Here is a 121,896-nt window from a genome sequence, read left to right as displayed (position 1 = left end):
AGATACTTTTTATGAGAGCATCAGGTTACCACACCTTCCCCTTCCCCTTAACAGGCCATTCGTGGCCTAATGTCATGGCACCTCAAGTGACAAGGAGCTCTGAATCCCAATTTCCCTCTTCCTTCCCCACCTTGAGAACGTCAAGCGGAGCTCTGAGCCCCCAGGACTCTCATCCTCTAGATTGCATCTACTCCTGCCTACTCCATCCAAAGTAGTCTATGCACATATGGGGCAAAGAAAAGCACCAGGCCTACTGGCAATATTGATACTTCAGAGGGAGTAGGATTAGCTTCTACCTAAAACCCTTGAACTACTTCAAAAGGGGTATGGAAGGATCTGGAAGTTGAAGGGAATCTGAGGTCTCACTCAGAGGTCTCAGAGAGGGAAAGAGAGGGTCACTGGGGCTCAGGGGAGAGAGGGGCTGCAGTCTTGCTGGGAGAGGGGGTCAAGTTATGGCATGCCACAGTGGCCCTTTAGGCTGACTGGGGGGAGGGGTTTACTTCAGGTCAATGATGGCCTTTAATGGAAAGTGGGGGGAGGGGGGCAGGCCACTTCCCCATCATCTTTTATCTTCCCTCTCCCCCTACGTCTTAGCATCATCACCTTCCCTCTTTCCCCAGCATTATAATCATGCCTGTCCCCTGTCTCCCAACTCCTGGCATCATCATCATCATCACCATCCTCTATCTCTTCCCCCTCCCTTGTATTATCATCACCTTCCATCTCCCTCACTCCCTGGCAACAACATCACCTTCTCTCTCCGCCTCCTCACTCCTGGCATTATTATCTCCACCTTCCCTTCTACCCCTCTCCCCCACTCCCTGGCATCAGCACCTCCCCTCTCCTACCACTATTATCATCACTTTCCCTCTCCTACCACCTCTTCCTCCACCCTTGCATCATCATCACCTTCCATCTCCTTCCACCACTCTCCTGCACCCCCTGGCATCATCACCTTCTCTCTCTACCTCCTCACCCCTGACATTATCATCATCACTACCTTCCCTTTCCTTCTACCCCTCTCCCCCACCCCCTGGCATCTTCATCACCTTCCCTTTGCCTCCACCCCTCTCCTTCAACCCCCTGGCATCGTCAGTTTCCATCACCTGGCATCATCTCTTTCCCTCCACTCCCCATGCCAATCACCTTTTGTTCCCTTTCCTTTCAACCATGGCATCACTTGCCCTCTCCCTCAGTTCTTGGCATCGTCATGTTCCCTCTCCCTCACCCCCCCCCCTGAAATCATCACCTTTCCTCTCTCTCCACTCCTCTCCCCCACTGACATCACCAGTCTTCCGTTTCTCCCACACACTGGCATCCCTTTCCTCTCTCTCCACTCCTCTCCCCCACTGACATCACCAGTCTTCCGTTTCTCCCACACACTGGCATCACCTTTCCTCTCTCTCCACTCCTCTCCCCCACTGACATCACCAGTCTTCCGTTTCTCCCACACACTGGCATCACCTTTCCTCAACCTCATTTTGATTTTCTTTCATTCTAGAATGCTAATGCACTAAACTGTGGAAACCTCTGCAAGAACATAAGAATATGCCATACTGGGTCGGATTGAGGGTCCATCAAGTCCAGTATCCTGTTTCCAACAGTGGCCAATCCAGTCACAAGTACCTAGTAAGATCCTAAACAGTAAATAGATCCCATTCTGCTATCACGCAGTGATAAGTAGTGCCTATTTCTTAAGTCTACTTAGTTAATAGTTTATTGACTTCTCCAAAAATTTGTCCATACCTTTTTTAAACGCAACTATGCTAACTTCCTTAAGCACATCATCTGGTAAGGAATTCCGGTAATTATGCGTTAAAAGGTAGATTTTCAAAGGAGCGCATGCGCGTGGTTCCCAGCACGTGCACATGGTCATGGCTATTTTCTAACATGCACACGTTGGCACGCGCATTTTATAAGATACGGGTCCCACGCTCACATGCCTGCTGGATTTTCATGTCCAGGCGAGCAAGTGCGGGCGGGTGGCCTGCTCCACATGCAGGGGGAGGATTTTAGAAAAATACACGTGGCGACGCAAGTAGGCCTTCCCCAGTTCCCTCCCAGTCCGCTTCAATTAAGGAAATAATAAATAATTAAGGAGTGGACTGGGAGGGAACTTCCCTATACCCCTAACTAACCTTCCTACCTTTTCTCCTCTCTTCTCTTCCATGACCCCTAACCCTTTCTTAGCTATAATACATTTTTTGTTTTTTACCTTGCTTCTCCTTTGGAGCAGCAGTAAGCTCTGTGCACCAGCCGACTGTCAGTGTGCGCTTCCCTGGTTCAGTGGCTAATGGCGCTGTCCTGGCACGCCCCCACCCCCCCAGGCTGCCCCTTTCAGTAGGCCCGGCACTTGGGCGCGTAACCCCTGAAATTTACGCATGCACATTTTTTTAAATCGGGCGTATGTGAAAAAGAATTGTCTCCGATTTGTTTTGAATGTGCTACTTACTAATTTCATGGAGTGCCCCCTATTCTTTTTATTTTTTTGAAAGAGTAAATAACTGATTTACAGTTACCCATTCTGAACCACTAAATGATTGATAATATTTCTTCAAGTCAATGTGTTTTTTTGATGCATAATCTAAAGTATTAGGGAATACAAAATATACGCTTTTGGAGGATTACAAATGCTGATGTATGTGGATTATCTGGATAAATGGCTTTGAAAATTGTCCTCTATGGATCTCTGAAGCTTTACTTTAATTAAATTATAAGATTTCTCAACTCTCATTCAGGTCTAATATAGAAAAGTTAATTTTTCCAACCCCGGTCAGTAAATGTGAATGATTCATGAGGCAAGCTGCAACTCAGAACCTATGGATCTACATAACCACAAAACCAAAATACAGGATAAGCAGGACTGGATCCAGGGTTTAGGTGCCGTAAGCGAACCTTCAATATTGCAACCTCTCCGTACACAACTGCCTATTGGCAGCAGCTCTGACACAGAATGCCCCTCTCTCTAATTAACTAACTCTCATCCTGCTCAGCATACACTTCTCATCCTCCATCAAGTCCTTTTTCTCTCTCCCTTTGCCCCCTATCTACAGTGTTTAGAATCCCCTCTCTCCTTCCTCTCTTCTTCTACCCCCAGCATCTTCCTCTTTCTCTTCACTCCTTGCTCAGCATGCCAGCATCACCTCAATCCCTTTTGTCTTCTGTTTACAGTGCCCAGCATCCTCTCTCCACCTCCTACCTGCCCAGAATCTAATCTCTCTCTCTCTACCCCATCCTCACTTACAGGCCGATACAGTACAGTGCGCTCCAAAAGAGCGCACTGTTAGCCTAGTCTTGGACGCGCGTTTTCCCTTACCCCTTATTCAGTAAGGGGAGGAAAACGCGCATCCAACCCGCGGCACCTAATAGCGCCCTCAGCATGCAAATGCGTGTTGATGGCCCTATTAGGTATTCCCTGCGATACAGAAAGTAAAATGTGTAGCCAAGCCGCACATTTTAGTTTCAGAAATTAGCGCCGACCCAAAGGTCGGCGCTAATTTCTTCCGGCACCGGGAAAGTGCACAGAAAAGCAGTAAAAACTGCTTTTCTGTGCACCCTCCGACTTAATATCATGGCGATATTAAGTCGGAGGTCCCAAAGAGTAAAAAAAAGTAAAAAAAAAAAAATAAAAATTTGAATTCGGCCCGCGGCTTTCAGGCCGAAAACCGGACGCTCAATTTTGCCGGCGTCCGGTTTCCGAGCCCGTAGCTGTCAGCGGGCTCGAGAACCGACACCGGCAAAATTGAACGTCGGCTGTCAAACCCGCTGACAGCCACCGCTCCTGTCAAAAAGGAGGCGCTAGGGACACGCTAGTGTCCCTAGCGCCTCCTTTTCCCGTTTCTACCGCGCCACCTAATTTGCATACAGCATCACGCGCACCGGCAAGGGGCCGGTGCGCGCGCCGGGATAGCGGGCGTTCGTCCGCTCTCCCGCGGACTTTACTGTATCGGCCCGTTAACCAGTACCTTATCTCTCTCCACCCACTTAGCACCCTCTCTCCACAACTCTCCCACCCACCCAGCACCCATTTCCTTCTCCTTTGTGGGTCTATGCCTTAAAAATGGGTAGGTAGCACCTAGAGGTTCCCAGAGTTTTTGCGATGCCCCCCTCCCTCCGCAAATGTTGACATCCTAGGCCACCACCTATCTCGCCTAATGGAAGAACCAGCCCTGAGGATAAGGCTAGGGCAAATGAGGCAGAACACTCCATACCTTTTGTCTTCAGGATTAGTCATAGCAAAAATCTAAATGTTTCCAAAATGCCCAATTGATAGACTCTGTATATCTTATATTAAAAAACTCACACACGGTGCTCATTATATGGCATATATAAACTGTCAAAGCAGCCATGTTTCTAGGATGTTTGCCAAATGCCAAAGAATTAAGTGACATTTTGTCTGAGGGTTTCTTAGAGGATTCAGCTCACTGCCATATATTCTGCAGCTCTTCACATATCAGCTAATTCTTGAAAAGCTGAACTTCACTTAGGCTTCACATTTTTATATTTTGGCATAGTGTATCTACTGCAGAGTTTCCTACAGTTGTAAACAATTGGGTCTATTCATAAAAAATGTCTGCATATTTGGCATGTTCACTTTCTTTAAGGCTGAAATCATATGGAATCTGTTTCTGCATATGAAGTAGACTTTGTAGTGATTTATGAATTCATTTTTCTCACATGGACACTTCAAGCATTTTAAATGAAGAATGACAAAAGCAAAATTATATAATAAAAAATGAATTTAAAAAATGTATCTCCATAATGTCTGTGAATTAAAAAAAATAAATATCTTTATTGCTAAGATTAGCCATTTCATGTGTACTGTACTGACCCTTTAATGAATAAATTACTGTACTTCAAGGTTCAACCTTTTAAGCAGTCACTTTAGTAGCTATAATTGTATACCATCTGGTAATAATTTTATACAGTCTACCCTAACCCTGAGTGTAAATGTATCTCGTGCATATTCATTGTGGATATCCTGAAAACCCGACTGGCTGGGGGGTCCCCAGGACAGGCTTGGGGAGCCCTGGTTTAGAGGGCCTAATAAGTGTCTTAAATAGGGGCATACAGCGTACAATTTAACTTGAGAGACTGCAAAGAAAAGCCCCCAAAACATAGACCAACAGTTAAAAGAGGGCTGCAAGAAACGCGACTTGCTATCCAGATTCTTCTGCCAAAGCGGGGCCGTAGGTAATCCTATTCCTCCTTTGCTGGTACCACCATGCAAGCAGGAAGTAGCTGCCTATATGTTCTGAGGTATTCTGTCTATAATATGCCTTGTGATCCTGCTTTTATATCATTATGGCTGTCATGGGAGAGTCCTTTTCTGGAACTCGTTGCACTTAAAGATGGCCCTGCCGAGCAGCCTGTTGCAGCTTGCTGTAATGACTTTCCAACAATGAGCTTGCTGTAGCTGTCTGACAGCATCTGAACCACATACTTTCACATGACTCCTTTATTAGGTTTGGAAAATTGTTGTCATTGTGGTATATCTTCGGATGCACCTAGCGGCTGCTATGCCCGACGTTGTTGCTATCACAGACTAGAAATTACTGCTGTTGATAAAGTATAGGAAAAGTAAATAAAGGTAAGAGAAAAATAGAGGCTCTTATGGTTTTCTAATGAAGTAGCTGAAAAGGTAAGGAAAAAAAGGAAGACAATCAACAATATCTGGAAAAGTAAAGAGACACTGGGAAAAAAATCAGGAGAGCAAAGATGCAAATGGAATTAAAAATAGCAAATACAGTAAAACAGGAGGATGAGACTTTTCTTTTAAATATGTTAATGATAGGAGGAAGTGCATTGCAAGACTCAGAGGTGAAAGGGAGGAATATATAGAGACTGACCTGGAAAAAGCAGAATTGCTTAACAATTATATTTGTTTGGTGTTCACTGAGGAAGGGGCAGGAGCAGGAACATAAAAAAATGGACACAAACAGGATTGGAAGTGAGATAAACCTCAATTTTCAGAAGTCTATGTTCACGAGTAGCTAGTTAAAATAAAATTAGAGGAGGAATTGTTGTCATCAGGCAGCATGGACACCTAGAACCAAGCTCTCATTCCTCCGTTTTATAATCAAACCTTTACATCTGTGTTGCGATACCGCCACGGGACAAGCCTGCGAGCAGCCTCTCACCTTCCCTGCCAGCCGGATGCCGGCTCTGTTCGCTCCTCACGGCATGGAGCGCTTTCTGACACTGCTGGCTGCCGGCAGGGCCCAAAGAGCCTCTATGTGTTGCCTTGCGTCAGGTGGGCCACCGATGCAATCCTGCTCTTCGCGGTTCGAGCCACCGCCGCTCTCTCCTGATCTTTGTGGTCCACCCCACCTTGCCATCCGGTGCGGCTGGAAACGCCGCTGACATGCTGCTCCCATGCTTAGTGGCTGCTTCTCCCACCATTCTCCATAGGCTCCAGCGTGCGCCTCTGCTTTCTGTTTAAATGGCCCACAACAGGAAAAGTCCCGCGGCCCTTCTTGATGACATCTTCGCCTCATCACTCCTGCAGCCCTATAAAAGGGCTTCCCTGTCAGTCCAGCTTTGCCTTCGCAAGGAGTGGAGTTGCCTTGCTCCTGGAGGTCTTGTGTCATCTCTTCGTGCCCAAACTTTAAACTTATATATAACTGTTTAAAAATATAATTGTTTGATTGTACCACTTTAAAGTTTGGGCACTTAAGGACATTATACACATGGAATTTACTGTTTTTAAATTGCTAAAAACAATTTTTCTAAAAAATATTATATTTTTGGAAGGAGGTTGGGCGTTGATGATTATATACAATTGCCTAATTGCTGGGTGGTAACAGTGGCAGCCGAATATGAAACCTTAAATTTTCTGAGACAGAGATTAGATTTTTTGAACTGGTAATATAACCATTTTGTCCGTTTTGATAAAGTTACAAGAGGGTGTGGGGGTTTTTTTGTAATCAACAAGAGCAGGATGTAAGGATGATCATATCTGGTGATCTCAAGATGGATAAACAGCTGGATAAGGCAACAGCAAAAGCCGGAAAAATGCTTGGGTGTATAGGAAGAAGAATGGTCATCATTAAAAAGGAAGTGATATTGCCCCTGAATAAGTCCTTGATGAGACCTCATTTGGAATACTATTTACCATTCTGGAGACTGCACTTTCAAAAGGATCTAAACTGGATGGATTTGTTCCAGAGGGTGGCTACTAAACTGGTCATTTTCCTTACAAAGCATACGAGGATAGACTTAAAGATCTAAACATGTATACCCTAGAGGAAAGCTGGATTAGGGGAGATAAGATAGATACATGTAACTACCTCCAAAGTATCGATGCACAGGAGGCAGGTCTCGTTCAGTGAAAAGGAAGCTCTGGAACAAGGGGATCATGGGATGAGGGTGAAAGGGGGTAGATTCAGAAGTGATGTAAGGAAATATGTCTTTACAAAAAGGGTAGTGGATGGATGGAACAGCTTCCAGTGGAGTTGGTAGAGATAAGGACAGTATGTGGATTAAAGGAAGCATGGGACAAGCACAGATGATCTCTGAGGGAAGAGTAGGGATTGTAAAGCTGAGCGGTTGGTGTAGATGGGCTGTATAGTCTTTTTCTACCATCATGTTTCTATAATTGACTGGATAAGGAAGCCTCAGCCTGAAGCCTTCAGAGTTAGCCATCAAGAGTCTCCTGGAAGTTTTCCAGCAAAGCAAACAAAACATCCTGAACCAGCCTTCAATCTGCCTTTGCTGCTATCTTGGCTGTCCATGAAACCGCCCTGATTGATCAAACTATATGAATGCTGGTTCAGTAGTAGTTTCTTGCTGGTACAAGAGTTCTGCTCATATGGAATAACTTTCTGCCTGCTTGTTCCTGCTCTGTCCCTACAATGCTTGTACTTGTCTGTTCTTCTGCCTTATCTTATAGCCTTCACCTTCATTCTTGACCCTTCAGGAATCCCAGTTGATTTTGACCTGGTTCTGGCTTCGGCTCCAGCTCCTACTCCATTTTTGCTTTGTCCAGACCCACTTGACTGTTTCTTAGATATTAACTCCAGCTTGCTTGACATTTTTTTTTTTTCAGACTTTTCCTTGGACTTCTGCTAGACCACCTTAACCAATGAGCCTATTCCTATTAGACAAGGATATTTTCTGGAAAGCCTGAAATGAATTGCTGTATTATGCTATTAATTTACAGCCGTGAACAGACATTTTGATGGTATTTTCATAGCCATGACTTAGCGATACCAGACTGTGCCAAGTACATTAGACTTAGAAATATCCTTACATTAGTGAAATTTGTTTGTTATAGGCATCACATATGATGCGCTGTCTGAGCTCAGCGATCTGTCAAAACAAATGAAGACAAAAAAAAAATGTTACATTGCCAGGAGCTCACTAACTGTTGTCAAGACAAGTCCACATTTCTCCAGGCCCTTTTCCTAAAGAAGCTGGCAAACGTATCCAAAACACGTCATTTGAAAAACATAGAATGGGTGACATGAAGGCAAATCTGTCAAAAATCGATGCAAAATAACTTTAGAGACAGTGAGAGCTTCCAAGGCTGCAGCTGCTGACTGTGTTTTCTGGGATGAATATTCGGTTACCCATAGATTGTGCTTTGGCTCTTCAGTGTACTTAATCAGCAGGTACATTTTAACTGGCTCTATAGCAGCAGTTATAGCACCGTGCATGGGGATCTAACAAAGGATAACAACATAATGCATATTATAAAGTACTGTTGTCTTCTGTCATCACTTACAATTTTGAACCACCCCTGGGCTAGACCTAGCTGACTCACACTTTTTGTGGAGGTACGTCTTGGGGGCTCATATTAGACTTTTTTACTTTTCATAGTTGGTGAGTGATTTGGAGAAGGGGAAAAGATGATAATATTCTCATAAGAATGCATAGGGGAGGGGTGTTAAACTGAGGCTTTCTAGAATGTCACACTTTCTACTGGTATTGTATGTCATCTTTCTGTTTTAAATTATATATTTCTATCAAAAAGACACTGAGCATTATATATTCTTGTTAAAGGCACAAACAGTACATCAAGAATATCTGAGTATACATTGAACATGAACAGTGACAAGCCACATTTTGCTTCACATTGGGATGTTTGCCAGAGAATGTTTCCCCACAATGCTGTATTTCCTAAACCAATGTCTTAGCATTTTGGGGTGAATATTTGTAAAGATTCATGTTGCCTTTCATGGTGATGCTATAGTCTGTATTTACACATGCATGTACTATAGACCAGTGTTTCCCAGCCCTCTCCCGGAGGCACACCTAACCAGTCTGGTTTTCAGGATATCTATAATGAATATGCCTGAGAGAGATTTGCATAATATATCTCATGAATATTCATTGTGGCAATGTTGAAAACCTGGCTGGCTAGATGTGCCTCCAGCAGAGAGTTGGGAAACACTGACACAGACCACAATAAAAAATGACAGTGGGATTACCTTTCCAGTTTCTCTTCAAGGAAGACAAAGGTAAAATTAGAAGATCATTGCTTGAAATGTTGCAGTTTTTGCAAGTTTTTACTGCTATACACCCATTAACATATCAGAATTGCTTGACTACTATTATCAATTCCAGTTCCCAAAAGGACTTAAAATGGTCTTATAATACTCATTTTCTAATTTTGGCTGGATAAAAGGCAGGTGAAGTTTGTTTCTTACAGCATTAATTAATAACTGCTGCTAAATTATTTCAAAGACCAAGTGACATTCCACCCTCCCCAAACCTACCTCTTCAGGATGGACTGATTTCATTTGTATATAGAAAATTGCTATTGTACTAAATGCAATCTCATCATTAGTAGCTATTTCTTACCCTGAATTTTATCAACCTTTTAAAGTGAGATCAAAGTCTGTAAAAGTGTCCACTGAGTCCTCTACTTCTCTACAGAAGACGTAATGAACACCAGTAAAAGAATCCCCTCCCCCACAAGACCCTATGCAAGGCACAAAAAGTCCTTTATGAATAAAGCTCTAATATTTTAGCTGTTTTCTGGTGGTATTACAGGTTGGCATAAGAGTATGGGGCAGTCGAGCACTTGTGTCCTTATTAAAATACATAAAAACTTTAAATCTGTTTTATCATTTTATATATAGCAGGCTGTATTTCTATCCATTCTTCCCAAGTGAATGTATACAGAGGATTTGTTTAATTTCCAAGAATATTAATCTTTGGCTTTGATTAAGAGTGCAAACAAGGCTGCCAGTTCATGTGCAACTAACATTATCACATCATTTTTCAATTGTGAAGACCTCTTGAACAAAAATGGTAGAAGCATAAATTTCAAGTATAGTCATAGCATTGTTGCTTGCCAAACATATTCCATGATCTGTTGTGGCAAGCGTTGACATGGCTGACAGATTCTTTAATAGCATTTACCTAACTCAAAGCCACAGATTGTTTGTTATCAACGTCGCTGTTCACAAAGGGTTATTACTATAAATGTCAAATAACTGTTGGAAAAAAAAAAACGAAGAGCAGTTAGGTTTGCTCCCACTAACTCTTTCGTCCAATATATACGAGATAAACAATTTTAAAACTGAATTTAATCTGGAGCGACACAATGTCTTAAATTGATCATTCTTGATCCAGATCAACCCAAATAGAAAAAATACACTGGACACCAAAAGCTTTTATTAAAGTATTTCTATTGCATATTCAATAGAATAATTTCATCATGTGCTGCTTCCTCTGGGGTTTAGCCTCGGCCTTGTGTTTTTCTTTCAGTTCAGAAAGCCTTTTGTAAGCCTATGCAATTGTTAAAATAGGATGCCTTGAAAGTCCAGAAAATTCAGCACTGTCATCATCTGTATGTACAAATATATTTCATCTAATTTTTAGCACTCTGACAGGATGACTGTATAGCCCTATTTCAATAGGGAAAGGCTGACCCATTCCTGATTTTACTATAACAGAACTTGTGGTGTGTTGGCTTCTAAAGAAACGGGCCCAGATTTAGGCATGGATGACAAAGGCCCCTGCCTAGGGCACCAAATACCCAGGACAAACAGGAGCCTGCTCTGTGTCTGTGCAACTTCAAAGAGGCATTATTGTGGCATTCTGAGCTTCCTACCTGCCTGCTCTCTCATTCAAAATCTTGAATCCGGTCTTGTAAAGAACCTGGTCATAGATGCAATGGAGGCAGAACTAGAACTGTTTCGGCCTTGGCAAGTTTTGCAATGGCTGGTCACCCTACACGCTGATAAAACAACTAAGAACTGAGAGCTTAGCATCTACCTTTCAAGTCACTTATCTTTGCTGACTTCAGAGCATGATATAAAAATATAGAATCCCCCCTCATTTATCTTCATATGTCCCTCTACCAAGAGAACAGTTGTCGCATAAAGAATAAAATATGGCAATAGGCAATATACAATATATTACTAACTAAATTCACTGTAACAGCGAAAATGTAAAAAAAAAATGACATTTCTTTATATACGTAACCTATCTGGAATACAGTTGTACAGATTTGGCATCTGCTACAATTACTTGAGAAGGCTTTTTTGAACATGTACATCAAAGACACGATAATAGATAATCTAGTTAGCCAGATTTATCAAAGGTATTTCCCATGGATTTAAAATGGAATAAAAAGCTTTTGACTAATCAGGTCTGATGTCTTTTAGTGTCAGCACTCTTGTTAGGGTTGTCATGGCTTAAACAAAACAAGAAGATGAGAAGTTCCATGCAGAAGAAATGGAGCCAACTTTCCAGGATACGCACACATGTGCACATCTGAATATATAGGGAGAGCCAAAAAAAAAAAAAAAAAAGATATCCCTGTCAGGATCTCCTTGAAACCCCCTAACATCTGGTATGGATAGGGCACTAAACAAAAATGTTCTGATGATCTCAGAAGCCTTTTTCCATTTGGAAACTAGGCTTAAAAGCAGACAAAGAAAAAAGGAGCTTATAAAAGTCAAGACTCCAGAAAGCCACTGAGCTTTAGATGTTATTTGTGTGTAACTAGTCATGTACACAGCTCTTGGGCCATGATAGCATTTCAATGCCATTTACACAGACAGCCAGGGCCGGATTTAAGAGTTCGGCACCCAAAGACAGGGTTGGAGAGTGGAATGTGGGAGCCCCTGTACATCGGAAAGTTGTGGACATCCCTTCCCTCACTACCCCCCCCCCCCCCCCCAGTGTCTGAGTACCACAGCGGCCTGCTGAAGCAGGCTCCTACTTGGTATCTACACTCCTCTTTGGCCTGGGTATTTGGTGCCTTCAAAATTTGGCACCCTAAGCAATTGCCTATGCCTACCATTATGAATGTTATATTGTGAACCACTTCGCTTGCTAAAAGCAGTCTAGAAGTTTTTAAATATATAAATAAAAATACATCCCTAAATCCAGGCCTGAGAACAATAGCTTATGGAGCCCTGAATTTTGACAGGGAAATGAAAATGCACTAAGATCTTTGTACAAAGTAATGAGTTTTCTATTTGAATGCACTTCAGAGAGCTCGGTTCATAAAAGTACAATTTTTCAGCATTCGCACAGTGCATTGGGAGCCGGCCAGTAAAAAGCTCCTTAGCTTAGTGAGATGTGACAACTGTTCAATTCTTTTTTCTAAACTTGAGATCAAAAGTCAAATTGCATGATTTTCTGACTTATGGATAGGAATATAGATGTCATTAGCTATTAACGGATATCTAATTTATGAAAAGTCATCATTTTAGGATCAAGGTTAAATTTCATGACCCATTGATCTATGGGCCTCACTTGTGAAAAATCGGTGCTATGGTTGCAGACTAGGAGCCGGCAAGCACAGATTAATTTAATATATAAAGCATTGCATTTTGCAGGGACTGTAATTATATGTAAGCAGCATTCATTTCAGTATTTGTCTATGCATGTAGGGAGAAATGTTAAAAAAAAACACGCTATTTTCCTCATTTTTGGGGCAGCACACTCTGGGCTGGAATCGAAGGGGAGCCAGAGGCAACACAGTTCCCCTTGTTAAGAGAAAGAAAAAAAAATATTGTTGCCCTTGTTAAGGAGGGTGAGGACACATCCTCTGCTCCAGCAATCATTATTAAGATGCCTCAGAATTGGAGGGGAGCATGTTACGCCCGTCGGTCGCAGATGGCTGCGACCTCTCATTCTCACCTCTTTTCTTGCTGCATCGTCAATCCTTGGAAGAATGGTGGCCTCCATCAACGACCGCCGACCTCCCTGGCGTCCCCGGGACGGTGAGGGCGCTGCTGGCCACCATCTTGATCCAGGAACTACCTAAGCGTGCGAGCGCGCGCACGGGCCACCTTTTGTACAAGTCATGGCAGGAACCTCGGGGGCGTCCCCTCCGCATGACGTAACCGCCTTGTTGTATTTAAGCTGTCTGGCCCTATGCTACGATGAGTTAGCAAGAAGTTCCCTCGTTGCTGAATCTGCTCCATCCTTGGACTTCCGGTTCCAGTCTTCTTCCTTGGCGAGACGCTCTGGGTACCCGCTCCTCGGGGGCCCTTCCGCGTTCCTAGCTATCCGCTCCTTGGAGGGCCTTCCTGCCTTGGACTATTGCCTGTCCCGCTTCTCTGGACACTCTGCTGGAACTGTCTTTTGTGAGTACACGACTTCAACGATACTATTGTGGGATTCTCTGCGGTGTACCCTGTGCCTTGGGCCACTACCGTATCTTCCCCACTAGGAGTCGCTCTGATATAATCTGCGCTGCAGGTTATGAACGCACCATCCACTGGACCTTCCTCCAAGTTCCTGCACCTCAAACTATCTTCTTATCATCTCCACAGCACCGACATCTTCGGCGTACCCCGCTCTGTGGGCCACTACCGGATCTGCACGTCTGAGGTATTTACTACACGTCGGAGGTGACTATCTGGCATACCCCGCTCTGCAGGCCACTACTGTATCTACACATTGGGGGTTCATCTCTCAGTCCAGAACTGTATTTTATTTATCTCCCGCTCCACGGGCTTGCTTTTCCTTCCTATATAATAAAGACTCTAATATCCAGCTGTGTCCAAGACCACTGAGACCACGGCTACTGAAGGTGAGGCTCACAGGGCTCCTCCCTGTGGGCGGAAACATTGCTAACCTCAGCCCAGGGATTCACACTCATACAGAAACATAACAGAGTACCCACAATCTGCCTGCTTAGCCCCCCCACCTCCACTTTGATCCCTACATTTCCAGACTCAGACAGCAGCTTGTCTTGGTGTCTATTAAAAAACTGGCCTCAAGCTGATTTTCCCAGTTCTGTAGGCAGGATCAAGGTGGAGCCAAAAAAGAGGGAACAGAAAAGAGCAAACACAGGGAAGAGATAGAGAGGGAGAGGAGAGAAAAATGCAGGAACAGAAGATAGGGGGACAGAAAAAAAGCAGAGACATGGGGAGAGAAGAGCAGAGAGGTAGTGAGGGAAATAGATGAGCAGGGAAAGACAGCAAAGAAGGAGAACATCAGAAGTAGGGAAAGGGGAAATTAAAGAGACATACATATATTATTTTTCCTGCTTTCATGCATATTTTCCCCTGTGTGTCCCTGCCCCTCTGTTTGTGCTCCATCTCTGTGTATGTATTTTTGCTTTCAAAAAATTTCCACCAGAGTTGATTTGAATATATTTATCCTCCTAACGTACAAGACTCTGAGCCAATAGAGCACAAATAGAGGGGCAGGGACACACAGGGGAAAATATGCATGGAACCAGGATAAAGAATAGCAGAGGCAGGGGAAAAGGCCACAAAAATTAAAATGAAAAAATGCCCTTTTGCTTTAAAAAATTGATAAAAATAGAAATACAATAAAACTGGGTCCTTGTCCTCATTCCATATAAAGAAGAGAATAGGCAGGGGAGGGCGTCATCATTGGATGGGACAGCCCATGTAAGAGCTGGCAAAGAGAGAACTGAAGCAAGCAGTAGCTGAAAGTTGAGCATCAAGGCTTGGAAGAGGAGGTGGCCAGGATCCACCAGCAGAAATAGGGGCCCAGTTGGGGTTTGGAGGGGAGTGTGAAGTGGTGGATCAAGACCTTGGAGAGGATGGAGAGAGCAACAGTGAATTAAGGCCTTGCAGGTGGGAAGGGAACTTTTTACGAGTGGAGGACGGAACACACAGTAGAAACTAACAAAGGAAAAGCTGTTTTGTTAGCTAAAAATGTATACCCTATCCACTTGATTTATATATGTCCTTATTATACCACGCTCTGACCAGATCCGTTTGATTTATGTATGTTCATATTGTACCCCGTTCTGAATGTAGGAAGGACCGGTAATACATGCCTTTTAAATAACTAACTTTTATACTATTTATAATGGCATTTTCAAGTTGGCAGTTATGTGGAAATTCATCACTGTTGCGATCCCGGGCCGTCCCCGGGACCGCCACTTACCCAGACGAGGTCCACCGCCTGCCCCGACCCGGTTCCGGGCTTCCCCGAGCCGCGTTCAGGCCGTGCAGGCCCCAGGCTCGGCGCTCCCTCGCCGAGCTAGCTGCCAGCGTCCTCCCGCGGCTGGCCCTGCCCCCTAGCCGCGCGAGCGCGGCAGGCCCCTGTTCTTAAAGGGGCCAGCGCGGGAAATGCAGGGAGCCAGCTGGTGACGTCAGACGCTGCAGGGCTATTTAAGCCCTGCAGTCACAACGTTCCTGGCCTTGCAACGAGGTTCCCAGGTTTTCCTGTTCCCAGTTGCTGTGTTCCTGTTACGTCTTGGTGTCCCATCGGTTCCTGTCTCCGGATTGGCAAGCGACGATTCTCTGGTTTCTGACTCTGGTTTGGCAAGTGACGATTCTCTGGTTCCTGACTCTGGATTGGCAAGCGGCGATTCTCTGCGCACGGCCCTGGACTGGTGAGCAACGACCCTCTGGCACTCGACCTAGGATCCCTTTGAGACTCGGCCCCCGCGGGCCCTCCTAAGTCCCAGCAGCCGGGTTCCTACGGGCTCCTCCTGGGGGGACTCCGGCTTCCAGGGTGAATCACCTAAGTCCCAGCGGCCGGACTCCTACGAGCTCCTCTCGGGGGAGGACCGGCTTCCAGGGCGAAGACCCTCTCACCACCGTGCCAGCCTCACCATCTCCTCCCACCTCGCCAAAGCCCTTGGTCGCATAGGGCTTCCGTGGTTCCTCCTCCGGCCATCCACGAGTCTGTCCTTGCCGCCTCCCAGTCGGGACTACCGCTGTGACCTCTCACAGCGTTCCATCCTTCGGTTCCGATCGGCCCAAGGGTCCACGAAGCTAACAATCTAAGTCTCTGGCAAAATCAGCAGCAGAGCTCCTTATTCATAAACAATGATTTCCAATTCTGTGCCTATGAAAAAAATTGTTTATTGAATAAGGCCCAGGGTCATAGAAACCTGTGGAGAACACATACTTGTCTGTGTGGTTGGAAAACTAGGGCTATCTAGCTCATAGTCATCATAGTTAATACTTGCATATGGACCAGTTAAAAATGATGGGGAAAAAAGCATTTTTCCCATGAAACATATACAAATTGTCATCTTTATGTGTTCAATGAGAAAATCATTTCCATTGTATTTCATGTTCAATTAAAGTGGTTAAAACACCAATTTTGGTGAGATACCAACAGTAAACTCTACAGAAAAGTCAGTATACCTCTGAGTAAATTTAGTTTTTGGAACATTACTGACAGACAATATACAAATGTAGCGCTCTGTCGGCTCCGAGTCTTCAGTTAAATTGTACGTTAGGGGGGTAAATATGTACAAATCAACGCTGGTGGAAATTTTTTGGAAGCAAAAATACTTAAATAGTTCTAAAATATTATATGTTCAAAAATTCTTTTAACCAATTACATTTTTGAGAGACCTTTTTTTTTGTACATATTTCAGGAAAGCAAAAACTTCGCACATACAGCTTCCAGCAAACGCCTGCCCGGATCCCGATGCAGCCTCCAACATTTGAGAAGCCATCTAGCTGAGTCTCCAACAAAAATAAATCAGCAGCAGGCTGCCAGCGTTCAAAAGCACGCGCACATTCTCCTGCAGGCCGCTGACAGCCCTTATCGGGCGTGCACAGTTCGGCCGTGATTGCGTTCCCAGCAGAGAGCCTCCGGCCTACATCACAGAAAGTGAAAGAAGCGGCTCCGCCCACCGCGGCGGGGGGGGCGGAGCGATCACTCCGGCATCGGCTACCTCTGCCTGCTTAGCTTACAGGCGCCGCGCGTGGACGCCCGAGCGCATCGTCTCTTCTCGCTTCCTTCGGAGTGGCGTTGCCGGCGGCAGAGCACCATGGTAAGGGAGAGGCCGGGCCGTTGCAGCCCCGGTCCCTGGCTGATTTTCTTCGCGCTGGGAGACCCCCCCCCCCTCCTCCTGTCGGTTAAGGTTTAGAGCCGGGTGGTGGGATTGGGCAGTGAGTAAGCATTCTTAAGCTATCGCCCGCGCGGCCTGAAAAACTCCCTTTCCCCTTCCCGGGGAATGTAGCAGTAGGTTGCCGGGGGTCGGTCCCCCACCGAATTGGGCCTGTGCTGCCGAACGATGTCGGGCTCTCGCCCCGAGGGGAATTACTTGCAGAGCTCCGCGTTGCTGCTACCTGGAAGGACGGCGCCGGGGTTTAAGCTACGTCCCCTCTGGGAATGCGAATTGTAAGCGTGTGGCCTGCTTTCCAAGAGGCAGACCCTGTTTGCTTTCACTTTGTATGTGCTTATGATACTCTCTGCTCATCATTTCCTCATTCACTCCTGCACGAGGAACGCGTGGCCTTCCACCAGCCAGTAGAAGCTGCTATTGAGTGATGTCTGCTACTCTGAGCAATGACTTGGCTAAATCCTGTCCTTTTTTTTTTTTCCTTTGTATTGGCTGTATGGTAGATAATAGACACATAACAGAAAAAATTACTAGCCATAAAAATGTTACAGCTGACTTAAACTTCTGCTTTATGGTAGGTTTATTCTGTGAGTTTAATTTTTTTATATCATTACTATACATGTGCATTATGATAAATTATTGCTTAAGTTTTATAGCTTCATTTATTTCCAACTTTTAACCGTTTTTTTTCCACATTTCTAATTAGAAAAATCAAAAGAAACAAAATAGGATTGTAGGGCCCACCTCAACTACACGTTTTCTTCTTGGTTCAAGAAAGGCATAGATTTTCTTATTCTTGAACTTAACCCATGCTTCTCTACAATTAAAATCTCTGTTCATATCCCATGCTTGACTTCAATACTGTATTGCCTATTGAATGTCCATTGAAAGGCTATTCCATACCTCCACAACCTTTTCTGTAAAGAAGTATTTTTGTTAAGTTGCTCCTGAGTCCTTCCCCCCCCCCCCCCCCTTCAGCCTCATACCATGACCCCCTTGTTCTAGAACTTCCTTTCTTTTGTAAAAATGCTTACCTCTTGAACATTAATTTTATCTCTAAAGTATTTCAATACATATATCTTCCTCCTCTCCTTTAGTATGTTAATTTTTAGATCCTTGGATCTCATGCAGCTTATCATGCAGACTCTTCTGTATTTTGTTAGCTGCCTTCCGGACTATTTTCTGTTTGGTTTATATGACTTTAGAAATGCTGTATCTAGAATTGGGCATAATACTTTAGATGAGGCCTCCCAAAGATTTGTACATAGCTGCTTTTTTTTTTTTTTTTCTACTGATTACAAATCTCCCTAGCATTCCTATGATTGTAACTAGTGCTTAGTTGCCCCGTTGAAAGGTAAGGTAAAAAGACAAGATTTTTTTGGTGGGGGTAGGGTGGAGAGGGAGGAGTTGGGAATTTATATGCTCATAGCTTCCAAGTGGAGGAATCTCAACTGGGCAAATTGAATTTGCCAATTTGGACTTTTTCTGCTGTCATTTACTGTTAACCACCCCATTTCAACACATACACATGTTTTCTGAATGAGACATTTCTTGAAGCATGACAATGCTGATTTTTTTCTGTCTTAAATCACACATACAAATTAGTTATAAAATATCAAAATTATCTCACCTTCCAGTGTTTGGTATTACTTGCCAATACACGTCTAATGATTTCTATTCTTGCAGTACAAATCAGGCAGGTAAAATTGTTCCCTGGTCTAGTACCTTGCCCCTCATTGAAATATAGAATATGATGATTAATAAATACCATAAGGCCTAATTTCAATCCTGCTGTAGAGATCTCAGTTAATGTCTGACTTTGCCCTCACTTCTTCTCCAGTAAGGAGCCTCTGCTTATCTCATTCTTTCTTGAATTTACTGTTTTTTGTCTGCCCCATCTCCACTGGAAGGTCATTCCTTACATCCACCACCTTTTCCTGCTTGTGATAGATGGACTTTAATATTACTGAAAATAGTTCTCCTCCAAGTTGTTTTCTTTATAAAGATCTGTCATAAATACTATTAATGAAAGACAATTTAATTGACATGGGTGAAGAAAATCTTTAGAAAACTTGAGCCAATCATGAATTTTTTAAGAACCAGAGAAATATATATTTTTTTATTCTTCTATTCAATTTTTTTGTTCCACTTTTTTGTTTTGCTTTTTATGTTTTATTTTTGACTCTTAGCTTTCCAGTTACTCTAGTTTTCCATTTGTTTCTCCCTTCAGATTCTGTAGCTTCAGCAATATGATTCCCCTCAGACTGAGTTTGAAATGGGTTATTTCTGCTCTTGTCCTGGCCAAAACAGTGGTCCTTCCACTCTCTGCACTTGGAGGTTTTCCAGCCATTGATTACATTTTTCTAATAAAAATGGAGATTAATCACGAACTTCCCAAGAGTCATCTTGGCAGGTCATTCACAAACAGAATCAATCATAAACTTCTATATTAATGACTCCAAAGTTACAAATAGCCCAGTATACTTTTCCTAGTATGTTGTTGCACATTGGACATTTGCTGGTACAATATGAAATTATCTCTGAACATGCACAGACATCTGGTCAGCATCAAGCTTGAACACTGTAAAGAGAAATAACAAGGAACAAACTTTAGCTAAGTGTTATGCTGTTTAGCAGTTTTAATGGCCAAGATGTGTTAAAATCCTTTATCAGACATTTGACAATATAAATAACCATGGAAAAAAAGATTTCTCTCTATATTAGAAATGTTTAATATGTTCCTGTTTATTGTTTTTAAATTGCAGCTGAAAACTGGTAGTCTGTTTTGCAGATCTATGAAATACAAATAAACAGTATCATCCTTTTCGTAGCAGATACGATGCTGTTAAAGCAATAAACACTTATTTGAAACCTTGTAACCTGTTCATTATTTGAAATCAGTTGGTGCTTAGACATAGCTGTACAGCGTAAATTCAAATGCCATGCTAGCATTTTTGCAAAAACATCAAGTTTGGCTTTCAGGTGTTCCTTTTATATTTAACTACTTTGTACCAAATGGAAGTATTACTAAGTGCTGTAAGTACTATTAAACAGTAAAGTAACCTGAAAGTTCCGGAAGAGAAACAAAGCAAAGATAAAAAGCATGCAGAAGGGGTCTAAAATAGTAGAAGTTCTCTTTTCCTTTGTGCAAATCTGACATTGTAACAGGATTTATTGGAAAGGAGCTGAGAGAGGATTTAAAAATAAAAATCTTACAAGTTGCACATGCTGTTTTTTATATTTACAGATTGGTTTTGCTTTTTTTTTTGTTTTGTAGTTTCGCAATCAGTATGACAATGATGTGACTGTTTGGAGTCCCCAGGTACAATTTTGCTTTCTTTGGCATAAAGCTGCTAGTTTTGTTTTGTTTTTATTTCTCTGCTCCAAAGCCTAAAATTGCCTCCAGGGCATTGGGTCTGTTGACTGGGGAGCAGCTTTCTCCTTTAGACAAGAGTTATTGCTGCCCTATTCAACTGACAGTATCAATCAACATATATTGCGGAGGTTTATGTTTATAAATCTCCTCCTAAGAAGAGTTATAGGGAATCATGCCAGGCATTCATGCCTAGTGAAATAAGGCAGTGAAGGAAAAGCAAGACTTTCTACTCTGGATATGAATATGCAAACTGCAATTCATTTCAGAAACCTAAAAGCCTCAAATGCACACTTTGTTTTGTAATTATGAAATAGTCTTCTAACAGGCAGTTGCTATGAAGGTGCTCCAGGAGGTGAGACAGCTATAATACAAAATTCTGAACATCCATGTAATGCTTCATGATGTGAATGAGGATGGTCTTGGTGATCATAAAGTTATTTTTATTGCCGCAGTAAGGTTTACGATTTGGTTAGTGCTGCATGTTGTTATGATGAAGATTAAGTTTAACACAATTTTTTATAGTGAGAAATGCATAAAGTTTGTTGCTTCACAGCTGTTTCATCGGTCTTATTACATAACCTAAAAATAAACTTTGAACTATCAAAAGCAGAACCTCTGGAAAAATGATCAAAACTTGTGTGTGCCGTAAGCATGGACTTCTGTTTTTGCACATACCAGTTTTCTGATTATGTTGGATGGTGGTAGATTCTATGGTATACAGCTGTGCTCGTAACTTTACCCCTGGCAGAATTTGTAAGATGTATAGCATTTTAAGAAAACATGGTGATCAGACAAAGCATGTTAATTTTTAATGTGCTTCAGACTAAACTATTTTATGCATCACAGAATAGCACAATTAAACCATAGCAATAAAGGAAATAATAAAATGGTCCTGTTCAAATGTTTGCAAACCCTTTAGTTCTTAGTATCATGTATTGCCCCCTTTTTGCATCGGTGACAGCTTGCAGTCTTTTGTGATAGTTGAGAATGAGGCCCTTTATTTTCTCACGTGGTAAAGCTGCCCATTCCTCTTGGCTAAAAGCCTCCAGATCCTGTACATTCTTTGGTGGCTTAGCATGCACTGCATGTTTGAGTTCTCCCCAAAGTAGCTCACTGATGTTGAGGTCAGGAGACTCTGGTGGCCACTCCAGAACCTTCACTTTCTTCTGCTGCAGCCACCAAAGGGTCGACGGTCTTATTATGTTTCAGGTCATTGTCATGTTGGAAAGTCCAAGTGTGCCCCATGTGCAGTTTCCTGGCAGATGAATGAAATTTCTCTTCCAATGTTTTCTGATAAGATGCTGCATTCATCCTGCCATCACTTTTGACTAAATTCCCTGTGCTGCTGTAGCTCACCCCCCCCCCCCCCTCAAAACAGCAGAGATCCACCTCCAAGCTTCACGATAGTGTGCATCTCTTCATAGTGTGTATATTTCTGACCATAAAGTTCAATTTTGGTTTCATCACTCCATTTCTTTTGTTCCAGGCGTTTTGAGGCTTCTCCTGATGCTGTTTTGTGGCATTGGCTTTTTTTCTGGCAACTCTACCATGCAGCCCATTTTTGTTCAAGTATCTCCTTGTTGTGCATGCTGAAACACCCACCTCACTTTATTTTAGTAGAAGTTGCTTCTGGGTTTTTCTTTGCATCCCAACAAATTTTCCTGGCAGTTTTTTTTCTTGGATTACCTATCCGGGGTTTAGTATTAACAGAAACCATAATTTTCCACTTCTTGATCAGAGTATTGATTGCCATTTTCAAATCTTTGGATATCATTTTATATCCATTTCCTGATTTTATAAAGTTGAGCTACTTTTGCTCGCAGATCCTTTGACAGTTCTTTTGCTTTCCCCATGCTTCAGTAATCACCAGAGTCAATGCAGCCCAGACTGAAATGCACAAGGGTTTCTCAAGAGCTAAGAACCTCATTGACTGTTTATACACAGACACTAATTGCAATAAGACAAGGCACAGGTGTGGATACCTACTCTTCATTGTCATCTCAACATGTGTGTGTCAACTTGAGTGTATATTATCAGCCCAAACATTCAAGGGTAATGCAGGCTTTTGAACAGGACCATTTTATTATTTCCCTTATTGCTATGGTTTGTTTAATGATAGTTTAATTTGAAACACATTAAAAATAACAGACACACGTTTTGTCTGACTACTCATATTTTCTTAAAATGCTACACATCTTACAAATTGTGCCAGAGGTATGTAAATTTATGAACACAACTGTATTTTTCTCAGTTTGCATGAGGTGGGAAGCAGGTGGCATAAGAGCAGGGGAGTGAGACTATGAGGTAAATGTGTATGGCCTGCATTAGTTATTTCTGTTTGTATTTGCCTTCCAGACAATAAGCCAAGTATGGTAGGAGTACGCTGTGGTCAAAAGACATGAGGCATTTTCATTACTTTTCTGATCTTTAGTTTTTCAAATTAAAGTAATTTAAAACAAAATGTAAAAAGATGTTTTGAGTATATTTTTTCTTAGCGTTTGGGTAGGTCAATACCAACGAGTGGGTTATGCACCTCTGCCAGCAGATGGAGCAAAAGCTGAAGTCACGGCCATATAGTCCCATCTTGACATCAGCCCGTCAGTATTCTCCGTCTCCAGCAGATGGTGGACATGCATTTCTCTTCAGGGGATTGCCTGTGTGTAAAAAGAAGGAATTGAAAGGAGAAAATGGACAGAAGAGATGTCTATATAGCACTGCTTGCTTCATGAGGTGTTACCACCGTGGTCCCTTCCTCAGTCCAGTAGCCTTGACTGGCATGGACCTAACAAGAAAAATTCAATAGCGGTTGCAGGCCAAGAGAGGCTCGGCGGTGAAGGTTTTAGCCCTCTCCCTCCCCCCCTGTAGCCGGGACATAGTAGGTAGATCTGTAACTTATTTCTGACTGGGTATAAAGTTGTACTGTTTAGATTTAAACCATTTTTTTTTTAACTGTTTAACACATAGCTGAGTATTGCAGGCGCTCAAAAAAAAACCAAGGCGTTTAGTACATTTCGCCTAATTGCTTTGGAAGTCAAGATAAAATAGTACCTCCAAGGCTGTTAGAAGGTAATATGTGCTTTGTAAAGAAAACAAATGATGCATTTTTCCTAACGTTTGGCTCCTTTAAGCATTCATGTCCTTTAGGGACTGTGAACGCTGCCTCTAGCATCCCGGGGAGTGAAAGACCTGGCCTGGGAATCGGACCCTGTTCCTCTGCATGGCAGTGCCTGTGTCTTCCTTTTTGTACACAGATACTGGTTTGAGAGTTAGGTTGTCTTTGAGAACTTACTTCGGTGGCCGTTAACAAACACATGCTCACTTTGTTACGCCTCTTTTCTTTAACAGGGACGAATTCATCAAATAGAATATGCTATGGAAGCTGTGAAGCAAGGCTCTGCTACTGTTGGCCTTAAATCTAAAACCCATGCTTGCGTAGTAGCTCTAAAGGTGAACTGGAAACGGTGTTTTTTAACGTGTCAAAACAGAAGTTTTGGGATATGTAATGTACTTAGTTTGTGTTTTGTAGTGCTCCATGTATCCAAATATTTTTGTGTAGATAAGGCTCTTGAAACTTAAGCTTTTTGTGTGAAGGATATTCTCTGAAACTGCCAAGTGATCAGTATCCTAATTAGAATGGGTAACAGTGCCTGTTTTAAACATTTTATATGGTGGATAAGTTTCGGAACATTGGGGGCTAATTTGCATTTTGGGCACAAAGAGACAGATTTTTTCCTGTTTTTGTTCCAATAATGAAAATTCTCCTTAAAAAAAAAAAGGCCCTTTTTAACTAAATGCTGTATTGCTTTATTCCCTCTGTTAAAAGGCTCAACTCTTTTGGGCATTGTTTTACTACTCCGTGGAAATAATCACATTTTGAGATGGACTCTAAAGTTCTTAGTTTTCAGTTGAGGAAAAAAAGAATAAAAAAAGTCTTTCCCGTCTTAGCTTTGTGTGCGCACAATAATAGCAGCAGTGTTTACATTAGTGTGGGCTCTTATTTTTAATTACTTGGCAGCTTCAGATCTTGGCACACGCTCCCTTTTCAGAGGTCTGACTGATGTGAAGACGTGCAGGGAGCTGAAGCAGAAAAAGCAGAATCCCTTAACAATTGTAAAGAATGTAATTTAACTAAATGAATCCTGTGAAATCCAGTTCTAACCTTGGTGCTAAGCGGCGTTTAGAAAAGCAAACATTTTGAGGGTGAGAGATTGTTGCTTACAGCACTGCAAAGTCCTTCAGTGTGTGTATATATATTTATTTTTTATTTTAGAAGCAGTCTTTCCTGTGTCCCTGTCTTCTCTTGCGCTTGCTTGAGTTGTAGAGCAGGCTGTATTCCTTATTAGATGGTTTGAAATGTTTTACGTAGGCTTCTGTTGATGAGCACAGTTTGTTTAAAGCCTGCATAACATTTTGTATGTTTTCCCCATTGTGTTCAGAGAGCACAGTCCGAACTGGCAGCCCACCAGAAAAAAATTCTGTTTGTGGACAGCCACATTGGCATCTCAATTGCTGGATTGACTGCTGATGCAAGGCTGTTGTGGTAAGGAACTTGTTAACACCTAAGAAATAACCCAAGGAGTGAGTTTGCTGCCTCTATATCCTTGGCTAGCTTCTTTACTGAGTAAAGCTTTTTATGATTTTGGTTAGGATTCTATATACTAGAGATTGATAGATATGGAAAATAATATACTAGCTGCAGTATTCAGGAGGCATATTGCTTTTAATTCATGCCACAGATCTAGTGGTAAATGCCTTCTAATGTTGCCTTCACTTTAAGATCTGATATCCTATGCCACTTTTCCATTTCCCTCTGTCAGAACCCTGATTTTGTAATTTCATGTGGTTAGAATGATACATTTGTAAGTGTTCTATTGGAAAAAATACCAAACTGGTTTACATTAGCATTACAAGAAGATTACTGTACAGCTGAGGGCATCTTAAAACAACATTCCAGCGCAAGTGACCAAGAATAGTTCATCTTAAAATGCTTCCTAGAGGCTTATACAATTTAAATTTAATTTAAACACTTGTATTCCACTTTTCCAGCTTGGGAACACAATCGGGGCAGATCATAACATATAATGCTCCCAATATGGCAAACACAGTTACAAAAATTCAATATAAATCCATGTAAACAGTACTGGAATCCCACCCATTCCCATTAAGACCAGTGTAATCATAATCCAGGTCCATACATATGTCTTAAAATCGACTGATGGGCCTGCACTGCAGTATTTAAGCCCATAGTTATGTTCTTCCAAATATATTCAGAAATTATGATCCCACAAAAAGAAATATGACTCTTACAAATAATTTCTAATCAGTTGCCACAGGACCCACTTCAAGAAGGGTAAATTATATAAAAATGGGTCCAGAAAGCTAATACGTAAGCCACCATCTGTCTAAAATGATCCCAACAGGATAATATGTGCTTCTCCAGCATTACAACTGTTAATTTCTAGAGGAGCCCCACCTTCCTCTAACCAGAGTCCCTAGTTTTCTGTGGCAGCTCAAGGGTAAATTCTGCAGCAAAGTTCCTGAAATTCTGCGGCAATGGCTGCATTAGCATAAATGTAAATATATTTGCATATTAAAGTTATGTAAATGTATTTTTTTTTTTACTTTATAAAAATCAATTTCTGACATTTCTTGTGTGTCCAGTTCAATCGTTTGGTCCTTTTTAGGGTGACGAGATCTCGAGGGAGGAACTCAAGTAGGACTGGCAGAGGGCTAGAAGATGGAAGGATAAAGAGGGGGGAGAGGAGGATGGGGGAGAGCAAGGGAATGAAGGGAGGGGGGGGGATCCAGGAATTAAGCAGGAGAAAGAGAGGATCTTAGATCAAGAGAGAGGGAGGGTTGATATTTCCACAGCCCCTCTGATCCACTCATGCCCTTATCCCCAGCCCAAGAATCATCTTGGGGAAAGGAGGGGGGGCAGTCGTCGTCATACCTAGGGGTCAGATTTTGGGCTCATGATGGTCCCGGAGCCCTGATGCATTTTTCACTGTAGTGACTCTGATAAGTGAGTTAGGAGGGTATATAAAGTAGGGGGAAGATCCCCCAGCTAATTGTAAATGAAGTTCTTGTGGTGTTAAATCCCAGCCTTGGTTCTTTTGAGTTGGAATCGAGCAGGAGGAAAGTGCTGGATAAAACAAAAAAGCTTATCTTATTTTATTTTTTTTGTCAAACTTGATTTTCTTTCTCTCTTTTTTTTTTGACAGTCATTTCATGCGTCAGGAGTGTCTGGATTCTCGATTTGTGTTTGACAGACCTCTTCCTGTGTCTCGTCTGGTGTCCCTTATTGGGAGCAGTATCCTTCAATGTTAGGAGTAGAACACGCCATGTGACTGCCCTTTTTCTGTTCTTGCCCATGCTGTGGAGGGGCTGATGTTTGCAGGATTTAGTCTTGAAGTTATTGGCGAGTTCCCAAATCCAGCTGCTGCTTTTTCTTGATTTCACAAGCATCGGCTGCAGCTATTTAAGCATTGAAAGATGAGAAACAATGTTTGTTTGTGTTCCGAACACATAATCCTTCTTGACCTGGTGACTTCTGGCAGCATACAGAGGTGCTCATGCCAGGCAGGAGATCCGGTTTGGGAGCCTACAGTTCAGGCTGGTGGAGTCTTGAAGTGGTGCACATGTGAGTGCTGGTATCCCCCCAGGGAAGAAGGTGCTTGCTTGGCAGCTTCTCTCGCTGATGCTTGAAGAGTCATCGGTATCGTGTACATTACCATCCTGAGGAGAAAATGCTGAAAAGGGCACAGACAAGCAACTATTAGTAAATTAAGTGGGGGATTTTCTTTTGCAAAAGTAATCCTGAGGTTATGTGTTACTTTTCGACTAGTTGTTACCTGGTGAAGATTCATCAGAGGCTCTTGGGCCCTGTGCTCAAACCTGCCCTGGGTCCAACCAGAGACTCTTGCCCCGTTTCCCCTTCATACCTCTCATACTCTGGCCTCCCCTTCCTCTGCCGCCTTCTGGTGCTGTGGTCTCCGGAGTTGGGTGGCTCAGAGCACCCTCTAATAGCTGGCGCTGCTGTAGCACACTCTCCACGGTACCTCCTCTCATGGCTGGCACTGCTGCAGGTCTAACTTATCCCGTTAACCTGGATAAATACGAGTATCGCTACTTAGTTGGGTAAGTTTAACCGAACAAGTAGCGCCATCCCAATCCGCCCACTGCCCGCCTATTAGATTACCAGCTATCTGTGGTGGCCGGTGAATATCTGGCTACATTCAGCAGCCACTATTTAGCTGAATAAGTAGCTGCTGAACATAGCCGGATATTAAGAAGCCACCACTTAGCGGATAAGTCTTCCTGTTCATACCCCAGATCAGTCCGGACCAGTGGGTTTTGAATCCCTACCAGCAGATGGAGGCAGAGAAAAAAAAAATTGAGACAGTGCTACATACCAAGAGTGCCACCTGCAGTCCTCAATATTTCTCTGTCTCCAGCAGATGGTAGATGTGCAAAACCTGCAGTCTGGAATTTAAAAAAAAAAAAAAAAAGAGAGAGGAGGAGAATTAGCTTTCAGAGGAGTTAGGTGCCTTCGTTGGTCATCCCTCGGGTAGAGCTGGGGGAGCGGGGAGTTGGTTTCAACCCAAAACATCCAGAAGGCTGAAAGCCAAGGGTTCTGGTTCTCTCAGCAATTCTGTGGTCCCCTCACCGATGTCTGTCTGTCGGACACAGGAAAGTTCACTTTTGCTTGGTTCTGGGGGAAGCTATAGCTTTAAAAAAAAAAAAAAAAAAAAAAAAAAAGTATTTCCTAGCATGTAGACAGACAGACTCAGGACCAGTGGGTTTATGCTCCCCTGCTAGCAGATGGAGACGGAACAAGCTGACGTCACAGTATATATAACCCTGCAGTGACCCCAGCCTGCCAGTATTCTCAGTCTCCAGCAGATGGTAGACGTGTATCACCCTATGGGGATTGCTTTTGAGCTTTTTGGAAGGAGAAATTCTAAATTCAGGAAAAGAAATCCTCATTCTGCTGCGGTGAAACCTAAAGGTCCCTCCCCCAGTTGAGAATTCCTGAGGTGATTTCCATGGTCCCTCAGAGAGGTGTGCCTAGGTGTGGTTGCTGGGATTCCTGGCATGGACTTACCTGCTAATTCAGCTGAAAGGTAGCAGGTGCAGGAGGCAGAGCGTGGTGGTGACGGCAGATGCCCTCTCCCCCGCAGCTGGAGACCATCTCTGTACTCGGCCGGTAAGTGCTGAGTTCAGGTAAGGTATAAAAAAAGGAAGTTTTACCTTGAATCAGTCAGAGGGGTTTCAGGACTTCCTCTGGTCTCCATGCCCGGCGCGCTGTACTGACGTTCGTTCCCGTTGTGGTTGGGGAACTGGGCAGCCTGGCAGATTGAACAGCCCCCGGTGGGCTAGGCCCTGCACTTTAGGTGTTTTGTTTTGTTTTTTCTTGCACGCCACGTGATAGGCCATAGCAGCAGTTTTTGCGTGCTTTTGTGCGTGTTCTGCTGCCCTCTATAGGCCCTTCGGTGTGTGCTTGGTTTTTGGGTGCGTTGTTTACATGCACAGATTTTTTTTATTTTTTTTTTTACACGCTTAACTTGGCGCACAGGTGGTGCGTGCGCCTTGTCGCACTTTCTTCTAGGCGCTTATTTTTTTTGGGCACATTTCATTTCTGAACGCGAGCCTTTCCGACGCACGTTTACTGCAGCGATTGGTGCCAGTAAGCAAGAAGCCTAAGCGTCGTCCTGTTTGTGTTGCCTGTCATATTAGGGCTTCTCAGCCTGTCCTGGCTTCTAACCTGTGTCGGCGCTGCTCAGACGCGCAGGGAGAGTTGTCTTCCTCGGAATTTGCTCTTCCCACGGCCTTGACTGGGGGGGACGCGACGCCAGATCTTGGTTCTTCCTCGACTGGCTCCTCCTCCTCTGGCGAGGGCAGTTCTGTGGGACCAGCTCCAGTTCCTTCTGGGCTTGGTCTGGACCCGGCTGCTTTTGCTTGGGGTGGAATGTTTTTTTCAGGGCTCACGAGCCTTTCTTCAGGCGCAGCCCTCCGCTTCCCCCCTTTCTGGCTGATTCGACCCTCAGCCGGTGGCTCCTTGTCTGCTCCATTTTTACTATATATCCCAAGTATGGGCTGTGTAACAGTTGCTTAAATGTCGCAGTGGTTCTCGCATTCAGTGTAGAGGGGGCTTGGGTACACCCCACTTGTCTGAACTGATCTGGGATATGAACAGGAAAGGAAAATTAGTTCTTACCTGCTAATTTTCATTCCTGATCAGTCCAGAAGCCCGTCCCCATAGTTGAGAGAGACTGGGAGGTATCTGATTGTAAACAGTATAGATATGTTGCACCTTGGTTTGGCTGAAGCTTTTCAGTTCCTTGTTTGGATGTAACGGCTCCAGATGGATGGTTGGATGGTTCCTGCTTACCTTGGCAGGGGGAGTTCAAGTGTTGCCAACTTATCCATCTTGACTTGGGTACAGTTTCAATACTGAGGACTGCAGGTGGCACTCTTGGTCTTGTAACAGTGTCTCAGTTATTTTCTCTGCCTCTTTCTGCTGGTAGGGATGCAAAACCCACTTGTCTGGACTGATCTGTGGTATTTCAGGAATGAAAATTAGCAGGTAAGAACCAATTTTTCTCTATCCAGCTTAAGTAGCTTTGAATATTGGACTCTCAAAGTTTAGGGAGACGTGAGTGGCTTAGTAAGTGAGATCTTGGATACTGCATCTCCATGTTAAATAGTAGTAATTGGCACAAGATTACCCTTGCTTAAGATAGTGGATGACAGAAATTTAGGCAGGTACGAGTTCTGGTTAAGCTCGTGCTCTTCTCTCTGGTTTGGTTTTGGAACAGAAAATGCTGTTTGTGCATAGGATTAAAAGTTCTTGAAAATAAGGTAAAATAACATTTTTTTTTCCATATGCTGGCATATAAATTCCTTAATTTATAATTTTTCAAGAAACCCAAATACCAACACAACGTTATGGCAGAAGACCTTACGGTGTGGGACTACTTATTGCAGGTTATGATGTATGTAATCTGTCTTGGGCCTGCCTTTTGGGGAAAAGGTGGAATATCAAAGCTTTAGTAAAATTAGTCATTTTATGATGTCTAATAATAATGGAATTGTTTTAAAGATAAACTTTCTTTTGCACCCCTTGCTCTACCTATCCACATCAGCTACCATTTAGTTTTCTTAATCCTTTTGTTTACCTCTAGGGAGGATACAGACTGCTTCCCTATCGGATGGCCACCTCATCCCAGGTCAGTGGGACAGACTGATCCAGTTCTGGGTTTTTGCCCCATTACATGCATGGATCTGTATTCCTGGTTTTTCTTAGGGAAATCAGTGGGGGAAAATCAGAACTTCTAATCCGTGCATGCAGTAAGTCAAAACCAGGATTAGATAAGTCTGTTCCATTGATGTGAGGTGAACTGGCAATCCTGTCTCTTAACGATCAGCCTGTAAGTTCTGCTTATAGTGGTGCATTTTTCAGTCATACTATATGCTACCCTCCATGGTCTCTGCTTAAAACAACTAAATGAGAACATTTTTCTCCTCTCGCATTCCTGCCACCCTCACTGTAAACTAAACTATGTGAAGTGCTTTGGCACACAAATGTTAAATGCGTAATCTATAACATAATTTAACAAAGGGATAAAATGTCATGCATAGTCCATGGGAGGTCTACAGTCAGATGCAAAAAAAAAATGTGGTGGGATATAGATACCAGTCTGTAAAACCTAAAGAAAAAAAGGTGATTGAGATGAAGGAAAGGATGGAAATAAGATTAGGCACAGTGAGAGAGAGGGATCGTGCCAGAGCATTTGAAGGAAATGTGAGAAGCAGCTCAGGGATTGAAGGTGGAGTGGGGGACATGCTGGTGGCTGTGGAACTTGTGTTCAACATGGGACTTCACGGGAAGCTAGCGGTGAGCATTGAAGGGTGGTTCTGTGCAAAAAATGTAAGGAACATTGAGACCAGCTGTGAAGCTTAAAATGAGCTGAATAAAACTGTACATGAACTACATCTTAATGTATAGATATAGCAAAGTGCATTACATACTATGTTGTTACCTTTTGATGTACCGCTTTCCTTGGACAAAGGTCTTCCTGGCAGTACTTCTGTGACTGGAGCTATTGAAGTTAACTTGAATGCATTTATGTAGCATATTTTAATCTGTTTTGAAATATAACAAACTTTAGTTCTGATTTATTACTAAGCAATTTTTCTGTAGATGTAGAATGGGAGAAAAACCTTAGTGGTTTGAAGTAATTATGTAAGAAAAGTTAGTGAAAATATCAAGTTTAATGTAATCTATGTTGTCCAGTAAACCCAAAACAAACAAGAAAACTTACCTGTTGTCATTTTGTGTATTTTGTTCATGTAGGACATGGGTCCTCACATCTTCCAGACCTGTCCATCTGCAAACTATTTTGACTGTAGAGCTATGTCAATTGGAGCCCGTTCACAGTCTGCTCGCACGTACTTGGAGAGACACATGACGGAGTTCTCTGACTGTTAGTGGCTTTCATCTCTCCATTTGTTTCTCAGATTCTTGAATCTCCTCATTTAACAGTCATTTTAAATAAATTATCTATGGTTCTGGTGAAAGAATGTTTCATGTTCTGGTTTAAAAAGAGAGCCAGTTTTGACTCTGTGGTGAAGAAGTTCAGCCAGGTCAGATAGGGCCAGTTGTGGCTGGGAGTGTTTTAATCGTAAAATGGGCAGTCTAGCCCAGGGGGTGGCCAACTCTGGTCTTCGAGAGCCATAAACAGGCCAGGGTTTTAGGATATGCATGAGGTAGATTTGCATCCAAGGGAGGCAGTGCATTCAGATCTAGCTCATGCATATTCATTGAGGATTTCCTGAAAATCTGGCCTGTTTTTGGCACTCGAGGACCAGAGTTGGTCATCTCTGAACTAGACAGTAGGGTATCCTGAGCACAAATGAGTTAGTTTAGGAATATTGTCTAAAGTAATTTAAGCATTTCTGTACTGCTTGTAATGGTATTCTTCTAGGGTACCTCTCCCTGAATTTTTCATAGTTAATGTGAATGTGTCCTCCCTTTATTCACATAATTTGTACAACTGATATTTAGCCACACATCTGGGCTTTATTCACTGACAAAGTCGACTTGGCCAGACTGATTAATTTGACTTTTTCCAGGGAGTAAAACCAAAACGCATAGCCCTTTGACCTGGTGATGAGTTGGTACCACTTTTGTTTTTCATCCAGTGTGTGATCAGCTTTTACTTTGTCACCATTGACCGGAGCTAATTACTGAGCCAAAATATTATTGAACCAAGTGTAATTTCAGTTCTAATGTGTTTTGAGTTAGTGTGCTATTATAGATGCGGTTACTCTGCAGTTTATTTAGGAAAGACCAGGACTTAGCTAACATAGGACCTGATTTTAAGTTTTTCCCTATAGATAAAGAATAGAAGAAAGGCTATAATGAGTCAGGACCATAGAGGCTAGCATGCTGCATGGAAAATTCTTCTTCTAGCTGTTAGTGCAGAAAGGATGGTTTTTGAAATAATTTTAAGAGTAATTGGTCTTTGGTTTCCTATTCATTTGTAGGCGGTCTGAATGAATTGGTTAAACATGGCCTACGTGCTTTAAGGGAGACGCTTCCTGCTGAACAAGACCTGACCATAAAGGTAAATGTATATCTCTAATAGAACAACTTCAGAGCTGTATTGTAATTCATTCAGCATATGTACTGCACATGTGCCAGGGAATTGCGTGGATAAATGAGTTGGTCATCCATATTTAGGAGAGACTAGCATTCAGCTCTGAACTCAATAGATGCTGCTGTCTGAAAGTGCTGTGGTGAACTGCTCTGATAAACATTTATTGTGTTCTTGTTAGAAAAACTAGCAGTAGCAGATATATTTTAAAGAAAATGGGTTTTTTCTTTTTTTTTTTTTTAACTTTATAAGATATTTGCATAACAACCCAATAAATGCTTCGTTAGGAAATCAGCATTAATTTACATAGAGGAAAACTCAAAAGAATTCCTCTGCACTCAGGCAGGCCAATCCGCACCGGTGGGAAAAGCACTACCGCAAGCAGATGAAGACAGAAAAAACTGATTCGCTGACGTCACTGACATATTATCCCTGCTCCAACATCAACCTGCCAGTATTCTCCGTCTCCAGCAGATGGTGGACGTGCAGTGGGGTTTGCCCTTGTTTAAAAAAAAAAAAAAAAAAAAAAGTGATCAAGGGCTGCCTATGTGGATGCAGATGTCCCATTGCTTAGGCAGGGCACATTCCACTAGAGCTCAGGTGGCCTCGTGAACGGAGAGTCAGTTGTTGTCTTCTGTTGAAATTTGCCAGGCAGCAACACGGTCCTCCTTTATATACTTTCTCTAAGCATTACTGCTTGGATGTTGAGGCTCAAGAGGACTCAGCTTTTGCACGTGCGGTGTTGACGGGAGGACAGGTAGCCTCCCACCCATTTCAGGAGTAGCTTTGGTACATCCCACCCCTGTGACTTGGCCTGCCTGAGTGCAGAGGAAGGTGAAATTGCTTTTTACCTGATAATTTCCTTGCCTCTAAGGAAGGCAGGCCAATCCACAACCCACCCTGGGCTGCCTACTTGGTTTTAGTTTGTCCTTTGTTTGGGGACGGTGCAAAGTATTCTTTGTTGTGAGTCATTTGAAGGTCTGGTAAGTGAAATAACTAACCCCTAAGATCAGTTGATACATTTCTATTGAGCTGAGTGCTTTCCAGTTGGCTGGGAGTAATGAGTCGTCTGTTAAGTCATATTCCAAGTATAATCAGTTTCTCCAGAGTTTGGCTTTTCTAGAGATACTGGCAGGCTGATGTCGGGGCAGGGCTATATGTCAGCGATTCGGTTTTCTCCATCTGCTGGTAGGAATGCATAACCCACTGGTGTCAAGTGGCCTGCCTGAGTGCAGAGGAAAGGAAATTATTCGATAAGTCTTTTCACCATAAACTACATCAGTGCAAACCAGATCACAATACTGGGGAAGATTCAAGTCCACTGCTGAGAGGAAAATGAAGACTAAACAGCAAACATTTTTATTTAACCAATTTCTATTCCATCCATCTAGAAATCTTGGCGGATTACAGCTTCACATACATAGTTAAAGAAGTTTTATTGATGTATACATAGTGAAATACGATAAAACATGACAATACAACCAACACAAAACAGTATAATAATAGTATAACATCCGTAATGAAATTGTCAGCAAAGGTGTACTGAAAGAGGTGTGTTTTAGGGACTTTCTGAAGTGGGTAAAGTCTCCCTCAGCCCTAATCTCTAAGGGGAGGGCTTGATGGATCTCTGGTCTGTCCCAATATGGCAAATCTTAGTCTTTACGTATGTACTAATGCCTTTATTTGGTATGAAATATATCAAGAAATAAACTTGTGTGTACGGTAGTACGAAATCATTTTATTAATTCATTGGGTCATTAAAATGAATTTGAGTGCTATAGCTATGATCCAGTGTATTAAGACACAATAACGTAAATAAGCACAAGAAATGATTTCCTAAATGAGATTCAGCTTTGACGAAGTTAGTTCATTTCCCTCCCTACTCAGGAAGTAGCAGTTGATTCCAATATTTCCTAGAAATTAAGAGTAATATGAAGCATGTCCTTTTCTTACTCTTTAAAACTATTTTCTCCAGAATGTTTCTATTGGGATTGTTGGTAAAGACATGGAGTTCACTATATATGATGACGATGATGTGGCCCCGTTCCTGGAAGGTCTGGAAGAGAGACCGCAGAGAAAGGTAACAGATAACATACTTGGATGTAGGTTACATACAGCATTTGAATGGGGTGCTTTGAGATCTGACCATAATCTAGTGAAGACACTGCTGCTGCAAAACGATTGTAGGTTACACATTCATGTTTTTGTATCAGTATTGATGCAGTGCTTGCTGCTGAAAAAGAAAATAAAATGTTTTACGTATTTAAAATTTTTATTCTGCCTAGTCAGAGATTCAAGGTGGTGTGCAAAAAGTTACAACTCAGAAATACCGGTATTAGTAACATAACATTTTCAGAGAAATGATTTACAGTTTTTCAGTGAAGAAAATGGTGAAAGGTTTACAGTGGATTCTACATATACAAAGTACTGTTTAGAATTTCAAATAATTCCTTCCTACGGAAGTATTTTATGTTAGAAGAACACTTATCTATATTAAGGATATACTTAAAATAGAAATCCATTTGGCTAAGGTTTCAGAAATCAGATGAGTGGATTTTTGCAGTTGGGGAGAGAATCCATGAAGCAGGAGCTAGAGGTGTCTTCAAGCCGATCAGGGAGGTGGGATCAGGAGGAGGAGAGAGTCTCTGATCCCCCCCCCACACAGGCCTGAGGGGCAGCAGTAGGGCCAGGGGGAGAGGAGAGAGGAAGAAAGTGCATGGACTGAGGCGAGAGAAGACTGCACCAAGGTTGGGTGGGGAGTGATGGAGATTGAGGGTAAAAGGGAGACAGGAAAGAGGACTGCACTTGGCTGGAGGGAGAGGGGGTTTGAAAGCGAGAGGAAATAGGACTAAGGACTGTACTGTGGTAAGGTTGGAGGAGGAAGAGTGAAAGGGCTGCACTGAGCTGGGATGAGCAGTGTACGTTTGCCGAGGATGAAATGCACTCTGTGTCCACCACCAAAATCAATTATTGGGGGACAAGAATATGTGATGACTGTGTTTGTTTTTATCCCTGGTGAGTAAATCCTGGAGGACTTCTTGAATTTCTGCAGTTCATTCACATTTGTTGCTATTGGACACTGGATATGGAGAAGATGCTGCAAACAGATTGAACCTGGGGAATCTTGTGAAGCATCTCTCCTAATATTTACTACAGTTAGGCCAGTGCTACCATATTTGATATATGAAAATTTTACTTATGTTTTTTGGAACCCAAACGTATTGTTTAAGACTAAATTAGGAACTAATTTAACTGAAGTTTGATAAGCAGTTGCAGCGCATGCTGCTCAGGATTTTGGTATTTTAACACTTTCTAGCTTAAGATACTAGCATTCAGGAACACTCATGCCAGTTCACAAGTTTGTCCCCTTCTCCATATCTGATCTGACAAGAAAACTAGACAGAAAATGTGGGTCAAGCTTTTGTCTAGTATGTCTTTGTGAGCTGAATAGGCATCCTGTGGCAGATTTTCAGCAACACACAAGTGGCACTTTAGGAAAATGGATGTGAACATCAAACACAATCTGTTAAGTTAAATGAAACCTTACATGGGACATGCCAATTCCTCTCTGTTTTTTGGGCATAGATACATTAATATTTTAATAATAAAATTCTGTTACATTATTTCCTACCTACAAGGTTGCTCCACCTGCTGATGAACCTGTAGAGAAGGCTGATGAACCAATGGAGCACTAACTGTCGGGAACTATTCTACTAGCAACATTCAGCCTTACTGGAACATTCATCCAACTGCATTTGATCTGTACTTTGAATACGATACAGAATGTAATCATACTTTTTAGGGAGTTCATTCCTGAAAGAAGAGCATCCCCAAATTTTTCTCAGTTGTAATTAGGCACATTTTCTTCCCCAGAAATTCAAATGTTCATTTTATGAAAACTGTAGAATATTGCTTACTGTTTTTGTATGAAGATCATATTGTCTAAAGACGACTGTGGAATAAACTTTTTTGTTTTTCTTGAAACATTTTGAATTTTTCATCACTTTTATATTAGTACAAAGAGCAGTCCTATTGAACATAAGAGAACTAATTCAATATGCTAATCATTTTATATTAATGACACTTTCTGCAGTAACCTAAATCTTTTGGTTCATCTCTCAGTGCACAACAAAGCTAATCAATATGATGGATCGCAAAAATTTCTAAATCATGTATGTGCAAGTTACTTTTGTTTTGGAATCATTTTATTTTACTAAGCAATTTATGCAAGCCAGAGCTCAGAATACAGCAAAGAACTGTGCATTGGAAAGGCTTCACTATGTGTTGAACCAATGTTCCCTCTAAGGATTGCATTGCTGTGATAAACATTTTTGGCTACATTACCCTCTCTCTTTGGACTGTGGTGCCCTGTGCAAAAAAAAAAAACGTTGATGGTGCTTCCCCCCCCCCCCCCCCCCCCCCAGCTGATCTTTGCCGATTGGAGGCAAAAGAGTAAGGACGTCAAGCCTGGGAAGATGAAGGAGAAGGGTAATTGACCCCTCCCCCCCCCTTCTCAGATTGATATGGATTAGCAGGGGTGGGCACATTTGATATTTCCTCTTGACTTCAGCACTCTTCCTATTTCCGCACTTACCACTCCACTGCTGGCTTTAGAAATTTAGAAATACATATTCTGTGGATACAGAAATGCTTCATCTACAGAATAAAAAGACTTTCATTTTCTGTCAATCGTGTACGCCTGGATCACACATCCCCAGCAGAACTGAGCCCAAAAATCTCCAACACAATTTTCAGTTTTGTTTAAATAAGCAAGAAATAGAGCACGCCAACCATCAAACCAATCACTTATCTCCCCCTTTACAAATACACAGGACACCACGAACAAGCATAAAACATTGACTGTATCCCCAGACAAAAAAGGGGGGGAGTGGAAGAAGAGAAAACAAGCAAAAATAGCAAGACAAAAATCAAAGAACCATGTTTAAATAAAGCTCCATGTGGCTCAAGTCTTTTAATTATTTATAATCCTTTCAAAGAAAAACACTGGTTCACCACCAAACACTATCTTGGGTAATGGTCCCAGTTATTTGCTGCCCTTTGCGGCTGGAATAGAATATTATTAAGGCAAAGCAGTAAACAATCTTACAATCCAGTGGAGGCCTTCCTTGTCCCAGCCTCCACCGAAGAGTGAAATTTATCGCCGCACAATCCGACCCAGAGGGGGAAGTCACATGCAACACGTTCACGAGGACGCTCAGGCTAAAAACCATCGCCCCCCCCCCCCCCCCAACTAAGCGGGGAAGCAGCACACTTTCACGCTGCCCGGTGAGGGTAAGTGCGGCAACGGTCAAGTTCAGGTTCATTGCGCCCGACGCTGCAGAATTTCAGCAGCTACTCCCCATCATCCTCTGGCAAGACTGAAGTGAAGGATTCATTTAATTTTTCTGCTTTGGACCTTATCTTCTCTGAGCTCCTTTACCTCCCCTCCCGCCTCATCTAATAGTCCAACGGATTCCCTTGCATATTTTTAGTTCTAATGGATTTGAAAAGGTTTTTAATTATTATGTTTTTGCCTCTTTGGCAGGTCTCTTCAATCCCCTTGGCCTGATTTATTAGTGCTTTACTAATAAAACTCTCTGGAGTACTGAGAAAAAGGAGTTGGGGTGGTGGAATGGACTGACTCGTCTGTTCTATAACCTAGAACCAGGTGATTACCCTACGCCTGCCACTAAATACAGAAGAATCCCATCTGTTGAGCATAGAAAAGAAGTACTTTGACTGCCCCGTATGCTAGTTTTTGATTGAAATTAACCAAGGATACAAATATTAGCTTGGTTTGGGGTTTCTAAACTAAAAGATAGCTACACTAGACCTTTTCAAATTAGGTCATATGCCAGCCCACTAATAAAAACCACCCAACTTTGGAAGAAAAGGGAAATAACCGTGTGAGAATCCAGACCATTTTGCATTAGCAGATAACCGTTAAAACCCCTGTGATTTCTGAACTGATGTACAAAAGTTGTTTCTGAAATTGGTACAACTTTTTAGCTTTTTAATTCTAGAGGGTCGGCATCCATCTGAAATTAAGTAAGGATTCAGATCGACAAGTAGAAGAAGTGTTCTTAGGCAAAGAGTGAAGCTCAAGCAGTCGCGGTATTTTCTGCTCGTGTCGACACATTGACTCCTGTCACATATCCAGCTCTCTCTACCCTTCCCAGTCTGCATCTGTCATTATGCAGTGCACATCTTCTATTCTCTTTTTACCTGTGTTGTCCCAGTGGTGGTGCTGCTGCTGCTGCGTCTGCTGCTGCCACCTTGCCCCCATCATCTTCTGTCTCCTACATGGTCTTAACACCGCCACTTTCAATTTACTGCAGTCTAGCAATTTCCCCAGTTCTGCTTTAACCATCATCCGCATAGCACAGGACCGAAAACCTTGAATATCGGAATGTGGGACAAGCACACTGATGCTTTCAGGAACAGATTGCTTTATCTGGTTCACAAGGCCGTGACCCAAAAAAAAAGGCCATTTCCAAACAAACAGAAGGAACCTGCCAAGTCAAAAAAGAAATAGAGGACAAGTGTGTATGTGAAACTATGGCCCTTACTAAAGTCTAATTTTAGATTGTTTTCCCGACAGGATATTGAGGGGTGAGGTAGGTAAGATGGAAGGAAGTTGAGGAGTGTTTATTATCCAGCTCTTGTCTACTATGTCTGTGTTTTATTGCTAGCCTGGGAGGAAACAATAACAGTTTAAGTAGCAGTCATTTGTTTGAGATCCTGCTTAATAACCAGCTGCTCACATGTGACCATCCTGGTTTGGTAGAAGAGGGAGCTTTCCCTTATGCTTAGCTTTTTTCTTATAAAATCTGCATTCATGTACATTTTATTTAAAAATATTTCTAGCCCGCACCCTCCAAAGTTTGGAGCGGGTTATTAAAAAATATATATATATATTATTAAAATCAACCAAATCAGGAAATAATTACAAAACTAGAGACTAGCCGGTTAAAACAAACCATACTGACAGTGTCAGACTGGGAGGGAATGCAGATGCCATATAAAACTAGGCCCACAGCCCATCAAGGCATTGTAAAATAAATGTAAAGACATAACTTGTTTTCTGGTTGATTCATCTACTAATATTAAACTTGGAAAGGAGTGGTATAGCAGGGAAAGCTTTGCTCTGTAATGAGATTTTCTGAGACATGAGCTCTAGATTCCCTTTTGCTGTCAACTCACTGTGTGACTTAAGGCCAATAATCCATCTAGTGGTTATGCTCTTTTTTTTTTTTTTTTTTTTTTTTTTTTTTTTAAAAGGTACTAGGTTGGGGGTCACTTTTCACTCCAGCAGTAATGAGGAAAACGAAGCAAGTTCAAAAAGTGCCAGGTTGATTCCCTGGTAGAAAACTGCTGCTGAATTCATCTCTTTAGTTTGGGGCCTGATGTACTAATCATTTTTTCCATACAGACTGTACATAGATGGGGAAACCTTTTAGTACATTTGGCTGCTCTGGGACCCATAAGACTTGCCATACTGGGTCAGATTGAAGGTCAATCAAGCCCAGTATCCTGTTTCCAGCAGTGACCAATCCAGCCCAAAAGTACCTGGCAGGATCCCAAGGGGTAGATTCTATGCTGCTAATGCCCAGGGCTAAGCAGTGACTTTCCTCCAATCGACCTGGTTAACAGCAGTTTATGGACTTCTCCAGAAATTTGTCCAAACTATTTTTAAATCCATCTGTGCTAACTGCTTTTACATCTTCCAGCGATGAATTCTAGAGCTTAATTTGGAGTATGCCCCTAGTCTTCGTGTCTTTTGAAAGAGTAAATAACAGATTCACATTTACATAGTCTATTCCAATCATGATGATATAGACCTTTTATCATATCCTGCCCTTTCTGCCATCTCTCCTCCCAGCTGAACAATCCTAACTTCTTTAGCCTTTCCTCATAGGGGAGCTGTTCCATCCCCTTTATCACTGTGGTTGTCCTCTACCCTTTTCTGGTTCAACTACAATGTATCTTTTTTTGAGATGTGGTGACCAGAATAGCACATGGTACTCTAGGTGCAGTCTCACTGAGCGATACAGAGGCGTTATGACATGCTCCATTCCTTTCCTAATAATTCCTAACTAACAGGCCGATACAGTACAGTGCACTCCAACAGAGTGCACTGTTAGCCTGCAATTGGACGTGCGTCTTCCCTTACCCCTTATTCAGTAAGGGGAAGAAAACGCACGTCCAACCCGCGGCACCTAATAGTGCCCTCAACATGCAAATGTGCGCGTGATTCAGAAAGAAAAATGGGGTCGGCGCTAATTTCTTCCGGCACCGGGAAAGTGCACAGAAAAACAGTAAAAACTGCTTTTCTGTGCACCCTCCGACTTAATATCATAGCGATATTAAGTCGGAGGTCCCGAAGAGTAAAAAAAAAAATAAATAAAAATTTGAATTCGGCCCATGGCTGTCAGGCCGAAAACCGGACGCTCAATTTTGCCGGCGTCCGGTTTCCGAGCCCATGGCTGTCAGCGGGCTCGAGAACCGATGCCGGCAAAATTGAGCGTCGGCTGTCAAACCCACTGACAGCCGCTGCTCCTGTCCAAAAAGAGGCACTAGGGCCGCACTAGTGTCCCTAGCGCCTCTTTTTACTGCCGGGCCTAATTTAAATAAATTAACTTACTGTATCACGCGCACAGGAGCGCGGGCACTCACCCGCTCTCCTGCGTTTTTTACTGTATTGGCCCGACTGTTTGCTTGTTGGCCACCGCCACACCCTGAGCCATGGATTTCAAAGTATTGTCCACGATCAGGGCCAGATCCCTTTCTTGAGTGGTAACTCCCAGTATGGAAGTTAACACTGTAATGTAACTACAGTGTGGGTTACTTTTCCCTATGTGCATCACTTTGCAGTTGCCCACATTAAATTTCACCTGCCATTTGAATGCTCAGTCTCCTCCTGCAATTTCTCACACTCGTGATTTAACATTTTGGAATAATTTTGCTTCTCCTGCATCTCAGCCCTTACAGTCATTCACACCCAGCCTAGGTGACAATTCAAGGCCATCCTGGAGGCTCTCTGCTGTAAAGTCATTGGATTCACATTCAGCTCTTGTGACAAAGTGGCTGACCAGTCACAAAAGGTGGACTGTGATAATTAAAATGAGAAGCTGCATATTCCTTCAAAGCCATGGTGGCCATAGAGAATTTTAAATGATTTAACTACTGTAATTATTATAAAGTTCCAGGATCTGTCAAACAGGGAGGTGGAGATCCATGTGAAGTAAGCCTGTCAGCTGACAGACTTTCTCTTGTCCTCGTTTGATCAGCGGTTGCTATTTCTGACTTGATGTCAATAGATACTGATGGAGTGCTTCACTATTTATCATCACAAAGACAATTATATGACAAACATAGAATAGAGAAAAAATGTCCTTAGGCATAATGATGGGATATTTTTCTAGTATATGTAGAAAATGAAAAAATCCTATTTAAAAAAAGGACCTATTCTACAAGTGAAAACTCTTTAAAAAAAAAAAAAAAATTGGGCCTATAGTATTCTACAAACAAAAAATATAGGGGTGTGGCATTTTGATTTGGTTGCCATTTTTTTTATTCATTTTGGTTACCAAGTTTATTCATTATCAGGCTGATGCAATACCCTGTGCTGCTGCCAGTGCATGGCTTAACATGTGATTGGATGCATATCCATAACACCCCCCCCCCCCATATGGGGATTAGCATGTCCAAAACGCGTGCAGCTAATAGCACTCATCACATGTAAATTCCATGTAGAATAGGCTATTAGCTAATTCCCGCAATTCAAAATCCATTGCAACATAGAAAATTTTACACCAGCCCAGGGCTGGCACACATTCATCTGTTTATCTGCAGTGCAGGTACTTTCAGCTGCTAAGGAAAGTAGTGTTCTCAAGGAAAGGCAGAGGTCAGGGGACTGAATGTATGTGCATTCATGTAATTTTTTTCCCATCACTTTTTTTGTTGTGCCCTTATTCAAGAGATATAGCCATGGGGGCCCGGGCCTGGGCCCTCTCACGTTTGGCTCAAGCCCCCACCCCTAGTAGTAGGGTCATGTCCCATCTGAGTCAGCCCTTTAAAGGTGCAGAATGTACAGCTGTTCATAAGTCCTTTCTCAATACAGTCCATTACACAAACTCATTATTTGCAAATTTATGACTCTGCAGGTTCTTAATGTACTTTCCAACCAGATTGCCTCCTGCTTAGAGGATAGTTTTAAAGCTTCCTCCTAAATAATGCTTTACACTGATAAGATGATAAATTAAATTCAACTCCAAGTTTAGAATACCTTTGTTCATTTGCCATGGTATTAAAGACTCACACTCTACCAATTCCTTGTTGTACCTTCCATAATATACTGCCTGAATATCCATTAGATATGTAGTGGATCTACTACACTGGTGGGGTGCCACTCTTCTTTACTCCTCATTCCTTTTTGCCTCCTGAACATTGAAAAGATGTCCAGTCCTCTTTCCAAAGTTGGGTGATTGAACTGACTCTCTCAGGTGGAGAGGCTCGGATAGAACAATATCAGATAGGTCAATCAAATCCAAAAGAAAAGGAAGGGTGGATAAAACTTTCTTCACTGAATCAAAAAATGGAAAATAAGTTCCGGTGTGTAGGGTCTAGACATTCTTTCCTCAAAATACAACTGGAAAAAAAAACACCCAGGAAATAAAACAAACTTGTTTCTGCCAAAATCAGGCTAAGAATCTACATTTTCACGGGGGCGGGGCACTCTGTCATTTATAAAGTTCAGGCCGTAGCCACTATCGCAGACCACATGGAGGAGCTGAAAAATAGGTGCTATGCTGCTCTAACTGCTACACTGAAAAGAATAGAACTTAGTAAGGACCTACAAAAGTCTTTATTTACTTTTGGCAGGTTATTTATCCCTCCTCTAAGCACCTTCAAAGGCAGGAATGCCTGGGCTGGGTGCAAGTCTATTTACTTCATTGCACTTCAGCAGCCAGAGAAGTTAACATTTGTCTAAAGTAGCTGCCTTAATTATAGAGGGAGAATGAGAAATTGCAGAGGCAAGCCAGAAGAGACAAGGATTTTGTAGCCAGTGCTGCAAAGCCCCATATAGAATGGGGTAAGGGATGGGAGCTGGACTGACAAACAGCCCCCCCCCCCCCCCCCCCCCCAACAAAAAATCAGTTCGTTATGCCCCTGGCTTATACTAGTTAGGAATAACATACATAAATATTAAAATCACATTGGCCTCCCTGGATTATTTATTTATTTGAACATTTTTACAGACAGACACACCCCCTCCAAAAAGAAAACAAACCTCTTTATATATTGAGACTGACCCTTTTCACTCATTTTTCTAATCATGTAGAAGTTTAAACTAATTGCAAGCTCCTAACCGCAATATCGGGGGGAAAAAAGGCACACGTTTGACTTATTAGTGCACACAGACTCTTCTCCCTAAGAAGCTTCCTGACCCTGCCGAAGCGGGGTTAAACTCTACGGCGCCTGCCTCTTGCCCTTTGTCCTCTCCACGCTCTGACGTCATAGAGGGCGTACTTCCTGTTTGTGCGCGCTGTGCTGTGCGCCTGCTCGGCTTCCGTACGACTGATGTGGCTGTAGACCTGCGGTGCTTCCACGTCACACGGAGAGCGAGCGGCGGCCGCAGGAAGCTGCTACGGACGCGGCCCGGCGACTAAAAATTCGGGAAAAGGAAAGGTGCGGCCGTTCCCCACCCAGCACGTCCGGTGCAATCCCCCCGGCCATCCGAAACTCAGCGGCGGAACAGGAGAGGTAAAGAGCGCTGGGCTGGGGCCTCCGGTACCCTCTCTATGTGGTGGCTTGGGATCTCCTCGCTGTAGTACCGGAGGCAAGGGGCCGAAGTCTGCAGAACCCAAGTCGCACTTATTGCTTGAGGGTTTCATGCTATTTTGGAATAAATGTGAAGGCAGATCCGGGTTATTTGGGGGACTCCATAAATACAAAGCTCTTTCCGACTGAATGTAAAATACATTGGTACACTGTTCTCAGGTTTATGTGCAATTTATAAGTATAAATCGCTTTCATGTCTATCCTTAATTGAAATAAAGTAGTATGATTTTGTTAATCCGCTTAGCTACATGTAAATAAAGGTGAACAAATATATGTGTATACTGGATTTGTATTTGTAACTAGATTTTAAGAGTTAGGTTCCATTTCAGTGGGTCCGTGGCTAAAACTTTTTCTGCTCTATTTAAAGCTGGTATTGTACAGGAAAACAGCTATGGTCCTACTTCCCAGGAGGAAAGAGGGCTTTGTAAGGAAACTAATGGATATTTGATATCTTGGTAATGACATAGAAAAAGTGGGAAAAAGGAAGCAATACCCCCAAACCAAATGAAAACAAAGGAAGAGAACGATAGTAGCCCTAACAAATAGGCCGATACAGTATAATGCGCTCCGGCGGAGCCGCACGGTTAACCCGTGTTTGGACGTGTGTTTTCAACGCGCTAGCTTTACCCCTTATTTAGTAAGGGGTAATAGTGCGTCAAAAACACGTGGCCAACCCCCCCCCCCCCCCCCCCAAAACTAATAGCACCTGCAATATGCAAATGCATGTTGATGGCCCTATTAGTTATTCCTGCACAATTCAGTAAGTAAAACGTGCAGCTAAGCTGCACATTTCACTTTCAGAAATTAGCGCCTACCCAAAGGTAGGCGCTAATTTCTGACGGCACTGGGAAAGTGTACAGAAAAGCAGTAAAAACTGCTTTTCTGTACACCCTCCAACTTAATATCATGGCGATATTAAGTCAGAGGTCCCAAAGTAAAAAAAAATAAATTAAAAAGTTAAAAATTTTTTTTTTTAAATCAGCCCAGGGCTTGTGGGTTTAAAACTGGACACTCAATTTTGCCGGCGTCTGGTTTCTAAACCCGTGGCTGTCAGCGGGTTTGAGAACCGACGCTGGCAAAATTGAGCGTCGGCTATCAAACTTGCTGGCAGCCGCCGCTCCTGTCAAAAAAGAGGTGCTAAGGACGTGATAGTGTCCGTAGCGCCTCTTTTTACTGCGGGCCCTCATTTGAATATTAAATCGCATGCACAGGAGAGTGGGCGCTCGCCCACTCTCCCGCTACTTTTACTGTATCGGCCTGAAAGAAGGTTTAGAGGTGGTGCCACTTATCCAAGGTGTGAGAAAGCTTCCCCTACACCCCCACAACATGGGAGGCAGAGATGTCTTGCTTTTTCTGTACAGACCTGTATCAGGCCTGCTTACTCTCCAAAGAAAAGTGTTATTTATGTGCAGTATTAAATCAAGAGGGACCAGGACACTGCCTGGTGGGTCTTTTCTGGTGTGACCAGCCGATGCTGTTCAAATATGGACATGCACTATTGCTCTAAATAGGGTTGTTAACAGATAGTTTGGAGATTCAGGCACACTCAGTAAATTAGTTTTCTGATGTCACTTCTTGTTAGTTAAATAAAACTGATGATTTGCCATAAACCCATTTTCATGGAAAAATGGATTATTTTCTTTGTTTTTTCTCTAATCTTTCTACTTTTCTTAAAAGACTCATGCAATGAAACTTAGAAATCTAAGCACTTATACCTTAGAAAAGAGGTGAGACAGGGAAGATATGATAGAGGCATTCAAATATCTGAAAATTATTAATGAACAAAAAGCAAGTTAAGCTTGTTTCATGGAAAAGGAAGTTCTGGAGGAGAGCAAAGGATGATGATGATATGAGTATCAAGGAGGTAAAGGAGAAACATCAGGAAATATTTTTTGATGGGGTGGTGGAAGCATGGAACAAACTCTAGAGGTGGAAGGTGGCTAAAACAGTAATGGAGTTTAAGAGGGCATGGAATAAGCACTGAGGATCTTTAAGTGGAGAGAGTAGAAAGCTTATTTAGCAGCACTTATTTAAACATTCATAGTGAAATAATAGCAGAATTAAACAGTGTTGGAGCTGCTGGAACCTATGCAAGGTGGTTAGAGGTCCTAGTGGTTATAGAGACATCCATGTGGCTAGGTCTGTCTGACAGGCTGTGATAGTAGAATTGACTAGCAGCTGGGTCTCTCTAGCAGGCTGTATGTTCTCAACTAGAAGTCATAGTGAAAACGCAGGTGCGCATGTAGCTGAGTGTGGCTGTCTGTGCAGCGGACATAGATTTACTAATACTGGTGGTTATTTAGATGAGATGACTGGATGACCTTTTCCTACCGACCTTTATTATGTTACCAATTTCTGGGTGTTGAGGGTTAGGTGCCTGTAATCTTTCCTTGACAGAAAAGTGCAGAGAGTTGCCATTGACTTCTGCAGCTTACAGCACCTAGGCTTCCCTGGTAGTCTTTTTGACCCTGCTTAGCTTCTGGAATCAGATGAGTTCAGTTTCTTCCAGGCCAGTGTTGCTATGGATGAAGGGGTTATTGGTGACAACAGTAAAACGGATTATAACAAAAATAACCATGCTGCAATTGCTTTTAAATTCATCTTTACAAATTTACTCTAAATTTTAACAATGATTATAAGAGATCTCATTCATCTTTTGCTATTGTAATAACAAACAACTTGCAGAACTTGCTATTGCCTTGTTGATTTTAAACATGTTTTTTCTAATCAATACATTTCCTGATGTCTTTTTTTTCTTGTCTGATTCTTGCCTAGATTTTTAGCTCCACAGAGCAGTTGCTGTGCTGCATATGTCTAGTCGTGCTAAAAAAACGAGAAGCAGTAGTAGAAAAATGAGAACATGCCATTAAAAGAAAGTATAACAGTGTTTTCTATTCCAGACTACCCTATCACAATCCAAAGCTTTACAGTGGAAGGCATTTTTAATAAAGAACCATGACGGCAGCAGAAAATGTTTGTTACACTTTGATTAATGTTCCAATGGATTCGGAACCACCATCTGAAATTAGTTTAAAGACTGACCTAGGTAAGCGGAATTCATGTTGAAGTGCTGAGATCTAAAATTGTTTTACCATAACTGATATTTTAGAAAATGTTATTTTGAAAGCAGTGTTATCTGAACTTACTGTTTTTATTTTTCTGTTTGCAACTTGATGAATTCAGCTATTTTAATGCAAAGGCAGTGTTAACAGATACTAAAAATTTTTTAAAAACGAACAATGGGATGGTAATTTTTTTAAACAGGTGCACAGTGAATATATGTGCGTGTTTGTTGGCCTGCACCAAGGGACACGGCCGTTTTATAATATATGCACATGTTGTTATAAAATAGACTGCTCGCACGTGTGCACAATTTTAAGAGGACATTTATAAATGCTGTTTCTACCGTGTAAGTTGGGGGATTTTAATAGACGTGTCTAATAGACGCATTTGCCAGTTTCCCCTTTTCATTTGCAGTTCCCTCAGGTAAAGGACAGGACTTCCAGACCCCCTTAATTTAATAGCCTCCCTTCTACCCTGTTATCCCCTACCTTTAAAACACCGCTAATCTATCTAATTTGCATTATTTTATTACTTACCCGTCCTCCATAGCAGAAGTAAGGTTACGCGGCAGGGAACCCTGGCATGCACATAAGCATTTAGGTACAAAATTGAAGTTGAAATGTGGGCATGTCCACACCTCGCCCCTTTTCCTGAACTTTTCAGTTGTGCACGTAGCAGGAGATACGCGGGCGCCTTTAAAACTGACATATTTGCATTACTCCTGGTTTTGGCGCGCACTGGGCTTTTAAAATTCATATTTAAGTGTTTCTGTAAGTCAGTATGCCAATTTATACTTTAAATAGTATTTTGATCCCAATTTTCACGGTTGTAAAAATCCTAGGTGCCAGGTCACCCTGACACCTGAAATGACAGGCCCGGTACCCAGGCTGGGGAGAGTCACACTGGCTGCTGGAGGCGAAGCCGTATCGCTGGGCTAGAGGGAAAAAGTTGGAAGAGAGAGGTGGGAGAGTGCTTGGAGGGAGGGAATGAAGCTGTTAGGAAGATGGGGTTGGGAAGAGAGTATCTGAAATCAGAGGACGGAGAAAGTGAAGGGTGTTTGGAAAGGTGAGAAGAGCAAAAAAATTAAAGACCAAATAGCTTTGAAAGGATGTATGTATGGCCATGCATATCAGGATTAAAAAACCCTCAATAGATTGCAGTAAATGAAATGGCTCTTCTGGTCGTGTTAGATATAGATTTTGTTGGCTTGTTCCAGTTGTGTTGCTTATTCCTGACTCAGTCTCACATTTGCTCATACCAGAAAAGGGAGATGTGAAATCAAAGACAGAGGCCTTGAAGAAGGTCATTACCATGATCTTGAATGGTGAAAAACTGCCTGCACTTTTGATGACCATCATTCGCTTTGTTCTGCCTTTACAAGACCATACCATCAAAAAACTGCTGCTGGTCTTCTGGGAGATAGTTCCCAAAACAACTCCAGATGGCAAACTGTTACAGGAAATGATACTGGTGTGCGATGCCTACAGAAAGGTAAACTTGTTAGACAAAGAGATTGAGTAAAAAATCTTGTGAAGACATTTTGACATTTTGAGTAGAAGTTCTACATTCAGAACCCGAAATACTATAAACAAGAATTTTTCTCTATTCTTGTCATTTATTTTGGTTCTAGAGTTTTATTTTCTTTGTTTACAAATAGTGAAAGGGCTATTGTAATCCGCTGTTTTAACAGCTAAATAATTTTGTATCTACAGATTTGATCACCTCACTTGTTCCTTTTTCCAGATTATTTGTTAACGTTAGCACTTTGCCCAGTACAGATCCCTGGGCTTTCAACTATTTACCTTTCATAATTAGGAAAACTGACCATTTAGTCCTATTTTTTATTTCCTGACTTTTTATCAGTTACCAGTCCACAGTAGGACATAGAAACAGAAATGACAGCAGAAGACGACCAAATGGCCCATCCAGTCTGCCCAACAAGCTTTCACACTTGTTTTTTTTTCTCTCTCATACTTATCTGTTACTCTTGGCCTTTAGTAAGCTTTTGGTTCTATTTCCCTTCCACCCCCACCATTAATGTAGAGAGCATTGTTGGAACTGCTTCTAAGTGAAGTATCTAGCTTAATTGGTTAGGGGTAGTAACCGCTGCAATAAGCAAGCTACTTCCACGCTTATTTGTTTACCCAGCCTGTGCAATTCAGTCCTTGTTGGTTGTTATTTATTTATAACTTTTTTTTATACCGAAGTTCAAATAACAGAGTTACTTATCTGAATATAAATCCACTTTTCTTCTTTCCCCACTGCCGTTGAAGGGGAGATATTGCCTACTATCTCATTACTTTTTAATTTGCTGAGGAGTTTTTTTATGAGGGACCTTGTATGTGGATTTTGAGAGTATTTATTTATTTTTATATACTGACATTCAACATATGTTATCACATCGGTTTACATGGAACGTGTTATGTTGCTTACATTGTAACAGGGTGAGTTAACTGGGAGAACATAAGGGGATAATTTAACAAACAATGATTAGCTTTGAGAGGTTTTCTCTTATGAGCATTTATGTACATAAAAACTTGATTTCTGGGTTAGATGCGGTTTCAGTAGAACATGGCTTGCTTCAGTAGGATATTTCTGTGAATAAAAGTTTGATATTTTGGGTTAAAGGCTGTTTCAGCAGAACAAGGCGTGAAATGGATAAAAGAGGTTTTGGGATGTTGAACATTTCAAGGGGGGTGGGTTGTTTGGTATGTACATTGGTGGCTTAGTGGTTATGTGTAAGGGTAGATGGACCATCTGCTGTGGGGTACAGGGAGGTGTGAGTAGGAGGGAGTTGGATTCTGGTTTTCCTCAAGATATAGTAAAGGCTTTTGGAAGAGCCATGTTTTTAGTTTCTTTTTGAAAGTTTGTGATGTTGGTTCGAGTTTTAGCTCTATAGGGAGGCTGTTCCATAGGGAATGGAGAATGCATGTTCTCTGGTTGTGTTGAGGTGAGCTAGTTTTAGAGAGGGGATTGAGAGAAGACCGGTGTTTGTGGAACGTAGGTTCCTTTGTGGGGTTTGGAAGTGTAGTGCGATATTCATAACATGGAATAGACTTAGTTTTTGGGTACTTGCCAGGTTCTTATGGCCTGGATTGGCCACTGTTGGAAACAGGATGCTGGGCTTGATGGACCCTTGGTCTGACCCAGTATGGCATGTTCTTATGTTCATCCATTCTGTTTTGTTATTGTATAATGCTTTGTGGATGAGGGAAAAGGTTTTAAATTGTATTCCATAAGGGATTGGCAGCCAGGGTAGCTCTTTGAGAGTTGGGGTGATATGATCAGATCTTTTGCTGCTGGTGAGTGATCTTGCTGCTGCATTTTGTAGGAGTTGAAGTGGTCTTAGGGTGGAAGCTGGAAGTCCTATAAGGAGTGTGTTGCAATAGTCTAGCTTGGAGAACAGGAGAGCTTATAATGCCGTTCTGTAGTCTTGGGGGTGTAGGAGAGGTTTGATGTTTTTTAGGACTTAGAGTTTGTAGAATCCTTCTTTTATTATGGTGTTTGTTTTTTGAGGTTTAGTTCGCTGTCTAGTGTGATTCCTAGATCTTTTGCGGTGAGAACAACTTCTTTGTTTGTTTTGCATGTATTGAGTTGGGGATCAGGTACAGTTGAGGTTTTGTTGCATATGTAGAGTATTTCGGTCTTGTTGAGGGTGAGAGCTAATTGTGTTAGTAGTTGTTGAATTGCTTTGAGGTGGGTGCCCCAGAGTTTTAGGGTGTTTGCAATGTTGTCTCTTATGGGGAGGAGAATTTGGACATCGGCGTATATGTAGTATGATAGCCTAAATTTGGTTAGGAGTTTGCATAGAGGTAGGAAATAGATGTTGAAGAGTGTGGCTGATAATGAGGATCCTTGAGGGACGCCATGTGGGAGGGGTATTTGTTTAGATTCTGTGTTTTTGGTTTTTACCTTGTATGATGTGAACCAGCTGATTGTGGTGTCACATAATCTAATTTCTCTTAGTCTGTTCAGGAGGATGTTATGGTTGATGGTATCAAAGGCTGTGGATATATTGAGTAGTATGAGCATGTATTTTTGGCCGTTATCTAGGCCTTTGAGGATTGTGTCTGAGAGAGATAATAGTAGGGTTTCTGTGCTGAGGGTGCTCCTGAATCCGTGTTGTGCTGGGAAAAGTATCTTGTGGTTTTCTAGATGGTCAGTGAGTTGCTGATTAACAACTTTTTCTAGTGTTTTTGGCTAGGAAGGGGAGGTTGGATATAGGTCTGTAGTTGGCGAGATTGGAGTCCTCGAGTTGGGGTTTTTGAGTATTGGTTTAATAACAGCGCATTTAAGTTTGTCTGGGAAGATGCCCTCTTCTAGTGAGAGATTGATTGTCAGCGATGGGCCTGGCAATGAGATTGGAGACTTGTTTTAGTGTTTTTATTGGGAGGGCATCGATGGGGTGTGATGCAGGGTTCATTTTTCTGGTGGTTTCAATCTTGGTGGAGGCTATGTTCTCGAAATGTGACCATCTGTCATCTGGTTTACTTGGAAGGATTACTGTCTGTTCGTTCGTGGTTGGGTTTTTTGTGGTTAGGTTGAGGATTTTGTCTCTGAAGAAGTTGGCAAATTTGTTGCATGTGATCACTTGATTGTCTGGAGGGGGGAAGGTTTTGCTGGGTTGTGTGAGGTCTTTGATGTAAGTGAATAGTGCTCTGGGGTTAAATTGGTAGATGTGTATCTTTTTTGCGTAGAAGTCTCTTCTGGCTTTATCTATATCCGTTTTGTATATGTAGAGGATGGTTTTGTATTTATCTTTTAGATGATCGCTTGGGTTTTTTCTCCATTTTTTTTTTTCTGCTGATGTTAGGATGTTTTTCATATTTTGGAGTCCTTGGGTATACCATGGAGCTTTGGATTTGGTGGCTGGTTTATTTACTTTCCGGATGATTGGGCATTTCTTTTCCTCTATTTCTGAGGTGATGGTGAGCCAGGAGTTGACGGCGGAGTTGGTGTCTGTTTTGTTTAAAGTTTTTAAGGTGTCCGGTAGAATTTCGATAAACTCATCGAATTCAACAAACCCTGCTCCAGTGATGAGTTAGTTTTGATTGTGTCATCCGTGGTGAATGGAATTCAGCTGTAGTTTGGTTTCTGTGAGTTTGTGGTCTGACTATGGGAGAGCCGTGGTTGAGGGTGGTTCCTTGTGTTAAACTTTGTTGTTAATGAATATGAGGTCTAGAGTGTGGCCTGATCTTTGGATGGAGGTTTTCACTATTTGCTTGAAGCTGATGCTGTCATGGTGTCTAGTAAAAGTCGGCAGGCATTAGAGAGGGGAGTTTTAATAACGTGTAGGTTGAAGTCTCCTAGTTTTAATAACGTGTAGGTTGAAGTCTCCTAGAATTATGGCGGGGGTGTCCATGTTGATGTAGTTTGTTATAGGTTCGATCAGGGGTGCAGGTTGTTTTCTAGGAGTCCTGTTGGAGCATAGAGTAATATGATTTGTAGGTGCTTTGATTTGTAGAGAGCAATTTCGAGAGGGGGGGGGTAGGTTAATATTGTGGAATCTGAATTTGTATTTTTTTTTTAGGGCCATAAATAGGAGACCGTCTCCTTTCTTTTTTGGTCTGGGCAGTGAGTAGATGTTGTATAGTGCTTTGGGTAGTTGGTTTATTAGGGCTATGTCTGATTCTTTCAGCCAGGATTCGGTTATGCGGCAGATTTCTGGGCGGTTGTCGATTAGAATGTCGTGAAGGATTGTTAATTTCTTTGCTCTTGATTGAGCATTGAGTAGGATTAGTGTTGAGACAAATTTGTTGCATGTGATCACTTGATTGTCTGGAGGGGGAAAGTTAGTAGAACCCTGCCTATTAACTTTTAGAAAAAGGCTTAAGACTTGGTTATTTAAACAAGCCTTTACATAAATTTACTGATTTTTTTTTTAGAACTCTCTGCACACTTCAAATAACTGGCACTGTATTTAAGTTACCTATGCTCTGTCTTCTTCCCCCAGTTTTTTCATCCCTGTTTTATTGTAACTTTCTTACTTCTCTACTAAGTTAATGTTTTTAAGGTTATTGTACCCCAGTTTCCTGTAAACCGACATATGACACTGTCATGAATGCCGGTATATAAAAGCACCAAATAAATAAATACATAAATAAAATAAAGACTGTGAGGGCTGTCATGCCAGTGTTGGGAACAATAGGTATTGTGAGGAGTCTTTGAGGTCTGTCCGGGTTTGACGTTGCTTCTTTTTTCTTATATCTGTTGCGGTGCAGAGTGGGTGTTTTCTTGTGTAGTTCCATGGTGGGTGTCTGAGTGGAGGGTTGTTGGTGGGGGGGGGGGGGGGGGGTGGATGTTTGCGGAGTGACTGGGGTTGCTAGAAGTTCTTGGGGGTGGGTGATGGGGGGGGGGGGGGGGGGGAAGTTGGTGTTTGCCTGATGGATTTTGTCTTGGGTAGTCGGAGTGCACTAAGGGGCGGGCTCCTTCGGTGCATGATGCCCGCATCCAGCGCTGATTTTTAAAAGTTCCTTCGGCGCCTCTGATGTGTCCGGCTGGGCGGGTTGGGGCCAAGAGGGGGACGTCTATGGGCCGAGGTACCTGGGGCGGTTGGGTGGGTGCGAAGGCCGCGTGAGGTTCCTTGACCTCAGCAGGTCAGCGCCAATCGCGCGGAGCTTTCGGTGCCGGCGTCAGGGCAGGAGAGAGGGAGAGGCTGCGTCCCGCGCCGATTTTTAAAAGTTCCTTTGGCGCCGCTGATGACGTGTCCAGCTGGGCGGGTCAAGGCCGAAAGGGGGATGTCTATGGGCCAAGGTGCCTGGGGCGGTCAGGTGGGTGCATTTGATACTGTATTGACAAGCTCACCCTATCAACATGTTTAACACTTTCAAAACAAATCCATTTTTATATCTCACAAATACTGTATCCTTCTAGCATAGCATTTGCATTTGTGAAGGATTTTGCTTAGGTTAGAAGCTAGTATTTGTGTATGTGAATGCTTACGGTAAATATGTGCCTGCACAGTCAAGCACCATACATTAATATCAATTAATGCATGTATCTGCATTTCTTTCAGTATTTAACCACTAAGTGTAACTGGTATTTGAATGTGATGCTGGTGTTCGTTTTCCTTGTTTTCTCTAAATTCAGCTAAGAGCATGTAATTTTGTTTTTGTTTATTTAATGTCCTAATGCAGAGAGAAGCATGAAATTGTATTATGGAGGTTCAGTTTGTAAGCCAGATTTCACATTTATATTGGAATTTGCTTTAGGATCTTCAACACCCAAATGAATTTATCCGTGGCTCCACCCTTCGTTTTCTGTGTAAACTAAAAGAAGCCGAGCTTTTGGAACCTCTCATGCCAGCTATCCGGGCCTGCCTAGAACATCGCCACAGTTACGTGCGCAGGAACGCTGTCCTGGCAATCTACACAATTTACAGGTAAATTGAAGCGCTCTTGCCTGCCCATTCACAGTAGTTTAGTTTGGAGCTTGTTCCCATTTATAGAATCTTATCAGGAGATAGTCATCTGCTAAGTGGAAATAGGAGCCCTAGATTGTTTTAATAGCAAGCAGTTCACTTTGAGTTCTCTCTTGCAGAATTTGCAAAGATGATATTATCAGGAGTAAGTTTTCAGGGACAAAGCCAATGTCCCTTAGGCTGGCCTGAATATTTGTTTTGCAGTGTGAATGAAAATACCGTGGCTGAATATCTCCAGATATTCATCTGTTTACCCTGCTTTGCAGAAACTTTGCAGCATAGAAGCCTTCTTGAACAGAAGCAGAAAGTCATCTTAAAAGGTCCTTTTTTGCAATCTGTGTAGCTTTGCCGTTCTGGCCAAATTTGTTGGATTGGATCAAAGAATTGTCCAGAAATTTTTGCTCAAGATTCATATGTGCGTGGGATCTTGTAGATTTCGGAGCAATACTCACACATTGTTTTTCAGATTTCTTTTAATAAGGTTCACTGAATTTAAATTTTCATTAAGAAGGCTCATTGAAAACATGTTCCTCATCTGTGTCTGACGTTTAAAAAAAAAAAAAAAAAAATTATTCTCTTTGGCTAATGGTCTTACTACTTTTATACAGCTTTGCTTGTCTAGACAACGTCATGGTGCCCGTAAATCTGGCTGCTTGGTGTACCATTCTGTGCGGAATATAACTCCTCTCCCCTTTCCCTCAGAAGCCATGAAATTGCCTCTATAGCATCCCCAGTCCTGATTGACCTAAAGAGCGTGAAATGGCCACTGGATCAGTCCAGTAGTCTTTATAAAAAAAAAAAAAATTGTTCTAAGGTTTGGAATGGAAATCTGTGATATCTGGCCTTTTTACAAGGGGCACTGTAACTCTCAGCAGTAGGTTACCAGTCACCCCTGCCTCAGGAGAACTTCTTATACATAGCTGATTTGTGAGCAGTGAATGGCACAGTTACAAGGGAGTACTGTGTTTAGGCTGAAGGAAATGTTGTTGCTAAGAGAGCCACTGCAGCTGAACCTTATCACCATATCAGGCTGTGAGTTTTGAAAACATTTTATGTCCGTCCTCCCCTTTTTAAAACTATTTTTAAATGCGTCTTGGAGTTGATTGCATTTGTAGTACAATAATGGGAACTGGGCTTTTCATGTCACTGCAGGAATTTCATGCCTGTAATATTTACTTTATTAAAACATGCCTCTGCTTTACGCTACTTAAGATATTGATACATGATTTGTATATAGTTTTCTACTGTTATATTCTTCCGTTGTATGCCTCTGTATTAGTTTTATGATATCTTACTTATGCCTCTATTCCTTTCTTTTATGCATATTACGTTCGCATCTCCCAGTTTGCTGCTGCTCCCTGTTTTTTGTAACTGATTTCTCTGTTGTTCTCCCTTGTTTCGATGTAAACCGGCATGATGTCCCTGACGAATGTCGGTAAAGAAAAGCCTTAAATAAATAGTTGTAAAAACTAGGACTGTGTTATTTTAATATGGATGTTATGACCAAAATCAGCCTCAAATAGTAATTAGTATTCAATTACAGAAATCTTTAAAAATAAATGTGCGAGAGTCCTTAACGTTTAACTCAAGTCATTCTTTTCCTTTTTTGCATGAACTAAAATAACTTTTTCAATCCAAAGTACATGTTTGTATAATTTCTACAATGAGCTGCATATTCAAAAGAAAACATTAGTGTAAGTTAGCCGGATAAGATTTATCCAATTAACTTACATGGGATCTTCAGCAGCATGGCCCCTGTCAAAATTGCTACTTAGCCAGATAAGCCATATCCAACTAAGTTAGAACTGCAGTTAACTTAAACAGATAAATACGAATATCACTATTTATCCAACTAAATTAACTGGATAGGTAACGCTGCCCTGATCCACCCTCTTGGTATCTAGCTATCTACGTATCTAGCTAAATGCTGACTGCTGAACATAGCCGGATATTCAGCCGAATATTGGGCTCAATGTATTTTGCGTGCTGCATTTCTAGCTTTCAGTCTGATCTGCCAGGTTGAAATGCTTATTTTACTATGGTAAAGACTTGAAAGAGGCTCATTTTTTTTTTCTGCTATCTTAAGTCACTGAATTGTTTGCTCAAGGAAAACTCACTCTGTTCTTTTTAGAAATTTTGAACATTTGATTCCTGATGCCCCTGAACTAATTCATGATTTTCTTGTGAACGAAAAAGATGCAAGCTGCAAAAGAAATGCATTTATGATGCTCATTCATGCTGACCAGGTAAAAAAAACAAACAAAATAAAAAAAACCCACTTTTGATTTTAGAATACATCTTATGGATTTGTGTTTTGGTTAGCCTGCCAAGTTCAGAAGTAAACACATCACATTAGAGAATTCTCTGATTTTTGTTTGCCTAGGAAGTAGTATCATGGCAGTCTTGTATGTGAAATATTTATTTGTTGACTGTTCAAATTTTGATACACCCAGAACTTTTTGAAAAAAATTGCATAAGACAGCTTTATGAACTCTTGCCTGATATACAGACGTTCTCTTCTTGTATACAATGTGTTCATTCGTCGTGGCATTGCCTTGCTTAATAGACCTTCCAGAGTCTTTTGTCACTAGAAGCTGTCTATAGGAGTGTAGGCCGCCTTGTGGTCCCACTTGTTTGAAATGAATTTACGCTCTGGGCCTTCAGTAGCTCTGCTTCTAATAGCTGGAACTCGTCTAGCTCCACTTTCATGTGAAGACGAGGCTAGGAGTCGGCTTGGCTGCAGATACCTTGCTTATGCTCGTTCACCTGCAGGTCTTCAATTAGCTTCCTCTTCCCCTGATACATCGTTTTTTATGTAAATAGGGATGTACTTATTAAATAAGTTTAACTGGAGTCCCGCAGGGCTCCTCGCTGTCCCCCCCCACTCTTTTTAATTTTTATATGGCCCCGCTATGCAGGCTTTTAGCAGGATTAGGATTGGTCCATTACCTATTTGCAGATGACGTTCAAATTTTACTACCCATAAATGATTCACTTCAATCTACTTTGAAACTATGGGAAGTATACTTCACATCCATAAAACAACTTTTATCTCGTATGTCTTTGTCACTAAACATGAGCAATAAAGTATCGGACAAGATAGATTCAGAAATTAAATCTCTTCTACCATACTATAAGATCAAGTATGAAGCAAGAGACTTAGGCCCTATCTTGGATGCCGAACTAAATATGAAAGCCTCAATAAAAGCCATAAATAAAGATGGCTTCTACAGACTGCAAATTCTAAAAAAATGGAGACCTCTTTTACATATAGGGGACTTCCGTACAGTGCTTCAGGCACTTATTTCACTTAAGTTGACTATTGCAATGCCCTTTTGTTGGGTGTTCTAAGTTCATCTTTACGCCCTCTGCAACTATTTCTAAATGCGGCAGCCCGTTTACTAACTAATAAAAGGAAATATGACCACATCTCACCTGTTTTGAGAGAATTGCATTGGCTGCCGATCCAGTCAAGAATTCATTACAAATGTCTGATACTAATACATAAAACAGTATATGGCAGTAATACCGAATGGTTAAACCCATCTCTCCGTATTCATATCCCAGCCCGTAATTTAAGATCCTCGGGGAAAGCACTACTCACGATTCCGTCGCCAAAAATAGCACATCTGAGTTCAGTCAGAGAGAGGACCCTCTCCCTGGCTGGCCCAAAAATTTGGAATACATTACCACTGGACATTAGAGTAGAACCAAGTATTCAGAAGTTTAAAAAATTAATAAAGACCTGGCTATTTGAGCAGGCGTTTAACGAAGCAAATGGAGTCAATAGTTGACAACTTATACAGCTTATATAGCTTTTAAGATATGAACTTTTAGCAAGTTTTAGTTTATAGCCTTATTAGTAAGAGGATAAATTCCCTTTTATTGGTTTAGGAAGGTGAGGGTAGAATCCCCAGAGTTAATTAACTCTGCTAAATTCTGAGAGATTAATGTTAGAATTAGTTGACAAAATATTGTACACAAATGCGTAGTAATGTGTTAGGAATCAATTCTAGCAACTTAATTTTATGTTTTATTATTGAATGTTTGTATATGGTAGGTTTATTTTATTGTGATCTTACTGAGATGTAATTGTACTGTACTGAGATGAATTTGTCATTCTGTTAACTGACTTGATATCTCCTGAGGAAGGTCGGTATATAAAAATGAACAAATAAATAATAAATAAATAAACTGCTGTGAATAATACGGTATATTTGGCGATTAAAATTGATTTTTTTTTCTTGCACCAATGTGTTTCTTGTTTGTTCCCTTAGGACCGTGCATTGGACTACCTGAGCACATGCATTGACCAAGTGCAAACATTTGGAGACATCCTTCAGTTGGTTATCGTTGAGCTAATTTACAAGGTAGGTGTTTGTGCTTAGATCAGTGTCTGATGTAAAAAAAATCTTTGTTTATATTTCAGCAGCATTTGTTCTACAAATGTAGCATTAAGGACAAAACAAAACATTTGGAAAAAAGGCAGAATATTCAAGACTACTGAGCAAAAGATTGCATTTGGTGATTGCATTTTTAGAAGTGGATCTGTGATATTCAGAGGAGGATGCAGTTGGAGCTGCCAGATTTCTTATAGAATTACTTGCAGATTTGTGGTATGGTTAAAATAGTGCATCTGACTTCTTTGCACTTTTCAACATTGATGCTTTTTGTTTTGTGCACATTTTTTTTTTTTTTTTTTTTTTGCTGTTATTTCCTGCAGCTTCTTTTCCAAAAGGGGATGCAACAGTTTGCTTAGTTTTGGTCAGAGAAAGTATTTACATAAAAAGCAGGCACTTTTTTCCTTGGACAGTTTTAAAAGTGAAAGTTTGCACATGGGTGTAAAATCATCTGGTAAAAAGTACACATGGAATTTGCACCTCCCTGCCCAGGTTTGAAAATTGGTCCTAAATAAGATCATTGGGCTGGGCATAAAGATGTTGCCTTTACTGCATAGGTCAGAGGTGGTCTGTGTTTTGTTTTTTTCCCCAAGTATCCTTTTGGTCAGTTGTGCCTTGCACCTGTGGAACACTTGTGCTTTTCATCCTCTCTTCAGCCTGCTCGATTTGATTCCCCATGTAGGTCTGCCACGCGAATCCATCTGAAAGAGCTCGCTTTATTCGTTGCATCTACAACTTGCTGCAGTCTTCAAGCCCTGCTGTGAAGTATGAAGCTGCAGGGACCTTGGTTACCCTCTCTAGTGCACCAACAGCTATCAAGGTATTGTACTGCCCTAGAATTCCTTAGTCTGCTGTTCTAGTAGGAGTTAGAGTAAAGGTTTCCATATTGCTTATACCTCAAGAAGAATGAGGGGGTCCCATTCTTGTTGCATAGGATTCTTTTTTTTTTTTTTTTTCTCCCCCACAAACCAGGTGTAGAGGCTTCAGAGCCTATACTTGTGCAGCATTAGCTAGTATTTCTAAACTTTTCTTCAAAAAAGATTTTTTGATTGCCTGTAATCTGGTTTTTTTTATTCGATGGTGTGTTATAGATTTATAAACATAATTTTAAAAAAATTGTTTTGATTCAAATAAAATATTGACAGTTTGAACTGATGGGTGGGTGGTTGGGTGTTTTATGTTTGAATGCCACAGGTTACATGGATGGAACAGATTGTTGGCTAAGTATGAAACCCCACCTCCCACTTTCAAACACTTTGTTCATACAGTTTAGTATACATAATATTGGTTTAATAAATATGCTAACTAGCATCAGCAGGATTAACCTCAAATTATCATAGACTCTCTTTGATATTTCTTGACTGTTTTGATTAAACTTCCCTAGGTGTAATTAACTTCCACTTTTACTTGCATTAATATCAGTTTGTCTTGGCAACCTTATTTACATTCTTTCTCTCTTTAAATTTAGGCTGCAGCTCAGTGTTATATTGATCTAATTATTAAGGAGAGTGATAACAATGTGAAACTTATTGTGCTGGATCGCTTGGTTGAACTGAAGGACCACCCTACCCATGAGCGTGTCCTGCAGGTAAGCAGCTCTACTCCCTTTGTCCCTGGAGATTTCTGAACAGAAGCTCTGGAACACCTTTTTATGATAGGGGTGAAAACATGCATGAGTTTTGTGTGTTGTGATAGCAGTTTGATTCCTGTCCACCCCAGTCGCACTTTTTGATATATAGACTGTTAACCCTTTAAAGATGGCATATTTTTTCACAATTAGTATAAGTTAGGGTTTTACATCAGTGTGAAATTGACTATTATTTTAGTAATCAATTAATTTTGGTCTTGTCATAGGTCACTGAGAAGCTAACATAAAATGCACCTAAGTCTGATTAAGTATACCCACTCCTTAACAGCTTTAAATAATTTCAACTCACCATTAGGATGTAGACAGAGGTGTCCAGCAATGCAATGGGAACTATCCAATCCTTTTTGAGGAGGAGCCAGCTGTTGTAGTGTATCCTCTCCCAGCAATACCACATACCAGCCACACACACCCCCTCCACCTTCAACCATGTGGAGAAAAAACACTGCTCCCCTGCACACGTGCACACCTATGCACCAAAACCATCACCACCACCAATGACCACCCACACATACACATCAAAGACCCCACATAACTCACCCAGAACATGCATACACCCCCACACAAACCCCATCCACAAATCCTCAGTGCCTGCATACTCCACTCTGAAACCAAGGTGAGCAGCGCATGTGTGCGTGAGCATGCATATCAATGCTTATCAGGAGCAGAAGGACAGGCCAACACCTTCTGAGGTCGATGCAGGAGACAATGGGCAATGCAGAGTCTGGACCGGCGCAGTTAGCTCTGTAGCAGTGGCAGGGTGGGAGTGGGCAGTAACAGAATGAGAGAGAAAAGAGGAACGACAGACTATTCCCAGGCCTCACCAGTGGCAGGAAGACTAGGCTGGAGGTGGACAGAGGGGAGGGAAGGAGGAGGGCGGACATGAGTTAGAGGAGTCACTAGAGGGGGAGGGGAGGAATATAGGGTGGGGAAGAAGGGAACATGGAGGGGGCCAAGTGGAGAATATGACGGGGGAATTACTCACATACACCGTGCCCCCCAGCATACCTACCACCACCTATACACACAACCCCTACACCTGCACCACCATCCCACGAAAACTCTACACCACCCCTATGTTCACAACACTTCCTCCCACCTGCAGCACCCACCCACTCACTGCACACACACGCACCCCTCCTACACCACTCCCATCCTCTCCTAGCAGCCCCTTACACCACTACTAACCCCCTCATACACCTCGCCTTCACCACCACCACTCCCACACAAATGAGGAGGGGAAGAAGGACAAAATGGAGAGTGCAAGGGGGAAATGGTGCTGCCGTTCACCTACTCATACACATCCCCCACCCCTGTAGCACTCGCACTGGCGAGCGTAGTCCTAGTGATAAAATAAGGAAATTAATAAGAAAAAAACTAGAGTAGGTGCCAAGGTTACACATTTGCATGAAGCTTGGACATAATATTTTAAACAATCTAGGAAGCCAAGATAAAACATTTTTCATGCATTAAAAAAGATGAAAGTTAGACTGACTGCTAGCACGGCTTGATGGTGAGGTGAAAGAGGCAAAGTCAAATGGGAATCTGTCAAAAAGCAGGAAAATAAACACAAATGAAGAAAATGGGGAAGAGCCTTAGCAAATTAAGTGTTAAACAGTAAAAAGGCAGGTCAAGAAAGAATTTGAGAAGAAGTTTGTCATTGAGGTAAAAACTAATAAAACCCTTTTGTAAATATATTTGAAGCAAAAAGCCTTTGAGGAAATCAGTTGGACCTCCTGGTTCAGCACAAAAATGTAAATAGTTTGCCTTGGTCTTTACTGAGAAGGATGTTGTGTATGTATCCCACACCAGAAACATTATTTGATGGTGGTGATTCTGAGCAAATAAAGCAAACCATTGTGAAACGGAAAGATATAGTAGATCAAATCGACAAACTAAAAAGTAACAAATCACCAGGACTGGATAGTATTCTGAAAGAACTCAATCATGACATTGCAAAACTGTTAGCAGTAATCCATGATCTATAATTTAAAATGGCCACATTGACCACCTTACAGTCTTCAACTAATGTGACACCAGTTTTTATAAAGGGATCCAGAGGTGAGCTTGGAAACTATAGCATGGTGAACCTGACACGCTACCAGTTGAAATGGTAGAAGATAAGTTTAAAAACCAATTACTGATCACTTAGATTGACATGACTTAACGGGGAAGTCAACAGCAGGAAGAAACTGCTGCTGCTGGGATAAAAAAATGTACTTTTTTGAAAACTGTTACGCACGGAAGTTGCAGTTGATTTTTACTGCCTGTTTTTGCCAGGAAATTCTATGTTAAACCTCTCAAATGTTCAGGTGCCTACTTTTGCCCCACATTGAAACATTCATCAAGGACATACTTTAAGTTGTTGCAACAATTATGTAATTGAAAATAGCTATTTACCTGTTTACTAACCATCGCTGCCTAATTTTGGAAGTGTTGTGTTAAAACTTCCATGGACTCGTTATTTGTTTCTCTTGCAGGATTTGGTGATGGACATATTACGTGTATTGACAACCCCAGATCTAGAAGTTAGGAAAAAAACTCTTCAGTTGGCTCTAGATCTTGTGTCGTCCCGAAATGTTGAAGAGGTAATATTTATTGTGCAGAACAGTAAACACTGAGTACCATCAGCCAGCAGAGAGGAAACGCTTGATTAGAAAGTTAGCTTAGGAGTAATACAGATTTGCCGAAAGAGTATAAGACACATGCAAAAGCTCGGCTACAAGAGGTTATATGTGCCACCTCCCTCCCTCAAACCTGCACACCAGTGGGTTAGTTTCTTTGTAAGCATAGCATTTTTCTAACTGGTTAATACTCTTATCTTATCTCTTATGTGCTGCTAATACTGCATTTTTGTAAGCTATATGATTTCTTGTAAGTTAAGCCCGGAAGGCAAAAGTGAAACTTAATGCTGTCCTTTGACCCATTTGAGCATTCTGGCTAAACCTTGGCATATTTTAACATTCCTTGGTCTGTCTTCAAAGAGAATCCCCTCAAAGCATCCTTAAAGTAGGCCTCATATTTTTTTTTCTTTATACAAAAGATTGGGTGAAACTGATGTATTTTACTTTTTTTTTTTTTTTTTTTTTGTGATCTAGCTGGTCATTGTTTTGAAGAAAGAAGTGATTAAGACAAATAATGTTACGGAGCATGAAGATACAGACAAATACAGACAACTGCTTGTTCGAACGCTACATTCTTGCAGTGTTCGGTTTCCAGATATGGCTGCAAATGTTATTCCAGTGGTATGCAATCTTTTAAAGAGCGTATCAAATAATCTAATCTAGCTAGCAGACCTTACTTTTGAATCTGTAATTTACCACAGCAGATATTCAGGGAGTTCAGGCCGTGTAATGCTTTACCTTACTTGTGAAGTTGGCTGTGTGCTGTTCCTGCATTATTGGCAGCAGAGCCTAGCTTTCTGCAGTCACCTGAGCTGAGTAAATAAATCTCTGATAGAGGGAGCATTAGTTTGTTTACATGACTTTCTGGTCTCTTCAGTCAGTCATGACCTACCTTTTTGTGTGATGTTTAGAAACTGCATTTCATGCAGAGCTTGGGACCTTTTAAACATGTGTAGCTCTTCTTATGTTCAGGAGAAGGGCTGTGAAGCCACTCTGGTCGGCCCAGTCTCCATTTTGCATTGCCTTACGTTCCACTCTCTCTATCTTTCCCTTCACTCTTCCTAATTAAAGATCCTCTGCTCTTGTTCCATGCTGCCTTTCATGATTTTTGTTTTTCATTACAGTTGATGGAGTTCCTTAGTGATAATAATGAGGCTGCAGCTGCCGATGTCTTGGAATTTGTGCGGGAAGCCATTCAGCGATTCGACGGCCTCCGACCGCTTATTGTTGAGAAGATGCTTGAAGTCTTTCAATCCATCAAATCTGTCAAGTAGGGTTAAAAGATATTAGTTGTATATAAGATATAGTTGAGCTTTCTGGAAAGCCTTTTAATGAGCTGCTAAATGATATGTTTCCATCATAGTTACTAAGGTCAGCAGGGGATGGTCAGTAGTAAACAAGCTGCAGATCTTTAACACTAGAATTGTCTCCGTGAGGAAATCGGGATATTCCACGTTTGACATTGTTTTACGTTTAGCTAAATGCTTACCTGCTTTCTTTGTTTGGAGATTGTGTGAGACTGGCAGGTAAAGGAAGTTGTGTGTTTCACATGCAAACAAAACCTTTTTTTTTTTTTTGTTTTCTCCCCAAAACCACATCATCTTATTCACTGGCCAGTTTTCATACTGAATAATGAAATTCTTTAAATGAAATGTAGCTAGAATTAATGAAAATATATAATCTTGGACAAGCAATTTGATGTAGATAGTATTTTTCAAAATACACTACTTTCGGAGTTTTAGGATAGTAGCTAAGTGCTTTAAGGTATTCCATGTTTGGCTTTGAGCCATGTGTTTGACAGGAAAGTATTTAAAGGAAAACTTGTTCCCCAGCACAGAGCTGGTGCATTAATTTTACTACTGTCTTAGAGAGCGGAACTCTCCCTTGTAACCCATAAATGCCACAATCGTCAGCACCCAGTGTTAAAATGACAGTGCCAAAAACGAAAGGAAATGTGTGCGCGTTGTAACTTCCAGTGACCCTGGTGAAGCAAGAAGCCGTGCCAGTCGCATGAATGCATGTTGGATCAGAATGGCTGAAGTTAGAAATCATGGGTTTCCGCATCTGAGACACATTCGGCATCAGGGTTGTACCCCGCAAAACCACTTCTGACTTTTTTTTTCCTCCTTTTCTTAGGATTTTTCGTGGCGCTTTGTGGATCCTTGGAGAATATTGCAGCACAAAGAGCGACATCCAGAGTGTGATGACTGAGATTCGCAGATCCCTGGGAGAGGTAGGCGCTGATCAGATTCTGTTCAGTTTGCTGCTCTTTCCATGAGTGTGCTCCTTGCTCTGTAAGAGAATGAGGTCAATGAATGACGATGCCTGATCTGTAAATCCAGGAAAACCTCCTGGGATTAGTGGAAGCTGTGAACATAGGCGTCTTACAGCATGGTGAGGAAGGTGATGAAAGAAGCCATCCTTGACTGGCAGGAGATGAGATAGAGGTAGGGAAAGGGGAAAACTCGCTCCTGGAGCCTCTCTGTGGGTTTTCTTGCTTGTTCTCACACCTAAATGATGGTGCTTTTTTTTTTTTTTGTTTCATTTGCTATGAATATTTAGTTCTTTAAATGGTCTCTAAAAACAGTTTAGTTGATTTGTAGTGTTCATGTTGCTTTTTTAAGAATTGGATGCAAAAACTTTGTAGCTAGTAGAAGGAGAAACACAAAATAGTGGGACCTTCTTCTTGCAATTCTTGTCTTCCGATATTCTGGTTATCAGGTCCGAAACCAGGGCATTATGTCCTGTGAAAGACTAATAATCCTGAAATCACGTTAGTTACTGCAGCTCAGCGGGGCCTGGCGGAAGCATAAGAGGCCTTTTGTGTTTCTCGCCTCATGTTTTGTTTTGTTGTGCCTTGTCCCTTGGAGTGTTTGGCACATTTCTTACAATTGTGTAAACATTAGAAAGGAAATTGTAAATTGAAATTTTAAGCAAGCGAACGCAAACTGGCTGATGGATCCAGCTCTGTTCCTTTGGCCGCCCCAGCTCTGGATGTTGACTCTTCCTCCATTAGGCAGGCGGCTCAGTTCCATAGGGAAGGGGATGCACTGACCCAGCAAGTGCTGCCCAATCTTTGGTGGAGTTTAGCTTCACAATTACACTTCACAGTGTCTCCTCTTACTTCAGAAAGTCCCTGCTTGGGTGCACCTTATTTAGACCGTGTGTTTCACAGACTTGCGTACACTATTAAGGTTTAGAAACCTAAAACATGGCAGCGGATATAGGTCATGCGGCCAGTCCATTTTGCCCATCATAACCTCCCACTTAACTTCTATGGTCCCTTTCTCTCCCTCGGAGACCCTCTGTGCTTGTCCCGTAAGAAATGCCATGCTGGGTCCATCAAGCCCAGCTTCCTTTCTTGAACTCTGACACGGTCTCCATCTCCACCACCTCCGCAGGGAGGCTGTTCTATGCTTCCACCACCCTCTCCATAAAGAAACTTTTTTTCTCTTTATATTGTACCTGATTTTACTCCTTGTACCCTCAATCCCATGACCCCTTGTTGGAGAGCTATGTACCCAAGCGGCCTTAAGAACATAAGAAAATGCCATACTGGGTCAGACCAAGGGTCCATCAAGCCCAGCATCCTGTTTCCAACAGTGGCCAATCCAGGCCACAAGAACCTGGCAAGTACCCAAAAACTAAGTCCATTCCATGCAACCATTGCCAATGGCAGTGGCTATTCTCTAAGTGAACTTAACAGCAGGTAATGGACTTCTCCCCCAAGAACTTATCCAATCCTTTTTTAAACACAGCTATACTAACTGCACGAACCACATTCTCTGGCAACAAATTCCAGAGTTTAATTGTGCGTTGAGTAAAAAAGAACTTTCTCCGATTAGTTTTAAATGTGCCCCATGCTAACTTCATGGAGTGCCCCCTAGTCTTTCTACTATCCGAAAGAGTAAATAACCGATTCACATCTACCCGTTCTAGACCTCTCATGATTTTAAACACCTCTATCATATCCCCCCTCAGTCGTCTCTTCTCCAAGCTGAAAAGCCCTAACCTCTTTAGTCTTTCCTCATAGGGGAGTTGTTCCATTCCCCTTATCATTTTGGTAGCCCTTCTCTGGACCTTCTCCATCGCAATTATATCTTTTTTGAGATGCAGCGACCAGAATTGTACACAGTATTCAAGGTGCGGTCTCACCATGGAGCGATACAGAGGCTTTATGACATTTTCCGTTTTATTCACCATTCCCTTTCTAATAATTCCCAACATTGTTTGCTTTTTTGACTGCCGCAGCACACTGAACCGACGATTTCAATGTGTTATCCACTATGACGCCTAGATCTCTTTCTTGGGTTGTAGCACCTAATATGGAACCCAACATTGTGTAATTATAGCATGGGTTATTTTTCCCTATATGCATCACCTTGCACTTATCCACATTAAATTTCATCTGCCATTTGGATGCCCAAGTTTCCAGTCTAGCTTGTTTGGCCACCTTAGGATCATCGAATATGATCATTATTAGATCTCACTCTTGTTTTGTGCTCAAGGACTTCACCCCCTGTACTATATCGCTCCCTTGGGTTTTTGCAACCCAGATGCATGACCTTGCATTTTACTTTTTTTTTTTTTTTTTTAAGAGTTCGTCAGCTAATATTTAATCCTAAACCATTCCTTGAGCTTTACATATTTTCCGTGCCTTCCAGGGTGTCTACTCTGTTGCAAATTTTGGGATCAATTGCAAAAAGACAGACTTTTCTTCTTTCTCCCCCCCCCCCCTTTTGCAATTTCTAACACAGACCAGACTGTTTGAAGATGCAGTGCAGTTCAGAATAGACTTATGTATTGCGTAGATGTTGTAAATTAAGTTTTTAAATTGGTTTTTTTTAATTAAGTGATGGGGGAGGCTTTGAGAGATAGTGGTCCTCTTTCTTTTGAGATGATGAAATGTAACTATGGTCACAGCCTTTACATACGAGTTATTTACGGTCAAATCCGATTACCCTGCAAAGGCTTTTTACTCGGAGCATCTGAGTGGGTGACACCCAGTTGATGATCTGCTTTTTAATGTTTATAGCATTATCTTTTTTTTTTCCTTCTGAATATTTGGCTTAATAACAATTGAATTCCCCAACACATCTGGTTCAGCCGGATCTGACCGAATTAAAATTGAAAGAGCGAGAAACGTTTTTGATACCCTTTGGCCTTTTTTTCCCTCAGATTCCAATAGTGGAGACTGAAATAAAGAGAGAATCTGGTGAGTTGAAAACTGAAGAGGAGGTAACTGTGGGTCCAGCTCAGAAACTAGTGACCGAGATGGGCACTTATGCTACTCAGAGCGCACTCAGCAGTTCCAGGCCTGCCAAAAAGGAGGAAGACAGGTATTGAGTGATGGTGTTGGGGAGAAAGATGCTGAATGGGTTTACAAATTGTAACATTGATTTATCTATATTCTGCTTTCTGGCACTTCAGAGTGGATTACATTCAGGTACTGTAGGTATTTCCCCATCCCCAAGGGCTCACAATCTAATTTTGTACCTGAGGCAGTGGAAGATAAAGTGGGATTTGAACCCTGGTTCCAAGCCCGCTGCTCTAACCATTAGGCAGCTGCTGCTCCTCTCTACTGCAAACGCAGAGAGAAGAACCATTTGGTCTTTGTCTGCCTGGACATATGCAGCACTTTTTTTTTTTTTTTTTTAAACGAAAGTGTGATCCTCTCCACTCTTGTCCCCCTGCCTCATCTCTCACCCTGCTGCAGACCTTGACTGGGGCAAAATAGTCTCCACCAATGCCTCTCAGGTCCCAACTGGGGCTGAAGAAAATGACACTTCCTGATCCCTGGGGCTGTCTCATCGGATCAGTAGGGAAGTGGGTTTTCGAAACACTGCTCAGGCCGTATATTAGTCCTTATTCCAAAAGAGCCTTTCCCCTGTAAAGCTTTCTTGGAGAAGGTCTGTTATTTGGCCATAAATGTTGCTAGCCCCCTCTTTAAAAACGCTGCCCATGCTAGGGCTAAAATTTGCAGGAAAATTGACATTGATTTGAAGAACATTCTCTCTTAATTGACAACCTTTTGTGTCCTCTGAAAAGTTTTATGTTCTCTACTACTTTCTCCTTTTTTTTTTCTTTTTCAAAACCCCTCTGTTGTACATTTTGCTTTCCATTCCTGCTTCCTGTTTTGCTGACTTTTTTGTTTCCACTTGAAGCCTGTAGTCCTTCCCTTGGCTTCTTGCTCCTGTATTCCTCTCTCTCTTTTCACGTCTGAAATATGATGAAAGCTATCAAAGTGCTAAGTTGTTTAGGGGCATGAATCAGCCTCTCTGGCACAGTACTGGCGTTTCTGAATGTCCCAACAAACGGACATGTCTGTTCAGCCCCGGGCAGTCACCTCTTCGGTACCGTCCAGAAACTGAAGCTGCATTGCATTACCACAAGGTCTTTTGTTTTTTTTCGTTGCTTTAGACCTCCACTGCGCGGATTTCTGCTGGAAGGGGACTTTTTCGTTGCTGCCGCCCTCTCTACAACTTTGACAAAGATTGCTTTACGCTATGTGGCCCTTATTCAGGATAAGAAGAAGCAAAACGTAAGAAATCTGAAATGTACTTAGTAGTTTGAATGCTGCTGTGTCTTGATTGAGAATAAATTGGACCTGTTTTGGCTCTGGCCTGTTTATTGTAGACAGAGAGAGAGAGATCTTTCTGGCATTGGTATCTCCAGATGGGTTTGTGTTCCAGCCTCCGGTTATGTTGGATACAATCTTGTCCTCTCACATTCACACTAGTGCTAGCGGTGCCAAAGAGAGTGCCTTCTCTGCTGATTTTAGAGTCTAGATGTGTATTTCTGTAAGTACTGGCAAGTAGATTATTGATACAGATGGTAACGTGAGCAGGTTCCAGTTGTTATGGATCAGATGAGAGGATTCCAGTCCACATGGATTTAACAGCAATTATAAGACCCTAATTTATTTATTTTTATTTTTTTTTGTGCTTTTAATTTCAAATAAGCATGCACACAAAATCCAGAGTCCCCAAACACTTAATGGCTATAAGCTTTCAGTTCTCATTGTTTAATGGCACCCAAAACAGCCCTTTTGTTTTACAAGAGTTATATTTTCAGATTCTTTGAAACTGCAAATGTTAAAATAAAGAGCGTGCCTTTTTATCTGTTTCTCCTTTGTAGTCCTTTGTTGCTGAGGCTATGCTACTCATGGCTACCATTCTTCATCTGGGCAAGTCTTCTCTTCCCAAGAAGCCAATTACGGACGACGACGTAGACCGTATCTCGCTGTGTCTCAAGGTTTTGTCTGAGTGCTCTCCTCTGATGAGTGACATTTTCAACAAGGAATGCCGGCAGTCCCTCTCCCAGATGCTGTCTGCTAAATTGGAGGAGGAGAAGCTTTCTCAGAAGGTGAGAGGTAGCAAACACTGACGTGTCCATCCTGTGATGACGACAGTTCCTGTTGACGACATGAGAAACAAGCTGTTTTCTTAAATCACATGTTTGTTTAGCAAGAAAAACTCACAGCAATTAAGTGCATGGCCATTTGTAGAGAAAAGGTCAAATGAAGCGAAAAAAGAAAACCTGTATCCAGCCTTTCCCTGCACATTCCCAGATCAGCCATCAGCATATAACTTAGTACAACAGCACAGTGTATAACCCATGGACAAATAAGGAACATTTCTAAATGGAACATGCTAAAATAAATATTGGAGGCTATCGGAGGTCCTCAGATCTGCTGCCACAATAGCTCTTTCATATCTTATTACGTCAGCACACAAAATCTAAATTCTTAGTTCAGCTTGCTCTTCAGTGCCTGGAAGGATAATCCATTCTACCCGCAATAATTAAAGTTTAAATGGTAGGGTAGATATTCTGAATAGAGGGTAACTTTCAAAGGCATTTCCATGGGTAAAACAGCACTTTACCCATAGAAACGGCTGCTTGTAAAATTGCTCATTGAATATGAGGGTAAACTTTTCCCATGTAGGTTCTGTATGAGCGTAACTTTACCCGGACTGAGTACAGGCGTTCCTGGGGGTTTGGACTAGCAAAAGTATGCGCTTAAATGTTCTCAGGTTGTAATTGTGTACAGATTTTCAAAGCAAACATGCATACAGAAATTCAGCTTGAAAAATGTTATTCATGTACTTTCTGACTTTCTTCTGTGGGCTGCTTACAGAATTACCCCCATAGGATGCAACCAGGGTTATTAGGCAGGCAGTAATGGCTAATGCAACGAAAACGGGACCTCGCTGTGAGAAACTGCCGGTAAAACTGTCCCAGTCATCACCTCGCTAGCACCTGTCCTGGCTTGTGAAGCAGGATCTGCAGTGCACCTCCTGAAACATTTCTTCAATCTGCACCATTGTGCCAATGGCTCCTTTTTAAGTGTACTCTAGTTTAGGAAAGAAATTATTTATTCATAAACAAGATGTGTTGCAGTTTAAGTACTGGGTGTAGTTCTGGTCACCCCTCCACCTCTGAAAAGATAAAGCAGAACTACAAAAGGTACAGAGAGAGGCACCAAAAATGATAAAGGGAATGGAACGGCTCCCTTATGAAGAGAAGCTAAACAGGGCAAAGAGGTAACTGAGAAGGGATATAACAGATGTATAAAATCATGAGTGGGGTGGAACAGTTATCCTCTATTTTAGATAGTACTAGGACTAGGGGACACTCCATGAAGCTAGCAGATGTAAAACAAATCGGAGAAAATATTTTTCTCACGCAGGCTGTGGAATTTGTTGCTGGAGGATGTGGTCACGGCATCTAATATGGCTGAGTTTAGACGGGGAGATTTGGGAAAGCCATCTGTTATCTCTGGGAGTCAGCAACAAGGACCTGATCTGGTCTTTGGGTTCTGTAGGGTACCTGAGACCCAAACAGGATGCGGGGGGGCACAATGGACCTTTAGTCTGACTCAGCATGGAATCTCTTAGGTTCTACCAAAAAAAACCAAGGCATAAGGACCCCAAATATATGAATTACCACACACAGCAAAATCTATTGGAGCCCAGTGTGTTTACAATTATGTAATCAAAGAGCTGTAAGGCGGGAAAGACCTCTGAGTTGAACCTAAATAAAATTGAATAGGAACTTGTTTTAGACCTGTGACTGAATTATTGAGTTCTATTCAAGCTATGGTGGTTTAGGTAGGCTCAACTCGGAGGTCTTTTCCTGCTTACAGCTGGGTGATAAAATACCTACAGTACCTGAATGTAATCCACTTTGAAGTACCTGAAAACGTGGAATATTAACCAATAAGATCTATTTTTTATTTGATTTAAATGCTGCTTTTTGGCACTTCAAAACTGATTAGGTACATATGGATTTGAGAAAAAAATGTTATTGCTTAGGTGAAATCGGAGGAGGGGATACTTTGCTTATAAGGAGTTATGTGTTTTATGTATAAGCTAGGATGGACTCATTTTAGATTTTGATGTAATTCACACTGAGCAGATTGGCAAAGAGGAATATAAAATTTTAAATTAAACACAAATGCATAAATTAAATGAAAGCACAGTATCCATTTGTTAAAGCTAGACTTTCCTCTTTATGTCAAGCAGAAAGAGTCTGAGAAAAGGAACGTGACGGTGCAGCCGGACGATCCCATCTCCTTCATGCAGCTGACTGCTAAAAATGAAATGACGTCCAAGGAAGACCAGTTTCAGCTGAGCCTGCTTGCAGCGATGGGTACGACACAGAGGAAGGAGGCAGCTGATCCCCTTGCATCTAAACTGAACAAGGTAGAGGGGAAATGCACAGCAGTTTTACTGCGAAGATGTGTTTCTGTAAATCATTCTGTTGCGCATGATACAAGGCAATGAACTATGAACCTTAATGAGAGCTGAGCATTAGCCATGGGGTTTTACTTCTTGTTTTTATGAGCAGTGCGTGCAAGTCAACTAATTATGTTGATGTGCTGTACTGGAAGATTTTTCATTAATGCTAAAGATGGGGGAGCTCAGGATCCATCAGCTTGAAGCAGCTAAGTCTGGAAGGGCAGTTCACTATTTGCGACAGTACTGTGGAAATGGTTACCTTTCTTGGTTGCAGTAAAACTGGGACACGCTATATTGGTTAGGAATGCAGGTGAAAAATGCCAAAGCTACAAAACTGTTAAATATCAGTGTGCAGTGAAACTGGAATAGATACTGTAAATGACAATTGTTTGGGGGAAGTAACAGAACAAAATAGTGATATTTGAAGCATGCTCACTTTGCCTCCCGTTTACTAGTGCTGGTCTCTGCCACAGCACAGCAGATTGTCTCTGATTTGAGTAGATGGCTGTGTGATGCCCTATGCAGCAAAACCGGCCAGTCCTCTGCTTTAGCTTGTGTCTGAGTCACTTCTCCAGAAATGTGCTGCATTTGAGGCAGGATAGGGAGGGCGATGGCCGTGACAGAGTGCCCCGCTGGTTCAGGAGTAGCTAGATGAGTCTACTCTCCTAGCTGTCAGCTGGTAAGGGGACTACCAGCACTGGGTGATTTGTTCTGAGAAAGAAAAGGGTCGGACACTTAAAAAAGAAAATAAAATCTAAATGTGTGATTATACTGAGATCAGTATTTTACTTTTCCCTGTACGTACCCGGATCAGTCCAGACCGTGGGTTATGCCTCCCTTCCAGCAGATGGAGACAGAGAAAAACTTGAAGGGCACCCTCTCTTAATCTGGTGTGCCACCTGCATCCCCTCAGTATTTCTCTGTCTCTAGCAGATGGAGGTGGTGCAAACCCTGCAGTCTTGCCCTGTTCCTGGGGTTGAGGCGATTTCCATTTAAAAAAAAAAAAAAAAATTTCATTTTGTTGTATTACATGTCTGAATCTTTCTCCCATTGTGTTCAGAATTGTCCAACTGTTATTTTATCGGGCTTGTGTGTGTTTTCTGTCAGGTTACCCAGTTGACAGGTTTCTCGGACCCAGTCTATGCCGAAGCCTACGTTCATGTCAACCAGTATGATATTGTCTTGGATGTCCTTGTGGTAAACCAGACAAGCGACACGTTGCAGAACTGCACACTAGAGCTGGCCACCCTAGGTGAGAAGCGATCTGTTGCACAGGATGAGCATGGAGCAAGCTACTGCTTGAGACAAGCTAATAGAGCCCTGCCGCATCCTAAAATTACAGGCAAGGTGTTGGAGGGAAAAGATCTGGAGCACTGAACACAATTACCTGCTATATATATTGTTTTTCAATAGGATTTCTTACATCACTCATACCAAAGGGTATCATTACCTTTTTCCATGCTTTTTCCTTTTGTATAGAAATTTAAGGCTATTCTTGTATTTTTAAAACTCTGTCGGGAAGAGATTATCCTGAAGTCTGATTGTAGCCATCACAGGTAAGCCCTCCCAATATCATTATAGTACTCCCAAGAGGTTAAAGATGGTCATCCATTTTATTTTTGTTAGCCAATACCTTTAAAAATGGTTTTTCGTATTGTTGTAGGGCTCATCTATATGAAAGCTTAAAAAGGTACATGACAGGTTAAAAGTAACGCTCTCAGAACAGATGCTGTATATTGCAGGGTTATCTATCTTCGGAGAGGCATCCATTTTGCTCTAAGAGGTTTGTTTTTTTTATGTTAACAGGTGATTTGAAACTTGTGGAGAAACCATCTCCTTTGACTCTTGCGCCACACGACTTTGCTAACATTAAGGCCAACGTTAAGGTGGCTTCCACAGAAAATGGCATCATTTTTGGTAATATCGGTAAGTAACTGATTTTTCAGTGGGCCAGAGCAGATTGAAAGAAACTGTAAACTGGACAAGTCAACTTGCTAAATTAACGTTTGTTTTTTTTTGTTTTTTTTTCTTTTTGAGTTTGTGAATGCAAAGCCAGTTTACAAGCGGCAGTTTAAATTTGGCATGAATGAATAACCTGCCCTGGTAGGTAGTGAGAGAGCGAGATGGAGAGTTCTCTCTTCCTGTGCTAGAGAGGGAAATATCCCCATCTCTTCGCCTCCCTCAGGAGTCAGAGGGCAGGTGATAGTTTATTGGCTGCGAACGCTGGAGGGTTAGAAATGTTCTCAAGGTGAAATCCAGACCATTATGATACTGGTAAGAATTACCACTATTATAAAGCAGCCCTATGGGGCAATGCTAATGGCAAAACAGAGCACTTCAGACAGTTGGCAGGACGTATGTGGGCTGTCTGGTTTACACTGTAGGAGCAGCGTGTGCGTGGACTAATGCCAGTTGAGGGAGTTGCCATGGCAAGAAGCGAGTGCACTAGGACGAAGCCAACTGGCTTGCCCTGTTGTACCTTGTTTATTGTGTACGTGTTTGGAGATTTTGCAGGATAGCAGCTTGACTAAAACTGTCACACTGCTGCACTCGATTGAATAGCAGCAACAATTCAAAGCTGCGTGGAATGGTTAGTTGGATTTATTTCGATTTTAGTTCTTGCCTTTTCGTTGGTCACTCAGGTTGGGTTTTATTCAAGTACAGTAGGTTTTCTCCCTGCCCCAGAGGGGACCTGCCCTCTAAAAGGATAACTTTCAAAGGTCTCCGCAGGGCCCCATATACATGCGTGTATGAGAGCGTGGAGGTCTGCTATAGTGTTGTATAATCTGTGCATATCCAGTTTGCAGCAGATTCTAAAGTATGCCTATATCTTCCTCCCCCTAACAAATATTTGCAATGCATTGAAAGTGCTTACTCTCTCTACCTAATTTATAAACATATGGGTGTGTATTGTACGTATGAAAGAAATATAACTTGCACACCTAAAACCCTGAATTATACACGGAAGTAGGTATATTTTAAAATATGCACGCATACTTGAAATTTGCTAATACCACTACCAGTTCATCCGGTCCATCTCCAGTTCACAGAGACCCTTCTATTATTTCATTCTGAACTCCTTCCAGGTCATCCAGACCTCTCAACCAAAAATTGGTATCAGTTGTGCTATTAGCAGATGTAAAATTGCTCAAATAAGTTGCCTAATGTATTTGCGTAAATCTCTTAAAATAACAACTTAAATGTGCACTTCTTGGTCCTAGATTACTCCTTTTTTTTTTTTTTTTTTTTTTTTAATTGCACAGATAAATACACACATACTTTTGATGTTTATAAAATAGCCTGTATGCGAATATAAGCTACTTGCGTGCGTAACTCCTTGGAAAATGTATTCATAAGTTTGTATCTGGGGCAGTGGGGGGTGAAAAATGACTTTCTAAGGTCACGAGGAGTGTCAGTGGCAGAAGCCTGTCTTCCCCATTTCTCAGCTGCTACTCCACAGTTTGTGAGCAATCTGGTGGTTGGAATACCAGGCATAAGTTTCCAGTGTTCCAACGCACAATTAAACTCTGGAATTTGTTGCCAGAGGATGTGGTTAGTGCAGATAGTGTAGCTGGGTTTAAAAAAGGATTGGATAAGTTCTTGGAGGAGAAGTCCATTACCTGCTATTAATTAAGTTGACTTAGAAAATAGCCACTGCTATTACTGACAACGATAACATGGAATGGACTTAGTTTTTTTGGGTACTTGCCATGTTCTTATGGCCTGGATTGGCCTCTGTTGGAAACAGGATGCTGGGCTTGATGGACCCTTGGTCTGATCCAGTATGGCATGTTCTTATATTCTTATATGCTAATCATTGGGAAACTTGCTCCTGTTCTTAGAAAACCAAGTCCATGGTACAGAGACTCCTGTTTAAGACAGGGCTTAGGTACAGTGCAGACCTGACTCGCTCGAGCTGAGGGAGGAAGTGAAGGCAATTGCAACAGCCCCTGCTGACAAAAGAACAAGTGAGAGGTACTTCCCTCCAGAGCTTGGCCAGCTGAGGATCCCTGTGCATTGTCAGATGTGTCTTCTGGGGAAAGGGAGTACAAAGCAAGGGATTGGCAATTTAGTAGTATCATTTTATAATTCTAGCTCTGTATCAGGGGTCCCCAAACAAGTCACGAGAAGGACCACATTGGACATTTCAAATCATTGAGAGGGCCAGATGGGCCACCCTTGGATGAAAATTTGCTGAGCAGCCCCCTGCCACTTTCTTCCTGTAGCCATTGCTACAAAGATCTAAATGGCAGGAAAACTTGATAGGGAGAGGGAAGAGAGGAGCAGATTGCATGCATGGGCAACATAAAACAAAAAAATACAAGCATGCTGCACAGAGCACGTACTATGTCTTCTTTGGGAGGGAGCTCAGTAACTTGTGCACGTGGTGCTCACTGCATTTAAATGACCTGTGCATCCGAATTATCGCTTAAATATTTCAGGTGTGACATTTTATGATAAAAAAAAAGGCAGTTTTGAATTCTAGATGTGGCTTATTCCTACGTTCTCTCTTCAGTGTACGACGTGTCGGGAGCAGCAAGTGATAGAAACTGTGTGGTTCTGAGCGACATTCACATTGACATCATGGACTACATCCAGCCTGCTTCTTGCACGGACACAGAGTTCCGCCAAATGTGGGCTGAATTCGAATGGGAAAACAAAGTATGTACTTTGTGGAGCACTCGGCGCCTTTTCCTGTGTGGCATCCTACATCTGAGGCGATCCCAAGTCGCATCCTGTTCATAATGAGTGTGTCCGTGCTCGCTGCACTATTATAGTGTTGAGTTGTCTTTTATAAGAAAATAATCTTCCTGATTATGAAGTGTTACAGGATCCGCAGCTCAACAAAACGTTGCTGGCCTCCCAGCCGACAGCTGCCATTTTTGAAATGGGACCCAACGGGGCAGAAGCTACTGAGATCGTTCCTCTTTTTTTTTTTTTTTTTTTACTGTTTATTAAACACTTTACAGGCCCCAGGAAATGGATTAAGGGACCTCTGAAAAGGGTGGGGCCAGGGGGGGAGGGGAAAAGGTCCCTGCAGGGATGAGGGAGGCGTTCAGTTTGCTGTTTTGGTGCTGGGAAGAGAGGCGCTATGGGGGGGGGCAGCATTTTTTTTTTTTTTAATTTAATTTAATGTTCATTTATTTTGGCTGAGTAAATGAAACATGGAATGAATCAAAACACAAAGAAAAGCCCCACCTGAAGAGAGAACATATTCCATGCACAGCCCTATCTTGCATTACAATTGCTTTGTTGGGTAGCTACGTAGGTACAAGTGAGCCATTTCCAGTGCTGCTCCTCAGGTGTGTACACTGCATGTTCAGTACCTGTTGAGCACGATGTTCACACAAAAGACAGCAAGGTTTTGGTATAACTTGCTGTGTTGTTGCTTTTATCTTTGTTAATTGGAAGGTGACCGTCAACACAAATATCACAGACCTGAATGAATACCTGCAGCACATTCTAAAGTCGACCAACATGAAGTGCCTCACTCCAGAGAAGGTGAGGATTTTTTTTTTTTTTAATTATTCATTCATTCTGTCCTTGTTCTTTTATTTAGCAGAAATTCAAGTAAGAATGTATTTTGCCATCGTACGCAGCAGCTCAGCATGTTGAGAAAATCTGTTCTCTGTAGTGGCTTGCACTGCAAGAGATGGCGCTGGATCTGTGCATCGTCACTGCTTTGAGCCCAGGCTGCCATACCTAGCTGTAGGTCATCAAGCTCAATGAAAGCGTAGAAACGTTCTGCTTCGAGAAATGGGACTCTGTGCTTCTGTCCCATCAGAAGTTGAGTAAGAGTTCACCTCTCTTACAGCGGGCTTTCTATGTACAGCTTGCACTAGCTGCATAATGGTTGACACCCAGTGCAAATCTGACCAATCTGTCTTTATAAAAAAAAATCACACAGAGGGGTTGGTCAGCATGGTTTCTTTCATAAGTCAAGTTCCAGTTCTCCTTTCCTGTTGAGCAAATCCATTTTCACGTAAAAGCCTTTTGTCATAGTGCAAGAAGAGGCTGACTACATCTTCCAGTGGCTGTGGGGAGACTAAACATTTGATTAACTGTGGTACTAAAGCAATCCTTTGCGCCCTGAGAATGCAGCTTCTTGTGCTTACATAATACAAGGCTAAATCCATCAAATGTGAAGCTGTGGGACAAAATCAATGCTTCTAGTGTGTAGCCAGATGGACTCAGGACCAATGGGTTATGCTCCCCGGCCAGGAGACTGAGTCAGGTTTCAAAGCTGATGTCTCCCTCATACACCCCTACAGTGACCTCAGCCCTTCAGTATCTCTCAGTCTCTAGCAGATGGCGGACATACTTCTCCCTATGGGGATCGCTGTATTCTTTGGAAGAAGAAATTGAGCCCCGCTCTCCTGCGGTGATACCTAAAGGTCCCTCCCCCAGTTGAGAATTCCTCAGGTGATTTCCGAGATCCCTCAGAGCTGTGCCTTGGTCCGGTTGCCGGTTCCCGCGTGGCCTTTGCTGAAGCAGCTGAAAGGCAGCGGGTGCAGGAAGCTGGGTGCGGTGGTGATGGCCAAAGTCCTCTTCCCCCACAGCCGGAAACAGTCTCTGTGCTCTGCCAGTAAGTGCTAAGCCCAGGTAAGTTTAACAAAAAAAAGAGACAGAAGAGGATTACCTCCTGATTCAGACATTTGGAGGGGTTTCGGTAAGACTTCTCACTCGGCGCACCGAACCATCGTTGTTCCTGATCCTGTTGGGTTAAGGGGGCTTCCGAACGGGTTGTGCGGCCCCCCCTCCCCCCCCCGGTGGGCTAGGGCCTGCTTTAGGCTTGGCACACTGCATGGGTAGGTTGTGGCAATGCCATCTTGGGGGCGCCTTTGTGCATGCTGTAGTGCAGCGCTTCTCAACCAGTGTGTCGTCAAGCACCGGCTGGTGTGTCGCGTGCTCCCGGTCTCTCCCGCTGCTCTTTCTTCCCTGCTGCCGTTGCCGCCGGGCTATCAGCAGGTTCAAGCCCAGTGGGAACGGTAGCAGTGCTAAAAGAAGCTGTTGCACCCGTGGCTGGCCTTTTCGTCTTCCCGCGTCTCATGCATATTCATTAGGGATATCCTGAAAACCAGACTGGTTTGTGGCCCTCGAGGACCGGAACTGTCCGCACGTGATCTAGGGTGATATCAGCATTGAAACCTGACTCAGTCTCCTTCTGCTGGCAGGGGAGCATCTATCTATAGTAGGAAAAGGAAATTATCAGATAAGTAATTTCTCCATTATCCAAAACAGGCTCCACCTATATAACACAATTTAGCTCCTATAAATGGTATGATACTCATAAATCATCCATCTAAGAAAGCTTAGATTTATGAGAGCCATTGTTTGATTTCTTACTATTACAATGGTTCCCCATTAATAATGATTGGTCTCACAATAGTCTTGTCGTTTTATGTTGTTTTGTTGTAATTAAGAGTTTATATGACACCTGATTGCGAAAGTAAATATCCAAAATCAGTGCAAGACCTGGTTTAGACCTGAATATCACTGGCACCCCTGAGGCAGATGTTATTGAAACACAGAACTGTCAGGTTATGGGCAAGAAGATATTATTTATATATTTGATAGTATTCAGTCCTGCGTACATGTTATGACCAGATATTATTTATTTCTGAGTTACCCATGCCTCTGGCTCTTCCTCCTCCCAGTTCGAGTGCCCCTGTTTTATTGTAACTTTTTTCACGTTTTGCCTAATGTTCATGTTGATGTTAGTTATTGCACCATTGTTCCTTGTAAACCGATATATGATTGGTATCATGAATGTTGGTATAAAAAAGCTCTAAATAAATAAATACAAAAAATAAGAAAGACATTCATTTTGGATAAGTACTTTACAAATCAGATAACATATAAACACTTTTAATTGTAACAAACTAACAAAAAAAACCAACCTGTTGTGAGATCAGCCATTATAATGGGGACCTGTAGTAATAGGAGGGAAGCAAGCAATGGCTTCCGTGTATGAAGGTCTCTTAGACAGATGATTTCTGAGAATCTGTACCATTTTAATAAGAGCTCCAGGAGCTAAATTGTGTTTTATAGGTGGATGTTTTGGATAATTTGAAGCTGCTCCATTGAATACTTCATCAAACGATGTCTATTCAAGAACGATTTTCCTTTGTTAAATGTGTTCTCTTTTTAGGCGCTTTCTGGTTACTGTGGTTTTATGGCTGCCAATCTGTATGCACGTTCCATATTTGGAGAGGATGCACTTGCAAATGTCAGCATTGAGAAGCCAATTCACCTTGGACCAGATGCTCCTGTTACTGGCCATATACGAATCCGTGCAAAGAGTCAGGTAATTACTCCCTCCACCGCCTTGCTGTTCATTGTCATCAATACATTGAATATGCTTTGGAAAGTCACTTTTTTTAAGTTCAAGGAAAGAAAATCTGCCTAAAATAAGCTGGAAAGTCTGTTGTTCCCTGTAATCGTATCCCTGAACCTGTTGCTCAGTTGAGCCTGGTAGACATAGACCAGAAGTAGGTAAAGTATGATCTGCAGGAGCTTTAAATCCAGCTTCTTGTGGTGAATCAAGGCTTGGCCTGAGGCATCAAGAGCACTTTACTTCTGGCTAGAAGTGACAGATTTCCAGAGGGTGGGATCTTCATAGCCTCTGCCTTCGCCTCAGGCCAAACTGTTAACCCCTGACATTGATAAGTAGGGTTGTTTAATACTACTTATAACTGGGACCTTGCAGGAGAGCACTCATGCTTTTCCCTCTATTTTGTCTGCTTATTATTTGTGTAAAATCAAACTGGAATTTTTCAAAGTAATGACAAACCTCTACTGTTTTCTTGGAAAAAGAGCAGATGGACTCATATGGATGACCTTGTCATTTGTTTATTGTATGAAGCAATACAGAAAATACTATGCCGTTAGCACTGAGATTAATTTGGTTCATTAGCTTTGCTTAGTGCAGGTTTTCATAACCCATTTACATTTTGAATTTGGTTCTAGAAAGAAATGTTTCCTCACCATCCAGCCAGCAGATGGAGACAAAGAATTAGTCTCACTGACATCATTCGTTATAGGGTCCTGTGCTACATTCAGCCTGCCAGTATTCTCTGTCTCCAGCAGATATTGGGCAAACACATCCTGTACTGTGAGATCTGATAAGTGTGGTTTTGGCTAGTTACTGTGGTCATAAGTTATAGACTTCCTTCCCCGGTTGAGCTACTCCTGGCTGAAAGTTTGACTCCCTCCCCTAGTGGAACCTAGCCTTACGGTCAGGGGACTTCCTTGGGGAACCGGGTCTGTGCAGGTGTGCGATGAGTACCCTTTCCCTCTCTCCCCCTCCCCTCTTCTCTCTCTTGGGTGGTGTGGGAAAAGGGGGGCTTGGTTTCTCTCTTTTTCCATAGTCTCTCCTCCGAGGTGTGTGTGTTTGTCTCTGTTGCCCCTCTTCTCTTGTTTGTACTGGGTAAGCTTAAAAAAAAACAAACTAATGACAAAAAAATAAAAGGAGGCAACGAGACTGAGCTAAATCTTTCTTCAATGGTAGCTTCGCTTTTTTTTTTTTTTTTTTTTAGGAGCTGGTTTCTTCAAGAACAGGTTCTTACTGGTGCTTTTGTTTTTTTCCTGAGGTCCAGATTGAGTGGAAATGGCAGCGCAAGGGCATGAAAAAGTCTCTGCTCTGTGCTACGCATCTGGCCTTGTTGGGGGTGGGAGAACTGTGTAATCCCTGCAAGGAGGAGAGAGAGAGATGGGCACCTGGAGCTGGTGTTTTGGGGGAACCACTTCTGTAGATTTGTTGGGCCAACCAGTTCCTGCTGATGCAATTGCTACCATGGCTTGGACAGGGGCACTGTTTCCCTTGCTCTTGTGGCATTGGAGCTAATTTCAGTAGCCTGGGGGGGGCAGGGTCTGGCTTCTGCAGTGCATTAGACTCTGCTTCTAATTTGCAGGAACAGTTGTCTGCATCAGCCTGATCCTTATTATCAGAGAGGTTGTTAGAATGTCTTAACCAGCTTTTTGCCTTGGACAGTCTGCAGCTCTGGGAGCCACTGTTGCCTCTTCCTCCTTGCAGGTTCCTTCCCTTAGGGATCTGGAAAGAAGAGGTCTAGGAATTTGGATGATGTCTTGTATTCTGCTTATGAGGCTTCTATGGGAGATTTAGGGAAGTCTAAACTTAGTGGGAGCAAGAGTGAGCTGGAAGAGGGGGAGTATGCCTCCACGGAGGAGGTCGACAGCCCTGTGGTATGTCTGTTTTATAATGAGGAGCTTTCGTCACTAATTTCTCAATCCTTAAGGATTTTGAATATTGCTGAAGAAAGAGAGGAGGAAGTGGAGTCCCCAGAGGGATCCAGTCATGGTGGGGCTGTGTAAATCTCCTAAGGCTTTTCCCTTGCCGAAATTGATTCTTGAGCTGATTTCAGCAGTGTGTGATTCCCTGGGAGCTATCTTTAGGGGAGGCTTTGTCCTCTAAGTGAAAGAGAAAAAGAAAAGCTAAAGATTCTCAGAGTGGATGCATGGTGACTGGAGAGCTATGATCCCTGTAGAAGGTGGTGGTGCTTCTCTTAAAGATTCTCGGGATAGACGATAGTAGCTGGGGCCAGGCTTCGCTTGGTGCAGCATATCCAAGAGAGTTCCTTGGAAAGAGCCGTTGCTGTTCTAGAGGAAGTGACCTGAATGGAGCCTGGAGCAGCATTTCTAGTGGATGCATCTTACAGTACTGTTTGCCAGGAAAATGGCTTCCGGGGTGGCAGCCAGGTGTTTGTGGCTGCGCAACTGTTCGGCAGATGCTATTTCCGAAACTCAGTTAGTGAAGTTCCCTTTTAAAGGAGTTTGTATCTTTGAGGGCAATTTGGAGAAGTTTATAAAGGCTTTAGGACAGTCATAGGTTCTCAGGTTTCTGGAGGATATACCAAAGGGACTTCACACTTCATGTCTTCTAGAAGCTGCTATTGGGATACCAGGAACAGAAGTGAGGGAAAATCTTCAAGATAGCCAATGTCCAAGTAGGTTTCAGCCCTTTTGTGCTAATAAAAGAGATTCCAAGGACTCTAGTGCTGATGTAGCAATTACTGCTTAGGTTCTTCATTGAAGGTGTGAGGACCCAAGCTACAACACAGGAAATAGGCGCTTGTCTGCCTTCCACTGGAGATGGGTACAAATTACATTGGATCAATGATTTCTGGAATTTTTCCATCCTGTATCAATATGTTTATGATTTCCTCTTGTTTATCTGCTCAAAAGAGGGAAGTGGTAGGACGTAAACTAGATCGGCTTAGTCCCTGTTCCAGCATTGCAGAAAGGTCTCAGAATAAACGCCATTTATTTTGTGGTTCCAAAGAAGGAAGGTACTTTTTGTCCCATTCTGTATCGCAAGCAAGTGAACAGAACTCAGAAGATCACTCGTTTCAAAATGGAAACTGAAGTCTGTGATAGTTCAGTAAAGCTAAGGGAGGAGCATCAGAAGTGTATGCATTTTGCAGCGCTAGGTCAGCACTTTCCGTTTTGAGCCCTTCCCTTTGGTCTAACCACACCTCCAGGGACCTTTTAGCAAGGTGATGGTGATGGTGGGCAGCAGCCCTTCGTCAGGAAGATATTCTTGTTTACCCATATCTGAATGATTGGTTGATACAAGCAAAATTAGAACATGAAGGCAAGTTTAAAAGAATATATTCCGGCCTGGTGTGTACGTTAGACCGCCTTTATACTAGGTAATGTTAAAAAATGCTGTGAAGTCAATCTAGAGGAAGTTTGCAGTCATGCCATTTCTATAATTGACCCTAAATTATGGAATTCTCTCACAGATGAAATTAAATCCATAACAGAGTTTAAAGGCTTTTTGAAAAAAATTCAAAGCTATCCTTTTTCAAGAAGCCTTTCTGTTACAGTGGAATGATAGTTTAATATTTTTATTGTTTAACTGTTTAGTGTAATTTGAATATGAACCTCTGATTTGTAAGCAGTTTTTTGTTAAAATCAAATTTTTTTTATGGTTTTTATTGTAGAATGTCTTTATGCTCTTGCAGTCCACTTAGCATATGCCATTATAGGTGGAATATAAATATTTTAAATAAAATAAATAAGTGATTCATTGACTTCAGGAGCTGGAATGGGTAATGAATAAAGTAGGTTAGCTCCATCCCAGACTCTGGAACATCTGGGAGCATTGTTTGACATGAAGACAAGTTGGGGTCATCTAATGAAGGAAAGGATTTGAAAGTTGCAGGAGCAGGTGAGACTCTTGAGTTCACAGTTTCTAATGATCTGGAGGTATTTCTAGGTTCTCAGGTCAATGGTGACGACATTGAAGCTGGTACATTGATTAAAGGCTCACATGAGACCCTGGCAGAGGATTTTGCTGTCCAGGTGTTCTTTCAGTCTCAACTTTACCAACAGGTTGGTATTACAGGAAGAGGCCAGACATGGTTGAGCTTGGAGGCTAGTGTTTGGAAATCGGTGTGGATTTGGAATCAATGTGGGTAGTGCTAACCACTGATGCAGTCTTCTTGGTTGGGGAGCCTAATTGTCAGGATCCAATAGCGCAGGGAAACCTGGTCAGTACAAGAGGCCAGGTGGTCAATCACTCATTTATTTGGAGATGAGAGCAATCAGGTTGGCACTCTTGCATTTTGCCTTGCTTCTGGAAGGTCAGGCCGTATGGATCTTACCCGATAATTCGACAGTGCTGTCCTGTGTGAATCGTCAAGGCAGAACCAAGAGCTGGCAGATTGCTCAGGTGGTTTCTCTTGATGCAGTGGGCTCTCAGCCTCTTACATAGCGAGAGTGGAAAATGTGCAGGCAGAATTTCTCAGTCAAATGTCTTAGACATGGGGGAATGGTTCCTCACAAAGGAAGCATTTTCATTGATAGTGAATAAATGGAAGAGCCAGTGATATATATGATAGCTTCCCACAAAAAATGCTCACGTTTCTGCCTTCAGCCAAAGTATGGAGTTTGGGTCCTGGGAGTGGATGCCCAGATTAAGCAATGGCTGGGGGAGGGCTCCTTTATTTTCTTCTTGGCCATTAATAGGCAGGACATTGCAGAGGATTTCAGGTCACAGGGGTCTGGTTATCCTGATAGCTCCAGATTGGCCCAGATGTCCCTGATATATGGAGCTAATGTGCATGTTGGAGGGGAGCCCATTGCAGTTTCCACAATCCAAGGGGCTGTTGGTGAAGGGTCCATTAGTTCATGAAGATCCATCTTGATTTTGTCTTAAGACATGGCCCTTAGAGGGCATGTTTACTTAAGGGATATTCCCAGGCAGTGGTGAAAGTGCTTCTGAGAACTAGAAAAACTCTTCTTCCTTGGTGTACATGAATATCGGGGATATTTGAGGATTGCTGTTTAAAGATTTTTTTTGCCTAGGAGGGCCTCGATCCCTTCTATTTTGGAATTCCTGCAGACTGGTTTGAATAAGGGCTCTCAATTCTTTGAAGGTATGGATAGCAATTGCTTGTTTTTATGAACGTTTTCCAAGGTACATTGTTGGCAGCTCATTCGAACGTTTCTTGTTTCCTTAAAGCATTTAAACACATTCTGGGCAATCGTTCCAGCCTGGTATCCAAACTTCATACTCAGATTCCTTAATAGTGATAAATTTGAGCCTTTGAAGGAGGCTTCTTTCAAACTTATCAATCTAAAGGCTGTGTTTATAGTTACAATTTGTTTGGCAAGAAGTATTTCCGAAATTCAAGTGTCGTCATGCAGAGAACCTTTCTTGACCTTTTCAAAAGGGGGCAGTTTCTATCTGTATGGTGGCTTCTTTTCTCCCAAAGGTAGTTAGTGTTTCACCTCAGTCAAGTGGTCTGTTTTTTCAATACTTTCAGAAGGAGGTGTATAAGGAAATGTTTTAGTAGTTGCATCTTCTGGATAGCCAAAGGATTTTGCTATGTTATTTGAAGGTGACAAATAAGTTCAGAAAGTCGAATCATCTCTTAGTTTTGTTTAGTGGTCCTAGGAATGGAGAGGCAGCATCTAGGGAATCCTAGCCCATTGAATTAAGGAGATTATTGGGGCTGTTTATGTAGCTAGTTATCTTTCCTACCTCGAAGCGTGAAAGCACATTCAACCAGAGCACAGGCGATGTCGTGGGTGGAGCTTTGTTTAGCGTTTCCATCTAAGATTTGCAGAACAGCAGCATGGTCTTCTCTGCATTCTTTTGCGAAGCATTATCATTTCTGAAGAAGATGCTTTATTTGGTTCAGCTATCTTACAAGCAGGTTTAGCAGTTTCCCACCTGACTGAGTAGTAGCTTGGGACATCCCATGCCTCTGGACTGGTCTGGCTGGATTATGAGGAAGGAGAAATTTGGTCTTGCCTCATAATTTCCCTTCCTTGAATCCAGCCATACCAGTCCAGAGTTCTCCCAAACTACTAATCTCCTTGTTTCTCTGAGATTTCTGAGTGTGTTCTTTCAAGGGGATACTGCAAGGTGATCTGCAAGGGTTTCTTTCTGGAGACACAATCTGCATCCATAGAGGTGAATATTTTACAGGTCTACTCAAGTTCTGTTGTGAATGTTCTTTCATTTTTTTGTTTCCTGGAAGGCACTGGGGAATGTTGTTTATTTCTTGATTAGCTTTTATATAGAATACTGGCAGGCTGAGTGCAGCACGGGACTTTATAATGGGTGACGTTAGCGAGCCTTTAGTTCTCTGCCTCCATCTGCTGGCTGGGGAGTATAACCCAAGTGTCTGGACTGGTCTGGTTAGACTTGAGGAAATGAAATTCTCAGGTATAACCACATTTTTCCCATTAAGAGCAGGGAAACCTTAGCACAGTAAGGGCTGCAGTCATCAATAACAATGTCATCTGTAGTCACTGTCATGCTCAGCTCTTTACTTTTCCTGCAAGTAAAATTTAGAACTGTAAAAGCTAGAGAAGGCAGGTCTTATTATCAGAGCTGTACAATAGAACCAGTTCTGTATTTTTCATAATCTAGAGTTTCTGCAGAAAGACTTTAGAATTTGCATCCACAGTGCCATTGTGGTACCTATAGTCCTGCTTATTTCAGTTAAAATCAGCTCAACAGGTAAAAAACAAGGCTTCAGGAAAGCCAGCACCAGATCAGTATCCCTGCATCAGGAAGCCTTGTGATTCAACCACCAGCAGGTACGCATTTAACAGTGAAAGTATTTCAACCGCCTAGGTCTGCACTGTATCTGTGGGTCTTGCTAGTTTTCTGTGTTGAACTGCTAACCAGTAAATTGCACTGTGTTATCAGAACAGGCTACACCAGGCATGAAGCATATTCAGTGGGTTTTGTTTTGTTTTGTTTTTTCTTTCAGGGAATGGCTCTTAGTCTTGGCGATAAGATAAACCTGTCTCAGAAGAAATCGTGTGTATAAAACACAGAAAGCCTTTTTGGATTTTTTTTTTTATAAGGATGAATGTTTAGATAACCTGGCTCATTGGATTCTGAACATGCTGTTTCCTTCCTTGCTTCGTGTAATAGTAGATGTTGACCTCTTGTGCGCAGTGCAGCCCAGCAAATAACTTATAGCCCCTTCAAGACCAAAATTCAGGAAGACTTTTAAAGCTACAGTTTCCTCCCTAATCTCACTAGTAATGTATATTCTGATACACTGAGACTTTCCCAGTACAATAAAGAAACGTATGCTGCTGTTCGGCTCTTTTGTCATAGTTTATAATAAAGACAGCATCATTTGGTTGCTATTATTTTTTCAGCAGTGTTTCATTTAATACTTCAAGGGGCAGACGACAGGGTCTGTGCCTTATGGAAGACCAATGACAGGGTATGTTCCCTGATCGGAGACGTCACCCTGGCTTCAGTCTATCCCTAAACCATGATGGCTATAAACTGACAGGATGGGCAAATGCGTGGACAATTCTACACCTACACTGTGTCTTATACCTTTTCTCTAAGCCACTGGAGATCAAATTAAGTCTTCAGGGAGAAAAGGAGTTTCCCCCCTCCCCTTTCCAGTCAGTGGCAGGCACCACTTCCTATGCATTTGGATAGATCCCTGATCATTAGGGACACCCTGAGTAGCTGACTGACTGGGAGGGTTTCCCTGAAGACTAGTTCGTGCACCACTGCTCGCTACTGTGACTCAGCGACAAGGACATTGTGCTAAATGGACCTTTTGATGTGACCCAGTATGGCAGTTCTTCAAAGGAAAATATATTTAAATAATCTAGCAATGAAAACAGTCATTTCTGTTATATTCAGTAATCTAAATTGGCAGCTGTAGTCTTGTAAAAATGTACAATCCTAACCACTTTGCTGCCATAAATACACTTCCCATAGTCCTTTGTCTTGACTAGATTGTAAGCTCCATGGAAGAGGGACTGTCTCATGCGTATCTCTACAGCGCTGCATATGTCCAGTAGCATTTTAGAAGTCATCTCAAGAAGCTGGGCTTCCTTTTTGGACACTGCCCCTTCCCTCTCTACTAGAAGACATGCCCAGGTGGCTCAGGTAGCCACACTGACCTAGTGGACTGGAGGGACGTCTGCTCCAGGCCCCTCCCTCGGCGCTGCACTGTGGCTGTCAGGAGTCGGCTCCATAGCACTAGCCCGCTTTCCTCTGTGCCCAGGCTCGAGCACGGCCTCTGCCGCATGCTTCAGCCTTGCGTGACTGCAGACTTGAATCTGTCAGCTGCTGCTGCAGCACTATTGCCTCAACCACAGGGGCTGCCAAGCTCTGATCCTGCTCTTGTTTGTGGGATGGCAGAAGCAGATGTACCACATTTTTGGAAGCCAAATCTTGTGCAAAAAGCACCTTCGGACTTTTCATAATTCTTAAATTTAGCCCTGGGTTCTAGGCAAAGTAGCATGATAGTGCTTTTACTTGCACATTTTGGGGCGGATTTTAAAAGGGTTACGCGCGTAATGTATGCACATAACCCTTTTAAACTCCTCCTGCGTGTGCCGAGCCTATTTTGCATAGGCCTGGCGAAGCGCGCATGTCCTGGGGTTTGAAAAAAAGGGGCAGTGCGGTTTGGGGGTGGGGCGGGGGCGGATCCGAGGCCTCCGGCACAGTAGCCATGCTGGGGGATCGCGCGCTGGCACTCAGCCGGCGTGCGCAACCTACGCCTGCCCAGAGGCAGGTGTAAATAAAAAAAAAAAATATATAAAGGTAGGGGGGATTTAGGTAGGGCTGGGGGGCGGGTTAGGGGAAGGTGGGGGGGGGGGGGAACAAGGAAAGCCATCGGGGTCCCCTAGGGCTCAGCATGTGCAAGGTGCACAAGTCTGCACCCCCTTGCGTGCGCTGACCGCAGATTTTATAACATGTGCACGGCTGTGCGCACATGTTATAAAATCGGGCGTAGATACGAAAATCTGGCCCTTTTTCTTTAGAATTTTTTTCCAGGGGGGCAGAGTTAAGATGGCTGCTTGCTAGTAGCGCATCTCGGAGCTCCCACTTCTATTGCTATTTTTCAAGCTATTTCTTAGAGAGTTATGCCTCCAAAAAGAAAAGGGAGAATGAGGGGTTTTCCCTCAACACCCTCTCTCCCTGCGGGACAAAAAACTATCATCGAGTGCGCTCAATTCTCTCAGATTCAGGAGAAGCCAGTCCCCGCTGGCAAAAACAGCAAGGAAGCCGCCATATCGCCTGGGGAGTTATCACTGAGCCCTTCGACGCTAAGGTTACCTCTGGCAATATCCTCAACACTCCCACGAGAAATTGCGTTGAATCCCGCAAGGCTACAGTGCTCATTGGGATCCTTGGAGGGAGCAGCGGCGGGTGAAGCGTCGGGAGGAGAAACACTAGAGCATGGAGAAACTGCAACTGCAAGGTTGGTCCGGGATATGGAACTTACTTCTTATAATGGTGTAAAAAATATTCTGTTTCCTCAAACGATGTTGGGCCAGTCTCTGTGAGAATGTTACAAGGAAACCAACAAGAGTTCGCAGTCCCGGCTAAACCAGCTGTGGTCACTTTGGACTCGCTCCGGGAGCTTTTGGCCCAGCAAAATTTGGTTATCCATGGAGCTATGGCTCAAGTTACTCAAATCACCACACATTTAGAGATGGTGACAGAAGACCACAATTTAAAATTGTCTGAACAAGGGGATAAAATACACCAGATAGAATCGCAAATAAAGGATATTCAGAAAGTACAAGTGACAACGATTCAAGATTGTACTTTAAATAAAAAAAAACCTGAGCTCCTGGAAAATTGTCTCAGGCGACTAAATTTAAGATTGTTGAACTTCCCCAAGGTAATGAGTGTTACCAAGGGTTACCTTGCGTAAATATCTGACTGAAATTCTTCATATTTCATCAGAAGATATTCCCGATCTTATAGAATCATCGGGAATGGGAATTGTGGAGCGAGCCATCTTGTTAATTTCTTTCATATATGAAAATGATATGGGTCTAATTATGAGGAATTATTTCCAAACATGGGTACCCAATTTATGGGCCAGTTCGAGCAGATCTTTCCAGATCTGGCGAAAGCCTCGCAGGAGAGGAGGAGGTTTTTAGCACTCGGGCAGGAGACAAGGCTGCTGGGTGCAAATTATCAGCTTAGATATCCATGCAGATGTGTGGTAAAATTTAACAACAATACCTACATTTTCTTAACCCCTGAACACCTCAAGACGTGGCTTAACTCCCAGAATCGGTTGATTAGAGCATCATCACCAATAGTCCAATATCTTAGCTGATTAAAAAAGGGATTGAATAGAGCAAGCTATTGGCAATTTCTTTAGATACCTTTCTTATGTAATTTTGCTTCCCTTTGTTACATCCGCCCCCTTCTCAATAGATTAGTGAACTATATAAAAAAGGATATTTCTTTTTCTTTTAATATGTGAATCGATCTGTTGATCGCTTATATTTGTTGTTTTCTGATATATTTCTGTGCAAAGATATAAAATGTTTTGTAATCATTTTGAAAATTCAATAAAGAGAAAATTTATTAAAAAAAATGAAATGTTTTCCTTTCATAGCGAAATCTATAACTCTTGATGCTACATGGCCCCCTTTTTTTTTTAAGGAAATAGTCGGTCTAATATATATATATATATATATATATATATATATATATTTTAATAGCACGGGTGATGAAGTATATAAAAATATTCAAAAAAATTTGAGGTGACAATACTGACCTATGATTATAAATAAGACAGAGTGAAAAAATTGCAAAGAAGCATTATACAATGATGCCTATTATGATGGTCAAAGATCTCTACCGTCATAAGTTCTGTAAAGTTGGGAAAGTAGTCATTTAATGTCGCACATGTTTTCCTTTCATACAGCTATAGGAATTTAAAATGTTATCAAAAGATGCACGCTTTCAAAATTTGTATAAGGATCCTGAGAGGCTTTTTGCATGTGTTTGTTTTTTGGGGGTTTTTTGTCCCTACTTTTTCCTGATTCTTAAATCTGGTCTTATATTGTGATGGATCAGGGGTTCTGTTGAGACCCAGTGCGGGAGATGAATAGGATAGAGCAAAGATTAAAAGAGGGGAAGGACTACTTTCCCCAGAGATCCCAGGAAGGCTGAATGAATGGAAATTCCAAACCACAGGAAGTGAGGGACTTAGGAGAAAGAATGCTGGTAGGAGGAGGAGGTGGCTGAATACAAATTGGGGAATGATTTCTGAGTGAAAGCTGGAGTCTGAATGCTGAACTGCTTTAGCAAGGATGGGAAACAAAAGCCTCTGCAATTGCTTGTACATTGTAAGGCTATAGGGGTGGCTAATGCCAGTCTTCAAGGGCCAAAACAGGCCTGGATTTCTGAATATGCATTTTGCATACAATGGAGTCTCTGTATGCAAATCTCTCTCATACATATTCATTATGGATCTCCTGAAAACCTGGCTTGTTTGAGGCTCTTGACTGGGTTTGGCCATCCTAGTGCTACCGGAAGCAAATACTCTGCCCACTGGACTGAGGCTGTTACAAAAACAACAAGGAGAGGCTTGCACGGAAAAGCTGTTTGCAGGCAGCATTTGTTGGGGGGGGGGGGGGGGAGAGGAGAGGAGAACTTGCAGAATATTTTGAGTTGCTACCAATGATATTCCCTTAAAAGGCACAGATAGTTTGGTTTATGTGTGAGGAGCAAATCAATAAAGGCCCGCTCTGACCATTTGACTTTAAGCTTTGTAATTAGGTTGTGGTTCCTGCAGAGTTGATCATGACTAGGAAGCTCATCCTGTGCATTAACTCCTACATAGTTTGACTGGATAGGTATGAGGAGGCATCCTGGCAATATTTAAAACGAGAACAGATATTGCAGTGCTCTTTTTTTTTTGGTGCCATGCCTAGTAGGGATCTTTGGGGGTTGTAGTTTGTTGAAGTTATTTTTGTTCCTAGTTGAAACCTGTGGAACAGTGTCAGCGGGACAATTGTACAGGGGGCAGTATCGCTAGCTCTTTTGAACTGGCTCATCTGCATTTTTTTTCCAGTGTTATTGCTAGTCTGAATCATAACTTCTATACTAGAAAAGGAGCTTCTGCATATTATACAGAATGAAGAAAGCTAATGCACGGTCTATCCTTAAAGCGAAAAAGAATCTCCATTTATGGTAACAGGCAAAAAGGGTTGAATGAGCACAAGTTTGAAAGGTGTGAGCAGTAGTGCCAATTGTCAAGGCTTCAGCCCTGGCTACTGTCCCATTTGTGCCTTTTTCAAATGCATTCGTAATTCAATCATCTTTATAAAAATCTAAACTGGAGTGGGTATCTCACATTTATTCACCTTGCGCTTGCAGCAGAAATGACTGAGCATTCAGGCTGCCAATTCTTAAGGAGTTTCCTTGCGAAATTGAAATATCAATTGTCAAAATCCTCATCCTGTATTTATATTTTACTTTTTGGCACGTTAGATTAAATTCGGGTTCTGTAGGTATTTCCGAATCGCCGGAGGATGTACAATCTAAGGGCCTGATTTATTAAGGCTCTTCTCCCGTTCTGTGTGAATGGGGGAAAATGGTTTAGTAAATGAGGCATAGGAGGATAAAGTGACTTGTTCAAGGTCAAAAGGAGTGGCAGTGGGATTTGAACCTTGGTCGCCCTCAGTCGTGGCCGGCAGCTTCTCAACGCCAAAAGATTAAATGTCAAAGCTTGTTCAATTCTTTTTAGGCTTTTAGACTGTCTAATTTTATTGAAAATCTCCTGCCGTGCTCAGAGGCACACAAGTTATCTATTGCGGTGGATCTATAAAGTACCTTTATGTATGTGTGTGTGTGTGTGTGTGTATATATATATATGCAAAATCCATGTAATTACATAGTAAAATCCATGCACATATATTTTCACACTGTTGTGAATACAAAACCGCACTAATTTAATCCCTGTTTGAACATATAGTAACAGACAATATATGCCCCCCTTTCCATTAATTTAAGCACTGGACGAAGTGGCACTTTCTTCAGCTGCTTAAGCACTATGCGCTCTAATAGGGAAAGGTTAACAAGTGATGTAATTGCCCCCAAAACACTGAGCCTGTTAAAGCACTTCCTATAATTTTGCTAGTCAAGAATCTGTTGCAAGTAGCTGGTCAAGTGACGCAACAGGCGTACTACATGGGGCCATGCAATGGGGCCTGAGGTTCATTCCCAGATCAGGATGTTACACCGACAGTGCCCACAGCAGCTGGGGAGGGGGAAGTCTCCATCATTACTCAACAGTGATCCCTAACAGCCAGCTTGCCACCATGATTGCAGAGCTCCGCAGGGCGCCGGGTGGCTTCATCCCTGGGTGAATACTATTGCTGCAATGGATGAAGTCCAAGAGAGGCAGTAGGATGTAAATCAGGGACAGAGTTGCCAAGGAAGGCTTATGGCACCAATTGTCAGGCCTGGTTGCAACAGAGCTGGAAGAATAAAGCAGGAGGAAATAATTAGGATGGATAGAGAGAGAAAGAAGTCTTATTGTATTATGTACAGGTCATGTTTTGACTGGGCTGGCTGGAACAACTGGCAGACCTTATACCAGCAACTCTTTTTTTTTTTTTTTTTTTCTAAATTGCATAATCTTGCTGTATGTATCCTTCCATTGCATAATCTTGCTGTATGTATCCTTCCATTGCAGCGCAAGACTTTTAGTCCTGAGCGAGGGGGCTGAATGTCACTTCCATTGCTTCAAAGCATGTGCCTAGCTGGGCACTAAAGGTTCAGGGTCATTTTTAGCACCTTATCGGCACCTGCGTCAATGCAGCTAAATATGCCTTCTCCTAATGAGCGACTTCTATGCTCTCCCAAAAATAAAGGCGTCGTCTTTTTAAAAGCAGCAGCATTTTTTTTCTGCGATGGTTACTCAAAACCACTATTTTGTACGTGCGTAGCATGAATGAACAACTCTGAAGTTGTCTGACGACCCCTGCTGCTCAGGTCTGGGCTAACTTGTGCTAATAGGCACCCCTCAGGCTTGCCAGCAATCCTCCAGCACCCTTACCCTGCCAGCTTTTCCCAGAGCTGCGGGTTCCAACTGGAGCAGAGGTGATCCCAGTAACTATGGCCCCACTGGTGCTATTCTTCAAAAGGGCACTAACGGGGCGAGAGTGACTGCCCCATTTGGAACCTGTGGCTATGGGGTAAGGAGAGGAGAGGGGCAGGGAATTTAGAAGCACTAAGTGGGCTGGACCCAGATTCAACACTTTTCAGTTTGTTGTGGTGAGTTTTGGTTTTTTTTTTTGCATTAGAAAGGCTGTGCAGATATAATTCTCTGAGGTTTGTGGTTTGTTTGTTTTTTTGCCATATACTAGCTTAAAAATCAGTTTGTTAATGCACAAACACAGAAACCATCATTTTTATATGGAATACTGCTTTTCTGCAAACATGCAGCAACCCTGAACTGTTTCCTGTTTCGAATGTGTAACTAGAAAGCAATTTCAAACTGGCTACAAAAAAAAAAAATGGGGAAAATCACAGCTGACATCAGTGCTTAAGAGAGCTCATATAATTAAAGATTACTTTTAAATGGAGAAAGATACATGTCATATAATCACATCTGCATTTATAATGTTATGTGAATAATGGGTTTGCTGATTAGGACATCAGCTTCCACTTTTATATTGACATTAAGTGCCTGTACTTTGCTGTAAGTGCCTTAGTGAACCACTGAAGAGGAAGAAATGTCTTTCTAAAATGCTAATTTGGGATTGCACAATCCCTTACGGACAGTAGAGGGAGCTAGAGGGAGGGTTTGAAACCTAGCCATGATGAAGTAATAGGGACAGGAAGCTGGGTCTCTAACCGTGCTGTCTGAAAGAAAAAAAATCAAAAACCAGCAGCCCTGTTCCTCATTGAAGACTTTTTAAACCTGAATTACTTCAGGAAATCAACATCAGCTCAAGCAAGGTTAACCAGCTAGCTACAGACCCTCAAGGACTAGTTCAGCCAGATTCCATTATGACTTCCTGTAGGCCGTCATTGCTCTGGTTTCCCTAACAAAAACATGCTCATCGGTTTCAGTGTGCAGTTAGACGAGACAGGACTGAATTAATTTACTCCTAGCTAGTGACTGCCTGGTAACCTCTTACATTTAAGGGTTAAGTTAATTGGCTGGATGGGCAGACTAGATGGGCCGCACGGTCTTTTTTTCTGCCATCTATGTTTCCTGCATGCTGATTTCACTAATGAGCTCAGTGGCCCTTTTAAACTTGTAATTCCGGTATAAACTATCCTCGTGCCAAGGACGTTTATGAAGTCGCACACTGCGGTAAAGAAGCCAACGTTAATCAGAACTGCTGCTACGTTGTTCTGGTGCTGGTGTACCATAGTAACACAGCAGCTAGGCTTTCGGATGCTCAGTCTGGGGGAAGGGGGGGTTTATCTCGGAAGTTTACATTGGGAATTGATTACACACAGATGCTTACAAATTACTGTGTACACTTAGGAAGAGTAAGAAAAATACACCAGTGTACTGTGGGGTCAGTTTTCAAAGGCGTTAGGCAACTCAAAGGCTTATTTATGAAATTTCACTAACTTGCTAGTGTAAACTTAAGTCCCTCAATTCAACTCAAAATCTGTGAACATCTAGATACCTGATCATCAGGAATCGAAATGAAGTGCTAAAGTGTTATTTGAAAACTGAGCACATTACAAACATATATGAGGTGTAAAGAAAGATATGATCGCAAAGAAATATAATGCAATATATTAAAGCACACCAACAGATCCCACCACTGATTCCAGAAGATCATACAGTTGCAATCTCTTGCCCCATTCGTTCATCCTCAAGGACACTCCTCGCACTTTACCATCACCCCCGGGATCCGAAAGGTGAGCCTTAAGAGTGACTAATCAGTAAAAGCTGACAGAAAGCATTCCTCGAAATTTAAGATGCTCTACTAGGAGGAGACCTTTTTGTCTGTGAAGCTAAGCCTTGCGTAAGGGTATAGTAAGCCGGCTCTCTGCATGAAAGGCAATACGGCACAGTTCTCATTTATGGAAACCACTGAGGGGTGCCTCCTGATGCAGAAGTGCAGCAAAAGTATCCCGTTATTTTTCCGTGCAGCAGGACTCCGCTCTTTGTGCTGGAGTAGGCGTCATGCTTTATGAAAGCACTGACAGACAACTATGGATAAAATTCTGGAAGCAGTGATAACGTCCTCATATCCCGATGCTACGAAGTACCGTCTGGTGCGACGCATCATCGAGGCGGCAAAGCAGCCCATGGACAGTGACCAGTGCTGGTCCATGCTTGATGTCTCCACTAATATTTACCTTCTGGATGACTCTAAATTCAAGCGAGAGGTAGCCAGAGAAATTTTAGAGGTGCATGGCCATTACCATCTGGAGGAGTTTGAAGAGTTTTTCAATGCCAGATTTATCCTAAGTCTTCTTCAAGAAGGTTATGGCCCACTGGGGAAAAGGAACCCTTACATTTTAGATTATATACACCTGGGGCTTCAGTTTGTTCTGGAGAGTCCTTCAGTCGGAGACATTTACAGCTTGCTCCAGATTGAACTTCTTCGGATCGTCTGTGAGAGACCTGGGCCCAAGCACTGCGCGAGGATCAGCAAGCTGTTAATCCAGTATCCTCCATGCATTCCTACGGGAAAGCACATGGTCTTGTTTTGCCAACAGCTTATCAGATGCATGGGCCAGTTCCAGTGCCTGTCGACTGCAGAAGATGACATCGTGGAATTTCTGAAGCACGTGGACAGAGTCAGTGGCCTGCTGCAGAAAATATGGAAACTTCACACCCCATCAGTTCTCCCTTCTTTAAAGGAACTTTTTGTTATTATTTCATCAACAGATGGACTCACAGCCCCATCCAGTGCCTTGGCCAGTGTGGTCCAGTACATCCCATTGGAGCTTACAGATGGGGTTATTAGAAACCTCACTAATGATGACAGTATCACAGATCCACAGATGATGACAGCTATTTGTCGGTGAGCGCATATGCTTATGTAACACCCCAGGGCCAGCGGAGACCCCTGCTTCACAGTGCCAAAGGTTCAGTTGGGCCTAGAGGTTCCAAGTCGTCTCCTTGATACATAAATTGATGGGGAGGGTCCTCTCAATCCTCCCCCTCTTCCAATTATTTACGCAATGGGTAATCCCACCCTGTTAAGAAATCTTCCACAGGTAGGAAAAAAGGGGCCAGGATGGAAAAGAACAGGTTAAATGGATTTTGGTACCTGTTCGAAAAAAAAAAAAAAAAAAAAAAAAGACGCAAAGGAATAAGACCATTCCCATACTCTCCTCCTACTAGCTACATTCCATTTTTTCATAGCCCCCCCTCCCCCCCTCCCTTCCTTCCTTCCCCTGACATGAAATCCATGGCAACATATTTTTATTACTTTGTTTTTAAGTAATTAATTTGATTTATTTTTTAAGCTAATTTCTTAGCTATTGACTAATTTTTGTATATTTTAACTTATTTTTAATTTGACTTTTTTTGATTAATTTTATTTTCATTATGTAAACCGTTTTGACAAAATCTCTTTTATAAAACGGTATATAAAATTTTTTAAATAAATAAATAAATAAAAATCTTGACATTCTAATAACCTGGCCCAGGCTTTGGTTAAAGGTTTGGAACTTATTCGTTCTATTAACTAAATTCTCCCAAAAAAAAATGCTGTCCTAGAACTGAAATGTCACCATTGTTGAAAGAGATCTGGTCTCACAGCACTGCTGTTTGTACCAACAGCAACAACACCACCACTTTTGCCCAGCTTTCTCAATCTAGTTTTGACCTAAGCATTGACATTTTCAAGACTAATTCCACTGCAAACATTGGCAGCGTATGCCCCAGTAAATTGTTGAGATGTGTTCTGCTAGAAAAGGTTTGAAACTGTCCACTGCTGTTGGTCTTCTGAAGTAAACCCATAGGTCTTCAGTACCCCGGGTTGACTGAGGACGCTACAGAGGCAATGTTGATAGTCCTGTGGAGGGAGAGAGAGTTGTGGTCATTGTTGAATGGTGACACCTAGGGGCTGGATACAGGGCCTGGGATCGCAGGGTTCTGGAAGGAGCCCTGGTGCCTGGCCCCCCCCCAGCCCAAGATTGCCACGTCAATGTCCAGACTAGGTACATCGGGGGAGTGGTGTAATATAAAATCCCTGGGTAGTTGTGAATGAAGGCTCCTGGCGCCAGATGCCAGCCCTGGCTCTGACTGAGTTGGAGGCCAAAAAAGAAGGAGGAATCCATTGGGTCAAAAAAAACCAAAATAAAAAAACAATGAACCAAGCCCATTAAGGACAGATTTTGAATAGCAAACGAGAATTGTATTTGACCTTTTGTAGGCATAAGAACATAAGAAAATGCCATACTGGGTCAGACCAAGGGTCCATCAAGCCCAGCATCCTGTTTCCAACAGTGGCCAATCCAGGCCATAAGAACCTGGCAAGCACCCAAAAACTAAGTCCATTCCATGTAACCATTGCTAATGGCAGTGGCTATTCTCTAAGTGAACCTAATAGCAGGTAATGGACCTCTCCTCCAAGAACCTATCCAATCCTTTTTTAAACACAGCTATACTAACTGCACGAACCACATTCTCTGGCAACAAATTCCAGAGTTTAATTGTGCGTTGAGTAAAAAGAACTTTCTCCGATTAGTTTTAAATGTGCCCCATGCTAACTTCATGGAGTGTCCCCTAGTCTTTCTACTATCCGAAAGAGTAAATAACTGATTCACATCTACCCGTTCTAGCCCTCTCATGATTTTAAACACCTCTATCATATCCCCCCTCAGTCGTCTCTTCTCCAAGCTGAAAAGTCCTAACCTCTTTAGTCTTTCCTCATAGGGGAGTTGTTCCATTCCCCTTATCATTTTGGTAGCCCTTCTCTGTACCTTCTCCATCGCAATTATATCTTTTTTGAGATGCGGCGACCAGAATTGTACACAGTATTCAAGGTGCGGTCTCACCATGGAGCGATACAGAGGCATTATGACATTTTCCGTTTTATTCATCATTCCTTTTCTAATAATTCCCAACATTCTGTTTGCTTTTTTGACTGCCGCAGCACACTGAACCGACGATTTCAATGTGTTATCCACTATGACACCTAGATCTCTTTCTTGGGTTGTAGCACCTAATATGGAACCCAACATCATGTAATTATAGCATGGGTTATTTTTCCCTATATGCATCACCTTGCACTTAAAAAGCAAAGCGGTAGCCGATCCAGTGAACTGTGTAACAGTGACGACAAGGAGAATCGGATGATAGCAAGCCCTTTATTAAAATGCCCGACTCTGGCCGAGTTTCGCTCCCTTGCACAGAGCTGCCTCAGGGGCAACTAAAAATGGACATACAAATAATTAAACACATACATATAAAAACATATTACATGTATAAAAAACTGACAATAATCATACATCCACTTAAAATATGTCTCATAAAATAATTCTGTTTAAAAGACATAAAAACAAAATAAATACATATATATGTGTATAAGAATATGTATATACTTATGGATACAATAAATTAAATGACACCATAAATGTATGACAAAGATGAATTTACTACAAAACTGATGAATTAAGTGATACTCGGAAAATGAAGGTGGTGACTTTGTGTCATATATATATATGAAAATATAAACAGTGGAGTCAATATTGGTTATGAGTAGAATCATAAGTGGTGCTTACTTCATTTATCCAGGACTTGGTTTGATCAATGTGAAGGATATCAGATTGATTATACCTAATTGAAAAACAATCAAGTGAAAAAAAAGGGGTATTCAAACAAAAAATGAAAAATAAAAATGAGAAAAATGATACATCTTAGGGGGATAAAGATATAAGAAAAAATAATAAAATTAAGAAATGAAAAAATAAATGAAAAAATCAACCATAAGTGAAAAATAAACAAGAAATCAAAAGGTGAAATAGACATAAAAATTAGAAAATGAAAAAATATTTAGGGGATGACTAAAAAATGGTATGTGTGTGAAGATAGTATATAAAAACCTTAATGAGGTATACCTTGGTTGCAGATGAATTCTTTTTCAGACTAATAGGCTTTCTCTTATCAACACAACGTTGTTGCGTGATACCGACGTTGGAGTGAAAAAATGTTTCATAAATAGCAACTATGTTGAACAAGAAATGTAATGGTGTTAATAATCAAGATTAGGTGCTCTTAAACTGTTTAAAATAATGTCCTGCTATTGCATACGTCAATGTATGAGATATCACTCATAATTGGTTAGCATCTGTGAATGAACACAATGAACGGCTTATTTCTATTTTTAGCTAATGACTGTGGTTGCAAGTGACTCTCAATATAAAATTGCTGAATTGCTATCGACTCAATATTTGCAGAGTTATATAGATAACTTAAAGACTATGACTAACAAAAATATGAATGATCACAATAAACAATTTATTTCTATGTTTTAATTGATGACTTTGGTGGCAGGTAACTCTCAATTCAAAATTACTGACTCACTATGAACTCAGAATTTATAGAGCTGTATAGACGACTAAAAAATTCTTACTATCAAAAAAACCGCTAATTTTGAAATACCTGACTCACTATTAAACAATGTTTGCAAACCTGCATAACCTACTATCGACTCAATATTTGCAGAGTTATATAGATAACTTAAAGACAACGACTAACAAAAATATGAATGATCACAGTAAACAATTTATTTATATGTTTTAATTAATGACTATGGTGGCAGGTCACTATCAATTCAAAATTACTGACTCGCTATGAACTCAGAATTTATAGAGCTATATAGACGACTAAAAAAATTCTTGCTATCCAAAAAACCGCTAATTTTGAAATTCCTGACTCGCTATTAAAACAATGTTTGCAAACCTGCGTAACCTACTTGAAAATGCTTGCTGTGAACAAAGAAAAGGGCGGGTGACTGCAAAATAACTCTGTAAGGGCTGTAAAAATGCATTGAAAAACTAACCGATTGTGATATGCAGGAGCGGTACTTACATGCAAACAAACGAGCCGTCTCTCAGCCTGTCAAAAAGAACGGACGCCGTAAATGGTGGTATTTATACAGAATCTCGCGTTGTTCAAGCGATTTTTCGCGCCAAAATCGTAACAATCAAGCCACTCCCATCTATTTGATTGTAAGCCTTAAATCTACAAATCAGCTAATGATTGTGAATAACATGATGCGTATAGTTTTTGAGATACAAATGAAATCAAAACATACAGAATCAAAACTGATCACTACAAACTTCTGAAGAAAACTGCAAGAAGTTGAAGGAAGATAGGAACCTTTCAAAAGTACTATTTGATCCCGGTGTGTTTTATGACATGATCACAGAATGTCTGACTTAAAAATGTGTACATAAAAATAAGTGTATTAAAAAATGCATAAATTAATATGAACTGGTCAACACTAAATGGTGTCACCACTAAAAATAGAACTGTCAAAAATGATTGTAAAAATGGATAATTATATAAGAATATAAATATAAATATAAGCTGGTCAATAGTATATGATGGAAAAAAAAAAAAGAAAATACAAAACTGTAAAAAAATAAATAAAAATAAAAATAAAAAACATTGAACAATGAAGGGATAAAAAATAAATAATAAATAATAACCATATTGACTCCTAATTAAAAGATTAAAAAGTGATGACACAAAGTTATTACAGATACACTCCCAAATCTAATTCACTATTAAGACCAAAAGGTGTAATTGTATTAAATTCATAAATGAATTTCTGTTCATTTTTAAGGAGTGCACTATTCAAATCACCACCTCTCCAATTGACACTGATTTTTTGTATCACACAGAACTTGAAATCGGTGAACTTGTGACCTGTGTCGCTGCAGTGTGCTACCATTGGTTTACCTTCTTTTAATCTATTAATCGCGCTCTTGTGTTCAATAATCCTACGATTAAACCATCAGACATACATTTATGGTGTCATTTAATTTATTGTATCCATAAGTATATACATATTCTTATACACATATATATGTATTTATTTTGTTTTTATGTCTTTTAAACAGAATTATTTTATAAGACATATTTTAAGTGGATGTATGATTATTGTCAGTTTTTTATACATGTAATATGTTTTTATATGTATGTGTTTAATTATTTGTATGTCCATTTTTAGTTGCCCCTGAGGCAGCTCTGTGCAAGGGAGCGAAACTCGGCCAGAGTCGGGCATTTTAATAAAGGGCTTGCTATCATCCGATTCTCCTTGTCGTCACTGTCACCTTGCACTTATCCACATTAAATTTCATCTGCCATTTGAATGCCCAATTTTCCAGTCTCACAAGGTCTTCCTGCAATTTATCACAATCTGCTTGTGATTTAACTACTCTGAACAATTTTGTGTCATCTGCAAATTTGATTATCTCACTTGTCGTATTTCTTTCCAGATCATTTATAAATATATTGAACAGTAAGGGTCCCAATACAGATCCCTGAGGTACTCCACTGTCCACTCCCTTCCACTGAGAAAATTGCCCATTTAATCCTACTCTGTTTCCTGTCTTTTAGCCAGTTTGCAATCCACGAAAGGACATCGCCACCTATCCCATGACTTTTTACTTTTCCTAGAAGCCTCTCATGAGGAACTTTGTCAAACGCCTTCTGAAAATCCAAGTATACTATATCTACCGGTTCACCTTTATCCACATGTTTATTAACTCCTTCAAAAAAGTGAAGCAGATTTGTGAGGCAAGACTTGCCCTGGGTAAAGCCATGCTGACTTTGTTCCATTAAACCATGTCTTTCTATATGTTCTGTGATTTTGATGCTTAGAACACTTTCCACTATTTTTCCTGGCACTGAAGTCAGGCTAACCGGTCTGTAGTTTCCCGGATCGCCCCTGGAGCCCTTTTTAAATATTGGGGTTACATTTGCTATCCTCCTGTCTTCAGGTACAATGAATGATTTTAATGATAAGTTACAAATTTTTACTAATAGGTCTGAAATTTCATTTTTTAGTTCCTTCAGAACTCTGGGGTGTATACCATCCGGTCCAGGTGATTTACTACTCTTCAGTTTGTCAATCAGGCCTACCACATCTTCTAGGTTCACCGTGATTTGATTCAGTCCATCTGAATCATTACCCATGAAAACCTTCTCCATTACGGGTACCTCCCCAACATCCTCTTCAGTAAACACCAAAGCAAAGAAATCATTTAATCTTTCCGCGATGGCCTTATCTTCTCTAAGTGCCCCTTTAACCCCTCGATCATCTACCGGTCCAACTGACTCCCTCACAGGCTTTCTGCTTCGGATATATTTAAAAAAGTTTTTACTGTGAGTTTTTGCCTCTACAGCCAACTTCTTTTCAAATTCTCTCTTAGCCTGTCTTATCAATGTCTTACATTTAACTTGCCAATGTTAAATGTCAATGATCTCACTAACCTCAGGAGTTGAAAGCATTTGAGAGTTTTAAAATCCACTACATTACCCAGATTTATCCACAGATCCAATATGCAGGGCCAGTGGAAGCACTAGGCAAACTGCGCCTCTGCCTAGAGCACCACCATTCTGGGGGCGGCAGCAACGTCATCTCCTTCCACATGGGCCAGAAGAGAAAACGCTGTAGTGTGGGGCTGCACGGGCAGGAAGGGGAAGATGACATCTCTGCCGCCCTCGGGAGCAGGCTGCGGTAATATCAGCTGGCGAGGCTGAAGGAAGCAAGCTGCCCTCAGGAGTAGTCACTGCGGCCTAGGTGACTGTCAGGAGCGGTGGCAGCACCCGGGGAGCAGGAGAGGAAGCGCTGCCTGCACCGGCTGAAAGAGGAGGATGCTGTTGTTCTTTGTCCTTCCAGATTGGGAAAAAGCGAGAGGGGTGTGTGTGTGCTTTCATTTTTTTTTCTGACAATTGCAATGTTATAAAAACAAAAGAATCAGTGGAAAAATTACTTTCCCACTGATCTCTCTCCAGTATGTTATAAGGGTCATATTTTTTTCATTATTTTTTTGTTATAACATTGACATTCCTTAGGAAAAATAAAATAAAAACTGAAAGGCCCCTATTTATTAGCTGTTTTGAAATATTATTTTTCTTAATATGGTCTTACTATTATGATAGATGTTTTATAGTTCTTGATTGTATTGTTTGCAGATTTATGAGGAATAGTGATGTTTCTGTTTTTCCATTGCTACACTGTACACAGTCTGGCTTGTTGCAGTTTCCAGTTCAGTTTTTGTCTGCATGTTTCTATTTATACTTTATGATCTCTTTATTCTATATTTGGTGAAACTGCGCTGCCTGAAGAAGGAGAAGCTGCAGGCCTGTGGTTGGAGGCTGGGAGTTTAACAGGAGTAAACTTTTGAGTCCCCTGTAACTCCAGCCGAAGTCGGAGACTCTGCCAGAAACACTGCTTTTCAGTGAACAGAAGGAGAACATTTTTGATTTAGCAGCTACTTTGAAGTCAGATCTGCCGAGACCTGCTGTAATTGCTTTGCAATACCATTTGGGTGGCAATTCAAACTTTTTTTTTTTTATTTTTGCAGTTATCCAAAAATACATCAAGAAAAACATTCTTGTGTAGCTAGCAGTTTTAAACAATAAACATTATTACAACTAAACACAATATCCTCTTTTCCCTAAACATTCTGCTTTAAAGTCCTCATATCAGGGAGAAATCCTTTACTCAACCTCAGGAATAAACATGATACAATACAGAAATTGCTGAGATCCTATACAGGAGAATTCCTTATTACGGATCCAACTGAGGGATAATAGTACTTAGCCTTCCATTACAGGAGAGGAAGTTGTTATCTCTAACGAATACTTTTTTAGGAAATTCTCCAGCTGCTCTGGTTGAAAAAATATATACAAAACATTTTTATATTTTACACAACATTTACACGGGTATTTAAGAATATACATAGCTCCCATTTTGTGTACTTGAGGTCTCAATCTCAAAAATAATTTTCTTCGGAGCTGAGTACTTCTCACCAGATCGGGAAATATGCCAACATTCAAACCAAGAAAGGTCTCAGTCCTATGTCGAAAATATGATCTCAAAATCCAATCTCTATCAGCAATTCAAACTTTAAACAATAATATTTTCAACCAAATGGCCCCAGTAGTTGGCAGTTTAGACAACCGCTTGAAATCTGTTGAAAATGGTGTTGATGTGAATAAGAAATCCTATTGAGTCTTTTTGAAAAAAAAAAAAAAAAATAAGGACATTGTTAATATTTCAGAAATGCAAACATCTACGATTAAGGAAAATCAGTTTATTTCCAACAGATTGGAACAACTGGAAAACCAAGTAAGGGGGAGGAATCTTTGTTTTATAAAATTCCCAAGAGATCCTTTAACTACATCTAAAGATATGTGGAGGAGAAATTTGACGGAGATGCTTAAAATTCAAGAGCAGGCATTGCCTCTTACGTCAAGAGTGTATTATATTCCACCCTTTAAAAAGGGCTCTCCTGCTCAAAATGAGATTCAAGTTCTAACTCCTGTTATATCACCTCCATTGGGTCTCACAAATTTATTGGGAAACTACTGAGAAGGATTTAATTACCCCCGCTACACTCGTATCTTTTCTCGTGGAATCTGATAGGGAATGGATAGTAAGGATGTTTTTTCATGGCCATGCAGAAACCTTCATAGATCTTAAAGTTTGTGCTTATCCAGATCTGGCCAGATCGACTCAAAGAAGAAGGAGGCAGTTTCTATTGTTAAGGCCCAGAATATTAGGACTGGGTGCTTTATCTTGCTTGTTTCCCTGCAAATGTATTATTAAATACCAGAACGTTTCATATATTTTTTTCTCACCTTCTCAACTCTCTTCTTACCTGAGCGATAAAATGCCAACTGTATTACGTTCCTCTCCTATTGTTCCCGATTGAGTGAAAGATCATGGCAATTTGGTCTGTTTAAATATGGATGTTAGCTCTCTGTATTTGCTAGATCCTTTTTTCTGTTTAAGAATGGTAGTTATATTCCTGTGGTAGAGAAACAGGATCCTTCTTTAGAGGACTTAGATTAGGAGAGAGAGATTTTATTTTATTTTCTTTATATTTTCTTATGTCTCTTTAATTACAAATTCAAGTGTTCTTTTTTTTTCTTGAAATATATTTGGAAAATCAGAAATCATATATATATTTTTTTAAATTGTTAACATTTTTGGAGTTTCTTATCAAAGCATAAACAGAACACACTGAGTTTAGGTCTGACTGTCTAAAGACATGCAAGATGTATTTGGTTGCAAATTGTATCCAAATAATTTATTTTAAAAAATTTAAATAAATTGAAGACTTCATTAAATCGATATTAAAAAGTAACATTAGAATACCTAAAGCCTTCTTCCATTTCCACCAGCTTTGAAAAGGCAGCAGACAAATCTTAGGATGATCTGTTTGAATGTGTTATTTTATGAATGTTCTGTTACCTCTCAGGGAAAGAGAGTTGTAGATTGGAAAGGGATTGGTTAGTTCAAGAGCCTCCAGATATTTACCATCCAGGGGTGACTGTGGTTGATCATTAGTTCTGAAGCACCCACCAGGACAGGTGGATATTTTAGTAGGTTTGGAGGGTCAGGATTAATTGGAATAGCTTGGATTTCAGGAAAAGCATGTGACAATGTGGGAACAAGGCAGTGAGCAAAATCATCTTAAGCATCCAGGTAATATGAAATGAAAGCATATAAATCAATGCATAAATATGTTCATAGTTTATTTAACTTTCACTTAAATAAGGAAGAAGCTGAAAGAGCCTGGTTCTAAAAACATTTCAAGGTATGTACTTTGGTTTTGTTTGGAGGGAGTGGGGGGGGTTTGACCTGTCAGTTTCCTCCTGCTTTTTTTGGGTTTCCAGCTCACTTGGAACCAGGGATGGGATCTGGCACCAGGAACCTTTATTCATAACTATCTCAGGGCTGTTTTCACCTATTTTTGTATCCCCTCCCAACTTGCTGTGATCCAGTCATTGTAGTGACAGTCCCCAGGCGGAGGCCATGCACCAAGGCTCCTTCTGGCACTGCAATCATGGAGGACCTAAATCCGGCCACTAGATGTCATCATTGCACAATGATTGGGACTCCCTCCCTCCCCCCCCATAGTCTGTGACCACTGTCCCCCTCCTCCTCCTCACATACCAGAAAATACATGTGCTTACTGATGCTGTCAAACTTGTTTTCACTTTTCTTGTTTGGAGCATACAGCTAGATAATGTGTTCATCGTAAAGTGAAAGCCCCATGTCACACTCTGGAGGTGGTGGGCCCTTTGGCTGCTGCTAGGATGACACAGCCTGGCGTGTGCGAGCATGGACCAGGTCTTAGCAGCAGGTGGCAGCTGATACGCCACAAGGCAAAGAGAGAGAGTGATACTAGCCAGGAGTCCTGCTTAGCAGTGCCAAGATAGGTGGAGAGTCCAGGCAAAGGGCAGGCATAGAACTAGCAAGGTTGGTGTCCAAGCAGAAATACGGCACACGAAAGGGCAGACTTCAGTCCGGATCAGCAATAAAATATCAGTCCAAGGAAGGCTAATTGGGAAGCAAGGCAGAGCCAAGGCTGGACAGAGCAAGAGCACAGCAAGATTACACTAGTCGAGGTAGGAACCAAAACAACATAGCCCTGAGAACTAGCACAGGCCGGTTCTCAGAGCTTCCTTATATACTAGACAGGATGTGATGTCAGCAGCCGGTGCCCCAGGAAGTCCCGGCTGCAGGACTTATAAGGGCCCAAGATGCAGGAAGTTCTAGCCAGAATGTTTGGATGCAGCATGGTGCAGAGAGTTCTATACTGGAGGTGCTCAGCAGTAAGTGGCATTATATCTTGTCTGCACAGTTTTTACATGGTTTGCTCCTTGCTTTAGTAGACATTGAAAACAGCAGACCTTTATTTATTTGTTTCCCCTGCAGGATGATTTTCTTTAAAAAGTCACTTGGTTTCTAAGCCTCCAGCTAGCATGCATGCTGCCATCTTGTCTTGTTCTTTCTGCTAGTGACAAAAAGTATCTCTCTCAAGGATGTCTGAGTGCTGTCTCTGTTTCTGTGCTGCCGTTCACCAGAAACCAAGGCTGACTCTAGCACTTGTTTCTTTCTTTCTTCCTTCATTTTTTAAAAATCTTTTTTAAGTTAAAGTTTTAGGTATAACAGTGACTCACGCATAACAAAGGAATTCTACTTCACTAGGCTTTCCCCCATGGGCCTATTGCATGATTAACATGCCACATCTATTGGACAAGGTTAAGCCATAAATTACAAAATTCAGTTTCTCAATGAATCAGTACAATGTATAAAGTCTTCTATCTTTTAACAATATTATATATATGCATTTAACTTAAACATAGAAAGGCCCAGGAACCCTGGATTACTATCGGTGCAATAAACCAAAGCTTAAGCAAAGGTTCCCTGACAAGGGGTGCAATATATAACCAGCAGGGGTTAGAGGATATCTCTTTCTAATCATAACATTTGTCAGTGAGCTTGATAGTTAATGATTATTATATTATAGGGACACTGAGTAGTCTTTTAATATTCTGACAGTATGTCTTTGAAGTGTCGGTTGATACCAGCACCCTGAGCACAGAACTGAGAGGTCACTTTCACCCAAAAATGCTTGCAACAGGAGGCACAAAAAAAAGCAAAAGTAAATGGTGCACAAAGAAGAGAAGGCATGACTTCCAAAGGAGTCCATTAAGGAATAGGAAATTTTATAAAAATAATAAGAAAGCAAACTCAAGGTAATCCAACCAGGTACCTAGATCAGTGAAAATGCTTTCATGATACTTTTTTTCACTTAAAAGGGAAGTATTAACATTCTGCATACCATAATATTTGCAATATAAATTCAAGGCAGAATGTATGCATGGTCTCTTGGGGAAAGTAATCTGCTCTTTCAATTAAGTAGCCTTATTAAAAAAAAAAATGCTCTTGTATTTTAAATGCCAGGTTCATTGCTTTGAAGTATGTCAGTCAGTCACACTAATTATTCAAGCTTTTATACTTGTTTTTTTATGATCATGAATCTAATTTTTGCTCAGCTCATTGGTGTAAAATTGATTGCTGCTTTAAAGCAATCTCACTATAGCCACAGGATCATGTCAAATCACATCTTGTCAGTCAATATTTCCTCAATGGATAGCTTAAGGCAGGGGTGTTCACCTCCAGCCCTTCAGTGCTGCAAAATGGACCAGGTTTTCAGGATATCCCTAATGAATATGCATAAGAGAGATTTGCATGCACGAAGCCTGAATTGTATGCAGATCTCCCTTATGCATATTGGTTATGGATATCCTGAAAATGTAATCGGTTTGTGGCCGTTGGAGGACTGGAGGTGAATACCACTGATCTACAGTGTTTCCTTGCAAACTTAGAGGCCGCTGTACTAAAGAGTCCGCATTTCATGCAGACGTTCCGACTTTTTTTTTGCACCAGGATTCGTCCAAGTAAGGTCCCAACTGAATGCAAATAAGCCCTTTAGAAAACTTAGCTGTGCTTTTGGTGAAAAAACACCCTGTGAAAGACCCCTCTGTGCATATTTTAGCTCTGCGTACCGAGTAAATGAGCTACCTTGCATGAATTTGCATCACTGCAGTTCATTCACTTTGATTTTTCATAACATTTTGCAAGCATAAAAAACTTAAATTGCACAAGTTTACTACCTGCAAAGCCAAAAGATTACACAAAGTTCGCTTCACGCGTAAAAAGGGAAAATAGTGCACCTTGAACACACAACTGGCCGTTTTTACACTGGAAACGGACTTGGTGAAACTTGGCACACTTGATAGTACATCAGCCTCCTGATGATGCAGTCACATGAACAACTGCAAAGCACTTTATGGCATGCAACCAAGGAGAAGCGAAAGGGAGATAATACCTTTCTTAGGGTTGGGGAAGGGGTTGTTAGATTGTGTAGCTTTGGAGTGATGCATGGTGTCTTTGGTTTAGCGAGAAGTGGTTTAGAGGCTTCCCTTTGCGACAGAGGAGAAAAGGGATAGTCTCTGGCTCTTATTTGCAGAGTAATTGTTGTGAGCATGGAAGGACGCTCGAGGGCATGAGCCCCTGTGCTGCAACGCAATCTGCACAACCCTGAGATTGGCTGTGGTCCATGCTGCTGGCGGGCGAAAACATCCGGGCATGGGCTGGCTGGAACAGGAACACTCTTGACTTGGACGTCCAACATGCTCCAGGAACTGAGAACCAGCAATCCATGCTGGTCTCTGGGGTAGCCCTCTGGCCTCTCATAAACCCTTTGGGACTGCTGCTGCGAAGCGATTTGTGCATGAGGATAGATGAAGGCTGAGGACTCAGAAGATGACTCTGGAGACGTGGAAAAGATGCTGAAGACTTGGAAATGACAGACTCATGACTTGGAAACATGACACAGGCTCTGAGAGGGTCCGGTGCTGCTACATGCCCTACACAACCCCAGGACTGGCAGCAGACCACTCCAATAGCTGCGCAGGCACTAGGGCACGCAGCAGGGCTGGACCCTCTCAGAGCCTTAATCATGTGTCCAAGTTCTGAGTCTTTGTCGTTCCAAGTCTTCAGCATCTTTTCCACGTCTCCAGAGTCATCTTCTCAATCCTCAGCCTTCATCTATCCTCATGCAACAGTCCTAAAGGGTTTTGAGTGGCTGGAGGGCTACCCCGGAGACCAGCATGGAAAAGTTGGAACAAAAACTCCAACGACAAGGGACAGGGCTCAGGAACTTGGAAGGACTTCCAAAGACTTGAACCAGCAATGAAGACTCTGAAGATTCTAGATAGGATGAAGACTTGGATTCAGGAATGAGATGAAGGGACCACAGGAACCAGGAGTCCAGAAACAGGAAACATGGAGGACCTTGAAAGCACTAGCAGACCTTTGCAAAGGCAATGAAGAACTGACTGAAGAGCCCTTTTACAGGACTGCAGGAAGGACGTCATCAGGAGGGGCTGCAAGGCTTTTCCTACCGCGGTCCCTTTAAATCTTAAGCAGAGGTTCGTTTCCAGGCTGCGCAGAAGCAAGGCAGCCCAGCAGAATTGGTGGTGCACAGAACATGAAGAAGATGGAAGTAGTGGCGGCTCACAGCCACAAGGCAGACAAGCAACGTCTCTCCAGCCGCACGGCTCATGGAGGCAAGGGTGCACAGATAACAGAACCGGCGGAGGCCGGCATTGGTGAAGTCAGAAGGTGAGTGAGGCTGCTCGCAGGGCCCTCCCATGAGCGGAATCGCAACAGAGATGATATTACTTGGGAAGGCAGGAAATATATTGTATAGTAGTGTTTAGTTTTTCTTATGATTATGTGTAATATATTGATTTCTGTATTATACTGTATTGTATCGTGTTTGTTATTATTGTGTGGGTTGGGAAGTCTAATTCTAATATTATTTGTTTAGTTCCAGATTCTTCTATTCCACTGAATTCAAAAAAGTTAAATAATTATGATGTTCAAGTCTGTTCCAGCTTCCTAGTGAGTGGGGTGAGGGTCAGATTGTGATGGGGTTTTATATAGTGAAGTATATTGTATGCTGGGGTTTTTTTTATGCATTTGATTATTTAGATTATGTAGGTTATTAGGCCTATTGTGTTGGGTGTGGCTGAAACTAAAAAAATCTTAGCAAGCTGAATCTCTGTGTGCTGTGATGGTGAACAGGAATACTCAGTTTCTGCTGGGTTTTAATTTATAAATATAAATTTGAAAAAAGTTCAGAGCACTTAGAAGTTGCTCCTTTTCTTAAAATGGAGTTCATTCAGATCTTGCTGACTGGCTTTCCACTGAACAGTATAAGGAAGATTGAACATAGTAGCATGTGGGATCATTTGAAATAGTAATGATTAAGACTGGAGAAGGCATACAGAGATTTGTTTATAAAAAAAAAAAAAACCCCAAACATTGGATAAAAATGTCATTTGAAGACTGAAAAGGGGAAGCAGGTGGTCTGTGTGATTAGAATAATGGACGGGGAAACAGAGCTAGGTTCAAATCCTGTTTCTGCCACTTGTGACCTTGGCTAAGTCACTTTGGGCCAGAAGTACTAAATGTATTTCTCCTAAACATAAACTGGTCCTTTTATTTCCCATTGCCTCTGGTAGCCGTCTGGGCCAGGCACTCATTGTACCTGACTGCTATTTGTTGTAAAGCACCCTTTGTTTAAATTACTCCTTTGGCAAGGGATATGGAATTGGTAGGGATGATCTCATGTCCTGGTTTACACCTACAAATGACCTGACCCTTCTGCAACACCAAATACTAAGATCCTGTTTTCGACTGTGATTTAGTCAGAAGCCTGGTGCAGAGCCAAACAGTGGCTGTTCCTGATACCTGTTCTTGTGGTTTTGCTCGGATGCTTCAGGTGCTATTCCAGAAGCACCGGCCTGAAGTGCTTCAGAAATCTTTCCCCTCCACATCTCTGAGTAGAACAGCCGCATGGGCTGGAGAGAGAGAGAACTAGAAAAGATGCTGGTACCTTCTCACTACTGGGTTTCCATTGTGCTCACTGACTTGGGCTCACCAAGTGGCATGGTTTTCGCTAGCCATGGGCATGGAGCATCATATGGCTTGGTCATTGATCCCACTACATATGAGAATCTCAGGGTATTCTCAGGACACTGAGCACTCATGTACATTCTGTGCCCTCTAATACCAAGCCTCGGCGAGCTCAAGAAAACCAATGCTCCTCTCCATGTCTTGGCTTTCATTAGCATAGGTCAGGCTATTAACCTTATTTTAAAAACCATGCTAGTATGCAAACAGATAAATATGGTGCTTTCATTCTTCCGCTTTCAATGAGAAGAGCCAGGTTTCCTCCGAATATTTGACTGGTACTCGTTAGGGCTGGACACAGTGTTGCCTGTTGTCATAGGAACAATGTTACTGGGAGGTCTCTGGTATAATGGCATATTGGTTTGCCCAGGATGTTTGTTCCTGGAGCAGTCAACCACTGGAAGATGCAGACTTTAATCAGTGAGTCATTAAGCCTGAAGATAGTTAAGGAAAAAAGTGAATCATGTTTGATAAACATGTATTAAGAGAACCTAAAAGTGGTGTCTCAATAGTCAACAAAAAAATGAGAGAACCACCAACTTACAAAAGTGAGGTTAAAGAGACCGTCACATAAAAGAGCAGCGCGGAACTGAGAGTCTCGTGACTTTGCTTGACCTTCACGCTTGCCACTTATGAAACTCATTCCTACGTTATAATCATTGGAATGATTTTTTTAAAATAAATTTAGAATCGCAAGTAAAATAAGCTTGAATAGCTTACTACAGGATGGCATACAAATTGGGGGAACTTATCTTGCAAAGATATCCCCAGCGTTCATTTTTTTCTTCTTTTTAAAAAACAGCCTGATGTGATTCGCATTTCGGATTTCTTCAGCAGGGGCTATGTCCATAAGTTAGCTGCTTGCGGTTTTGCAATAATACAGCAAACATAATTCCCAAAACCATATATTAAGTGCTTGTGGTTCTACAAAATTAAAATGATAAATCCCATGTGTGTCCTGACCAAAGAGTAACTCATAACCTGGTGAGTGATGTACCTGTTACTGCTATGGCTGCCATCTTAGTCAATTCTCTATTGCTTTGGCTTGCACTGCTCCTATATGACATTTTAAAATTGTATGGCTGAGATCGTGTGACCCTACTATGTCATTTATTGTTGATTTGATCAACATTTGAAAAAAGTAATGAACTTGTTTTTCACACACATACATGCTGACTTGAAAAATGAATCAAAAAAATTAGATAAAAATAGAGTAAGTCAAAATTAAATCAAATTATGCCATTCTGTCTCTTCATTCATGCCTCAGGGTGATACAGTAGTTAATTGAAAAATCCAGCGTTGCTCTTTATAAATTTAAAATGGATACAACATCTGTGCCATGATTGGGAGGGGATACTGTATCAATGATATAAGAAGGTCTCTTTACCTCAGTTTTGTAAGTTGCTGGTTCTTTAATTTTTTGTGATAAACATGCGTGCCGTACAATTAATATTATTCTCTTAATATTGCTTCTTGAAAAAAATTGCTTTAATAATTTTATGTGCTTGCTTTGTTTTCTACAAATCTTTTGTATAATAAATCTACAACTATATTCTTATTAGTGCATTACTTTGCTATTTTTATACTTGATGAAAAATTTAAAATAGAAAGTAAACATATCTGTATGATTACTAAGGGAGCGGGATCAGATTTAAGATTTTGGCGCTCATGGGTAGAGTTTGTTCATAGCAGCGCCCACTTTGAAGTTGAACCGGCACATGACCCTGAAGCAAGAGGCAGCGACTCCTCTCTGGGCTGGATATTTGGTGCTTTCAAAATTTGGCGTATTAGGTGGCTGCTTATGCGTAAATCCGGGCTTGCAAGGGAATCTCTAATTCTCCTGTATCATTCCATATAGGCTTGATTTATTGCATTTTAGAAAGTTGCATTTTTTTCTGGTTTGTTTTGTTTTTTATGGGTGGGGGAGAATCCCTGATGGGCTGTGTAACAGGGACTCTTGAGTTCAATTCAGGGTTTGAATTGATTTAATTTTCCCTTACCAGCTTCTCAGGAAAAGAGAGTTTTCTTCATCAACCATGAAAATATGAAATCAAGTATTAATTTAAAAGTATACAAATAATAATTTTTCTACAATTCTTTCTGATTTTTTTTTTTTTTGTATCAGGAAAAACAGAATTTCCTAATTGCCCATTCCCTTTCCTTAGTGTTCAGATTTTTTGTGATTTGTGACTTTCTTCCTTGATAGGGGTCCACTTCTTGAAGTAATCTTCTTCTTTAGCTTTTAGGAATCCATTACTCCATCTGAAAGGAAAGCTTCCCCAGCTTGAGTCCTGCAACCCACTCAGATTTCCACTGACCTCTGACCTACAGCTATCCTAGTGCTAGCACAGGTTTGCTGCCTCCTTGGGGGTGAGTCTGTCTTGGATTGAGAAAACCCCACCCTCCTGCCGGCTAGATGCATTTATTAATTTATTTGAGTTTTATATACCGTATTTCGGTAGAGCCATCATAACGGTTTATTCCAGGTGCAGTTTCTCCAAATGACCGAGCAGATGCATAAGCCTGGCTGCAGTAAAGCAACAGCACCCAACTAAGCATGCTCTATGCTCTTCTCTCGTCAATGCTTCTTAAAGAGAAAACCCACTGTGTAAATACAGGCAATGGGAGTTACAGCTACAATTCCGAAATCCAATATTTGTTCCCAGTTGTGAAGTGATAGCAGCACTCAGCCAGGATCTGCCTGATCCTTTTGCTACAGTTTGCAAATATTTGCTGTTGCATCCTTGAGGAAGATGAGTAAAAATCAAACCTTGAACACATGATCCCGCCACCATAAAATCTTTGAACTAGAAAATTAAAATTTATGACTCTTCTAAACATGTTCTGAGCTGAAAAAGGACAATTACTGTTTTAGACTTTTGTTAGAATCTCCCATTTCAATTTCATTTTTGTCTGGGGTGCACTGGCAAAACATCTGCAGACTGAAGGAAAAGGATTAGCAAATCCTGCTGAGACGGCACCTGTTGAACTGCATCTGAGGCTTGGTTGCTTCTTGTTTATAATAAGGAGAACTTGCCACACTGGGTCAGACCAAAGGTCCATCAAGCCCAGTATTCAGTTTCTAACAGTGGGCTATCCAGGTCACAAGTACCTGGCAAGATCCCAAAAGGTCGCTAGATTCCATGCTGCTATCGTGCAGTGATAAGTGTTTTGCTATTCCACCTTTCCAGAGTTTGCTCATTTCTTTGACATAGTCTAGCTATCAAGGCTTTTAGATACAGTGCAAAAACATCAGCTTTCACATTCAGTAATCCCAGCTCGGTAATGCAAACTCAAAATAGGCCAGCTATGCTGAAGGGCTGCCTTTCCCTTATTCCAACACAGAATTAGGTCAGCTTTATTTCAAAAGGCTGCCTTCCCTTATGCTACACACAATTTATAGGCCAGCTATTCTAAGGATGGTCAGGATGCCTTCTGCTGGAATCCCGGGGCCTATCTTCCTCCTCCCGGGCCTGCACTCTTAATCCCCAGTATGGGATCCTCCCTGGGACCATAATTCCTTACGGTATTATGCCTTAAGGTGGGCTGGACCGGATACCTGGAACCGGTCCTTAAGGTGTTCTGAGGCTCTCGGATACAAGCTCTGTCACCCAGTCCTATTTTCCCAGTCCTGGCAGTGTTCCTTTTATTTGTGCTTGTAGGCCCCGAACTGCTCATTAGCATGCCTCCGGTGCCTGGGTGATCCATGCATTGTCTGTTCCTCACTCGTGAGTCAGAGTTACTGCAGCAAAAGGCTTGCCTTGGGTAGCGCTTGGAATTTTTTTTTTTCAAGGAGCAGGATCCAAGACACAAAGAGAAAATATCACACTGAAAAAAATTAGATGTTATACAGAGTACTGGAAATTCTGTTTCCAGTCACAAGTACATCACCTACAATATCATCTGGGGGCGAATAATGTCTTTAGATACACCTGAGCATATGATGTGTCAGAGCAACGCTTTGGCTGGATGATGTTGCTTCTGAGTCATGCACACAGGCTCATTGGCATGTCTCGGGAAACAAGAATCTATCCTGCTTGATTCCAGACCGGCCGCCTTCTTATTCGTGCAGAATATGGATTTCAATGATAGAATGAGACACTTTATTTGATAAGGGCAGAAATAAAGCATGGACTTGCTGAAGGTCTGGGCTTCCAGTGGGCAGATGAGCAACCACATGAATATCTCCTCTTCTAAAACGGGCATGTTTGACTAACATTGGAAACTTCTCAAAAATGTATTCACAAGTGCCCAAATAAAAATTATTTGGCATGCTCAGGAGGTGGAGTCAGACTTAACCTCTCCATTTAACGGGCTCCGCTCTGCTTCTGGCTCCACCTCCACCTAAGAGAGGTGGTGTTTATCCACCTCCCCAAAGCCTCAAACTCTTAATAGTGTTACTTCTGCTCCTAGCAAGCCAAATTTATTCAGGACAACAAAGAAAGTCTCAAAATAGACAAACTAGCATATGGCAGACTACAGTCCATAGGAGCCAATGGGCAGAAGAGACAGGAAGGACAGAGAACAGGAGTGCAGAGTTACGTTTCATAACAGAAGCACTCAGGCTTCCTTCATAGCAGTGGGGTGCCTGGCCGCCCTCTCGTTTCCCGGGCTGCCCTTATTAACCATGCCCAGGGCCGAGCCACTCACTTGGGGGGGGCATGGGTTTTGAAGGTCGGCTGCGGTTCACAACTTGCAGGACCCTGGATTTGTTGGCGCCAACAAGTGTCTCAACTAGCGAGACAATTCATCTTGCTATAGGGTTTATGTAGGGGAAAGAAGGCGTACTAAACCCTTGTTGACCAGGTCAGCTCTTCATGGTAAAGGTGAAGTTTGGGACCTTTCAGAGCCATCCATGGTACTGTTTGCCCAGAAATAAGCAATTCTTGTTTCACATTTGTGTGCGTGCACTTAGGGACGTGCATTAATTGGAAATGAAACCGGAAATTATAATTAAAGTTCCCATTTTGTTTCATTTAATTTTTTAAAGAGAGAGATGAAAAATTGCATTCATTTGTTTTTAATTAGTCTGTCACCAGTGCCCCACCATCTCCTCAAACTCCCAAGTCTTTGCATGATACTCACCAGCCCCCTTCCCCCAAGATCCTCTTACCCTTTCGTTGAAAACTTCATGGAGCGATCCCTGGTCACTCCTGCCCCAGAGTTGCTGCGATTGGAAATAATTCTGGCAGAGTGAGGCCAGTGCCATTGTAAATTTTTGTCATACAAAATAGGGCCAACCAGGCCATGACCCGGGCCGCTGCCATTTTCTATGGTAAAAAGTTACAAAAAGCAATGGCCTTGGTTTGTTGTCACCATCTATAATAGCAGCTGTTGTCGTGCAGGAGTGACTGGGGGGGGATCGCTCCTGCACTCTGAACAAGCTTTCAACAGAAGAGGGTTTTTTGGGTTTTATGGCTGCAGACCCAACTTTTTACCTCTTGGTTTTTTTTTTGTTTAAAGTTTGTTTGTGGATTTTTTTGTTTTAAAGAAACAAAAGAACCAAATCAAAACCAAGACAATGTCTGCACACCACACCCCTCTGGAGTGCTGGGGTTTCACCCATTGACAATAAGTGTTTCACAGAGCCATGCACATGAAGTTTGGGCAGACCTCTTGCCTCAGTTTGTGCTGACATCAGCACCTGAGCATGCTCAGTACAGTTGTCCCCCCCCCCCCCCCGCCTTTTTTCGAAAGAGAACTGAAGTCACCTATGTGTCTGAAAAAAAACGCTTTATGCATAGGAAAATGAAGCCTTTCCTGGCTAGAAGTAGGGCAGGCCTCATTAGTGTTGGGAATCTCAACCCCTAAATGTGTAAAAGGGAGGGAAGGTTCTTATGTATGGTTGTGTGCCGTGAAATAAGATCATGTTAAAATGTTTCCCTCCTTTGTTTTTTTCAAACTTCCTGCTTGAGATCGGACCCTGGGGGGCTGAGCTGATGATATAGGACACTCCTCCTTTTATCTCTCTTTCTCCTTGTCTGCTGCTTCCAGGTTTCACTTCTAATGTGCCCTACAGCTGTGCTGCAGCTACTAATGAGAGTAGGCCTTCTTGTTTAGTAATTATTTGAGAAGCAAAACTATGCAAAACTATTTTTTGGAACTTAATAAGTGGCATGCGCATTCTTTCTCCTGGGCTACTTACCCTGAGCACAGAGGTTAACCTGCCACTCGAAGCATCAGCGCCCAGTTCGCCACTGTTTGGCTTCCTGCACAGCTTCTGCTCATTTTGAATGCAGCAATTTTTTTTTTTTTGTTTTTTTTATTTACCATCCTTGCAAACATGGCTGTTTGTCACGGTCTTGTTTCAGACCTCAAATTGAATGAAATATGCCCCATCTGTATACATTTTTCACTCTTTGTTCTCCATTAATGAGAAAAAATACTAATGCAGCATGATGAATCATTTATTTACCACGTTCTTTTGGTTTTCAATCAAACTGGAGAAGCCGATATAGTGCCCCTCACTGAATGACGTCTGCTTAAATTAATTTGTGAATGTTGAGCTTAATGAATGATGCTTTTAGCCTGACCTGTGGAAACCAGTCCAGGAACTGGCGGCTCATCTGCCATCAAGCAGGTGCTTTAAAACTGCCGCTGAAAAAAAAATAGTGCTTCTCTTTAGAAATATGAATTATAAAATATGCCGTCAGGAAAGAGGTTGCAGAGGCGGAAAGCGAATATAGGAATTTAGTCAAACAAAAAAAAAAAAAGACTGCTAGGCCACATAAGGCAAGGGAAAGAGGATGGGGGTCAGGCCAGGTTTATATTAGACTTCGGCTGGAATACAATAGGGGCCGCTTATTACACACTGCACCGACTTACAAGTATAAATAGTCGCTTTTCATGTCTTCCATGAAATGTCAAGTGGATTAAGGCAGGCTTATCTCGTACATATAGAACGAGAACCAAAGCTTTACTGGTTACAGATCCTACTGTTCCTAAAACTAATTTTAAAAAATGTGCATGCGCTGAAATCATTTCTAGTTTCTTAAAGACGTTTTGCTGTTAGTGACATTGGGGAAAGAGATACTGAAAAAAAAATGCATAGCTGATCTATTTGCAGTAGAATAT

At 41.8% G+C, this 121,896-nt stretch overlaps 2 protein-coding genes across 4 annotated transcripts; both read left to right on the top strand.

Moving 5' to 3' along the window:
* Positions 1-17,036: 17,036 nt before the first annotated feature.
* Positions 17,037-37,279, top strand: PSMA1 (proteasome subunit alpha 1). 3 transcript variants are annotated; one of them, XM_029582607.1, is made up of 11 exons: positions 17,348-17,538; positions 17,764-17,834; positions 20,538-20,582; positions 23,982-24,083; positions 25,073-25,176; positions 26,858-26,946; positions 30,561-30,631; positions 31,993-32,122; positions 33,186-33,265; positions 35,271-35,375; positions 36,934-37,279. In XM_029582607.1, exons 2-11 carry the CDS (start codon positions 17,832-17,834, stop codon positions 36,988-36,990), a joined length of 786 nt encoding a protein of 261 aa, XP_029438467.1. In that variant the 5' UTR covers positions 17,348-17,538; positions 17,764-17,831; the 3' UTR covers positions 36,991-37,279. The 3 variants fall into 3 exon arrangements, with proteins under 3 accessions (XP_029438468.1, XP_029438467.1, XP_029438466.1); XM_029582608.1 differs by lacking the exons at positions 17,348-17,538; positions 17,764-17,834 and adding an exon at positions 17,037-17,188; XM_029582606.1 differs by lacking the exon at positions 17,764-17,834 and having other exon boundaries at positions 17,515-17,538.
* A 7,503-nt stretch (positions 37,280-44,782) lies between these two features.
* COPB1 (coatomer protein complex subunit beta 1) lies at positions 44,783-89,673 on the top strand. The gene is made up of 22 exons (XM_029582482.1): positions 44,783-45,061; positions 48,040-48,185; positions 49,464-49,693; positions 55,414-55,583; positions 57,754-57,868; positions 59,900-59,992; positions 60,705-60,842; positions 61,491-61,610; positions 64,148-64,255; positions 64,766-64,912; positions 65,416-65,561; positions 66,428-66,524; positions 69,470-69,630; positions 70,712-70,832; positions 71,429-71,656; positions 73,816-73,995; positions 75,139-75,283; positions 75,838-75,957; positions 78,548-78,693; positions 79,444-79,533; positions 82,184-82,339; positions 89,286-89,673. The coding sequence occupies exons 2-22, from the start codon at positions 48,095-48,097 to the stop codon at positions 89,343-89,345; spliced, it is 2,862 nt and encodes a 953-aa protein (XP_029438342.1). The 5' UTR covers positions 44,783-45,061; positions 48,040-48,094; the 3' UTR covers positions 89,346-89,673.
* The last annotated feature ends 32,223 nt before the right edge of the window (positions 89,674-121,896 follow it).

This window comes from Rhinatrema bivittatum, chromosome 17, assembly GCF_901001135.1.
Source record: "Rhinatrema bivittatum chromosome 17, aRhiBiv1.1, whole genome shotgun sequence".
Lineage (NCBI taxonomy): Eukaryota > Metazoa > Chordata > Amphibia > Gymnophiona > Rhinatrematidae > Rhinatrema > Rhinatrema bivittatum.
Note: the sequence above shows the minus strand (reverse complement) of the source record. Positions and strands in the feature narration are given on the sequence as shown.

What these genes read in the sequence shown, in the direction of transcription:
- PSMA1 (XM_029582606.1), top strand. An exon ending in GGTGTCCCTTATTGGGAGCA is followed by an intron (nt 26,947 to 30,560) that starts GTATCCTTCAAT and finishes TAATTTTTCAAG; the next exon opens with AAACCCAAATACCAACACAA. An exon ending in AACAAGACCTGACCATAAAG is followed by an intron (nt 33,266 to 35,270) that starts GTAAATGTATAT and finishes TATTTTCTCCAG; the next exon opens with AATGTTTCTATTGGGATTGT.
- COPB1 (XM_029582482.1), top strand. Translation starts at nt 48,095, where the DNA reads ATGACGGCAGCAGAAAATGTTTGTTACACTTTGATTAATGTTCCAATG. An exon ending in TAGTTTAAAGACTGACCTAG is followed by an intron (nt 48,186 to 49,463) that starts GTAAGCGGAATT and finishes TGCTCATACCAG; the next exon opens with AAAAGGGAGATGTGAAATCA. An exon ending in TCGTTGAGCTAATTTACAAG is followed by an intron (nt 59,993 to 60,704) that starts GTAGGTGTTTGT and finishes TTCCCCATGTAG; the next exon opens with GTCTGCCACGCGAATCCATC.